This window comes from Ranitomeya variabilis, chromosome 7 (assembly GCF_051348905.1).
Source record: "Ranitomeya variabilis isolate aRanVar5 chromosome 7, aRanVar5.hap1, whole genome shotgun sequence".
In the NCBI taxonomy this organism is placed as follows: domain Eukaryota; kingdom Metazoa; phylum Chordata; class Amphibia; order Anura; family Dendrobatidae; genus Ranitomeya; species Ranitomeya variabilis.
The window spans coordinates 31,171,162-31,315,340 of NC_135238.1; the positions used below are offsets into that span (position 1 = coordinate 31,171,162).

The 144,179-nt window shown below is 46.0% G+C and overlaps 2 protein-coding genes across 6 annotated transcripts in view; one reads left to right on the plus strand and one right to left on the minus strand.

The window, feature by feature from the left end:
- Positions 1-3,863: 3,863 nt before the first annotated feature.
- TTYH3 (tweety family member 3) lies at positions 3,864-88,493 on the plus strand. 5 transcript variants are annotated; one of them, XM_077274757.1, is made up of 15 exons: positions 3,864-4,127; positions 31,865-32,034; positions 39,469-39,580; positions 43,290-43,510; positions 46,784-46,879; positions 54,122-54,194; positions 54,951-55,026; positions 61,033-61,088; positions 63,322-63,414; positions 63,546-63,638; positions 63,722-63,858; positions 64,787-64,963; positions 69,130-69,205; positions 79,172-79,273; positions 87,630-87,764. In XM_077274757.1, the coding sequence occupies exons 1-14, from the start codon at positions 4,002-4,004 to the stop codon at positions 79,250-79,252; spliced, it is 1,587 nt and encodes a 528-aa protein (XP_077130872.1). In that variant the 5' UTR covers positions 3,864-4,001; the 3' UTR covers positions 79,253-79,273; positions 87,630-87,764. The 5 variants fall into 5 exon arrangements, with proteins under 5 accessions (XP_077130872.1, XP_077130873.1, XP_077130874.1 ...); XM_077274760.1 differs by lacking the exon at positions 3,864-4,127 and adding an exon at positions 7,606-7,688; XM_077274758.1 differs by lacking the exon at positions 79,172-79,273 and having other exon boundaries at positions 87,630-88,493.
- A 45,319-nt stretch (positions 88,494-133,812) lies between these two features.
- The window catches only part of LFNG (LFNG O-fucosylpeptide 3-beta-N-acetylglucosaminyltransferase), a 13,514-nt gene continuing 3,147 nt past the window's right edge, over positions 133,813-144,179 (minus strand). Inside the window, exons 2-8 of the mRNA XM_077274763.1 lie at positions 139,887-139,935; positions 138,943-139,042; positions 138,673-138,826; positions 137,439-137,524; positions 137,162-137,327; positions 136,973-137,058; positions 133,813-135,838 (exon numbers count right to left, since the gene is read on the minus strand). Of these exons, the coding sequence (XP_077130878.1) occupies positions 135,772-135,838; positions 136,973-137,058; positions 137,162-137,327; positions 137,439-137,524; positions 138,673-138,826; positions 138,943-139,042; positions 139,887-139,935 (708 nt within the window). The 3' untranslated portion in view covers positions 133,813-135,771. The remainder of the gene's footprint in view (positions 135,839-136,972; positions 137,059-137,161; positions 137,328-137,438; positions 137,525-138,672; positions 138,827-138,942; positions 139,043-139,886; positions 139,936-144,179) is intronic.

Genomic DNA, 144,179 nt, shown 5'->3' on the forward strand with positions numbered 1-144,179 from the left:
AGCAACCCCAGACCATCACATGACCTCCACCATGCTTGACAGATGGTGTCAGACATTCTTCCAGCATCTTTTCAGTTCTGCGTCTCACAAAAGTTCTTCTGTGTGATCCAAACACCTCAAACTTGGACTCGTCTGTCCATAACGCTTTTTTCCAATCTTCCTCTGTCCAATGTCTGTGTTCTTTTGCCCACATTAATCTTTTCCTTTTATTAGCCAGTCTCAGATATGGCTTTTTCTTTGCCACTCTGCCCTGAAGGCCAGCATCCCGGAGTCGCCTCTTCACTGTAGACGATGACACTGGTGTTTTGCGTATACTATGTAATGAAGCTGCCAGTTGAGGACCTGTGAGGTGTTGATTTCTCAAACTACAGACTCTAATGTACTTGTCTTGTTGCTCAGTTGTGCAGCGGGGCGTCCCACTTCTCTTTCTACTCTGGTTAGAGCCTGTTTGTGCTCTCCTCTGAAGGGAGTAGTACACACCGTTGTAGGAAATCTTCAGTTTCTTGGCAATTTCTCGCATGAAAGCCTTCAGTTCTTAGAAGAATAGACTGTCGAGTTTCACATGAAAGTTCTTTTTTTCTGGCCATTTTGAGAGTTTAAAGGAACCAACAAATGTAATGCTCCAGATTCTCAACTAGCTCAAAGTAAGGTCAGGTTTATAGGTTCTCTAATCAGCCAAACTGTTTTCAGCTGTTCTAACATACTTGCACAAGGGTATTCTAACCATCCATTAGCCTTCTTACACAGTTAGCAAACACAAAATGCCATAAGAACACTGGAGTGATGGTTGTTGGAAATGGGCCTCTATACATCTATGAAGATATTGCATTACAAACCAGACATTTGCAGCTAGAGTAGTCATTTACCACATCAACAATGCATAGAGTGTATTTCTGAATCATGTGACCCTCAACTTTTACACAGTAGTGTATGTATATATATATTTATATTTCCTGGAGGAATAACAGAGAGAACAGCTTGATGTTGACTTCTAAAAAAAAAAAAAAAAGATGCATAAGAACTTTTGCAAATATTCAACATGTAAAATATCAGGAAACCTAACCGATTCTCTAAAAGGGTTATCCAACCTATAGAAATATCCAGTCAATGTGCTCTTTTAAATGGCTTGCCGCTATTGAAGGAACAGCGCCACTCCGGGAGGTAAGTATCCAGCATTTTGATAAGTGGTCATGGACTTGTTATATTATGGATCTGCGGCTCCGGATGGGGCTGTGCTAAGAACAGCATGTGGGTGATGCTCCGTGGGAAGAGATAAGGGACAGTTGTCACACCGGTCAGTGACCATGACTGTCACAGCTGCTGGGGGGGCACATAGCAGACCCCCGCTATGCAGCTTGGACACGTCATCGCTCATGAATCTGCGGTCAGCAGATGATCCGGTCAGACCCCAAGGGAGGTTAGCATTTACACTATGTATATTGGAAGATTTTTCCCCAAAATCAACGCTCTTACCCTGTTGGCTTCTGCACAGCAGAGACGAGGCTGTGGGAGAACAAGGCCATTTCTATTTTAGGATGGAATTTAACAACCAGACGGATAAGAATATCCTGTGTGATGTAATGTCACTACCCCCATCATCCTCCCCCAATAATGTATAGCAATGTAGTCAGTGATGTGTGAACCCCTATATGCTGTGTTTGCACTGTAGTCACCCCCCCCATAGTCCCCTATAGGCTGTGTCCGCACTGTAGTCACCCCCCCATAGTCTGTGTCCGCACTGTAGTCACCCCCTATAGGCTGTGTCTGCACTGTAGTCACCCCCCATAGTCCCTTATAGGCTGTGTCCGCACTGTAGTCACCCCCCATAGTCCCCTATAGGCTGTGTCCGCACTGTAGTCACCCCCCCATAGTCCCCTATAGGCTGTGTCCGCACTGTAGTCACCCCCCCATAGTTCCCTATAGGCTGTGTCTGCACTGTAGTCACTCACCCCCCATAGTCCTGTAAGACCAGCAGCAGACTGGTTCAGAGGGGAGCAGCCGGTGTAGCAGCTGGTACAGCGGGGAGGTGCCGGTGTAGCAGCTGGATAGAAGTATGAGCCTGGCTGCCGCCTTCAGAAGAGTTTAGTCAGGGGGAGACCGATTAGTAGAGTTGTGATTGTCATACTTTTCACTTCATATGAACAAGTATGGCTGATGTGGGGTTTCAGTTGCCCCTTGGCTCAAACTCCATTGGCCGCCGTCATCTCCTGGATCACTTGCCAGTGGGGAGAGGGCTGAAAGATTGCTCTCCAATAGAGTTTGGCTCCTGTAGGGCAGTGGTGCATTGGCTCAGCCATTGCTGCATGCATATGTGGCATTTTCAGCGCCCTGTCCTTGGGATTAGTTGGCGGACCAGCGGCCGGACTCCCAGCGATCAGTATGTTATATCCTATTTCTTGTATGGGTGATAACTTGGCCTATTGGGAATAGCGGGTGTTTTATATGATCCTACAACACAGCGGCAAGTATTGGGGTGGCATGAGACAAGCACTCGGCCCTGCTGTGTAGGAGCTGCCATATCGCCCCAGATGCTACACCGCCGCCTCCCCACTGAACCAGCCACTACACCATCACCTCCGCACTGTACAGCCGCTACACCATCACCTCTGCACTGTACAGCCACTACACCATCACATCCTCACTGTACAGCCGCTACACCGCCGCCTCCCCACTGTACCAGCCGCTACACCGCCGCCTCCCCGCTGTACCAGCTGCTACACTGCTGCCTCCCAGCTGTACCAGCCGCTACACCGTCACCTCTACACTGTGGAGCCGCTACAATGCCGCCTCCTCACTGTACCAGCCGCTACACCGCTGCCTCCCCGTTATACCAGCCGCTACACTTCTGCCTCCCCGCTGTACCAGCCCCTACACCGTCACCTCCACACTGTAGAGCAGCTACACTGCTGCCTCCCCACTGTACCAGCCGCTACACCATCGCCTCCCCGCTGTACCAGCTGCTACAAAGTGATCTCCCCGCTGTAACGCCACTACACCTTAGCTTCCCCGCTGTACCAGCAGCTGTAACAGCCACTAGACCGCTGCCTCCCTGCTGTACCAGCCGTTGCAACGCCACCAACCCGCTGTAACAGCCGCTACACTGTCACCTCCCCACTGTGACAGCCGCTACACCGCCACCTTCCAGCTGTACCAGCTGCTACACCACCACCTCCCCAATGTAACAGCCTTTGCACTTGTTACCTAACCGCTACAAAATACATCACAAATGTATCTAATTCGCACACCACCTGCCCCACGCTGCATCGCCTCGTCTGTCGCCACCATAACCGTGCCCACCATAACTAATGTCGGTCGCGCACACCAGTGATAAATGGGGCACCGCCCAACTGGTTGGCTGCAGGAATGCCCATTACTTTGTTCTCTAGGAGATAAAACACCAAAAAACTCTCACCCCAAAAAAATGAAATGGTCGAATTGCTGATTTTTGGTCATTTCAACGCTTACAAAAATGGAATAAAAAGAAGAGAAAGGGGTAAGGACAAAGAATGGAAGAAAGAAAACTGCAGATCAGACTGCAAGAAACAAGCGCTGATAAGGTCAGTAGCCCGAGCGCCGGCAGGACCCAGCTCACATAGTGCGGCCACATATCGCAGTGAAGTCGCACAGCAGCGGTGCGGTGGTCGCAGTCAGTCACCGGAGCGGATGGGCGGGGTGTGGGCCGGACTGACGGGGAGGGGCGGGGATACACCGGGGAGGAGGGAGGAGCCTGGAGCACAACGAGACTCCGGGAACAAAGAGCCGGATCTGGGGCGCAGAGCTCGGGACTGGATACCGGGGGGACCGGAGCCGCTGACAGCCGCCCTGTGGTGACGATGGTCGGGGGAGAGCTGCGGGGCAGCGGCCTCCGGGGACACTGCGGGATATAGGCGGGGAGGATGGCCGGGAGGCGGCAGCCCGAGCTGTGAGCGGAGCCCGTACACTCTGGCCGGTACAGCCCGCCGGCACCGGAGGAGCGGCAGGCCGCGGCTCTGAGCTCAGACATGGCGGCCGCGATCAGCTACAGCCCGCCGTGGTGGGTGACCCTCCTGCACCGCCTGCCGCACCTCAGCCTCAAGTGGGAGTTCATCAGCGGAGACTTCAAACCGGAGGACGGAGAGTATCAGCAGGTGAGACCGGGGCCGCCATCTTCTGCGCCGGGGGAGGAGGGCGCCGGCGGCAAGAACCATCATCATCCCGGTAACCACCACCATCACCCTAACCGTAGCTGCCGTCATCGTCCCTCGTAGCCGCCGCCGCCGCCGCCGTCGTCATCGTCCCACGTAGCCGCCGCCGTCGTCATCGTCCCTCGTAGCCGCCGCCGTCGTCATCGTCCCTCGTAGCCGCCGCCGTCGTCATCGTCCCTCGTAGCCGCCGCCGTCGTCATCGTCCCGCGTAGCCGCCGCCGTCGTCGTCATCGTCCCTCGTAGCCGCCGATATCGACCCTCGTAGCCGCCGCCGTCATCGTCCCTCGTAGCCGCCACTGTCGTCGTCATCGTCCCTCGTAGCCGCCACTGTCGTCGTCATCGTCATCGACCCTCGTAGCCGCCGCTGTCATCGTCCCTCGTAGCCGCCGTCTCTGTAACCGCCGCCACCACCCTATTCCTTACTATAACCACCATTATCTTCACATCCGCCTCGCCGTAACCACCACCGTTTTCCGCCTCCTCGCCGTAACCACCACCGTTTTCCGCCTCCTCGCCATAACCACCATCGTTTTCCGCCTCCTCACCATAACCACCATCCTCCACCCCTCCCCTGCACTGTACAGTGTCATACATTGACATTATTTGCACACTAGAACTCTCTCTCCAAGTGTCCGGATTGGAGCATGTCGCTATCATACATGTGCTGTACATCATACATTCAGTGTATATCTATCATACACAGATCACACTTGTGCGCACATCACTGATTCCGGCGGTGCTGTACTGTATACAGACAATATGTAACATCTGTGATTCTCTCACATGAGGAGATGACGTCCGCTTGGATATTACTGAACTTTCCCATAGATTGGGTCTGTAAGCACCCGTTGCCTCCCCAGCGGGGGGCGCTCTGCCTTTCGGGGGTCCCTAGGCCACGATCCTCAGTTACTTTGCTCCTTCTGTCTGTGTGGCGTTCTGAGCTAGTGTCTGGCATGGCGGCTCCTGGTAATATCATATGTGCCAGACCGCCACAAGACGTGACCTCCTGACCAGGGCACAGCCGGGCCCCCACCAGTAGTCCCTCCCTTGTACAGTTTGCAATGGATCCCATTTATTTTCTGAAGACAGAGCACATTTCTACTGTATTGCTCCTCTAGGAAGTGATGACTAAGGGGTTAATCTCCGTCCTGTGAGAACATCTGTTTTCCTGGTTAGTTTTCATAGAAATCGGGGAAAGAATTTGGTGACTGTAGGAAGGGGACAGGTGGACGAGGCTGGGGGCAGGGGGACGAGACTGGGAAACCAGTGGGTGGAAAAGGCTAGGGAACCAGTAGGTGGATGAGGCTGGAGGCAGGGGTACAAGGCTGGGGAACCGATAGGTGGATAAGGTTGGGGGAATTGGGGTGAGGCTGAGCAACCAGTGGGTGGATGAGGCTAAAGGTAGGGGGACAATGCTGGCCAATCAGTAGGTGGATGAGGCAGGGGTGCAAGGCTGGGGAACCGATAGGTGGATAAGGTTGAGGGAATTGGGATGAGGCTGAGCACCCGGTGGGTGGATGAGGCTAAGGGTAGGGGGACAAGGCTGGGCAACCAGTAGGTGGATGAGGCTGGGGGCAAGGGGACGAACCTGGGGGCATTGGGATTAGGCTAAGGGTAGGGGGATAAGGCTGGGGAATCGGTGGGTGGATGAGGCTTGTGGGCAGGGGTACAAGGCTGGGGAATCGGTGGATGGATGATGTGGGGGCAGGAGCATGACACTTGTGGGCAGGTGGATGAAACTAGGGGCAGGGGGGGACAAGGATGGGGAACCGGATGGTGCAGGGTGGGCGAGGCTGGGCAATCAGTGGATGGATGAGACTGGGGGCAGGCGGGGCGAGGCTTGGAAACCAGTGGATGGATGAGGCAGGGGACAAGGCTGGGCAACCGGTAGGTGGATAGGGCAGGGGGACAAGGCTGTGGAACGGTGGGTGGATGAGGCTGGGGGCAAGGGGATGAAGCTGGGCAACCGGTGGGTTGATAGGGCAGGGAGACGAGGCTGGGGAACCGCTGGGTGGGCGAGGCGAAGGGCAGGGCGATTAGGTTGGAGAACCAGTGGATGAGACTGGGGAATCAGTGGGGGGTTGATTCTGGGGGAAGGAAGATGAGACTGGAGAACCAACCGGTGGGTGGATGAGGCTGGGGTTATGAAACGGTGGCTGTATCATGGAGCTATGGACTAGGTGGATGAGGTTGGTGATATGAGTGTATGTGACAAGGCTGGAGGCTTAGGAGACTGGGTGTGAGGTGCTGGGTGACCAGTGGGTGGATGAGGCTCTGGTCCATTGCTTGAGGATGTGGGGTGTGAGGCTGTGGTCCATTGCTTGAGGATGTGGGTTATGAGGCTGTGGCCCATTGCTTAAGGCTTGAGGATGCAGGGTATGAGGCTGTGGCCCATTGCTTGAGGTTTGAGGATGCGGGGTATGAGGCTGTGGTCCATTGCTTGAAGCTTGAGGATGCGAGATATGAGGCTGTGGTCCATTGCTTGAGGGTGCGGGGTATGAGGCTGTGGTCCATTGCTTGAGGGTGCGGGGTATGAGGCTGTGGTCCATTGCTTGAAGCTTGAGGATGCGGGGTATGAGGCTGCGGTCCATTGCTTGAGGCTGTGGCTGGAAGCTCATAGGGCGCAGGTTATGAGGCTGGTGATTGGCACTGGAGTATGAAGCTGGGGGCCGTGGCACAAGGCTTGGGCTGGGTGGAGGTTAATAGACCTGCGGGAGTGGCAGACAAGCTGTTGTAATCTTCAGAGTTTTCCAAGAAACCATGTGGCACCGCTTATCTTGGCTTTTGCGTGTCTTCTGTTATTGGTCCAATTACGGTTCAGGGCAGTGGTCACAGGAGGCTGTAGCTCTCACCCTTGTCAGGTCCAGGCGAAGCTCATAATGAAAAGAACTGTTCATTTTATGCTATCCGCTAACTGGCACCATTTATTTATGGACCATTATGGAGTCCTTTTTCAGCCATGGCTTGTGTGGTTGCTGGCAATGGCCAAGTTAGGCTCACAGTATATTGTATTTCTTGATCAGATGTTGACGGCTGCTTCTCCCAGGGGCTGCGCCCTGCTTCTTTGGAAGACTCTATGCAAATTAGCTCTCGACGAGGAGGAAGGACACTGTCTCTTTAGTGCCACCTGTAGGTAGCCACCCTATAAGTCAATAGATGCCCTATTGGTAGGTGTTTTGGGTGTTCTTGCCACTCGTCTGAGCAGAGTTGGATGATCGTGAAGGACTGGGTCTGATATAATTTGTCTGGCTGATCCCTACGGGTCCTCAGATAATGAAGGAGAAGACTTTATAGTGTCGTCTGTCCAAAAGATACCAGTCTGTTTCTAGAAGAATGATGTAACGCCTCATTTACCCTGTGGTGGCGCTGTAGGGAAAGTGAACAATATTAATAGGGGAGACCGGGTGTGATAGTCTGATCAGCCGTGGTCCTTCGCAGATCGATGCTGCTGGTGCCGATTTGCTCCCGCGCCTCCTGTGCTTCAGGCGCTGCCAGGGTTAAGCTGTGAGTGGGCATTTACGGTTTTGTTTGCAAACCAGAAAATGATCATGTTGACATAATGTGGTGGCTGCAGAAAGCCGGCGACGAGCCGGAGCTTCAGTTTACAAGCTGCATAACAGGGTGAGCGCCACCCGCTGACGTGTTTGGGTGTATTGTAAACCGGGGGATGACATCTGTACGGCGCTGCGGAATGTGTTACCGCCACTTATGCAATAGGAATAATTAGAGCAGATTGGTTGCTTGGGACACACTGGCAATCATTGCAGGTCGCGTACCCCTGGCAGTGACTGCGTTCTGACAGCACAGGTGGGCACGCAGCCTGGCATCAGCCTATGCCAGTCAGGACTTCGGTACGTGCAGCGGTGGAGGTGTCGGGGGTCAGATCACTGCTAATACCATGTGCATGATCATTATGTATTCTGCCCTAGGATAGGCAATGCATGTCTGATCGCTGGGAACCCCTCCCAACATTAGGATGGGGTCCCCAGACACTGTGAGAATGGAGCAACAGTTGAGCGGAATCCCTGCAATGCCATGTGCCCAGATTATCGCCTGTGCACAGGATGGACCATAAATGTATTTAGGGAAAACGCTTTTCAGAACTCTGTTGTTAGTCCTGCTCAAGTCTTTCCAAGATTGTATCCAAGGAAATGTGCAGGGAGGCTGGACCTTGATGGTAATGCCTTTTTTCTTGCGGGCCTCGGCGGTGGCGCATTTGGGACGGGTGGAAGCCAGGCCTTGGCGGTGGCGCCTTTTAGGGCTAGGGCTGGGCCTTGGCAGTGGTGCCTTTGGGTCGGGTGGGGGCCGGGCCTTGGCGGTGGTGCCTTTTTGGGGCTCGGCGGTGGTGCCTTTTTGGGGCCGGGGCTCGATGGTGGTGCCTTTGGGGTGGGTGGAAGCCAGGCCTTGGCAGTGGCGCCTTTTTGGGCTGGGGCTCGGTGGTGGTGCCTTTTGGGGTGGTGGAAGCCGGGCTCTGGCAGTGGCGCCTTTTGGGGCTGGGGCCAGGGCTTGGTGGTGGTGCCTTTGGGGTGGGTGGAAGCCGGGCCTTGACAGTGGCACCTTTTGGGACTGGGACTCGGCTGTAGCGCCTTTGGGGCAGGTAGAAGCCGGGCCTCGGCGGTGGCGCCTTTGGGGCAAGGGGGGGGCAGGCCTTGGCGTTGGGGCATTTTGGGCCTTTTGGAGCAGGCCTTGGTGTTGGGACATGGGGGGATGGGACTCTGCTTTGGGGCAAGTGGGCCTCGGTGGTGGTGCCTTTGGGGCAAGGGGGGTGGGCCGCGGTGGTGCCTTTGGGACGGGCCTCGGTGTTGGGGCATAGGAGGAGGTGGGGCTCGGCGGTGGCATCTTTGGGGCAAGGGGGGGCGGGCCTCAGCGGTGGCGCCTTTGGGGCATGGGGGGAGGGAGGTCTCGGAGATATAGCCTTTGGGTAGGGGGCGGGCCTCGGCGGTGGTGCTTTTGGTCTGGGGAGCGGGCCTCGGCAGTGGCGCCTTTGGGCCATGGGGGGATGGAGGTCTCTGTGATATAGCCTTTGGGACGGGGGCAGGCCTCGGCGGCGCCTCTGGCCACAGCTTATGTAGGCAGTGCCTATATCCTAAGGATGTTTCTCTGAAGGCTTTGATTTCGTCAGGTATTGATGCCAGTGCACTGAGTGGCAGTGTTGTGCCGTTTTGTGGGCCACCAGACCGTGCACCTCGCACTCAATGTGTCGCCCGGTTGTGCTTTTCTTCGTTGCCTTGGGAACTGCTTCTATATCTCTTCGGGGAGCCGCTTTCTGCATTCAGTGCCTTTTTCTTTCTCCCTTTGTGATGTGGAGATTTGCTCTTTTCCAGCGCTGACGTCACCCGTCTTCCATCCTCTCTCGTGCTCCCGCCAGTCTGTGCACATAGGATCAGCAGCTCCCTGTATAGCGTTAGAGAGCATTGCATCCCCCAGCGATTACATCAGACAGGCCCTTCACACAAATGTCAAGATTAATCGCTCATGAACGTGCAGCGATCACACAATCAGGGGAGATTTGCACATTTTACCACAGAAAGCTTAGAAAAATCATTGGCAAATTTGCCCCTCAGGAGAGAAATTGTGCCGGAGCTCTGATGGCGGCCATCCTGATAGCAGGGAGCTCTGGCCTCGTTATATACCATGTGAGCACAGTGTTTAGCACCCCGGGGCCGTGGAGTCGGTGACTCATGGCTGTGGCCTTGCTGGCATTCCTCGCTGTGCTGCGGTATGCGATTTACACACACACACACACACACACACACACACACACACACACACACACACACACACACACACACACACACACACACACACACACACACACACACACACACACACACACACACACACACACATTGTGTCAGGTCATTACTATGGGGGATTTTCTGTGGGAAAGTGAATCATTGAATAGAGCCGGGGGCACTTCATCTTGTTTTATCCACATGTCGGGAGTAGTCCTGGATTTCTTCTCATCGCGAAAAGTGCACTGGATAATCCGGACAAAAGAAGGAGGGCTATACTGGGCCGCCCATCGGCCTTCAAGGGGTAGGGGGCAATACTGGGCTGCCCATTGGTCATCCAGGAGAGGTGGCCATAATATTCTGTCCATCACCAGTCAAGTGTACGGCGGGGCAATATGGGCTGTCCATCTGGAGGGGAAGCCATACTCTGCTGCTTATCGTCCATTGGGTGGGGAAGCATACTGGCCTAAACAGTCCATTGTGTAAAGGGGTGGCATACCTGGCCGAACATAGTCCATTGGGAGGGCACGCCGGGCCGAACATAGTCCATTGGGAGGGCACGCCGGGCCGAACATAGTCCATTGGGAGGGCACGCCGGGCCGAACATAGTCCATTGGGAGGGCACGCCGGGCCGAACATAGTCCATTGGGTAAGGGTGGGGGGGCGGCACACTGGGCTGCCCATTGGCCATTGTTGTTGATCTAATATTTACACGGGGCTCCATACCACGGTGACCTGGAAGTCGTGAACCGCGTCCCACTACCCCCAGTCGTGTGCGGCTCTTGGCCGTTTTGTAATCTGACGCACATTATGGTATTTTGGCTCATTTGTCCACAGTGGAATCCAGCAGAGAAAATCTGTTTTTTATTTAACATGGCAGAAAAATTGAGAATTCACAGGAGAATCTGGAAGCAATATGTTGCGGGGCCGGCTGGTCGTCTTCTGCTGCAACGCTCCAACTACACAGTCTGTGCCGGATCCTTCTAGCACATGGAGAGCGCCTCATTCACCATGCAATGCCTCAGTCCTCCTGTAGTGGCGCTGCTGGGGAAGTGAGCACTTGCCTGGTCCCCATGTGGACTGTAATTGATAGCTTGGGGGTCCCAGATTCAGGACGGCATTTGCTCAGCTATTTACCTAAGGACCCTTCTTCTACTTTAAAAAAAAAAAAAGGCATAATAGAAAGCCCAGTGTGACGGAGGTGAAAAATAACCCGGACAAGCCCTTTAAGATCAGTGTCTGTATTTACGGCCAGGCTCTATAATACCCCTCCCCCCATTCTTGGGAAAATGGAATATTTTTCACAGAAATCAATAAAGCCTGAACAGGTATTAAAAGTCCGAGTGATTTAAGGCCGGGTCAGTGGAGGATCATGGAGGCAGCGTGACCCCATCTCTCAAGTTTAATGATGTCATGCCCATCGCTCCATCCGGGAAGGCGCCCAAGTGTGACGCCTTTCAGAAATAGAAGTGATAATTTTTTATTTTGTATCAATTAATATACAAAGTTATCAAAAGAGAAATCTAAATTCCATCAGTATTTGGTGACCGCCCAACACCTTCCTCAATTCTTCTAGGTACTTGTCACTTGCACAGAGTTTAAGGATCTAGGCAGGTAGGTTGTCCCAAACATCTAGGAGAAATAACCACAGGTCGTCTGTGTATGAGGCTTGTGCAAACCCTTCTCTGTAAATGCAATCCCAGACAGATTGGATGATGTGAGGTCAGGGCTTTGTAGGGTCCAGATCGTCACACCCTGGACTCCTTGGTGGGATGTTTGGGGACGCTGTTCTGCTGCAGAATGAGTTTGGAGCCAGACGCCTCCCCGATGGTATTATAGGATGGCTAAGTATCGGTCTATATTTTCAGGGATCAAGGACACCAGTAATCTTGACCAAATCCCCATCTCCATTTGTTGAAATGTAGCTACAAACTTGCAAGGACCCTCCACTGTGCTTCACTGCTCCCTGCAGACCCTCGTTATTGTACCGCTTTCTGTTATGACCCCAATGGCGAGGGTCTCAGAGGTACGTGGAAGTCTGCAGAATACAAAAATCCAGCTCATAGGGCAGTGGTAACTGGGTTGACCATATATCTACTCCTAACGCCAACACTAGAAGTAGCCGGGGATCATTCCTACGTAGATTCTAGATGACACGCTCCAGCCGGAGAATCTAGCTACCCCTAGTAGAGGAAAACAAAAGACCTTTCTTGCCTCCAGAGAAGGGGACCCCAAAGCTGGATAGAAGCCCCCCACAAATAATAACGGTGAGGTAAGAGGAAATGACAAACACAGAAATGAACCAGGTTTAGCACAGAGAGGCCCGCTTACTGATAGCAGAATAAAGAAAGGTAACTTATATGGTCAACAAAAACCCTATAAAAATCCACACTGGAAATTCAAGAACCCCCGAACCGTCTAACGGTCCGGGGGGAGAACACCAGCCCCCTAGAGCTTCCAGCAAAGGTCAGGATATAGATTTGGAACAAGCTGGACAAAAATACAAAACCAAAACAAATAGCAAAAAGCAAAAGGCAGACTTAGCTGATATAACTGGAACCAGGATCAGTAGACAAGAGCACAGCAGACTAGCTCTGATAACTACGTTGCCAGGCATTGAACTGAAGGTCTAGGGAGCTTATATAGCAACACCCCTAACTAACGACCCAGGTGCGGATAAAAGGAATGACAGAAAAACCAGAGTCAAAAAACTAGTAACCACTAGAGGGAGCAAAAAGCAAATTCACAACAGTACCCCCCCCTTAGTGAGGGGTCACCGAACCCTCACCACGACCACCAGGGCGATCAGGATGAGCGGCATGAAAGGCACGAACTAAATCGGCCGCATGAACATCAGAGGCGACCACCCAGGAATTATCCTCCTGACCATAGCCTTTCCACTTGACCAGGTACTGAAGCCTCCGCCTGGAGAGGCGAGAATCCAAGATCTTCTCCACCACATACTCCAACTCGCCCTCAACCAACACCGGAGCAGGAGGCTCAGCAGAAGGAACTACAGGCACAATGTACCGCCGCAACAAGGACCTATGAAATACATTGTGAATAGCAAACGACACAGGAAGATCCAGACGAAAAGATACAGGATTAAGGATTTCCAATATCTTGTAAGGCCCAATAAAACGAGGTTTAAATTTGGGAGAGGAGACCTTCATAGGAACAAAGCGGGAAGAAAGCCATACCAAATCCCCAACGCGTAGTCGGGGACCCACACCGCGGCGGCGGTTGGCAAAGCGCTGAGCCCTCTCCTGTGACAACTTCAAGTTGTCCACCACATGATTCCAGATCCGCTGCAACCTATCTACCACAGAATCCACCCCAGGACAGTCAGAAGGCTCCACATGACCCGAAGAAAAGCGAGGATGGAAACCAGAGTTGCAGAAAAAAGGCGAAACCAAGGTGGCGGAACTAGCCCGATTATTAAGGGCAAACTCAGCCAACGGCAAGAATGTCACCCAATCGTCCTGATCAGCAGAAGGGGAAAAAATGAACCCCAAAAAGGGAACCTTCTGTACACCAAAGAGACACTTTGAGCCCTTGACAAACAAAGAATTTTCACGCAAAATTTTAAAGACCAACCTGACCTGCTCCACATGCGAATCCCAATCATCAGAAAAAACCAAAATATCATCCAGATAAACAATCAAAAATTTATCCAGATACTTCCGGAAAATGTCATGCATAAAGGACTGAAAAACTGAAGGCGCATTGGAGAGCCCAAAAGGCATCACCAAGTACTCAAAATGACCTTCGGGCGTATTGAATGCGGTTTTCCATTCATCACCTTGCTTAATGCGCACAAGGTTGTACGCACCACGAAGGTCTATCTTGGTGAACCACTTGGCACCTTTAATCCGGGCAAACAAGTCAGACAACAGCGGTAAAGGATACTGAAATTTGACAGTGATCTTATTTAAAAGCCGATAATCAATACAAGGTCTCAAAGATCCGTCCTTTTTTGCCACAAAAAAGAATCCCGCACCAAGGGGGGAAGAAGACGGACGAATATGTCCTTTCTCCAGAGACTCCTTGATATATGAACGCATAGCGGTATGTTCAGGTACCGACAGATTAAACAGTCTTCCCTTAGGAAACTTACTGCCTGGGATCAAATCTATAGCACAGTCACAGTCCCTATGAGGAGGCAGTGCACTGGACTCAGACTCACTGAAGACATCCTGATAATCAGACAAATACTCCGGAACTTCCGAAGGCGTAGAAGAAGCAATAGACACAGGCAGGGAATCCCCATGAATACCACGACAGCCCCAACTTGAGACTGACATAGCCTTCCAGTCCAGGACTGGATTATGGGTCTGTAACCATGGCAGCCCTAAAACAACCAAATCATGCATTTTATGTAAAACCAGGAAACGTATCACCTCGCGGTGTTCAGGAGTCATGCACATGATAACCTGTGTCCAATACTGCGGTTTATTTGCTGCCAATGGTGTAGCATCAATACCCCTAAGAGGAATAGGATTTTCTAATGGTTCAAGAGTAAAACCACAGTGCTTAGCAAATGACAGATCCATAAGACTCAGGGCAGCACCTGAATCTACAAACGCCATGACAGGATAAGACGACAGTGAGCAAATCAAAGTTACAGACAGAATAAATTTAGGTTGCAAATTACCAACGGTGACAGGACTAACAACCTTAGCTATACGTTTAGAGCATGCTGAGATAACATGTGTAGAATCACCACAGTAGTAGCACAAGCCATTCCGGCGTCTATGAATTTTCCGCTCATTTCTAGTCAGGATTCTATCACATTGCATTAAATCAGGTGTCTGTTCAGACAACACCATGAGGGAATTTGCGGTTTTTCTATCACATTGCACCGAATTAGGTGTCTGTTCAGACAACACCATGAGGGAATTTGCGGTTTTTCTATCACATTGCACCGAATTAGGTGTCTGTTCAGACAACACCATGAGGGAATTTGCGGTTTTTCTATCACATTGCACCGAATTAGGTGTCTGTTCAGACAACACCATGAGGGAATTTGCGGTTTTGCGCTCCCGCAACCGCCGGTCAATTTGAATAGCCAGTGCCATAGTATCATTCAGACCTGTGGGAATGGGAAAACCCACCATAACATTCTTAATGGCTTCAGATAGGCCATTTCTAAAATTAGCGGCCAGTGCACACTCGTTCCAATGTGTCAGCACGGACCATTTCCGAAATTTTTGGCAATACACTTCAGCCTCGTCCTGCCCCTGAGACATAGCCAGCAAGGCCTTTTCTGCCTGAATCTCAAGATTGGGTTCCTCATAAAGTAAACCGAGCGCCAGAAAAAACGCATCAATATCAGCCAATGCCGGATCTCCTGGCGCCAGCGAAAAAGCCCAATCCTGAGGGTCGCCCCGTAAGAACGAAATAACTATTTTTACTTGCTGAGCAGAGTCTCCAGATGAACAGGGTCTCAGGGACAAAAACAATTTACAATTATTCACAAAATTCCTAAACTTAAACCTGTCTCCGGAAAACAGTTCAGGAATCGGTATTTTAGGTTCTGACCTAGGATTTCTGATAACATAGTCTTGTATGCCCTGCACACGAGTAGCCAGCTGGTCCACACTTGTAATCAAGGTCTGGACATTCATGTCTGCAGCAAGCATAGCCACTCTGAGGTAAAGGGGAAGAAGAAAGAAAAAAAAAAAAAACTCAGAATCTTCTTTCTTATAATCCCTCTTCTGCAACGCATTAAACATTTAATACTGGCCTGGCAAACTGTTATGACCCCAATGGCGAGGGTCTCAGAGGTACGTGGAAGTCTGCAGAATACAAAAATCCAGCTCATAGGGCAGTGGTAACTGGGTTGACCATATATCTACTCCTAACGCCAACACTAGAAGTAGCCGGGGATCATTCCTACGTAGATTCTAGATGACACGCTCCAGCCGGAGAATCTAGCTACCCCTAGTAGAGGAAAACAAAAGACCTTTCTTGCCTCCAGAGAAGGGGACCCCAAAGCTGGATAGAAGCCCCCCACAAATAATAACGGTGAGGTAAGAGGAAATGACAAACACAGAAATGAACCAGGTTTAGCACAGAGAGGCCCGCTTACTGATAGCAGAATAAAGAAAGGTAACTTATATGGTCAACAAAAACCCTATCAAAATCCACACTGGAAATTCAAGAACCCCCGAACCGTCTAACGGTCCGGGGGGAGAACACCAGCCCCCTAGAGCTTCCAGCAAAGGTCAGGATATAGATTTGGAACAAGCTGGACAAAAATACAAAACCAAAACAAATAGCAAAAAGCAAAAGGCAGACTTAGCTGATATAACTGGAACCAGGATCAGTAGACAAGAGCACAGCAGACTAGCTCTGATAACTACGTTGCCAGGCATTGAACTGAAGGTCTAGGGAGCTTATATAGCAACACCCCTAACTAACGACCCAGGTGCGGATAAAAGGAATGACAGAAAAACCAGAGTCAAAAAACTAGTAACCACTAGAGGGAGCAAAAAGCAAATTCACAACAGTACCCCCCCCTTAGTGAGGGGTCACCGAACCCTCACCACGACCACCAGGGCGATCAGGATGAGCGGCATGAAAGGCACGAACTAAATCGGCCGCATGAACATCAGAGGCGACCACCCAGGAATTATCCTCCTGACCATAGCCTTTCCACTTGACCAGGTACTGAAGCCTCCGCCTGGAGAGGCGAGAATCCAAGATCTTCTCCACCACATACTCCAACTCGCCCTCAACCAACACCGGAGCAGGAGGCTCAGCAGAAGGAACTACAGGCACAATGTACCGCCGCAACAAGGACCTATGAAATACATTGTGAATAGCAAACGACACAGGAAGATCCAGACGAAAAGATACAGGATTAAGGATTTCCAATATCTTGTAAGGCCCAATAAAACGAGGTTTAAATTTGGGAGAGGAGACCTTCATAGGAACAAAGCGGGAAGAAAGCCATACCAAATCCCCAACGCGTAGTCGGGGACCCACACCGCGGCGGCGGTTGGCAAAGCGCTGAGCCCTCTCCTGTGACAACTTCAAGTTGTCCACCACATGATTCCAGATCCGCTGCAACCTATCTACCACAGAATCCACCCCAGGACAGTCAGAAGGCTCCACATGACCCGAAGAAAAGCGAGGATGGAAACCAGAGTTGCAGAAAAAAGGCGAAACCAAGGTGGCGGAACTAGCCCGATTATTAAGGGCAAACTCAGCCAACGGCAAGAATGTCACCCAATCGTCCTGATCAGCAGAAGGGGAAAAAATGAACCCCAAAAAGGGAACCTTCTGTACACCAAAGAGACACTTTGAGCCCTTGACAAACAAAGAATTTTCACGCAAAATTTTAAAGACCAACCTGACCTGCTCCACATGCGAATCCCAATCATCAGAAAAAACCAAAATATCATCCAGATAAACAATCAAAAATTTATCCAGATACTTCCGGAAAATGTCATGCATAAAGGACTGAAAAACTGAAGGCGCATTGGAGAGCCCAAAAGGCATCACCAAGTACTCAAAATGACCTTCGGGCGTATTGAATGCGGTTTTCCATTCATCACCTTGCTTAATGCGCACAAGGTTGTACGCACCACGAAGGTCTATCTTGGTGAACCACTTGGCACCTTTAATCCGGGCAAACAAGTCAGACAACAGCGGTAAAGGATACTGAAATTTGACAGTGATCTTATTTAAAAGCCGATAATCAATACAAGGTCTCAAAGATCCGTCCTTTTTTGCCACAAAAAAGAATCCCGCACCAAGGGGGGAAGAAGACGGACGAATATGTCCTTTCTCCAGAGACTCCTTGATATATGAACGCATAGCGGTATGTTCAGGTACCGACAGATTAAACAGTCTTCCCTTAGGAAACTTACTGCCTGGGATCAAATCTATAGCACAGTCACAGTCCCTATGAGGAGGCAGTGCACTGGACTCAGACTCACTGAAGACATCCTGATAATCAGACAAATACTCCGGAACTTCCGAAGGCGTAGAAGAAGCAATAGACACAGGCAGGGAATCCCCATGAATACCACGACAGCCCCAACTTGAGACTGACATAGCCTTCCAGTCCAGGACTGGATTATGGGTCTGTAACCATGGCAGCCCTAAAACAACCAAATCATGCATTTTATGTAAAACCAGGAAACGTATCACCTCGCGGTGTTCAGGAGTCATGCACATGATAACCTGTGTCCAATACTGCGGTTTATTTGCTGCCAATGGTGTAGCATCAATACCCCTAAGAGGAATAGGATTTTCTAATGGTTCAAGAGTAAAACCACAGTGCTTAGCAAATGACAGATCCATAAGACTCAGGGCAGCACCTGAATCTACAAACGCCATGACAGGATAAGACGACAGTGAGCAAATCAAAGTTACAGACAGAATAAATTTAGGTTGCAAATTACCAACGGTGACAGGACTAACAACCTTAGCTATACGTTTAGAGCATGCTGAGATAACATGTGTAGAATCACCACAGTAGTAGCACAAGCCATTCCGGCGTCTATGAATTTTCCGCTCATTTCTAGTCAGGATTCTATCACATTGCATTAAATCAGGTGTCTGTTCAGACAACACCATGAGGGAATTTGCGGTTTTTCTATCACATTGCACCGAATTAGGTGTCTGTTCAGACAACACCATGAGGGAATTTGCGGTTTTGCGCTCCCGCAACCGCCGGTCAATTTGAATAGCCAGTGCCATAGTATCATTCAGACCTGTGGGAATGGGAAAACCCACCATAACATTCTTAATGGCTTCAGATAGGCCATTTCTAAAATTAGCGGCCAGTGCACACTCGTTCCAATGTGTCAGCACGGACCATTTCCGAAATTTTTGGCAATACACTTCAGCCTCGTCCTGCCCCTGAGACATAGCCAGCAAGGCCTTTTCTGCCTGAATCTCAAGATTGGGTTCCTCATAAAGTAAACCGAGCGCCAGAAAAAACGCATCAATATCAGCCAATGCCGGATCTCCTGGCGCCAGCGAAAAAGCCCAATCCTGAGGGTCGCCCCGTAAGAACGAAATAACTATTTTTACTTGCTGAGCAGAGTCTCCAGATGAACAGGGTCTCAGGGACAAAAACAATTTACAATTATTCACAAAATTCCTAAACTTAAACCTGTCTCCGGAAAACAGTTCAGGAATCGGTATTTTAGGTTCTGACCTAGGATTTCTGATAACATAGTCTTGTATGCCCTGCACACGAGTAGCCAGCTGGTCCACACTTGTAATCAAGGTCTGGACATTCATGTCTGCAGCAAGCATAGCCACTCTGAGGTAAAGGGGAAGAAGAAAGAAAAAAAAAAAAAACTCAGAATCTTCTTTCTTATAATCCCTCTTCTGCAACGCATTAAACATTTAATACTGGCCTGGCAAACTGTTATGACCCCAATGGCGAGGGTCTCAGAGGTACGTGGAAGTCTGCAGAATACAAAAATCCAGCTCATAGGGCAGTGGTAACTGGGTTGACCATATATCTACTCCTAACGCCAACACTAGAAGTAGCCGGGGATCATTCCTACGTAGATTCTAGATGACACGCTCCAGCCGGAGAATCTAGCTACCCCTAGTAGAGGAAAACAAAAGACCTTTCTTGCCTCCAGAGAAGGGGACCCCAAAGCTGGATAGAAGCCCCCCACAAATAATAACGGTGAGGTAAGAGGAAATGACAAACACAGAAATGAACCAGGTTTAGCACAGAGAGGCCCGCTTACTGATAGCAGAATAAAGAAAGGTAACTTATATGGTCAACAAAAACCCTATAAAAATCCACACTGGAAATTCAAGAACCCCCGAACCGTCTAACGGTCCGGGGGGAGAACACCAGCCCCCTAGAGCTTCCAGCAAAGGTCAGGATATAGATTTGGAACAAGCTGGACAAAAATACAAAACCAAAACAAATAGCAAAAAGCAAAAGGCAGACTTAGCTGATATAACTGGAACCAGGATCAGTAGACAAGAGCACAGCAGACTAGCTCTGATAACTACGTTGCCAGGCATTGAACTGAAGGTCTAGGGAGCTTATATAGCAACACCCCTAACTAACGACCCAGGTGCGGATAAAAGGAATGACAGAAAAACCAGAGTCAAAAAACTAGTAACCACTAGAGGGAGCAAAAAGCAAATTCACAACAGCTTTCCAGAACAAACTGCCTTCTCTTACACCAAAATATTTCTAGGACGGTATGGCTTTTTGACAATAATTTTACCATGAAGATCACTTCTGGCCAGACGTCTCAGAACAGTAGATGGCTGTAGCTATGTCCCACCAGCTACTGCCAGTTCTGAGCTGATGGCACCTACCAATATCTTCTGATTTAGAAGCGAAGTAAGCAAGATGTGTCTTTCATCTGCCGCATGAACTTTCCTTGGCCGACCACTGTGTCTATAGTCTTTCTAAGCCCATTTTAGCTCTTCAAAAGAACCTGAACAGCTCATCTCAATACCCTAGTCTGCATTGAAATCTTTGCCTGGGAGAGACCTTGTTGATGCAGTATAACTACCTCGTGTCTTGTCTTGTTGCTGAGCTCAGTCTTGTGCTGGTGTATGACCTGTGACATATCTTCCACAAACTCGCCTTTTGTGGCAGAGTTTCTGTTCCTCACCCAGTTTCCAGCTTCCGCCACAACTGTTTGTTTCAATTGATGATTGAGTTTCATCCTACTTATGAAAATGATGATCATCTCACCGGTTTTGGTATAATTGGTTTCTCGTTCACCTGACTTTGTTCAAGTGGACCTTGAAGAATTGATGATATTATGAAGGCAAAGGGTGGTCACAAAGTATTGATGGGATTTAGATTTTTATAGCTGGTTCTTCCATGTACCTTTGACGATATACTTGTCTATATCTATCTATGTGGAAGATTCACGGATAAACCACCATGACTATCTGTCCATACACATTAGTATGCCAGGAAACAATATCGGGATCTGTCGACCGTTACCTAAAAGTGCCGATATGCGGTATACTATCATCCTCTGAACCTACTAATTTCACTGGGACCGACTATTCACGTGTGTGTGTGTATATATATATATATATATATATATATATATATATATATATATATATATATATATATATATATATATATATATATATATATATATATATATATATATATATATATATATATATATATATATATATATATATATCTCCAATAATCTTCCTTCTACTGCATAAGGATTGGGCGTGTTGTATCTCATCATGTCCACTCCTTTTGTTCTCACGGGGGAAAAGCCGGTGCCAGAAATGTCTGGCATAGACTTTTATTTTCCCATTCTCTTCTCAAATTGAGCATCCAAATTAGTTTGGGATGAAGCTGTCGGCCAAACGAGCATTTGGCCCGCGGCTTTGTAGGGTGTATGGCCAACTATCAAGTAACCAGTCAGACAGCTTTTATTGCCAGAGTATCATTGGCAGGTGGTTGACTGTACGTCATACCACGCTCACTTTACATCGTTCATAGGATGTCTAATCCCATAAATCTCCGCTGCCCAAGCTAAGAAGTCCACGCGAGTGGATGAGATCTCGTAGCCGGTCCTCACCTTGGCCTCCTAACCATACAGCCATCCCTCATCCATGATCATGTTCTCCCGCAGATCCGAAAGTCTTTAGGAGAGTTAATTATTTAATGAAGATGATAAATCTTTAGGAAACTCGTCCCGCTATCTGAAGATCATGTGCTAGACAAGCCCGGAGAGGGTATCGATCCCATCATTGACTTGTGTTTATGGGTTCTCATTCAGCAGATAAACATTTACCGGCTGAGTAATGAATATGATTGATTAGCATTCACCTCTTTACAGGATTTTCTATTGAATACCGAGCTAATAGTACGGCTGGAGACGGCGATAAATAAGAAGCAGAACGGTCTGAAAATCCACGGTTCACTAGAGTATAGAGAAGTATTAAAGGGTTGTCCCACAAAACACATTCATCATCTGGGGAACAGGTGATAAATGTATGATTGCCGGGGGTGTGAGATTATCGCATACTCGACCCCCTTTTTGGGGGGCTGTGTGAGGGCGGTGTGTAACCAAAGGTGAAGTTTGTCATTTTCTCCTACTGCATATTGGCCATGGGGAGAGGCTCCTGCTGCAGTTAGTTGTGTTACAGATTCATCACAGTATCGGTGGCGGAGATGGACATGGTTGATGACTTGGGACAAACATTCTTCATGTAATTCTCACTTTCAAAGGGTTTTTTCCAACATAGTAAGTTATTCTGTATCCTATGGGTTGGAAAAAACGGTGGGGGGACATAGCGATAGGACTACGACCAACTGTAAAAATGGGGCTCTGAAGAGCCATGTCTGACTAGAAGGGCGGTTGAGTTTGCGCACCTACATTCATTTACAGGGAAAAGGCACGCAGATCTCGGTAGAAATCCTGGTGTGATGAAACTTCAGGAAAAAAAAGAGAAATATCCGTTTTGCAATTTCCAAGATTAGCGCGGATTACGCAGTAAGCTGCTTTGTGCGCCATTCATGTTCCTTTTTGGATCTTTAGGGTTTTTGTGGTGTTTTGAGTTGTTTGTGTGACATGTCGGCTCACCTTCTAAGGACCTGCCAAAGCTAATTGAGGAAATGTTTATAGGGTTATTCCTGATATCGGAGGGGGTCTGATGGCTGTTGTGACCCTAACAGGATGGCCAGAACAGAGGGGATCTTATGGCTGGGGACCTTAACAGGATGGCCAGAACAGAGGGGGTCTTATGGCTGAGGACCCCTACACGATGGCCAGAATGGAGCAGTGGCTTGGGGACCCCAACAGGAAGGCCATAAGGGAGCTCTGGCTTGGGGACCCCCACAGGATGGCCATAAGGGAGCTCTGGCTGGGGGACCCCCACAGGATGGCCAGAAGTGAGCTCTGCCTGGGGGACCCCCACAGGATTGCCGTGAGGGGGAGCTCTGCCTGGGGGACCACCACAGGATGGCCGGGAGGAAGCTCTGGCTGGGGGACCCCTATAGGATGGCCGGGAGGGAGCTCTGGCTGGAGAACCACCCCACAGGATGGCCAGAAGGAAGCTCTGGCTAGGGGGCCCCCACAGGATGGCCAGAAGGGAGCTCTAGCTAGGAGGGCACCCACAGGATGGCCAGAAGGGAGCTCTGGCTAGGAGGGCCCCCACAGGATGGCCAGAAGGAAGCTCTGGCTAGGGGGCCCCCACAGGATGGCCAGAATGGAGCTCTGGCTAGGAGGGCCCCCACAGGATGGCCAGAATGGAGCTCTGGCTAGGAGGGCCCCCACAGGATGGCCAGAAGGGAGCTCTGGCTATCTCCTGCAATCCCATACAGAATGAATGGAGCAGAAACCTTTCAATTCCAACAGGGCTTTTCAGAGCCATGTTTTCAAGATCAGTGCTGGTCCGAACAGTCAGACCCCCACTAGTACAGAAATTACTTTTGCATAAAAAGAATAAAATAAATTGAATCATCGGCATGTTGGTCATCTTGCAAAATCAGTGCCCCAACGTCATAATAAGAGATCTCCCTTGGGCCCTGTGGGATAACATCGCTCTGAGCATCGCACGTGTGAGCTCTTAAGATGCCACCTCTGATTCCAGATCCGTGCTCGATTCTTGCCTCCTTGCCCCACGGCGTCACACGTCTTCTTGCCGGGCGGTAATGATGACATCCACCATTCATTAGGCGGCTGCGCTCGGGTTTTCGTGCGTGTCATTTGCTTCGTCATTTCTACTTCCAGTGAAATAAATTTCATATAAATTGTCATTTTTTACGACTTGGTAAATGAAGCTTGCCACATGTATTCTTCACGTTCCCTCCCGGAGTAATTGAAAGCATGTTTGACATTTTACTCCTATTCGGGCTCTTCCTTATGGATGTGACCTTTTCTTTCCAAATTACAGTTCATCATAATTTGTGGATGTTTTTTTTTTTTTTTAACGTTTTTATGGTCGCACGTGCAAACGGTGCTTCCTGTTTACACCATGTTACCAGTGTACTTTTAGAAATTTCCCGTCCTTAAGTGCAGCTTGTGTTTTATAAAAACAAACATTGTGCTTTACTCACCCTTCCCGGGTCCGGTGCGGAGTCTCCTCCGTTGCTTCTGATGTCACTTCAAGATAATAACTGAAACGTGGAGCAGCGACAGAGACTCTGCACTGGACCTGGGGAGGGTGAGTGAGAACAACTTTTCTTATGCTGTGTGGTTCTTGGCTATGTGGTAAGAATAGAGGCTACACCTATGAGGGTTTCTGAACCTAATCTTAGGGCGACAAGCATGGCTCCGACAACTCAATTTCCATGACTCCGACTCCACCAAAATGGGCTCTGACTCCACAGCCCTGGCTACAAGACCACTCTGATTGTTCATTCTCCGCATACTGGTTGCATCGGGCAGCGTTAAAGGGCTTTTAAATTAGTGGACTTCTTAGAAAGTCGATCAGCACTTGTTATGGGCAGAAATCTGGTGTAAAAAAAAAAAAAAAAAAAAAAAAAAAAAACCTTCTGCTACTAATCCGCTCCGCTGCTTCTGCGTATCTCTAGTGTCACTGATCTCTTGATAAAATGTGTTTGCTGACCGGTGTGGGAAGCGCGCCACAAGGACACAGAGAGATAGCGACTCGCTTAGCAAACACTCACGAATTTCCCTGACCTTCCACCAGATTGGCGAATACCATATAACCTGTAATTTTACTTGCAGATGAACATTGAATTTCCTGCATTGTTGCAAGCAGGAGCCAGTGATCATGTGCTGCAACCTTGCTAGCTCCTTATTTTATGACTTTTCTACAATGGAGGCCAAGGTGGCAGCATTATAAAAATAAAAACTAGTGCTGAGGCTCTGTCGCCCAATGAAAAATTTGATCTGCCGGTCCATTTCTGAATGGCGAGTATCTGCTGTAAAGATGGATCCATCCATCTCCAGTATCCACAGCGATTAGAAGTTTTCCCGGAGAGGCGACATGAGGCAGCGGTCGGTGGTCGGTCTTGGCTGCGCTTTTTTAGTTTCCTAATCCGTCTGTTTCCTGTTCACAGCTCAGTGGGAAAGTCAGGGCTTCTTGATTCACAGGCTCTGGTTTCTCGCATTGTCTGGAAACGTTCCTTCTTAGAATCACTTCCTCAGAATTCAAGTCATTTACGCCATTAACTGGGCTGCTTTGTGTCCCTTCTAGATGGAGAAAAATGGAAAATAAAAAAGGATCCAGCCTCGTCCGTAGGCTGGTGAGGTAAACGGGTAATTAGAGGATCAGTAATGACATCGTCTGAGACCGCGACATAGAGAATCGCTTGTTCTAAGGCGAGGGATTGTAGATGCCGTGTGGCCACTTATACAGGCGGACGGACTACTAACGACGAGCTGTTGATAATTAGCCGGCAACCAGACTGGTCTTGACCTCTTAAAGAGGCCCCTCCACCCAAAATGTGACCAAATCCCTGGAGGAGAAGCCACCTATGGGCATTACTGATTTGAATGGGAATGGTGTAATTCTTCCTTTGCCCTGTGGAGGCGCTGCCAAAGGATTCCTCAACAGATCACTGGGTGTCCAGCTATGAGAAGCTGTGTGCCGCTCCGGCGGTGAGGCATTACCGACATGCTGGCCATCGGCTGATTTCCAGGTAACTGCATATATTGCATGTGCTTCCTATTCTAATTAAAGGGCTTGTCCACTACTATAAAAGTTGACCTCAGTGTGCCCAGGGCAATCATAGAAAGATGAGACAAAGAAACTTCTCCATACTTGGTCCCCACCGGTGCCTTGGTGGCCTCCACATCCATCAAGGAATAAGGACCACTGCAGCCTTCATATTCCACCTGAACCAACTTCTTCCGGTAGGGGCCACAGTGTGGCACAAAGACCTGGCAAGTGGCTGACAGATGCCATGTTGGTAGGTGCTATGATCCAATGCAGAAGTGAGAGGCGCTCTAGTGCCCACCTCAGAGATTTATGGTGTTGGTTGTCCCTCTTGGTGCATCTCCCTTCCCCCTAATGATTGGGGTCACCGCTAAAGGGGTCTTCCCATCTTGTGTATGATCAATGAACAGTCAACCTCCAGGACCCCCATCGATCCTGAGAAGGGTTCCCAGTGTTTGGTGTAGGGCATGACGGTAAAGTCTCAAGGAGCGGCCAACTTTCCTCCAATTGATGATGTCGGGGAAGAGAAGGATTGGGAGATTTTTAATGGCCGCCCCATCATGAACCTGCCTTGCTGGCCCCTCTTCTGCTTTGCGAGTGCCTTTTGTGGCTAAATTTAAGAACGTTCTTGGAAGTTCTCGTCAGCAGCGGGGTAAGGACAATGTGGGGTTTATTTTGTCATTTCCCCTCTCTTGCATTGGAAGCGCCGCGTACAGAAATAGGCGCACCCTCCGATCCGCGGCAGGATTGTGAATAGTGTCTAATTTACTGGAGCCGACGGCGCACGCGGCCTTACACGATACTAATGACGATCTGCTCGTAATTCTCACCATTGTCTGCACTTGGCAGATTTAAATTTTTTTAACTTTCCAGAAATTTGGCCGTTATATGGCGGGATGTGAATTTTGTAATATATGTGTATTGGAAAATCATGTTTCGGGTCCTATCTGAACCATAGGACCCCTATGATCCATTGATTGGGGGGTCATAAGGTCTCGACACATTGCACAACCACAGCAGGAGGGCGTTTGCAAGTAGCGTCGTCGAACATGATCGACCATCACTTAGACTTCTCCTTATTGCGGTTGCGTACTTAAGGGGAGGGCACCCTTAGGACCCTTATTTGCCTGATAGGTGACCCCCCCCCAGAGATCAGACATCTATGACCCAGTCTGTGGATAAATATTTAAAAAATCAGTAGCCGGAATCCAAAAATGGGTAACAGGTGCCCAGTGCAAAAAAAAATGGGACAGCTAATGAGGCAGAGAGGCTTTGTTCTCCCAGAGGCGCCAGAGCCAGTGTATAACTGCTTCCTACACCTTTGGGTATCACTTATAGAGTTACTGCCCAAAGTATGTAGATACCTGTCTGCACTGACGAGTGGCCATAAGTATCCAAATGCTTCTGTTCTTCCTCCTTTATTCTGTCTGCCATTGTCTGCAGCCTTAGTGCCAGCCTGCCCTCGAACACAGAACAAGAAGCCTCTCGCAGAGCTTTCCTAAGACCCTTTGATTAGATGCCAACTTCTCTTAATGGGGGGGTTATCCAATATGGAGGCGTCTTGAAAAGCAGTGGTTTCCAAAAAGTTTTGAGGAAGGATCTGGAAGTTGTCCAGCTTCCGTCTTTGAGTAGGACACCAAAGAGACTTGAATTTGGATTCTCACGCCGCATTTCTCCCCCATTAGTCCTCTGGATGATGTCAGGAGCATTACGAACAGCCAGGACCCTCACGTTGGTCGCCCCCCACAATCCTCCCTGACTTTTTTTCCAGAGAGCCTGGCAGTACCTTTTTGAGAATTTTTATGGAAGACACAGCTTGGCGCGGTTTGCCTTTTATTTAATGGAAAGGAGAAATGTCCAGCGCTCCGCAGGATGGTCAATGTTATCGGGTGACGGCAAGGGAAGATCGAATTAGGGAAAGAGCTGTGGTCTCCAGGGCGTCTGTGGGGGAAAGCTTTACTACCGTGACCTGACACGACTTTCCGTACGGCGACTTCATACTGATCAGTGTGAACACGCTCTATTGCGATAGTTGCTGACCGGAGGCCCTCGTGTAGTTACAATTCTCATGCAACCCTTTTAAAAGGGGATGTCTCATCTATGGTGATCAGATTATCACCTTTTTGTACCGCTCAAAGTTTAAAACTTAAAGAAAACTTGACACTTGCTGTAAAAATAACTTTTTTTCCCGCATAGTGTAATTGCCGCTGTTCTCCTGAATCTGGCGTTGTTTTCCTTTTGTTCCTACGCCTCTCCGTTCCGGAGATACAACCCTTTTCTTCCCTGTATATAAATCTAGTCTTCTTATCCAAGTGGGCGTTGCCCTCGTGGAGACTCCCAGAGGATAGTAGGTGGCCATGCCCAGTTGGCCAACAAGGCTGGAATTCCATACAGAGAAAGGGAGGCCATATCTCGAGAACAGAGAGGTGTAGGAATAAAATAAAAACTGCACCGGACTCAGGGGAACAGCGACATTTACACTGTGTACAAATTACGGATTTATGGCAACTGACAGGTCCTCTTCTTTAAAGGGGCCCTTCATTTGGAGCAGTTACATACCCACTGTATATCTGTATTATTTGAGCACACTATGGCGGCATTTTCTTGGAAACCTACTGCTTTCTTGCGCTTTGTACGGCCCGTTCATTTTGCACTATGTGCTGATGGCTGCATTGTTAGTCAGTTGTATGTCATTATTTGTGCTCCGTATGGCTGTATTATCTGTGTGATAGTTGGGCACTGGTTTTGTAGTATATGGCAGCGACCGCGCTGGAAAACACATTTCTTTAGCCAGCTGTTATAATTTCTGCAGCGTATGGCGGTAATCACATTGCACAACACTTCTCCTTATTGTACTGTCCACTAGTTTGCAGTGTAATGTACTTATTTAGGCAGCTATGTGTGTTTATATGGGCACTGTATGGCGGTCATCACATTGCATGATTATATTTTCAGTATATGGTGGTAGCAGTGCTATAACTCAGTTGGACACCACACAGTATGGCGCTTCAGCACTGTTTGGTATGTATATTTTGCACACTGCATGGCAGAATACCAAATTCTAGAAGGGGCGAGACAACGGGTACCTCACCTATGGCGGCATTCATGCAGCCGTGTGACGTGGCCTGTGAAGCGCGGTCTGTCCACTGGACCCCTGACCCAAACTCGGCAGCGTCATAGACGTATATAAATTCGGTACAGGAGACCCCCGGCCGGTTCGTGCGTCGCTGTTCATACTCGCACCACAACACACCTGTGATCTGGCGACACATTGCATTTCTTTCTGTGGAGTGACGAGCCATTTGCACCAACTTTTTCTTTTCCATCCAGCTGGGAATGATTTTGCCGTTCTCTCTGGTTCTGTTCTCTTCTCCATTACTCGCCCTCCTCCGTATAAATAAATGTAACACAATCCAATTCCTTACAGCTTTATTACCGGCTCTGGTTTATATGAGGCCTCGCAGCAACTAAATATTTGCGTAATTCATTTTCCTCTTCATCCATTAACCAGATGTGCTGTACGGGAAGAACCCTGTGTCCTTGTCCTACTCGTGTTCTGGTTCAGAAAAGGTTTTACATCTATAGAGCGGTATATCATCTGTAGAGGGGTATATGGCGGTGCATCATCTGTAGAGGGGTATATGGCGGTGCATCATCTGAAGAGGGGTATATGGCGGTGCATCATCTGTAGAGGGGTATATGGCGGTGCATCATCTGTAGAGGGGTATATGGCGGTGCATCATCTGTAGAGGGGTATGTGACGGGACATCATCTGTAGAAGGGTATATGGTGGTGCATCATCTGTAGAGGGGTATATGGCGGTGCATCATCTGTAGAGGGGTATGTGACGGTGCATCATCTGTAGAGGGGTATGTGACGGTACATCATCTATAGAGGGGTATATGGCGGTGCATCATCTGTAGAGGGGTATATGGCGGTGCATCATCTGTAGAGGGGTATGTGATGGTACATCATCTATAGAGGGGTATATGGCGGTGCATCATCTGTAGAGGGGTATGTGACGGTACATTATCTGTAGAGGGGTATATGGCGGTGCATCATCTGTAGAGGGGTATATGGCGGTGCATCATCTGTAGAGGGGTATGTGACGGTGCATCATCTGTAGAGGGGTATGTGACGGTACATCATCTATAGAGGGGTATATGGCGGTGCATCATCTGTAGAGGGGTATGTGATGGTACATCATCTATAGAGGGGTATATGGCGGTGCATCATCTGTAGAGGGGTATGTGACGGTACATTATCTGTAGAGGGGTATATGGCGGTGCATCATCTGTAGAGGGGTATATGGTGGTGCATCATCTGTAGAGGGGTATATGGCGGTGCATCATCTGTAGAGGGGTATGTGACGGTGCATCATCTGTAGAGGGGTATGTGACGGTACATCATCTATAGAGGGGTATATGGCGGTGCATCATCTGTAGAGGGGTATGTGACGGTACATCATCTATATAGGGGTATATGGCGGTGCATCATCTGTAGAGGGGTATGTGACGGTACATTATCTGTAGAGGGGTATATGGCGGTGCATCATCTGTAGAGGGGTATATGGCGGTGCATCATCTGTAGAGGGGTATATGGCGGTGCATCATCTGTAGAGGGGTATATGGCGGTGCATCATCTGTAGAGGGGTATGTGATGGTACATCATCTATATAGGGGTATATGGTGGTGCATCATCTGTAGAGGGGTATGTGGCGGTACATCATCTATAGAGTGGTATATTATGGTACATGTGTCTGCTTTTTCCCTGGGGACCCAGAGCTGTGTGACAGCAGCCCCATGTCAGACATGTATGTGGGGCCACATAGCGGCACATATGGAGCCCATAGGGGTTAATAATCCTGCTATATGGGTTCCTTGCACATGGCCCTCCTGTGGTTCTGTATGTCTACAGTTGGCAGCTCCATGTGGGAGCGGTGCCCATTAATAGCTCTCCGGTGTGAGTGACAGGAGGCTCGGTAATGGGCCGGTGACTCAGTGCTTTTGGCAAGTCCTAATCGCTTCGTGTTACAGTAGATCAGTACGTGGGAGTCCCCGCGGCCCACGCGCCCGTATAGGTGTGCTCACGCTCGCTTCCCTGTAAATGGATGAATAGAGCTGGATAATAAATTCCACCCACCCCTCTGTGCCCACAGTGTGCCGCCTCCGCACAGCGCTCATGGCACAGGAGGGGCCGCATCAGGTGTCACCCAGCTCTCCGTGCTGCCTACTGTCCTGCATGGTAACATGACTAGGATCGACCATTGTGGGGGCTCGTCCTCTGAGATTATAGGGGCTGCATTCCCTGTTAAGTGCTGCGCCCCCTTATTTCTTTTGCTGCCCAGATCCTCCCCACCTGCTGCCTCTGATGGAAACGGGTGCCCCTAATCACATTGACGGAGCTGTGCTGCCCTTACCCTGCACAGTGGGACCTCGGGGGGGCTGCGTCACAGGTTAGGGGACCCTTGGAATGAGGAACACTTGGGTAACCTACCATCTGTACCGGCGGCCCTGTTGGTTGTCACCCTGGAAGAGAAGCTCTAGTGAAGGGAGGGTCTGTGATGCTCCTGTGAGTGGGGGGTGGTCAGTGGCGCTCCTGTGAGTGGGGGGTGGTCAGTGGCGCTCCTGTGAGTGGGGGGTGGTCAGTGGCGCTCCTGTGAGTGGGGGGTGTCTGTGGCACTCCTGTGAGTGGGGGGGTGTCTGTGGCGCTCCTGTGAGTGAGGGGGTGGTCTGTGGCGCTCCTGTGAGTGGGGGGGTGGTCTGTGGCGCTCCTGTGAGTGGGGGGTGGTCTGTGGCGCTCCTGTGAGTGGGGGGGTGGTCTGTGGCGCTCCTGTGAGTGGGGGGGGTGGTCTGTGGCGCTCCTGTGAGTGGGGGGGGGTTGTCTGTGGGGCTCCTGTGAGTGGGGGGGTGTCTGTGGCGCTCCTGTCAGGGGAGGTGGTCTGCGACGCTTGTGTTGGGGGTCTGTGATCCTCTGTTTGTGAACCATGTGTTTGGTGGTTCGTGGATCTCTAGAGTGGGGGGTCTGTGATTCTCAGTGAGGGGGGGTTCTGTAACGCTTGTGTGTGGGGGGGATCTGTGACGCTTTATTGTGGGGTCTGTGAGGCTCTATTGTGGGGTCTGTGATGCTCTATTGTGGGGGGTCTGTGACGCTCTATTGTGGGGGGTCTGTGACGCTCTATTGTGGGGGTGTCTGTGACGCTCTATTGTGGGGGTGTCTGTGACGCTCTATTGTGGGGGGAGGTCTGTGACACTATTGTGGGGGTCTGATTCTCCTGTAACCCGCCCTGTGTAACCTGCCCTGTGTAACCTGTTGTCTCTTCTCCTGCAGTCTCTGATGCTCCTGAGCTGTGTGGCTCTCGCCTGTCTCGCTCTCGACCTCCTGTTCCTGCTCTTCTATTCCTTCTGGTTCTGTTGCCGTCACCGTAAGACCGAGGAGAACACGAATGCGGACTGCTGCTGCACCGCGTGGTGCGTGATCATCGCCACCCTCGTGTGCAGGTGAGAGATGACGACGTCTTTGCATTTTAGGTTTTCATTCTGTTTCTATCTGGAAGTTGGACCCCCGTAAGATTGAACGGACCATAGGGACCCTAAAGAGTAACTAAACTTATCCAATGTGTTACTGTGGTAAGCCCCTGTTTAGTTGATCGGGGGGGTAGTCTAAGCAGTGCAATATACAGATTGTAGAAGTCTCTGGGGGGCTGCCTCTTGGGTTACGTTCTCCCCCATAATGAAGCGAGTGCGGTCTGATCACCAGCCATGCGGCCACTAATATCTGCTCACATCTGTCTATATTTTGGATGTGCGGGGGGACGAGCGGTGCTACGACTTTCCATGGGGCGTTTGGGATGGGGGGGTGCAGCTCACAATAGGCGGCCCTCTCCACCCAGAATAGAAGATTTTCCTCAGAAACTGAAGTGTGCACCTAATAATTAGAGACTAAGTAATTAACACTCATTAGATCTTTCCAAGAACAGAGAGCCTGAGAGAGATCGTTCCTACATTATAGCAATGGCCGACGCAGTCCGTGGCCGACGCAGTCCGTGGCCGACGCAGTCCGTGGCCGACACAGTCCGTGGCCGACGCAGTTTGTGGCCGACGCTGTCCGTGGCTCTGCTTCTGCTGTAGTGGTCAAAGGAGACATATGTGATTTGAAGACCACCTCTGTCCCCCATACTAATGCATTCTCATTCAGCCAGTACAGCCTCTCCTGCCCACCACCATTCCTCCTAACCCACCCCCAATACACACACTATTTATGGCCGACAGCTACTCCTCTCTACACTATATCCCCCTATACACACACATGCTCGTATTTGCTGACAGCTGTCCCTCCTGATACCCCCATATATAATGCATGCTCAGTTCTGCTGAGTGTGCATATGTTCTCATTAGTCGGTGACTAATGCTGGCCATTGCCAGACATCTGGTGGCAGATGACCTACAGGCTCGGACATGATCAACCCTTCTTTTCCCGTCGGGGGAGAATCCGGGCCCCCCATAAGTGCCGTATATTACGCCAGCTGCTCTGAAATCATTGAATCCAGCGGTTGATCTAATGTCTATGGCCCCCTATGGAGGAGGAGCCCTGGGGTGATGGGGAATAAGACTGGTTTTATCAAAATGACCATAAGTGACCCTGCTGGAATCGGGGTCTCTGTCCCTGCATCAGGATGCTCTCAGATTCAGGGTGTTATGAATTCTATGGAGGACACTGGACCCGAGTCCTCTGATCTCACCATCGCGTTCAGAAGATCATGTAATCTGAGAGGTCGTCTAGGACCGGAGGTTCCCACCGCTGCACAACATCCAGGTTATTGGCCATGTTACAAATTGAATGCTCACTTGCAGCCAATCGATTCTTTTAGGATTCTCACATAGATGGGAATATAATCTAGTCCTGAAGTCAAAATAATCTGATTACTGCATCCGGAACCCAAATAGGAGGCAGCAGGGGGGTGCGCGGCGGGACGCTCTGCTCCGCATGATCACTTTTATAGATGGCTGCCTAGTGGGGGCGATCTCTGAGACCACCTGTTTACCCGGATTGGCAGGCATTATTCATTTACCCAATAAATGGCCATAGAAATCCACTTTTAAATGTACATACTTAAAGGGGTTTTCTACACTTACTACAGGGGCCAAATTGCAAAAGGTTTGTTAAAATCAGCAACTTTGCAATTCACTTCTTATTAGAAATCCTCTCCGTTCTCAACTGTGAGCTAAAATGTCATTGCAGAGTCCTTAGCGGTCTAGTTGGACAAGCCCACATAGGACTCTGCGGTGACATTTTCATTTAGCTGTCCAAAAATGGGGGTTTCAGGGTTGATTTGCTGGCACATTCTTGAGAGGCGATCAGATGAGCCCTGCACCCGCTTTATTATTTACCAAGCATAGCGCCATACATTTTGAAGTGGCGGTGTGCGGTATTGCAGCAATGACTTTGGAGACAATTGAGCTGCAGTACCGGGAGCAGCCACTACAAAGCGTACTGTGCCTGGTAGACAATGACGAAAACGTGATGCCCCCGGGGCACAGCTTGTCCCTCAGTCAGCTGATCGGTGGGGATGATGGAAGTCAGTCCTATTAATCTCATATTGATGGCATTTTCTAGTCTTAGTATCTCAGTCCAGGAAAACCCTCTTTAAAGTTTTGGGATTACAGGGGTGCTGACCTGCGCTGTAACCTGGAGTGGCAGTGATGGGTGCGACTCTATAGAGATCTATGGGAGGTGCAGAAGCTTTGGGTGAGATTTGGTCCCCAGGGGTTCACATACTTTTGGCCAAGTGTTTATTTTCTTTCTTGGTGTAGTCTGAAAGCAACAATGTCTACCTGACCCCTTCCCCATGTTCTGTCCATGTATCCTTGGGGTGATCATTTCTGATGAAACCTACTATTTGGGGCCCCCACATCAGCCCGCAGCCGCCCGCGTGAGCAGGAATGTTGTTTTGTAGTCATGTGCAATTTTTACGCTTTAGTTCCTCATCATTTTCTTTCATTTCCTCCTCAAGCATTGCTTTTCTTCTTGCTTACACGTGATCAGGACAATATTTCTCAGAGCTGAGTTTTTGTTACAATTGTATCCAGTCTGGACAGTTCTCTATAAGCCCTGACGCTTTCTGTAAGATGTCCTGATTTCTCTGTGGATTTTTTCCCCATTATATGGAGATGCTCACACTCGTGTGTTGTCCTGTAATCCGCGGCAAGATCTGCAGCGTCTGGAAATGACAGCAAGCAGAGATCTCGCGCAACAGTAGAGTACCAAGATTAAAGGCTTAATTCCAACTTTGTAAGCATCTAAAGGATAGATGACTTGGTGATCACTGGGACCTCGGCTGATTCCGAGAGCAAGACCCTGAAATAGAGCGGTGGCTGCGTATGCCCTGTTATTGGCAGTCCTATAGACCATTAGGGAATCAGTGGCTGAGCATGCTCTGTATCTGACAGTCCTATAGATAATGAAGGAATCGGGGTCCGAGCATGCTCTGTATCTGACAGTCCTATAGATAATGTAGGAATCGGGGTCCGAGCATGCTCTGTATCTGACAGTCCTATAGATAATGTAGGAATCGGGGTCCGAGCATGCTCTGTATCTGACAGTCCTATAGATAATGAAGGAATCGGGGTCCGAGCATGCTCTGTATCTGACAGTCCTATAGACAATGAAAGAATCGGTGACCGAGCATGCTCTGTATCTGACAGTCCTATAGATAATGTAGGAATCGGGGTCCGAGCATGCTCTGTATCTGACAGTCCTATAGATAATGAAGGAATCGGTGGCCGGGCATGCTTTGTATCTGACAGTCCTATAATAAAGGAGTTGGTGGCCAAGCATGCTCTGTATCTGACAGTCCCATAGACAATGAAGGAATCAGTGGCTGAGCATGCTCTGCATCTGACAGTCCTATAGATAATGAAGGAATCTGTGACCGAGCATGCTCTGCATCTGACAGTCGTATAGATAATGAAGGAATCGGGGTCCGAGCATGCTCTGTACCTGACAGTCCTATAGACAATTAGGGAATCAGTGGCTGAGCATGCTCTGTATCTGACAGTCCTATAGACAATTAGGGAATCAGTGGCTGAGCATGCTCTGTATCTGACAGTCCTACAGATAATGAAGGAATCGGTGGCCAAGCATGCTCTGTTTCTGACATTCCTATAGATAATGAAGGAATTTGTGGCTGAGCATGCTCTGTATCTGACAGTCCTATAGAGAATGAAGGAATCGGGGTCCGAGCATGCTCTGTATCTGACAGGCCTATAGAGAATGAAGGAATTGGGGTCCGAGCATGCTCTGTTTCTGACAGTCCCATAGACAATGAAGGAATCAGTGGCTGAGCATGCTCTGCATCTGACAGTCCTATAGACAATGAAGGAATCGGTGGCCGAGTATGTGCTGTATCTGACAGTACTATAGATAATGAAGGAATCGGTGGCCGAGTATGCTCTGTATCTGACAGGCCCATAGATAATGAATAAAGCTGTGGCACGTGCTCTGCTCCTTTCTAATCGGGTGTTTCAGTGCCTCGGTCTCAGGGTCAGTCGGACACTTTGCAGTCAGCACGTTTTCACTTATATTGGCCATTTTAGACTATTAATTACATACTAGTAATTGTCTGTAACGAGGATTAGATGACCTTAGATGACCCCTTTTAGGGATAGCCGCTTCTTCTAGCTTTGCACAATGCTGTCCCTGCCTCACCTGCAGCCGCATACCCCCGCGTGTGGCACTGTGGGGGCCCTTGGCTTTTGCACATAAGTACCTGTGACTTATTAATATGGTGGTGGCATTGTGCCCTTGGTGACATAATCTCCCGTTTCCCCACTTTTTTCCCCGTATTCAGTGATGCATGCGGTTTCCCCACTTTCTCCCCCGTATTCAGTGATGCTTGCGGTTTCCCCACTTTCTCCCCCGTATTCAGTGATGCATGCGGTTTCCCCACTTTCTCCCCCATATTCAGTGATGCTTGCGGTTTCCCCACTTTCTCCCCTGTCTTCAGTGATGCATGCGGTTTCCCCACTTTCTCCCCGTATTCAGGGATGCATGCGGTTTCCCCACTTTCTCCCCGTATTCAGGGATGCATGCGGTTTCCCCACTTTCTTTCCCCTGTATTCAGTGATGCATGCGGTTTCCCCACTTTCTCCCCTGTCTTCGGTGATGCATGCGGTTTCCCCACTTTCTCCCCTGTCTTCAGTGATGCATGTGGTTTCCCCACTTTCTCCCCCGTTTTCAGTGATACATGTGGTTTCCCCACTTCCTCCCCCGTCTTCAGTGATGCTTGCGGTTTCCACACTTTCTCCCCTGTATTCAGTGATGCATGTGGTTTCCCCACTTTCTCCCCCTGTATTCAGTGATGCATGCGGTTTCCCCACTTTCTCCCCCGTATTCAGTGACGCATGTGGTTTCCCCACGTTCTCCCCCGTATTCAGTGACGCATGTGGTTTCCCCACGTTCTCCCCCGTATTCAGTGATGCATGTGGTTTCCCCACTTTCCCCCCCCCCGTATTCAGTGATGCATGTGGTTTCCCCATTTTCTCCCCCGTATTCAGTGATGCATGTGGTTTCCCCACTTTCTCCCCCGTATTCAGTGATGCATGCGGTTTCCCCACTTTCTCCCCGTATTCAGTGATGCATGTGGTTTCCCCACTTTCTCCCCCGTCTTCAGTGATACATGTGGTTTCCCCACTTCCTCCCCCGTCTTCAGTGATACATGTGGTTTCCCCATTTTCTCCCCCGTATTCAGTGACGCATGCGGTTTTCCCACTTTCTCCCCTGTATTCAGTGATGCATGCGGTTTCCCCACTTTCTTTCCCCTGTATTCAGTGATGCATGTGGTTTCCCCACTTTCTCCCGTCTTCAGTGATGCTTGCGGTTTCCCCACTTTCTCCCCTGTATTCAGTGATGCATGCGGTTTCCCCACTTTCTTTCCCCTGTATTCAGTGATGCATGTGGTTTCCCCACTTTCTTTCCCCCGTATTCAGTGATGCATGCGGTTTCCCCACTTTCTCCCCCGCATTCAGTGATGCATGCGGTTTTCCCACTTTCTTTCCCCTGTATTCAGTGATGCATGTGGTTTCCCCACTTTCTTTCCCCCGTATTCAGTGATGCATGTGGTTTCCCCACTTTTTCCCCCGCATTCAGTGATGCATGCGGTTTTCCCACTTCCTCCCCCGTCTTCAGTGATGCATGCGGTTTTCCCACTTTCTCCCCTGTATTCAGTGATGCATGCAGTTTTCCCACTTTCTCCCCTGTATTCAGTGATGCATGCGGTTTCCCCACTTTCTTTCCCCCGTATTCAGTGATGCATGTGGTTTCCCCACTTTCTTTCCCCCGTATTCAGTGATGCATGCGGTTTCCCCACTTTCTCCCCCGCATTCAGTGATGCATGCGGTTTCCCCACTTCCTCCCCCGTCTTCAGTGATGCATGTGGTTTTCCCACTTTCTCCCCGTATTCAGTGATGCATGCGGTTTCCCCACTTTCTTTCCCCTGTATTGTGATGCATGTGGTTTCCCCACTTTCTTTCCCCCGTATTCAGTGATGCATGCGGTTTTCCCACTTCCTCCCCCGTCTTCAGTGATGCATGCGGTTTTCCCACTTTCTCCCCGTATTCAGTGATGCATGCGGTTTTCCCACTTTCTCCCCGTATTCAGTGATGCATGTGGTTTCCCCACTTTCTCCCCCGTCTTCAGTGATGCATGTGGTTTCCCCACTTTCTCCCCCGTCTTCAGTGATGCATGTGGTTTCCCCACTTTCTCCCCCGTATTCAGTGATGCATGCGGTATTCCTCCGGATTCTTCGTCTGATGCTCGCCTATGGGCTGCGGCTGCAGTCAGGACATTGAGTGCGTCCCTTGCACGTTTATCATGGCCGTCCTGGCTGCCAGGGAGGCTTTCTGTCCTCTGGCTTTTCTCTGCACATATATCATGGCCATCCTGGCTGCTCCTCATCTAGGTCAGCGTCGGTCTGAGTATTATCGCATCCAGGGCGGCCTCGCATGTATAACGGACGGATGTCACCAGGGTTACAGCTGCTGGGGGAATGAATGGGGTGTTTTAGGATTCCTAAATCTTCAGCTGGGATATCCTCTGTTAAAGGGGGATCGCTGGGATATGCAATCACTTTCCGATCAGTGACGTCCAACTTCTGGGACCCCACCAATCCTCATAATGAAGGGTCTGAACGCCGGTGTAACACTGCATCCCCTTGTGTGTACCCTGTAGCCTGATGCCTGGACCTCCCGCTGTGCAGGGAGCTGTGGAGGGGCCCTATTCACATGAAGGGGTGGTCAGGGTGCTGATGTGCGGGGGAGAGTAGTGCCCCACCACCGTTGTCCCCTTCCCAGGATTAGTTGAGGATCCACAGATCAGACCTCATTGACCATAAAGTGATAACCCGTCCTAGTGATACCCCTCTGATTGTCGCCCAGAACGTTACATGAGCCGAATAAAATGAGATGACATTGCTCTAGTGCATCCCGAAGAAACAAAGAAGCTTTACCAATGGGGTGTTTGAAGAAAAAAAAAATTACTGTTTTGTGTTTACAGCTGCTATGCCGACCTATGTGTCTCCACGGTTACAGACTACAAACAAACCCTCCGTAGTCTGATCCCAGTTAGTCATGTGTTCTACTTCTCCAGATTAGCAAGAAAAAAGGTCCGCTAGATGAAAGCAACATACGACTGCGGGATGTATGTATGTATTACTGGATTGGACATGGTCAGGCCGGATCTCGCAGCTGTTACCCATCATATCCTGCATTGTGCGGAGACATTTTGGTGCCTTTCCCAGTGTTTTAGAATGTGTTTTTTTTTTTTTTTCTTTCCCCAGCCATTTCCTTGGTGAGATATGTTTCTGTCGGTCGCCCGAGCTTCTCCTCCTCTAGGTGTTTTACATAATAAGTCATTTCTGCTCCGTTTCTCCCTTGCAGCGCTGGCATCGCTGTTGGTTTCTATGGTAACGGGGAGACCAGCGATGGCATCCACCGAGTGACATATTCGCTGAGACATGTCAACCGCACCGTGGCAGGAATCCAGGATCGGGTTAGTAGCAATAAGTCACTTTTTTTTGCTTCTGCTCAGCTTTGTGTGTAATGCGCCCTATATGTCTGTGTGCACCACAAACCGACAGCGTCCGCCATGTTACGTGCGCGGCACTCCTGTGGACTATAAGATGGGGTCAGGGTTGTAGAGCTGCTGCAGGTTTCACCACTGCACATTGAAAATGATGAAATCTGCAATTCGATTGATGCTGCGGATCAACAATCTGCAGCCGATTTTACTGCCCGCAAATTGGTGGTGGAAGGTCGGCGGCCCCACCTGTGGCGTGCGGAGGTCGGCGGCCCCACCTGTGGCGTGCGGAGGTCGGCGGCCCCACCTGTGGCGTGTGGAGGTCGGCGGCCCCACCTGTGGCGTGCGGAGGTCGGCGGCCCCACCTGTGGCGTGCGGAGGTCGGCGGCCCCACCTGTGGCGTGCGGAGGTCGGCGGCCCCACCTGTGGCGTGCGGAGGTCGGCGGCCCCACCTGTGGCGTGCGGAGGTCGGCGGTCCCACCTGTGGCGTGCGGAGGTCGGCGGCCCCACCTGTGGCGTGCGATAATTCCCAAAATACAGCCTCTTGCCCAAGACGATAGTTTTAATAAAAAGGGAACAGAATATTCCCCCTTCAGCAGACTCGTGAGTCCAATAGTAAGCAACTTCCCCAATTCTGACATTTGTGTTTCTGGAATAAGCGCAGATTGCCGAGTTGTCTGGTTGTACAGTGCACGTGATCATGTCCGATGGATATGTAATACCGTATATATACCAGCTGCCCCCGACAGCCGGACTGCAGCACCTCACAATGGACGGGATGCATTGCTTTCCTGTTATTCAGGGTCGTTCATGGTATCGGGAAGAGCATGAAATTCTTGTATGCCCGTGTGACACCTCCCGTACCCAATATACAGAAACCCTTCTCCATACTTTGTACTTGTTCTATGGTGTCTTCTATGGACAGTGACGAGCGTCTCTCGCTTAGGACCTGTCACACACACAGTCCATTAATTGAAATGGTTGCAGTGTAATACTTCATCTCTCCTGCGGGCGTGCTGTAGGGAAACACAGCAGCCAGAATTCCCAGCAGTTTGCAGCAGTTAGACACTTTGTGTGTTTGGCATATTTCATTATCCACAGCGGAGAACAGCTTTTAATAGGGTTGTCTCATTGTAGCCCTTTATTGGGGTAGGCAGAGACCCTCTGGTCTGGCTCCTAATATAATAGTACTTGCCCGCCATGTAATACATGAGTGACAGACGCTGCTTATTAGTTTCTGTCCGCACCATTTTATAAAGGAGGGCCCCGCTATAAAAATCCTTTAAAATTAAATTAGGATTTGGTATCCATTTAATTTAAGAATTGTTTTTTTTGTTTGTTTGTTTGGTTTTTTTGGGGGGGGTTTACTTAATGTATAATTGGGTGTCATTAATAATTTCAGTAAATCCTTTGTTTGGCTTCAGAATGAGTTAACTAAGAATCTGTCAGTGAGCTCAGAGTTTGTAAGACTTTTTTAAGCGGCTCTCATTGGAGTTATGACCACAGACCACATATAAGTTGAACTGAACTTTGCTGTGGTCATAAATGGGTGCAAAAAAAAAAGCTCTAAAAAATGCAAGAAAAGATCTCACGAACGCTAAAAGCTTATTGACGGATTCTCAGTAGAACTCATTCTGCAGCCGGAAACAAAGAACCTGTAAAAGGCAAACTGAAGCATTTTCAAAGAAAGCCAATTGCATGTTTTTTGTAGTTTTTTTTTTTTTTGCCCAAAATGCATGTTTTTTTAAGTTTTTTTGTTTTGTTTTTAAAAAGCACAACCCTAAGTTCTGAGTTTATATTCTACACTAGACTGTGGCCCGATTCTAACGCATCGGGTATTCTAGAATATGCATGTCCCCGTAGTATATGGACAATGATGATTCCAGAATTCGCGGCAGACTGTGCCCGTCGCTGATTGGTCGAGGCAACCTTTATGACATCATTGTCGCCATGGCAACCATTATGACATCTACGTCGATACTGTGCCCGTCGCTGATTGGTCGAGGCAACCTTTATGACATCATCGTCGCCATGCTGTGCCCGTCTCTGATTGGTCGAGGCCTGGCGGCCTCGACCAATCAGAGACGCGGGATTTCCAGGACAGACAGACAGACAGACAGACAGACAGAAAAACCCTTAGACAATTATATATATAGATTATGGTAAAAGTGATTCGGACAACTAGACCCTCAGACCCCTAAAGGTAAACGCTTTGGATTTCCTGGTCACGTCTGAAATTGATGAAACCTGAAAAAAAACACCTGGGGGTCTGCACCTGCACAGAAAGATTGGGGGGGATATTGCCTGCATAGTGCCACCTATTATTGGGGTATCTATTTAGGAGCACTGCTGTCTAGTTGACCCTGCAGGGCGCCTCCTCGTTCCGGAGGACCTCTCCTATCCTGCATTTCACGCACTGTTCATTATGTGTAATACTGTGTAATGCTTGATTTTTCCTGCGGAGGCGCTGCAGGCAAACTAAAAACGTACTTCCACAGCTGATCACTGCATTGTCAGCAGGATGACAATTTATTGATAAGCTTATTGTCAATCAACCCGTGTAATAAATAGGGCTGTAAAGAGCGTAGTGCCCCTTTAATAATATCCGCATTATAATACAAAGTCCAGTGCAGTGCTAGGTCCAGCAGCACACGGTTATTATGGAGGAGCTCAGTGGGTCATGTATGCAGCCAGCTCCCTCTAGTGGCAGCTATAGAGTCACAGTGTTAACCTCTTAGTTTTTTTTCTTTTTTTCCTGTCTACATGGCCTTATGAGGCTTTGATTTTTGCGGAACGACTGGTAGTTGTGACTGACGCCATTCACTTCTCTTATGAACTTAAAAATGGGAAAACCTTTTTTATACATGTGGGTGAAATGGTTAAAAAATAAATAAATAAATTAAATAAAAATGAATCCTCCTCAAAAATGGCTGAACTGCGTTTTATGTTCCTTGTGCGATAAAAATGACATGTCCACATTAGTTCTCCGAGTGAGTACAATTACAGTGATGTCAAACTTGTTTGTTTTTATTATTTTATATTCTTTATTTTTTTAGTGACTTTAATATAAAATTCTTAACTTGGGCGACAAACTTGTATTTTATTTATTTATTTTACGTTTTCCAAGACCCATCATATATATATTATTTTACCTTTCCAGTAATAGAGCTGTATGGAGGGTTGTTCATTTTGTGTGAAGCTGTAGTTTTTATTGGCGTCATTTTGGGGTACACACTAAATTTTGATTTTGCTTTGTATTTTTTTTTTTTTTTTTTTTTTTGGGGGGGGGGGGGGGGTAGAGGTTTGGAAACTGAAAACCTGCAGTTTTGTTCCAAACTGACACCCAACCAGGATCAGGGCACTGAAATGCCTCGGTTTTTGATGGCTAGCTAGCCCTGGTTGCTGCTGTTAGTGGCAGCTGCTGGCTGTAGAGCACAGCCGGCACCTGCTGCTCCATTTACTTGCACCATGTAATAGTGTAAAATGGAGCTGGAAGGGGTTAATTCTGTATGTGTGCAGGTGGTTTTGTGTTCTGTATCAAGAAAATTAAACTCTGATCCCTATGCAGAAGCTTTAGGACCTTAATTAAAACGATATTTAGGACCCATCAACATTAAAAGCCCAAAATGGCGACTAAAGACGTACGTTCCCTCCAACATACTTCTGTCGTCATTTCTTCTAGGTCTCGGAAACCACCATAGCTCTTAACCAAACCGTGGAACCAAATCTCCAAGAACTGGAAGCCATGTTTACAAAGCAGACGGATTACCTTCACATCGTGCAGAAACTTCAGGGTCTCCTGTACACCCTGGTGCAACAAACCTCCGATATCCCGTTCTGGAAGAATACGGATGTCTCAATGGACGACTTAGCCGCACAAGTGGATCTGTTTGACTGGTACAGGTAAGGCAGTGCCAGCCCCATTACACCTCCGCACAAGGATGTGATGAAACGTTCCTTAAAGACGGTATTCTTAGGTTATTTAATTGCTTTAATTAGTTAGACACCATGAAATTAAGCAAGTCTGTGATGTACTTGCTTATTCTATCTGCTGTCATTCTCCTGCAACGGGAGCCTTTATCTTTCACTGTGTAGAGCTGGTTTCCATTGCGCTTAACCACCTGCCTGAGTGTACACAGCAGTTACGTTCCATAAGACGAGTTAATCCGCACATCCCAGCCTCCTCTCTGCAGCACATTGATTTCTAATACATCAGTTATCTGTTTACCTCCTACCACTCAGCTCCTGACAAGCTGCTGTTATAAAGCTGGCAAAATCACCATTCCCTCAGCTGTCAGAGTAGGTTTCCTAAACTCAGCTCTTACTCTCCAGAGCTGTATGCTTATTTCCTTCCCTGTTACCGCTGTGTAAATACAGTGATGGCAGTGTACAATCCAGAACAAACCACTGATGGCTGAGCTTAAGGCTATATGCACACGTTGCAGATTTGCCTGTGGAATTTTCTGTGCAGATTCTGCATTTCTTGGCAGAAACTGCAGGTCAGAATCTGCACCTTTTTTTTGGTATGTGCACACGTTGCAGATTTTTGTGCGGATTTCTTCCTTTTTTTTTTACCCCTGCAGATTTCTATTATGGAATGGGTGCAGAAACGAGCAGATCTGCACAAAGAATTGACATGGTCCTTTTTTGAATCCGCTGCGTTTTCTGTGCAGATTTTTCTGCACCATTAGCACAGCATTTTTTTTTTTTTTTTTGCCATTGATTGACATTGTACTGTAAATCACTTGCAGATCTGCAGCATCTGTGTGGTAAAAAAAAGCTGCAGATCTGCAGGAAATCTGCAACGTGTGCACATACCCTTAGGGCTTGTTTACATGTTGCATTTTTGCTGCAGGCTTTTTTCCACTTGTTTTTTGCGGCAAAGAAAAACCAAAGCATTTCACAGTACCAGCAAAAGTCAGTGAGAATTCTACAATCAAATACACATTCTGCTTATTTTCTGCATGTTTGAACCGTCAACGCGTTTTTTTCGGATCTGCAGCATTTTTGCAATGCTTTTTATTCATTCAAAGGGGTAAAACGCAAAAGAAAACTGCACACGGAAAACTTATATTTTATGCTGTGTTTTTCCTGAATGCTTTGCTGGTTTGGTCGCTCGCTCTTTTTTGATCGCTCGCTCTCTTTTGGTCGCTCTCGCTCTCTTTTGGTCGCTCTCGCTCTCTTTTGGTTGCTCGCTCTCGCTCTCTTTTGGTTGCTCGCTCTCGCTCTCTTTTGGTTGCTCGCTCTCTTTTGGTTGCTCGCTCTCTTTTGGTTGCTCGCTCTCTTTTGGTTGCTCGCTCTCTTTTGGTTGCTCGCTCTCTTTTGGTTGCTCGCTCTCTTTTGGTTGCTCGCTCTCTTTTGGTTGCTCGCTCTCTTTTGGTTGCTCGCTCTCTTTTGGTTGCTCGCTCTCTTTTGGTTGCTCGCTCTCTTTTGGTTGCTCGCTCTCTTTTGGTTGCTCGCTCTCTTTTGGTCGCTCGCTCTCGCTCTCTTTTGGTCGCTCGCTCTCGTATTCTTATCTTCCCACCTTCCAGCCCTGGCTGTACCTTCATCACCACTTTAAGGAGCACTCATCCGCTAGTAATACCAGGATCCTTTTTTTTGGTTAGGTTTGGATGAAATCCAGAATACATTCGATGTAACTTTGCACTGTTGTCCATTCATGGCATAGTGAGCCGTTTCGCTCCTGACTAAGCTTTTGTCTATCAGTCACATTTGGACTAGTTCTTAATCCATCGAATCTCCATCGAGCACTGAGCAGGTTTGGTCGCTCTAGGTAAATCCTCTGCAGTGTGATGACACGCGGCCCCCTGGAAGCGCTTCAAGGGAACCTATCACACACCCCCCCCCCCAGGCGTTTTTAACTAGGTGACAAGTCACACAGTACCATTTTAATCGCTACGACGTCGCAGCGATCGTATGATTATCGCTCCAGCGTCGTAGACTGCGGTCACACGTTGCAATCACGGCGCTGGAGCGATGCCGAAGTCCCCGGGTAACCAGGGTAAACATCGGGTAACTAAGTGCAGGGCCGCGCTTAGTAACCCGATGTTTACCCTGGTTACCAGCGTAAACGTAAAAAAAACAAACAGTACATACTTACATTCCGGTGTCTGTCCCCGGCGTTCTGCTTCTCTCCACTATGTAAGCGCCATAGCCGGAAAGCAGAGCGATGACGTCACCGCGTCACCGCTGTGCTCGCTTTCCGGCCGGCAGGCGCTCACACAGTGGAGAGAAGCAGAACGCCGGAGGACAGACACCGGAATGTAAGTATGTACTGTTTGTTTTTTTTACGTTTACGCTTGTAACCAGGGTAAACATCGGGTTACTAAGCGCGGCCCTGCGCTTAGTTACCCGATGTTTACCCTGGTTACAAGCGAACACATCGCTGGATCGCTGTCACACACAACGATCCAGCGATGTCAGCGGGTGATCAAGCGACGAAAGAAAGTTCCAAACGATCTGCTACGACGTACGATTCTCAGCAGGATCCCTGATCGCTGCTGCGTGTCAGACACAGCGATATCGTAACGATATCGCTAGAACGTCACGAATCGTACCGTCGTAGCGATCAAAATGGTACTGTGTGACGGTACCCTAAAAGAGCCACCTTTTGCAGCAGTAATGCTGCATTCTGACAAGGTGGCTCTTTTAGTTATTGGTGCTGTAACTGCAGAAATAATCAGTTTTGTAATTTGTCCTAAATACCGTACCTTTTCTTCAGTCAAGGAGGCAGGCGTTTACAAAACTGATTATTTCGGCAGTTACAGCAACCAGAACTAAAAGAGCCACCTTGTCAGAATGCAGCATTACTGCTGCACAAGGTGGCTCTTTTAGTTCACCTGGGGAGGGGGGGTGACAGGTTCCCTTTCAGTCACAGCTGAACACTTTATCTGCACTCTTTGGTTTTTAACGAGCCCCGTCACTGCTTATTATGGCCACTTTATAAAACACGAGATTTATACTTTTACTTTTTATTTTCCCTAAAGGTTTTTGGGAGTATTTTATATTGTCCATTGTCCCAACCCTGACTATACAAACTAGCTGGGGCTGGCCTTTATAACTGGTGGGCCACCATCTGGTGACAGGTTGGTAGCCCTCGTTTTCAACCCCAGCTGTCATTCGTCTTCTTATATGTTATACATGGGCATTGGCTGAATGTGTGTCTTCTTTTTCCAGGTGGTTAGGGTACCTGGGCCTGCTCCTTTTTCATGTCTTCATATGCCTCTTGGTGCTGTTCGGCCTGATACGAAACTCGAAGGCGATTCTGGCAGGGTGAGTAGTCCTGGTCCAAATGTATGACTCTGGGTATTTTATCAGCGTAGCGGTATTACTCCTTCCAACCCTGGTGCGTATATGTGTATATATAGCATTTTCATCTGAAGGTTAACATAAAGTGGATTTGACAGTTTAGCCTGTGGCACCGGCGTTGGCTGTGTGCAGTAACCCAAATCTGAAGCGCCACCTCCAGTGCCTGGGAATGGAGAGGACGTTGTGATCAATAGTGGCCTATACAATCAAGTGGTAAGAGCGTTAGATCTGTCTCTCCCATGACTCTCTTACTGGATATTGATAAGTTGTCATTGCACCCAGGGGGCCTGACACAGGCTCTGGTGTCAGCCTTGTGTATTTCATTAAGGGTATGTGCACACATTGCAGATTCGTGTGCGGATTTTTCCCCTCAGATTCTGAAAAATCTGCAGGTAAAACACCCTGCATTTTACCTGCTGATTTACCGCGGTTTTTGTGCAGTTTTCACATGCGGTTTGACACCTGCTTATTCCAGTTATGGAGCAGGTGTAAAACGCTGCGGAAGAATTGACATGCTGCGGAAAATAAACCGCAGCGTTTCCGCACGGTATTTTCCGCAGCATGTGCACCTGCAGATTTTGTTTTCCATACGTTTACATGGTACTGTACATCGCATGGAAAACTGCTGTGAATCCGCAGCGTCAAATCTGCTGCAGATCCGCAGCCAAATCCGCAACGTGTGCACATACCCTAATAGCCTTAGATTGTCAAACAGTGACGGACAGCAATACACAGCAATGCAAGACTGTTGTTGCGTATTATGTGAGCAATCGAAAGAGAATATTTTTTTTTCCAAAATAAATGTATAATATCTCATTTAAAATATATGGTTTATCCATTAAGAATCCCCAAATAGTGCTAAAATGTAATTTAAAAAAATACGTACACATGGTTAAATTTGTCAAAAATGGGGAAAAGAATTGTTCACACTGTTCATACCTCACCCTTGAATGCTCCTAGTGTATTCAATTTATCAGTGCACAGGGGCCAGGCAGGGTCCATCCCGTAAGGAGATAGAGCGCACAAAAAGTTGTTCCCGCACTCGCATTTCTATACTAAATTGATAATCACTTTAAAATATTCTGTAAATGTTTTTGTATTTTGTGATTCTTCTTCTTCAAAAAAAAAGACAGAATTGCTGTTTTGCACAATTTTACATCCTTTTCACTACAAAAAAAAATGTATAATGGCCGACCAATGAGTTATGTATGAGCACCCCTAAAATGGTACACTGGGCACTAATAATTGTAAATTGGTGTAAACCTGTGCATCTGTTCATGGCTGACATGTAATATCTGACTTTCCCGGCCCCTGAAATGGAGAGGATTACTAAATCAGCCCCGCGCTTGTCATCTGCGGTTCTGTAACTCCCATAGACGTGAATTGGATATCTAGAAATGCCGTATGTTTTGGCCATGAGTGTCTGAGGTTGGAATACCCCTTTAAACTCGGCCTTGTGGGAAGATCTTTGAAATTGTGTGTGGTTTAAGAATCGGACTATTGGGCCCCCTTCAATCATCAGGCGCTTGTCTTCCCCCATTGTTTCCATGACTACAGCCCGAAGGCCGGTTGGGCATGTTCTCTGAGTGAAGTAGCAGAATGCATGTGCGACCTGCCCCTCTATTCAACTACTCCTGGCTGCGGATAGAGGACACAAGTCCCTTGTTGTGACAATATGTGGGGGTCCCAGCACAGGACCCACATCTATCATAAGTGTATAGGTGATTAACTTGTATAGTCTGAAATATCCCTTTAAGAAGCCAGTATTTGTTTCTCGTTTATCACATACCCACAACAGCCAATCAGAGCTCAGCTTTAATCTCTCGCATTGCTCTGGTAAAATGAAAGCTGTTCTGTGATTGGTTGCTATGGACAACGAGGCCTGTATTACCTCCAGACAGATTTGAGGCCTGTTGTGTAGTTTTATATTAAAATTAAACTGTACGAAACTGCCTCTGCTCTACAGGCGCTAGGATTTTGATGTGATTTCCATGGTTACGCACAGCGGCTGGTGTTTGGCACTGTGTCAGATATTTGTCTAATCTTTTATCTGAAAAGGAGAAATAAATTAATAAATGGTGCATTTGTCCCCGGGAGGGAAGGCGAACTTCGCCAATGAATGTGCTCTTATTAAATGCTATGATTCATATATTTTACCTACTTTAAAGTCTAAAACCCCTGATTACAATGATGCCGTCAAGTGCATGCAGCACCGGCAGCTTTATATAGACGACTACAACAAGTCTGACATTTCTCCTATATTTTTTCAGCTTTAGCGTGGAATAACTATCTTCATGGAGCTGTGAATGGAGTGAAAGCAATGCTTCCTGGGATACAATTATGCAAATTAGCTCTCTGCCATAAGTGTGAGGGAAGGGGGTGGTTTCCTAATGACACTGATATTCTTAGTTATGTTGAAAGACTTGTTAAAAGGTCAGACCAATTTAGCCAGTGCAGACTTAGAGTAGACGTCTGAAAATGCGACAGATTTATCACAGCGGCTCACGCCGGGCGATGAATCTGGCATGTTTCCGTTGGCAAAACTTTTTTTTGCACCCAAGTGTTGATGCATCTTAAGTCGCGCCCCTCAACCTTGATGCATAAAGTTGCACCAAAATCCGGTGTATTTTCACTGTCTACGCTCTGCCACAATATTAAATCCGCCCCACTGACTTATCGGGTAGCTTCCCACATTCTGGGCGAGATCGGATTCACTGCTTTTTCTCCATAGAGCATTGTGAATAAGGGTCTGTGCACACTTTAAGTATTTACTGCAGAAATATCTGCACCATCGCTTGGCAAGAAAAACGCAGTGTAAAATACTTTTGGGGGTTTTTTTTTGCCACATTTGCACGTAAAAAAAATAAGCAACATGTGTATGAGACTGTAAGAATCTCTTTCACTTTGCTTGTACTAGAAAATCCTTCAGGTTATGTGACAAAGTTGCCTAGTAAAAAAACTTTCCAAAAACGCAACGTGTGCCAGACCCTAAGACTCCAGACACAGTAGGACTCCTTGAGGTCATAGTCACGTCTTCAGTAGCACACTGCTCCTTTGCTTTCCACCTTGCTGCTTGTTGAGGTGGAGATGGACATTTTGGACCAATGACAGGCATGGCTGAATCGGTGGTTCGGTTTGTGAGCTCTCTCTAAGGGCGCAGTCAGATGGCCATACAAATAAGACCGCAATGCTCGGACTCTCCCGAACCAAATGTGACCACAAAAAAAATATATATATACAGCTGTCACTCTCTGGTCGGTAGGGCCGCCGGCCAGTCCGTGCATTATGATCCGATTTATATGGCGATCTGACTACTCCGTTAGAGACAGTTTTGTCTCTGTAAAATCGGCTAAGCGCAGGGACAAGAAGCTGGTTGAGTCCAGCAATCTGGCAAGCTTCATGGCAGCGTTTGCACGCTGTATAGCAAAGAGTTTGTAAGTGCTGCACTGCTAGCCTAGGAAACCGGCCACCTGTGTGACTGCGATGAACAGCAACGTCCTTAAGAACGGCGAGTATTTTTTAATTAAAAGTGAATTCCACAGTTTCATACTTTTTCAATCACTTTTACCCATTTAGGATGAGACTGCGCCTTGTAAGGAAACACAGTACAGCCATCAATTCGGCTTCCAAACCCTGCTGTGCACTAATGAGGGGCACCTACCCCAAAACAGGCATCTTTTTTTTTTAGATTTTTTTTTTGGCTTTTGCTAGCATGTTATCCATGTGGCAAGGCTCATTGTGTAGTTTTCTCACTCTACCGTTGTCCCTTTAAGGGTATGTGTCCACTTTCAGGATGGCCGGCGGTTTGGACAGAGCGGCAAACTTGCTCCGCGCAAAGCTCCGCCCCCTTCTGGAGACGCAATGATGCCGGATGTGTTCATTGCACACATCTGGCATCATCGCACCCCACACATAGGGCCCTGTGATTTACCTTGCGGCGTTGCAGCGTCGCCGCAAGGTACACGGACATGCTGCAATCTAAAAAGACGCGCCGCATGTCCGTTATTGCAGGGCCGCCGGGTGCATAGTGGAGACGGGATTTCATAAAATCCCCTCCACTATGCTGTAACATCTGGATGCTGCGGATTGAACGCTGTGGCTCCATGCAGCGTTCAATCCGCTGCTATTCCGGATGTAAAACGGCACTTGGACACATACCCTAAGGGTATGTGCACATGTCAGGATTTCTAGCAGAAATTTTCCTGACAAAAAACGGACATTTCTGCCAGAAAACTGCATGCGTTTTCTTCATGCGTTTTTGTGCTTTTTTTTTTCCAAATGCATAGAATTGCGGGAAAAACTTAATGCAAAATTAATGAACATGCTGCTTTTTTTTACCGCGATGCGTTTTTTTTTGCGGGAAAAAACGCACCATGTACACAAAACATGCAGAATGCATTCTAAATGATAGGATACATAATGTATGCGTTTTTAATGAGTTTTCATAGCGTTTTTATCGCAAAAAAAGCGAAAAAACCTGAACATGTGCACATACCCTAAATGTAGAGTTCACAGCATGACTCCATAGCACAGGATTTCCCTGTAGCCCCGCGATACCTTTGCCTTGCAGCTTTTGGGAAGTTTTTTTTTTTTTTGCTTGGCTTTGAGCTCAAAGTAATCCTCATTACTAATTCATTGACTATGTATCTGTACTTTGAAGTGTTTTCGCTCTTATGTAGCATCTTTTTCGCCTGCATACAAGTCTCCGCTGCGCTCAGGTTACAGGCAAAGAGGTGTCAGATGGCGAGAAACTTTCTCTTTGTTTTCTAACTACGTTAAGAGAAAATGATTACCTGGAATTTGACTCTTGTCTCCTTCAGCTAAGACTTTTGTTGAATCAATAGTTTTACTGTCCAAAACAATGAATGAAAAGTACTTTTAGGATTTGTTTAATATAAATCCTAAAAATCCTCTTCATTTAATCAATGTTTCGGACTGAAAAATTGTCAATTAAACAAACTTTTCAATAATAAATAAATAAATAAAAACACATTAAACCTTGTATTATCAGAGAAATATCTCTTGAGCCACTCCATTGCCCTCTGCCTATCCAGAATGGATTAGTCACTCTGAAAAACTGCTAAAAGCCATACCTATCCAAACCAGGCAAATCGCCAGCTCACTGAGGGATCAGATTACAGCTGATTATTGAAGTCTATGGAAAAGGCAACAGCACAGTGATAAAAGGTGACCGATCAGTTGCCTGTTCTTTCTAGTAAGTGTTTCTCACTCCAGTGCTGGATTCACAGCTATACAGCTCAGTGCTGCTAATGTCCTTTATGCTGCAGTTGCTTTTAAACAAGTACTACACAGACACAGGTGAGCAGGAATCCCTCATGTCTGTGTGTGCGTTGTATGGGGGACATTAGAGCAGCTAGTCTCCACCCACCAGCTCAGAGACAACTGAAATTTAGAGAGAGCCTGCAGACTGAGTCACGGGGTGTCCTGAAATGGTGTTCTACCTAGTGTGCATATACACAGAACAGCTTATTACGAATAGTTGCCTTAAAGGACAGGTACATGGCTTGCTTTCCAAATGTCATTGTCTTCAGACATCCAAAATATAGCTGCCATAGATTAAAGCCACTTTTACCTTAAACACCTTTCATTAGACCTTTTTATATACTGAAAAATTGTATTCCATGTCTTTTACTGATCCGGAGCTGCATTCATATATCCTACTAACTTCAGAGGTGCAATCGTCTATCCCCGTACTAAGTCATGATGTATTTCACTTCTGTGTTCTGAAGTCTTTAAATTGCAGATTCTCCACGCATCTAGTGTAAGAAAATTGTACCTTCTCCAGAGCTGCATTCACAATTCTGCTGTTTCTGAGCTGAGTTTTCCCTGCTGGCTCTGGGGAAGTGTACAGGCACATAATTTTCTGCACACCAGACACTGTACATTAAGCTGATATTGGAAAACGGTACTACTCCATGAAAGGAGCTGTTAGGGATGTGTCAGATGACAATTTGTGCAGTGTTCCCAATGATCAGCAGGTTTGTGAATGCAGCCCTGGAGTATAACACAGGGTGTAACTCATGGTTATTTTAACATGAGCAATATAATGCTTTTGCAAGATTAAAAGCTGGTTAATGTAGATTTTTGTAATGTGGACACCTTTTTAAAACTCCTTGCAGGTTATTGTACCCTGTAAGCCATTATGTTTTCTTGAGCTCAAAGCCCTTGAAAGTGTAGTGGATACACCCCTTAAAGGGACATGTCACTGGAAACAAGTAAATAAACTCATTAAAGGAAATCTGTCGCTTGACTCATGCAGCCATAACCCCGGGCAATATGAATCGCAGCCTGGTTATTCTAATGACCGAGGGTAAAGGAACCTTGCTGTTTAACCTTTTAGATGCTGCACCTTAGTGGATTTACATATGCAGTGGGCTTCTGTGTAAAAGTATTGGGGGGGGTCTAGTGATACGATCACAGTTTTGCAGCAGGCTGCCAAGGCAGCCAGGGGCCTATTGCAGGCCGGCTAAGTCCACCATTAGGCCTTGCCTGGAGGTGTAATACACTGCCATACAGACTGATATCATGTCTGGCAAGTGCTGCTTAGAGGCAGGAGTCACTCGTGTATGTGTGCTAACATCATACTAGTCTCCACTCACTAGCTCAGAGACAACCGAAACTTAGAGAGAGACCCTGCATAAATAAAAATGCTGTTGTGAGAGGACCGCTCTTCCTGAAAGCTGCTAGAAAGTGCAAAAAAAACTGTCCTGACACCTCGCTCCCCTAGTACTTTTGTGGGTGAAGTTTGGATCCATTAGTGGAAATATCCAGCTGTTATGGAAACTTTAAGACCTGAAAACTACAGCAGTCAGCAAAAGCAGCTGTTCTCTCCTGGCTGCAGAACAGCTGAATGGGATCAGTGAGGTTGTAGCCTGCAGTTGTGAGCAAGACCCTCTCCCTCCTCCGACCCTCGCTCTCCTCCAGCCCCCGGTGATGTGATGCCTTTACGTTTCGGCCACCATATGGCCTGAGTTGTAGTTTCTGTCTCCAAAGTTGCTAAAGATGTTGTCAGATGTGATCAGTCCTTTTACTTACTGAGCCCCAACAATCAGCTGCGAGGTGCAACACTACACACAACCTATGGTGGGGAGGGGGCGCTGTTTCTGAAAGAAAGCGGCCATGTTTTTCTAAACCCCTTTAAGTCTCATCTGTCCTTTAGTGATGTAGTCTTTTTTTTATTTCCAGGGTCTGCTTCCTTGGCGTCCTGGCGCTGATCATTAGTTGGGCATCGATGGGTCTGGAGCTTGCTGTGGCCGTGGTACGCACCTCAAAATGAAAGGGTCTGTCACAATTGGGCAGTCTGCAGTTACATAGTGATTAGACTTTATTCTTTTCAGGACCGGGCACTGACATGTCTGTTTTAGTAAATTATTTTTTTCCCGTAGTATACAATTCTGGGTCATGTCTCTTTTATTGCTCCATGTAGCACTGTTTCCCTGTTGTTCCTCTTAGAAATGAGTGAACAATTTCCAATGGTGCGGGGTTATGAAGCCAAAAAATAATATACTCCAAAGGGAAAAGGACTGCATTTACAGACCCCTGTTTTGGGTTTCCTGCTCCTTTTGGTGCAAAATTTGAGGCTGGCTAAAAAAGTGGATGAATGGCGTTCAAAAAGGGGGTCTCGTGGATAAATCCAGCCAATCGGTCTCTTACTTTGCACTGATGAGAGGCAAGAATCTCAAAACAGCTGTCCGAAGTTTTTTTTTTCCCCTTCGGAGTAGATTTTGGTTTGTCTTTTATATCCCAAGCCACGTGACAAGGCTTTTTAAAGGGCCAATGTTGACTTGTAGGATTGTAACCTCCAATAGGAGGCAGTAGAGTTTCCTGCATATGTAGCGGCTATTTGTACACATGGCCTGTAAATGTATCTATGGCAGTTTAACTTGAGCTTAGCTCAACTTTTACCCCTTTAGACCCTTTACTAACTCTGACATGTCACGAGTGGTGACCGGCCCCCTTCAATGATCTATGGTATAAAATGCTTGGTTTAACCCGTGTCTCCTTTATCATCAAGGGCTCCAGTGACTTTTGCGTGGACCCTGACAAATTTGTCGCCCAAGTCGTAGAAGAAAAATCTATCCTGAATGCAGGTAAGTGGATCGATGAAGCCTTGGCAATTTACAGGTTAACGGCTGATCACTCAATGTCAAGCAGCTGTTGCACAAGCAAATATAATCTAAGGAGTGAAAGTCTACAATGTATGTGCTGGATATCGAATAATAAGGGCAGGTGCAGACGACCGCTGCTTCCACATCTGAAAAAATCCGTCCGATTATGGTGGTCGGAGTGTGGTCGGTTTCTCCACCTTCTCTACAATATCAGCCCGTGAACATTGGACCGCACTCTGATATCATCCTGATGCTGTTTGATTTTGTTTTTCCATTGACCCGTAGAGTTGAATGGCCGGGTGCCATCCAATTCTCGGAGGCTAATCATGCATGCAGCATTTTTTTTTTTTTTCTTTGGGCCGAGTCATTCCTAGATCAAAAAAATCGGAAATGTGCGCAGCCCCATAGAATAACACGGGCACAAGTGCTATCCATCAAGACCACGCATAGTACTCATCCGAGTGATGTGGAGGTCTGCACTCTGCACATGCCCTTTATGACGGGGGTGGTCCCTCTGCACGAAGGATAAAGATGACGTTTAAAGATTAAAGGGATATATGCCTAAAAGGCAAAAGTGAAATAAAGGATTGGCGTATTTTCCAATGACCTGGGTCGAGATATCACATTTTACTGCTGGTTATTTGTTTCCTCTCCTCTCACCTTTTAAGCCTCACCCTGGCACACTACATCTGCTCCCCAGCCTCCATTAACAAAGATTAGACCCCCACTCGCCCCCCTAATGCTCAGCGTCTTCCATTAGTGCACTAAGCTGATCATACTCTCTTCTGTGTGTCATGATCTTTCGGCTTTTTAACCCTTTATAGCAGGTGATCGGCATAATGGCTTATTAGCGAGAGTTTTTCATTAGGATTATGCCGCCAGGCTGCGCTAACGCAAATTTCAGACATACGGCCCCCATTTGATCAATTGTATACATTATTTTACTATGAAATGTCACATTGTGACGTTATGGCTTATTGCTCCCATGGTCCGCAGGGACCAGCTGCTGGGATCCCACTGATTCTTGGGGTCTCGCCTGCACAGTGCAAACCATGTAGTGGCAAGCTGCGCAGGAGTGCTCAATGCCAGCAGGGTGCTTTGAAAGCAAGGGGTAAAGCAACACTGGTCTGTTTAGTAGCAAAAGCAGACAAGATGTGAGAGAACAATAGCACCGCCACATTCGACAGTAAGTCCAACAAGCTGGGCAGAGGCAGACAAAATCTAAAAATGGGTTAATTGAATTGGACATGGACAAGATGGCTTTGAGCCAGAGTAAAAGGCGCCATCAAATAGCTGTATGCGTGTCTGTCTGCCTCTTATAACATCCATATCCTTCTAGACATCTCCAGCTACTCCGCACTATTGCCGATAAATGTAATGTTCTCGTATTTACATGGTGTCCGGACTCGGTACAGCTCCAGTACGGGACCGGACAAGAAATCTACATTCTGGTGCATCCCGGTAACAAGATTTTGCACTTTGGAGATGAAGCTTTCATCCGCCGCTCTCGCTCATGTCTAATTTAGCAGCCTGTCACTCTGCGTTTGTATGAAACCTTATTTAAAACATCAGTGGAGGAGGCGACGGAGGGCAGGCGGCCGCCGCTCACCGAGACATTGGAGCTAAGCGCGCTCTAATGCGAGATTGATCCGTTCCATCAAGTGCAGTAATTACTGTGGAGGATAATGCATCAGACCTCGCCCCTGCTTTCCTTCTCCAGAACACATAGGTATTCTATGTATAGCTGAAGCATTTATCTCCCCAAATCACAAATATGTGTGTGCTGCTTGGCATTCTACCTCCTCCTTTCCTTATTGCTCTGGTAAAGCCCCTTTCATGCTTGATTCCCCTCCCCCCTCCTCCACATACTCCCCACTTTCTGATGCTTCATCTCACTTTTGGTCCCCCTTTCTCTCCTCGTAAGGCCGGAGTCACACACAAGGTATAAAAATACGGTCTGTTTTTGATGGCCGAGATACGCAGAAAATTTCCTGAACAGTGATCCATATTCAATGCGAGTATGCAATTTTTTTTCTCCAAAAATTATCCGTGTGTCATCCATATGGCATCCGTACGGCGAGATTTTCTCGCCGGCTTGCAAAATGGACATAAATGGATCCATGGCCTCAAATATTCGTAAAAACATATATACAGTATGTGTGTGTGTGTGTGTGTATATATACATATATATAATATATGTGTGTGTGTGTGTGTGTGTGTGTGTGTGTGTGTGTGTGTATATATATGTGTGTGTGTGTATATATATATATACACACACACACACACACACACACACACACACACACACACACACACACACACACACACACACACACACACACACACACACCCCTACCTATACTATGTGTAGACATTAATTTTATTTGTTTAATTGTAACCTGTCAGTGTGATTTTTCTGTACACTGCACTGAATTGCCGGCTTTTCTATAGAACACCGGTGCGTATTTCTCGCAAGTCACACTGATGGTCCGTGTGTAATCCTTTTTTTTCTCGCACCCATGGACTTGCATTGGCGATTCTCAGCCGAGATACGCTGACAATCGCAACATGCTGCGATTTCATTCGGATCCTGAATACGGCCGAGAAAACAATGGATAATAGGAGCTGCCCCATAGATTAACATTGGGCCGAGTGCTATGCAATTTTTTTTTCGCCTTGCACTCGTCCGTATTACGGTCTAGTGTGACTCCAGCCTTAGTCGAAGATCCCCCCCCCCCCCCCCTTCCCTTCTTGCTGGCTCCCTCGTTGTTCGCCCTTGATTTCGCACCTGCCTTGTTATTCGTCCTCGATTCCACACCTCCTTCGTCGCTCGCCCTCGATTCCGCGCCTCGATTCCGCGCCTCCCTCGTCGCTCGCCCTCGATTCCGCGCCTCCCTCGTCGCTCGCCCTCGATTCCGCGCCTCCCTCGTCGCTCGCCCTTGATTCCGCACGTCGCTCGCCCTTGATTCCGCACCTCCCTCGTTGTTCGCCCTTGATTCCGCACATCCCTCGTCGTTCGCCCTTGATTCCGCACCTCCCTCATTGCTCGCCCTTGATTCCGCACCTCCCTCGTCGTTCGCCCTTGATTCCGCACCTCCCTCGTCTCTCACCCTCGATTCTGCGCCTCCTTCATCGCTCGCTCTCGGTTCCGCGCCTCGATTCCGCGCCTCCCTCGTCGCTCGCCCTCGATTCCGCGCCTCCCTCGTCGCTCGCCCTTGATTCCGCACCTCCCTCGTCTCTCGCCCTCGATTCTGCGCCTCCTTCATCTCTCGCCCTCGGTTCCGCTCCTCCCTCGTCGCTCGCTTTCCCCCCACATTCCCCAACTCCCTCCTCTATACAATGGTATATACACAGCCCTTGGTCTTTGGTCACATACATGCTACCATCACTCCTGAGGTCCGTGATCGGCTGCATAGACCGCCAGCATACTGCAGTTTCAATCACAACCTTTACAGACCAGAGAGAGCGCCACCACTGCCCTAAGGTACCAGCATCTGGTATTGCAGTTGTTCAGTGGAATAATACCAATACCAGGACCCACCTTTTAAGAATGGTGGTGCATTTTCTGGAAGGCAGCAGCCATATGATTCTAATTTCACGAAGCGCATTAGCGCTGTATACATCCTACAACACGAGCCACTTTCCTATCTGATGCTGTTCCTAACATCGTTATACTATGCGTTATTGCCAATAAAATGTTCTTGACCGTTTGCTAGCCATGATCTAATGCAGGTTAGGAAGCCGGAATTGTGCTGCCCTCGGCTAATTACAGTGTAATGACCGAGCCGGGCGAGACGCACAGCAAAGAGAAGAACAGCTGGTGGAAGGAGCCATGAATTATCCAGCACATCTGTCCACCGGCCGCATGCACCGCGTCTCCCGGGAGGAGGCATGAAATATTCAGCATGCTCCTCATCCACACACCAGGCACGAGAGGACGGACATTTCTCTGGATGTGTGTCGGGCGGGCGGCGTCTGATAGAACATTTACTACCTGGGGGTGGACCTGATGTATTGTCTCCAATGTCATGATTGCGCCCAAACTGTCGACGTGACGTTATGGCTGATTGTGATCAGATGTCGGCTCCGCATGAGAGGCCGGCACAGGATGGATGCCATAATTGCATGGAGATTTGCATCAGTATTGGTTTATACTTATTCTGAACCTCTGCAGTGATTACATTCATTATTCCCTATTTATTTCCCCATCTCTGTATTTCTTAACCTCTTTCCCTCTATCTCCCCCTCTGTTTCCCCCCATCAACCCCTCTCTGCCTAGAGATGTGATCAGTATCAGATTAGTGGGGTGCGTTACAACCCATCCCCCGCACCGATCAGCTCTCGTCAGCTTGGGTTAATGGTGCTGGAGCAGCACAGCTCTGTACACCGTGTAGTGGTTGTTTCTGGTACTGCAACTCTGCTCTCATTCACTTCAGTAGGCGCTGAGCTGCAGTATCGGGAGCGGCCACTACGCAGTGTACGGAGCTGTGCGGTTTCGGCTCTGCCAGAGCTGAGGCTAGTTGGGGGGGGGGCTGGTGTTGGACCCCCACCGATCTAATATTGATGGCCTAGAACAAGAATAGCTCATCACTTTCATAAGCCAGGACAAGCCCTTTCCTCGCTTTCCCACTACCTTCTTCTCTCTATTTTTATACCTCGCTTCCCATGGTTGCCTTTTTTCAGGGTCAGACTTTTTTTTTTTTTTTCTTTTTCCCCTTTTTTGCTTTGAAATTTTTTTACATCTATCAGATCCAAGGTGTGAAATGAGGCAGCGGTGTCTGACGAGTGCGGCTTCTTATTAGCATTGAGAAGGCATTAATGAGACGGCGGTGGGGTGGGGGGGCGGCCATGCTTCCAGGATCCGCTGTATCCCAGGACGTCTCCTGCCTTCCCCTCCGTGCCGTCTGCCGACTCTGCAGACTTCCATTTCTAGCTGTCCTGTTCACTCAGATGCTAAACAAACCTGTGGAGTCGTGCGGAGCGAGGCCTTTAAGGAATTTTAGTGTAGGCTCCAAAGAAATCTTATTTAGTTACCAATGCTTCTGGGAGCGCCATACTCCAAAATGCTGCAAAATGACCATCTCAGAGTAAATAGGGGTGACACACAAGGAATCTATATGTCACAGCCATGTATTTGTATGCATTCGGGTGCAGGGGGTATGTTGAACTCTGAATGAAATGTTGACTTTCTTAGCATTATAGGGGTGTTCACATCTCCGAAATCCTATCTCAATATGTAGCGGATGTAATAAAAATATTAGCAAATATCTCCAATTAGAAATGTAGTATAGTTCTTCTGATTAACCCATGTGCATGGCATTGCAGTAGCTCAGGTATTCATGGTTACGATCGGTCATATAGTGACACTTAGTTGTTTTTGTGATCGCAACGATGGATATCTAAGCTACTGCAATGCCCTGCACATGGGCTAATCAGAAGAACTGTAATACATTTCTAATTGGATGTATTTGCCAATATCTGACTGGGAGCAGCCTGATATGTCACAAGAGGCCAGTCTGGCACGGTGTGCCATCACCGGCGCCATACAACCACTGCTGTTGCTCAGATCTACGTCCAGGCAGACACGTTTTCTTGGCTGATCACTCGTTTTGCCACATTGTAAATCTGGCCACTTTCCACCGGCTCTCCGGCCATCATTGAATTAGAAGGCTAATTATTATTGCATAAATGTGAACCGTTCCTGTAAATGAAGCTGATGGAACGGGCGGCCATTTACGGCTCCCGCCGAGTCTAATCGCCCTTGTAGAAGTGAGAGATGGAAGCGTGCCGCGTATATCTAATGGAAAAGGTTCCATCCCCAGCGATTCCCCGCAGACCTTCAGCTCTATGCTAAATGCTCTGCCGCCTGCGTTCTGCTGATAAGACCCAAATCCTGTGGCGGTGTCACGGCTCCGGCTGCGGAGAGATTTTATACATTTATTTATATCACTTTTTTTTTTTTTTTTTTTTTTTTTTTTTTTCTTTTAGAAATTTTAAACTACTATCTGTTCTGCAACCCCGGATCTGCTAATCCTTTCCAGCAGGTAGGTCTGACCTCATGCCGCTTATGTTACCTCGTACGTCTGCAGCTGAAGCCGCATGATTCCCGCCCCCGCCACACGATTCCGCCCCCCCATCCCGCATGATTCCCCCCTATCCCGCATGATTCCCCCCTATCCCGCATGATTCCCCCCCATCCCGCATGATTCTCCCCATCCCGCATGATTCCCCCCCATTCCGCATGATTCCCCCCCATTCCGCATGATTCCCCCCATCCCGCATGATTCCCCCCCATCCCGCATGATTCCCCCCCATCCCGCATGATTCCCCCCCATCCCGCATGATTCCCCCCCATCCCGCATGATTCCCCCCCATCCCGCATGATTCCCCCCCATCCCGCATGATTCCCCCCCATCCCGCATGATTCCCCCCATCCCGCATGATTCCCCCCCATCCTGCATGATTCCCCCCCATCCCGCATGATTCCCCCCCATCCCGCATGATTCCCCCCCATCCCGCATGATTCCCCCCCATCCCGCATGATTCCCCCCATCCCGCATGATTCCCCCCCATCCCGCATGATTCCCCCCATCCCGCATGATTCCCCCCCATCCTGCATGATTCTCCCCATCCTGCATGATTCCCCCCATCCCGCATGATTCCCCCCCCATCCCGCATGATTCCCCCCATCCCGCATGATTCCCCCCCATCCCGCATGATTCCCCCCCATCCCGCATGATTCTCCCCATCCCGCATGATTCTCCCCATCCCGCATGATTCTCCCCATCCCGCATGATTCTCCCCATCCCGCATGATTCTCCCCATCCCGCATGATTCTCCCCATCCCGCATGATTCTCCCCATCCCGCATGATTCTCCCCATCCCGCATGATTCTCACCATCCCGCATGATTCTCCCCATCCCGCATGATTCTCCCCATCCCGCATGATTCTCCCCATCCCGCATGATTCTCCCCATCCCGCATGATTCCCCCCATCCCGCATGATTATGACCCACTGCATTTTGGAAGAGGTGGTGTATTATCAGGGATTTCCTCTTTTACTAAATTTCTGCCATACGCAGATGTTTAGTTCTAAACTCCCAAACTGAGCATTGCTGACCCTCTCTGGGTCCAGCGCGGAGTCTCCACCGCTGCCCTGGTCTCTGTGGCTTTAGCTGCAGCCATGACGCCGCATTAATGTCTTCTAGATTCAGGCCCAAGAGGTGTGACCAGGGCCGACTCAAAGCTTCCATGAGTCCTTGGGAGAAAGAGTCCCTGTTGCTCTTCTTTACTTATTGAGTGTTTTTTTTTTTTTCTTCACCTTCCAAGATCTATAACTTATTTGTTTTATCATTACTGTTTTGTGGTCCAAAAAACGTTTGTCTGTTTGTTTGTTTTTCTGGATGGCACAGAAATGATAAAAAAGAAAACATTTGTTTTTGTTTGTTTTTTTGTTTTTATATTATTTTATTAGTTTTAACACTCGACATTACCAAATTTTAATACTTTTTTAAAAAATTTTTCCTTAGATGTAATTTGCTTTCCAACACAATGGGGTTGATATACGGTAACCTCTGAAGTATATGAACTAAATATTTTTATTATATATTATTTTTTACCTAATTTTTTTTTACCTAGTTTTTTTTTACCTAGTTTTTTTTACCTAGTTTTTTTTTACCTAGTTTTTTTTTTACCTAGTTTGTTCACCTATTTTATTGGTCCCCATAGGGGACCTGAACCGAGCGATCACTTGCATGAAGCACAGCGGTGTCTAAGAGGTCAAACTGCTGTATTCCGAGCTACCTCTGATTGCAGCGGTCGGACTCGGGCGCCTGATGAATGACCCCTCTCCTGAGCGTGCCCCATACCTGCAGCGCACCAGATGTGACCATGTAGAGCGGCCTGGGTTCGCTGAGTGACCGCACACTCATGTTTGTTTTGTTTCTTCCATTCACTTTTATGTGATTCACACAGCAGACATCTCCACTTTGATAAGTGAGGCTAGCACTGTATACTGTCCTCCCCCAGATGTGGTGAGACCGGGGTGCGTCCATTTTCGCCATGAGTTTTCAGATATTTCTGGCAAATCCTGTGGAATACCCCTTTAATATGTCATTATCCTGTGTAAGCATCTGGAAGCTTGGAGAGCCCTTTAGCAACCCCGTGGTTGTAGTTCCTGCACGATTTGGAGAACGGGGGTCTGAATAAGATCAATTTTGGGAAAGCTCTGACCTTGATGTAGAAATGTCCCGTAACGTGCTTGTGGGTCTCTTCTAGATGTTGTCGAGCGGCCACAAAGCCCTGGTGGAGATGCAGGATGATGTCCTGGATCTGTTGAGGTCCGCCGTTAAAGATTACCCCAAGTCCATGGTAAGCCGTCTATCCCCACGCTACACCTTCAGCCTTCCACCAGTCCTTGGCGGAGGGTCCGTGGGTGGTCTCACCTGTTGGGTCTGACGTGTCAATGGCGCCGTAACAGGTTAACCTTTCATTGCACATAGGATAAACTGGTGAACATACAGGGAGTCCTCAACTCTACGGAGATTAACCTGCAGCATCTCACGGCTCTGGTGGACTGCCGCGGGTTACATCTGGTAAGGCCCATGCTCACCGTGCCTGCCACTTTTATGCCGGTGATCTCAAAGGTTAAAACGTCTCATTTGTTTCCCCCCTTAAGGATTACGTCCAGTCTCTCACTGGTTTCTGCTACGATGGCGTGGAGGGGCTCATCTACCTGGTACTGTTCTCCTTCGTCACTGCCCTGATGTTCAGCTCCATAGTTTGCAGTGTGCCCCATACCTGGCAGCAGAGGAGGTGAGTCAGCGACGGGATTGGTTATCATAAGAGGTTTTACCCAAAATTCCTTTACCAAAGGGCAATATTGGACAATAATTGAACAGTATGGCGCCACCTGGTGTGTGAAGTGTATAGCAGTGTGGATGTCCACCGAAGACGCGGAGTACTGCACTTGATCAGTCACTCTCTCTGGCCAGATCTCTGCTCAGTGATCCCATTTTTGCTACAGATCAGCCAATAGAAATGGCTTTCTAACCTTGGTGTCAGGACAGGAGTACACTTTCTACAGTGTCAAGGCCGTATAGCTTAGAAAACTCCTGTCAGCTGCCAGAAGGGGAAGGAGACTGATTTTATCTCTAATATAGGGGATTAGCAGCAGTAAGAGGCACACATGAAAGTAAAAATGACAGAAAATTTATTTTTTTAAGGCAGATAGGGCTGTAGATTACATTTCAGGGCCTTGGTAAATAAAACCTTTATTTGGGGACTACGCGTTTTGGGTCATTCTGGGGAACGACTTGTCTAAGTTCCTAATGTGTGGTCTACCAATACTATCTTATAACATGAGCTCTAAAAAGAGACATTTTGGGATTTTCCACAATTGTGCAGTTTTCTTGCCACTCTTTTTGGCCTCTTGGTCCTATAAGTAACCTTTTTTCTTAATCTATACATTACGGTATATCTATTGATTCCTATGTCTCTTCTGCCCCCTAGTGGCTGTACAGCAGATAGCATTTTTGTCTCTAATACACTTTCTGTCCGTGTATTTGGAATTTGATCCTTTATTTTCCTTTATGGGAAATAATAGAAGTTGAGTTTCCACTTTTCCGTTTCTACATACGCTATTTCACCTATTACAGCTTTAATATTGGAGGTTGGCAGCATTTTTTTTTTATAAATTCACACTGGTAATCGGTTGCCTGGTTTTCGTTTTTGTTTCTGATAGGGGTACTTATGAAGATGGAGACGAGGAGGCCACCACCCCAGGGACTCGACAGACTCATGACAACCTCTACAGGGTGCACATGCCCAGTTTGTACAGCTGTGGGAGCAGCTACGGCAGCGAGACAAGTATCCCAGCGGCTGCCCATACCGTGAGCAACGCACCTGTCACAGAGTACATGTAAGTCCGACTCCCCAAATAGGAAGGTAGAATATATAGCACAGAGCAAGAAGATTGTGGCCCTTTGGGTGACTGTGCACATTCCTCTTCAGAATTTCTCGTCACATTTTGTGGACTTCACAGTCATTTCTCTCATTTTAATTTTTTTGAATCTTACATCAACATTTGCATCCAATAAGCCATCAAAATGAATGGAACCTTTTATGAGTGAATAATTATTTTTATTTTCAGCTCTTTGCAAAATTATCAATTTTTGTAATATACCCCATTACTTTTTTTTGGGGGGGGGTACCGGAATAATTGTATTCCAATCCTGTTTCTGTCATATTTTACACTACTTTTTGGGGGCGTAAATTATGAATTTGGCCATGCCCCTTCTTTTCTTCCCCCTCTTCACCAACAAAGCTTTGCCTGCTTTTCAAAAAGTTGTCAAAGTTGGCAGGGAGTGGTGGAAAAATGGCTAAGTTTGTGTGCAACTACAAGTTGCACAAAACAATTGCGTCATTCTAAGCCGTTGCATGCCAGAAACCTGGCGGAAACTGCTTGATGAATTGGGGCCATAGTATATAGGCAGCCGGGGGTGCTTTTTAGGTCCCCCCCACTTTTCAGTTCTGAAGGGGACCACTCCTTTGATCCTGTCCCATTGGCTCTTACCTGCAGCAGTTAAAGGGTTACCTGGCCTTTAAATGACAAGTCTCAGCCATTGGGCTGAGCTGCTTCAGGATTGCAAGCGAATCCAACACAGGGATCATTCTGCATTACTCCTGAATCCAAATTTATTTGGGTGGGGGGGGTGGCTTCCTTAAGAAAAAATGATGGCGGACTGGCCCCCTTTTATAGATGGTCGGGAAAGGAGTGGGGAAAAAAATGCCGCCACTTATTTATCTTGCTCCCATCCTCCATGCAGCTCCTTTCATCTTGTTCTTTCGGCACGGAGTACACTCTGCGACGGGCCTCTGACATCAGGACGCACACCGTGGAGTCACTACTTGTCACCCCTTGTGACATCAGAGGCCTAAAAGAGCCAAAGAGAACGCTGTGCACACTGTGCTGTAGAAGAGAGGAGGGCGCTGCGGCGGCGGGAGAGGTGATCAGCGTGGCCAGTATTTTTTTTTTATTACCCGAGACCCCAGAACATAATAAGGAACGTTCCATTCTATCCAATGACTTAGATGCAGAACAGATTTCCCTGGACAGACTTGAATGAGCTGCTACATTAGCATTTCATCATAGTCATTAACCCATACCTGTATCATCGTGTCTGCTGTGTCTGAGATCTAACGATATGACTGCGAAGCTCCAGCGTAAAATGAAAACTTCCCAGCGCCCTCAGCAGGTCCATACAGCACCTCCGCGGGGGTCTTCCTCCTCACAGGCCAGCAGTTCATGCTTCAGAGCCCTCCTCCCAATAGCAGAAATAATAACAGACTTCAGTCCGGTCTCTGCTCACTCGCAGAGGCTGCTGTAAGAACAGGACTTCATTAAAGGGGCTGCCCAGTTACATTGCTACAAAAGACATTTTATGTCGCCTGTCTGCTGGACAGATGATAAATGAATAATCACAGGGACACACATTGATCAGGAGAGTTTGGGTCCCGCAGTCCCCTCTGTGAATAAAGTGGTAGTGAGCATGTGCGACCACTTCTACCCTCTGCTGATAGGAATGGTGGTCGCACTTGTGCACTACTGCTTCATTTATCATCACTGTTCACATAACATCAGTTTTATCATCAGGAGAGTATCACTACCTGTAGTCTTTCATATTCATGAGCTCTTTATAACCCCACCCCCAAAGCTGATTGGCTGCTTTTTGGGTACCCTGTGCATATGCAGAAATCTGCCAATCAGTGGTGTGGGCGGGGTTATACAAAACTGTGCAGCCCAATAAATGACACATCACTGGAATCAGGGACTGTGCCCCTACATCATGCTGCTTTCAAATTGGGTAGCAAAAACCTGGCAGATTCCCTTTAAAGGGGTTGTCTGGGATGGGGAAAAATTGGATAAGTGCAGGGAATAAATGTTATAACAAAAATAAAAAATGAAATCACTATAGTTGTTATACTCCTTTAACCCCCTCATTGCATTTGGTGGTCCCTGACAACATCTGTATACTGGTTCGATAGAGAGAATGTGCCGTACACGCATGTAACCGCTGCAGCCAATCACTAGCGCCATTGCTGACACTCGCATGTATGGCACAAGACCACTGAAACAAGTGACTGACTGCAGCTGTCACATGGATTGATGACGTCATCACTGTAGGATCAGTATGGGGTGAAGACCACCAAAGCAGAGGGGGATTGAACAAGCCGTGATACAGCATTTTATGGTATTCACTTCCCTGCACCCCAATGTTTTTACTAGAATTTTTTTTACATTTTTTTTTTTTTTAAATGAGCACAATCGGGGGGCGATTTTATGATTATTTTTATTCCAAAATACAAGTAAACAAAAATAATTTTTGCTACTGGGTTTCATTACAAATGTTGCCGCTTTTATAACCTGCTGGCTGCGGAATGAGATAACGGAGGATCCACCAGTGAGCTCGTTCTATCCTGGAGAGCTGAACTTTGATGCGGTTGTAAATCCGCTGAGAGGAGTTCAGAAAAGGATAGATAAAGGAGACAAACTTCCCTGTCCAGAACGAGCTCCCTGACAGGTTCTCAGTTAACTCTGTTGCACTTTTTATTGTTGGCTGCAGACTTAGTGACTATAGAAGGCAAACGGTGCAACATTTTTGATGAAATCCAATTGCAAAAATTATTTTTAAGAAAAAAAAAAAAAAAACTGCGCCTGATGTCACCAATACCAGAAGTAGTCCTGATGTGTGATTGCGTATCACATGGCGATGGTATTTGCCTGTGTACGTCTGTGGTCGCAGGGTTCGATGTGTCAGCTGCTTGTTCAGCTTCTGGTAATATTAGATGGAGTATTACTACAACTTGTGCACTTTTTGGATTTCTTTAAATAGCAGCCCCGGACTGCTGCTCCATAAATACATCACACATAGGTTATCCTCTCCATTATCCATGCAGATAGTTATTTATCTGACCGATATATGGAGAAGATATCAGGGTCCCCCGACAGGAGGTCAGTCCTTAAAGGGGCTGTAAACGGATCTATTAGCAAACTTGGCTGATAACATAATGTGTACGGAGGCCTCCCAGCTCGCACGACAAATCTCGTCAGGGAGAGAGGGATCCGGCGTGTCTGATTTCCAACGGTTCTTCTCCACAAGATAAGCCGCCTCAAAATGAACACAGGAGAGCTGCACCCGAGCGTTCCTGTAGAGGGAGGGCTTCAGCCAAACCAGAAACTCCCATTTACAGAAACGTGTTTCATGGTTTTTGCTCCTCATTAGTGCAAAGCTGGAGAACTGGTTTGGGTGGGTGAGAGGCCTTCAACATGAGGACTAAGGGGTAAAGTTTCTGCTTGTAGAGAGCGCTATAAGGCTCTTTAAAGGGTCGATACTGACTTTTAGGATTGTTTCTTGAAATAGGTGGTACTAGCATTCTTCTTCCTCTCTGAAGCAGCTATTTGCATATTTAATTTCCTAGAAAAACTTTGCTTAGCTCATAAACCTGTTTAAACCCACTTGTCATTCTCCACAAGGTGAAACCCTACCCCATTTGGACACCCTGACAAATGCCTTCCACCCAGCAAAAACTGTTCTCCTGCTTTGCACTGATGAGAGACAAAAACCCTGAAACATGTCAGTAAAAGGAGGTTTTGGTATGGCATCTTCTTCAAAGTCATAAGGCAAGGGGTTGATCTTGACTTCTACATTTGTTAACTCCAGAAAATGGCACTAGAATCCCTGCCCTTTTCCTATCTGAAAAGGCCATCTTCCAACAGTTGATCGGTGGGGGGTTACAACAGGGAGAGTCGGACCCTCACCAATATTGATAAGCTAGGTCACAGAAAATTCCCGTATGATCAACGGTGTCACTATACAGCCCCCCGATCATCTGAACGGTGAGCCCTGGTGGTCCTCCACACTGGCCAGGGTTAGCAGGGTCTGGTTGGCATCGCTTATTAACCCATTGTTACCATAGGTGGCTGTAGACTGATAAGTTCTTTGAGCAGCATCTGTTTAGTCTCTTATCTCGGCACCTGGATTCTGAAGTCGCGTTTTTTTGATCACGGTATTTCCATTTTTGCAGGAGTCAGAATGCAAACTTCCAAAATCCCCGCTGTGAAAACACTCCTCTGATTGGCCGTGAGTCACCTCCTCCTTCAGTAAGTTTTGTAACCACTTCACCCCCATTCATCATCAAGGCAGAGCTGACTACATCGGGGCTCACTTCCGACACCTAGCCCTAGAAGAACTGCGCGCTAGCGGCGTAAGGTGGTATTCCCATCTCTGTAGGGCATGGCACCTGGCTAGGATGTGCCATCACTTAATGATCGCTGGGGGTCCCACCTCTGAGACCCCCACAGATCATGTCACGTCTCTTCCCTCTGCAAAGGGCCATTCCCAGCCACCTGCTGCAGCGCCGCTCCCTAGATGTGAACGCGAAGCGCCACCGTTCCCAGCACAGCCAGATGGCCAAGAGCGCGGCTGTGAAGGGAGCTCTGCGCTCTGCACCTCCTTCTCAGTCCCTGGGGGTCCAACCTCGGTGACCCTCCCCCACCATTGAACATTCAGCCTGGTGACATGATGGGAATACCCCTTTAAATAGTAGGTATTAAATTAGAGGCAGTTTAGGCTGTAGTTCTCCCCGCTGCTGCTGTGCATGCTTGGCGCAGTCTGTGCATTAGACTTTTCCACAAATGCTGAGATATTGCATATTTATACTTAGAGGGTCTGTCCAGGATAAGAAAAGAAGGGCTGCTATTTTTTTTTTCCCTTTTTTTTTTTTTTCTTCTTTAGAAAAAGCACCACCCCTGACCATGGGTTCCATGTCTTATTCAAAGGGACTGAGTTGCAATACTTGATAGAACCTATGGTCTGGGGTGGCGCTGTTTCTGAAGGAAAGCAGCCATGTTTTTCTAATTCTGGACAACCCTTCTAATACCACTCCAGTGCTGTGCACGGACTGTGTCTGGTATTACAGCTCCTTCCTGATAAGCTGCATTACCAGACATACCCCTTAGGATGGCGCTGTTTCTATTCCTTGTTTTGTGCCTTTTAGGACAGTGTTTGATTTTTGTTTTGTTTTTTACTGTCGCCTTCTAACAGCCGTTCCTTTTTTTATATATATATTTTTCTGTTGCCGTAGCAGTGTGAGGGGTTTTTTTGTTTGTTTTTTTTCTGTTTTTTTTGTTTTCTTACGGGAAAACTCGTATTTTTAAAAGATTTCAATACTTATAAAGCAATTTAAGTTCATGATTTTAAGGGCTATAAAAGTAAATCCGCCATGCTTTTTCACTTTTGTTTCGCTTACATATCCTGCTTAAGTTCATTATTCTGCTACTCACAATTGGGGCAGTTTTGGTTTTCTAACAGTTTTGAAGATTTTTTTTTTTTCTTTTTTTTTTTTATGTATTCAATTATTCTTTTTTTTATCCTCACTTTGGGACATCACATGCAATCATGGGTATGTTAGGCTCCTGGCTGCTTTAGCAGCCATCCGCCCCATGTTTCTGGACAGCTACCTCTTCCTTATTTAAGTAGAATCTGTCACCTTTATTGTGCTATATCATCTGACAACATCACGATGTAGGGTCAGAGACCCTGATTCCAGCGATGTGTCACTTACTGTGGGCTGCTTGCTGTCATTTTGATAAAATCCCTGTTTTATCTGCTGCTGATCTAGCTGTTCTCTAAATGCTAAGCTCTAAATAACTCCACCCACACCTCTGATTGGCATCTTTCTGCCTATGCACAGTGTACACAGCCAATCGGTGGTGGGGGCGGGGTTACACAGAGCAGGAGGACCAGGAGGCACAAGACATCTAGTCCTCTAGTGATAATCGTCTGCTGATAAAACACTGATTTTTATTGAAACATCATCACACAACAGAGTAAGTGACACATCACTGGAATCAGGCTCTCGGACTCTACATACTTTTGCCTTTAAAATTGCAAAAAAAAAAAAAAAAACGCTGACCGTTTCTCCTTAAATATTTTGGTCACTATCTTGTGTGCCAAAGATCTGCGTTCTCTCCAATCCCGGCTGTTGCTGCAGGATTTTGGCTGTGTATTACAGCCGTCGCTCACTGGTCACAACGTGTCCTCGCCGTCCCTCGGACTTTGTGGTGCTTGAAGTTAGTGCACAAATGGGTTCCTTTTTTTAGTGAAATGCGCTTGGATGAGTGTCGTTTCCTCATCTACGTATTCACGTCCAAATGTGCTGACGTTATGAGCAGACCCCTCCAAGCTCCAGCGTGCTCCCCTGCCAAGGGAAAGGCAGGAGATGGAGGAGAGGACGTCACCAGCTCTTTATGGGTAGCAGTATGAGATATCTCCACACTGCATGGCTGGAAGTGTGTGGCCACCGAAACTCCCCATCCATCCCATCTCATCCCACTGCCATAACCATTTCCATGGAGTCGATTTTGCTCTTGTTGGTATAGCGCCCCCTGTTTCTTCTCAGATGCACTTTCTTCTTGATTTTAGAAGTTGACTGTAGAGACTCTAGAACTAGAAGGCCGTTCCTGAGGCTCGGGGGGCAGTATGGTCAGGCCGACTTCATACACTGACTATGTGGGACAGTCATGTTCTTACACACCAGGCCGTTCCTGAGGCTCGGGGGGCAGTATGGTCAGGCCGGCTTCGTACACTTACTATGTATGTGGGACAGTCATGTTCTTACACACCAGGCCATTCCTGAGGCTCGGGGGGCAGTATGGTCGGGCCGGCTTCGTACACTGACTATGTATGTGGGACAGTCATGTTCTTACACACCAGGCCGTTCCTGAGGCTCGGGGGGCAGTATGTTCTGGCCGGCTTCATACACTGACTATGTGGGACAGTCATGTTCTTACACACCAGGCCGTTCCTGAGGCTCGGGGGGCAGTATGTTCGGGCCGGCTTCATACACTGACTATGTGGGACAGTCATGTTCTTACACACCAGGCCATTCCTGAGGCTCTGGGGGGCAGTATGTTCTGGCCGGCTTCGTACACTGACTATGTATGGGGGACAGTCATGTTCTTACACACCAGGCCGTTCCTGAGGCTCGTTGGGCAGTATGGTCGGGCCGGCTTCATACACTGACTATGTATGGGGAACAGTCATGTTCTTACATACCAGGCCGTTCCTGAGGCTCGGGGGGCAGTATGGTCAGGCCGACTTCATACACTGACTATTTGGGACAGTCATGTTCTTACACACCAGGCCATTCCTGAGGCTCAGGTGGCAGTATGGTCAGGCCGACTTCGTACACTGACTATGTGGGACAGTCATGTTCTTACACACCAGGCCGTTCCTGAGGCTCGTTGGGCAGTGTGGTCGGGCCGGCTTCATACACTGACTATGTGGGACAGTCATGTTCTTACACACCAGGCCGTTCCTGAGGCTCGTTGGGCAGTATGGTCGGGCCGGCTTCATACACTGACTATGTGGGACAGTCATGTTCTTACACACCAGGCCGTTCCTGAGGCTCGGGGGGCAGTATGGTCGGGCCGGCTTCATACACTGACTATGTGGGACAGTCATGTTCTTACACACCAGGCCGTTCCTGAGGCTCGGGGGGGCAGTATGTTCGAGCCGGCTTCATACACTGACTATGTGGGACAGTCATGTTCTTACACACCAGGCCGTTCCTGAGGCTCGGGGGGCAGTATGGTCGGGCCGACTTCATACACTGACTATGTGGGACAGTCATGTTCTTACACACCAGGCCGTTCCTGAGGCTCGGGGGGCAGTATGGTCGGGCCGACTTCATACACTGACTATGTGGGACAGTCATGTTCTTACACACCAGGCCGTTCCTGAGGCTCGGGGGGCAGTATGTTCGAGCCGGCTTCATACACTGACTATGTGGGACAGTCATGTTCTTACACACCAGGCCGTTCCTGAGGCTCGGGGGGCAGTATGGTCGGGCCGACTTCATACACTGACTATGTGGGACAGTCATGTTCTTACACACCAGGCCGTTCCTGAGGCTCGGGGGGCAGTATGTTCGAGCCGGCTTCATACACTGACTATGTGGGACAGTCATGTTCTTACACACCAGGCCATTCCTGAGGCTCGGGGAGCAGTATGGTCGGGCCGACTTCATACACTGACTATGTGGGACAGTCATGTTCTTACACACCAGTCCATTCCTGAGGCTCGGGGGGCATTATGGTCGGGCCGGCTTCATACACTGACTATGTGGGACAGTCATGTTCTTACACACCAGGCCATTCCTGAGGCTCGGGGGGCAGTATGTTCGGGCCGGCTTCGTACACTGACTATGTATGGGGGACAGTCATGTTCTTACACACCAGGCCATTTCTGAGGCTCGGGGGGCAGTATGTTCGGGCCGGCTTCATACACTGACTATGTGGGACAGTCATGTTCTTACACACCAGGCCGTTGCTGAGGCTCAGGGGGCAGTATGGCCGGGCCGACTTCATACACTGACTATGTGGGACAGTCATGTTCTTACACACCAGGCCGTTCCTGAGGCTCGGGGGGCAGTATGGTCGGGCCGACTTCATACACTGACTATGTGGGACAGTCATGTTCTTACACACCAGGCCGTTCCTGAGGCTCGGGGGGCAGTATGTTCGAGCCGGCTTCATACACTGACTATGTGGGACAGTCATGTTCTTACACACCAGGCCGTTCCTGAGGCTCGGGGGGCAGTATGGTCGGGCCGACTTCATACACTGACTATGTGGGACAGTCATGTTCTTACACACCAGGCCGTTCCTGAGGCTCGGGGGGCAGTATGTTCGAGCCGGCTTCATACACTGACTATGTGGGACAGTCATGTTCTTACACACCAGGCCATTCCTGAGGCTCGGGGGGCAGTATGGTCGGGCCGACTTCATACACTGACTATGTGGGACAGTCATGTTCTTACACACCAGGCCATTCCTGAGGCTCGGGGGGCATTATGGTCGGGCCGGCTTCATACACTGACTATGTGGGACAGTCATGTTCTTACACACCAGGCCATTCCTGAGGCTCGGGGGGCAGTATGTTCGGGCCGGCTTCGTACACTGACTATGTATGGGGGACAGTCATGTTCTTACACACCAGGCCATTTCTGAGGCTCGGGGGGCAGTATGTTCGGGCCGGCTTCATACACTGACTATGTGGGACAGTCATGTTCTTACACACCAGGCCGTTGCTGAGGCTCGGGGGGCAGTATGGCCGGGCCGACTTCATACACTGACTATGTGGGACAGTCATGTTCTTACACACCAGGCCGTTCCTGAGGCTCGGGGGGCAGTATGGTCGGGCCGACTTCATACACTGACTATGTGGGACAGTCATGTTCTTACACACCAGGCCGTTCCTGAGGCTCGGGGGCATTATGGTCGGGCCGGCTTCATACACTGACTATGTGGGACAGTCATGTTCTTACACACCAGGCCGTTCCTGAGGCTCGGGGGGCAGTATGTTCGGGCCGGCTTCATACACTGACTATGTGGGACAGTCATGTTCTTACACACCAGGCCATTCCTGAGGCTCGGGGGGCATTATGGTCGGGCCGGCTTCATACACTGACTGTGGGACAGTCATGTTCTTACACACCAGGCCATTCCTGAGGCTCGGGGGGCAGTATGTTCGGGCCGGCTTCGTACACTGACTATGTATGTGGGACAGTCATGTTCTTACACACCAGGCCGTTCCTGAGGCTCGGGGGGCAGTATGTTCGGGCCGGCTTCATACACTGACTATGTGGGACAGTCATGTTCTTACACACCAGGCCGTTCCTGAGGCTCGGGGGCCAGTATGGTCGGGCCGGCTTCATACACTGACTATGTGGGACAGTCATTTTCTTACACACCAGGCCGTTCCTGAGGCTCGGGGGCCAGTATGGTCGGGCTGGCTTCATACACTGACTATGTGGGACAGTCATGTTCTTACACACCAGGCCGTTCCTGAGGCTCGGGGAGCAGTATGGTCGGGCCGGCTTCATACACTGACTATGTGGGACAGTCATGTTCTTACACACCAGGCCGTTCCTGAGGCTCGGGGGGCAGTATGGTCGGGCCGGCTTCATACACTGACTATGTGGGACAGTCATGTTCTTGCACACCAGGCCGTTCCTGAGGCTCGGGGGGCAGTATGGTCGGGCCGGCTTCATACACTGACTCTATGTGGGACAGTCATGTTCTTACACACCAGGCCGTTCCTGAGGCTCGGGGGGCAGTATGGTCGGGCCGGCTTCATACACTGACTATGTGGGACAGTCATGTTCTTACACACCAGGCCGTTCCTGAGGCTCGGGGGGCAGTATGGTCGGGCCGGCTTCATACACTGACTATGTGGGACAGTCATGTTCTTACACACCAGGCCGTTCCTGAGGCTCGGGGGGCAGTATGGTCGGGCTGGCTTCATACACTGACTATGTGGGACAGTCATGTTCTTACACACCAGGCCGTTCCTGAGGCTCGGGGGGCAGTATGTTCGGGCCGGCTTCATACACTGACTATGTGGGACAGTCATGTTCTTACACACCAGGCCGTTCCTGAGGCTCGTTGGGCAGTATGGTCGGGCCGGCTTCGTACACTGACTCTATGTGGGACAGTCATGTTCTTACACACCAGGCCATTCCTGAGGCTCGTTGGGCAGTATGGTCGGGCCGGCTTCGTACACTGACTCTATGTGGGACAGTCATGTTCTTACACACCAGGCCATTCCTGAGGCTCGTTGGGCAGTATGGTCGGGCCGGCTCCATACACTGACTCTATGTGGGACAGTCATGTTCTTACACACCAGGCCGTTCCTGAGGCTCGGGGGGCAGTATGGTCCTGCCGACTTCGTACACTGACGATACGTGGGACAGTCATGTTCTTACACACCAGGCCGTTCCTGAGGCTCGTTGGGCAGTATGGTCGGGCCGGCTTCGTACACTGACTCTATGTGGGACAGTCATGTTCTTACACACCAGGCCGTTCCTGAGGCTCGTTGGGCAGTATGGTCGGGCCGGCTTCATACACTGACTCTATGTGGGACAGTCATGTTCTTACACACCAGGCCGTTCCTGAGGCTCGGGGGGCAGTATGGTCCTGCCGACTTCGTACACTGACGATATGTGGGACAGTCATGTTCTTACACACCAGGCCGTTCCTGAGGCTCGTTGGGCAGTATGGTCGGGCCGGCTTCGTACACTGACTCTATGTGGGACAGTCATGTTCTTACACACCAGGCCGTTCCTGAGGCTCGTTGGGCAGTATGGTCGGGCCGGCTTCATACACTGACTCTATGTGGGACAGTCATGTTCTTACACACCAGGCCGTTCCTGAGGCTCGGGGGGGCAGTATGGTCGGGCCGGCTTCATACACTGACTCTATGTGGGACAGTCATGTTCTTACACACCAGGCCGTTCCTGAGGCTCGGGGGGCAGTATGGTCCTGCCGACTTCGTACACTGACGATATGTGGGACAGTCATGTTCTTACACACCAGGCCGTTCCTGAGGCTCGGGGGGCAGTATGGTCAGGCCAACTTCGTACACTGACGATATGTGGGACAGTCATGTTCTTACACACCAGGCCGTTCCTGAGGCTCGGGGGGGCAGTATAGTCGGGCCGGCTTCATACACTGACTATGTGGGACAGTCATGTTCTTACACACCAGGCCGTTCCTGAGGCTCAGGGGCCAGTATGGTCGGGCCGGCTTCATACACTGACTATGTGGGACAGTCATGTTCTTACACACCAGGCCGTTCCTGAGGCTCGGGGGGCAGTATGTTCGAGCCGGCTTCATACACTGACTATGTGGGACAGTCATGTTCTTACACACCAGGCCATTCCTGAGGCTCGTTGGGCAGTATGGTCGGGCCGGCTTCATACACTGACTATGTGGGACAGTCATGTTCTTACACACCAGGCCGTTCCTGAGGCTCGGGGGGCAGTATGGTCGGGCCAACTTCATACACTGACTATGTGGGACAGTCATGTTCTTACACACCAGGCCGTTCCTGAGGCTCGGGGGGCAGTATGGTCGGGCCGACTTCATACACTGACTGTGGGACAGTCATGTTCTTACACACCAGGCCGTTCCTGAGGCTCGGGGGCCAGTATGGTCGGGCCGGCTTCATACACTGACTATTTGGGACAGTCATGTTCTTACACACCAGGCCGTTCCTGAGGCTCAGGGGGCAGTATGGTTGTGCTGTCCCTTCCACCATATGGGCCGACTGCGGCTCCCTGCGCAGCTCGCTTCCCGGGGCCTCTTTGCAGGGAAAATTTGAAGGATCAGTGACGTCCCAGAGGTTAAGTCCCCTCCACAGGGCATGCAGGATTTCGTAGCCCCTTGGCACCCGAGCTGACCCCCCAGATCTAGCAATGCCTCTCTGTGTAGCCATCACTGCTGGGCAGACATATACATTACACTGACACTTATGCTTTATTGCTTTGTTTGGTTTTCCCTGTGGTCTTAATGGCCGATTATCACAGTGATCTCAAGGTCCGTGGTGTAATTTCTGTACCAGTAAAAAATTATTTCCACTGCCATCATACATACAAGGTGTAATATTCTGTGCCTCTTCATTATAAGTTCTGGCTGACGCGGTTCCTTTTTTTCTTATTCTACTGCTGCATTACTTGGGTATAATTCTGTCTGCCTGCAGCCACCACTAGGGGGAGCATACTCCTTTATTATTGGGTTAAAGGTCTGCAGTAAGCTCTTAAGCTCCCTCTAGTGGTGGCTGCTGGTATTCAGGGATTGGTGCTCTCTTTATAAGGAAAACACAGTTTTCTATGGATTAAATGATTGAAAATAGTAAAATTTACAAAGTATCAAAGGCTGTACAGTGCGTAGGACCTTCTTGAGTGGTTTGCTGACAGATGATCCTCCATAGCGGCCTCTGTAATCAGCGCCGTCTGCCTTCTCCCCGGGGCTGCTCATTAAAGGGAAAATTAACAGAGAAATTGAATGGTCATGCATGGCTTGACTAATTAAAACCCATTACTGTGACATCCCCGACTGTGTCCGTTCATTGCAGCACTACGGTAATGGGGAAGCCGACGGCAAAGATTTAATTATTGTGTTCAGATCTCTCTCTCTTCCTCCATACTAGATCTATGCAGTCAGGAGATCTGTCCACACCGTGGGTGACGTAGCTTGGGATATTTACCTGCATTACATTCAGGATCTTGGCGGATACAAGACCAAATAAAACTGTCCATACACCGTAGATAGTTGTTGACCAAATGCCATGCATGCTCAATTCCTCCGAGCGGGCTCGTGTTCTGAATAAGACACGTGTGGCGGCGAGAACAAAAGGATCGTAGGTGTTGAAATCCAACATGTCCATCCCATGATTGACCTCATCGAGAGAGAGTTAGGAGTCCCCCATACACATTAAGTGGACGACCCAGCAACATTTATCTGATGTGTAATAAAAGGGGTCATACCACCAATATGGGGTATGAATGGTGGGGGTCCCGCGACCCAGAGAACAGGGGTCTGATGTGCTCTTGTGACCTCCATGGAAGTGAATGGAGTAAGGGTCATAAGACTGCTTTCTCCAGGCCTGTGGATAGCGGATATGTTGTTGATATGCCCCCTTTACGATGAGGGTCTCCCATTTATTCCCCTTCTGGCAGATGTCAAGTCAAACAAGGGTCGGACAAGTTTGTTTTCAACAGGCCTCATCTTTTTTGTTCTCGAGGGAGACAAGTTGCCGACTCATACATTTATTTTTGCGGGCAAAATGCAGATCTCTGCAAGGTGACGGACGATGTGGGAAGGGGTTGGTGGGATAAGCATATTATAGAGGGTCTGGGGGTCTCCATCCTCGCAAATGGCTGGTAATTAGCTCAGGGGGCGCCCGTCACAAGTGTTGGGACCTCCTGCACAATTTGGGGGTCCTTCTCTCTCCCACTATGGACACATACGGTCACTGCCAGGGTCCCCTCTCCATAGACGTCTCGCCCACTCCAGTGTTTGTTGGTATCTCTTCTCCCGCTCTTCCCTTCCCCCGTGTGCTCCCATTTTTTTGATCCAGGGCCATTCCTGTAGAGTGGTAGCGCCCCCTCCTGCGCACACATGGATGGACGAGTGGCCATGGTGTGTCGGCTGCACTATGTCATGTTTCATGCACGTTCAGGCTCCACTTTCTTTTTCTCTTTCTTTCCTGCAACCTCACAGTTGTATTTGGCTGCCATGGACAGTAGCAGCCATTTGAGCTGGCAGTTTAAACCCTCGGACAGTGCACGGACGTACTGGTAACAGCGCTCTCTATCGGAACAGGTACTGAACCCAGGTCCTCCTCCCCACTCACCCCTCTCCTCCCCTTTACCCTGCACTCTTCTCCTCCTTCTCTTCCTCCTTCCCCAGACCAATGCCTTTTGCTTTACACGTCTCCACCAACTCCCACAACACTACAGCCAAAGCCTGAAGCGCCTCGGTCACCTTCGTGATCATCTGCGTAACAAGATTGTAGGAAACTTCAAGATCTTATCATCCTGCTTTTAAAGGGGTATTCCCATCTCCAAAATACTATCCCAATATGTAGTAAGTGTAATAGTACTGTCAAATCCGTCCAATTAGAAATGAATGTAGTATAGTTCTTCTGATTAGCTATATCACTTACCTTCTGTGCAGGGCATTCCAGTAGGTTAGGTATCCATAGTTAAAATCAGTCATACAGTGACAGTTGGTGGTTAGTGCTCGTAACCATGGATATCTATGGGGTAAGCGACATAGTGAATCAGGAGAACTATACTACAGTTCTAATTTATTATTACATCCACTACATATTGGGATTGAATCTTGGGAGATGGGAATAGCCATTTAAGTGAAAAAAAAAAAAAAAAAAAACAACTTATGAGATCCGTGCTGACTACAAGTCCCAGCATGCCGTGTGTCACATGTGCAGGCAGTGATCAGTCAGTGATTGCTCGTCCTGACCCCGTATTATATATAATATACTGTATGTGTGAATATATATATACTGTATGTATATAAATATGGCTCACGTGTATCTTTCCCCATGTTAAGGGGGGTATTCCCATCCTATGGAGTGATGGCATGGTGCGAAGATGTTCGATCGCTTTCTGGTTGACAAGTCAGCCAATCCCACCTATTCTGGCAGGGCAGCGGGAAGGATCAGTCATCAGATCAATATTCTGCAGGATGGCAGGATTGGCTGGTTGTATTTCAACTTTTGATCCTTCTCCTACTGGATAAGTTGCTAAATTGAAAAAGCTGGCTCAACCGAAGCGGGTGTGCATCCCAATGTGTAGTAGTAAGTGTAATAATAGCAAATACCTCCAATTAGAAATATAGTATAGTTCTTCTGATTAGCTATATTGCATTCCCCATGTGCAGGGCATTGCGGTAGCTTAGGTATCCATGGTTATGACCACTAACAACTAACTCACTATATGAATTGTTGTAACCATGGGTACTTAAGCTAATGCAGTGCCCCACACATAGGGTAAGCGGCATAGCGAATCAGAAGAACTATACATTTCTAATTGGAGGAATTTGCTGCTAATATTATTACACATACAGATCTTGGAGGTGGAAATACCCACAGAGTTTGCTATAATTTTTGTTTCTTTTGTTTTCCACTTAAGTGCATGTAATTATGGCTAAAGATGATTTTAGAAATGTGGTTTAATTAAAAATGTTGCACCTCGTGTCTTTTACAGGTGTTTTGTTTTCCATTTGTCATAAAACAGCTGAGAGGAGCTTAAAAAAAAAAGGCAGTTAGGAGTTCAAACTTGGGCTGTCGGAAAGAGCTCGCTGACGGATTCTCAGCGGACTCATTCTGCAGCCAGCAACTCGAAGGCTATAAGAGGCAATCGGTGCAAAATTTCCAAGAAACCCAATTACAAAAATTATTTTGAGCCAAAAATACATGCACTTCAGTAAAAAGGTAGAGAAAGCACAAACGTTACCGCCATCGAGACAGCCCTAAAAAGTAGATGATCAGGACGGAGAGGAAGTATACCGTAAATGGCGTCGTGCGTTTAGAAATTACAGGGGGTTTTTTTGTGTCCTCGTATACAATACGTGGCTCAAAGTTGTTTCCACCGAAAAATGTAAAAAAATAAATGCATAAAATAAAAAAAAAAACCTACTAAGTACATAAAACACATATAAGAAAGCTATAAAGTATCATCCCGCGGCCCCGTAATCACCCGCGTCGCCCACTGTTCTTCCTCCGGAGCAGCGGCCGTGCCACGCATGATCGCCTGCCCAAACTTCTGTTCATCCGGAGCCGCGCTCCACCATTAGGCTTCATCATAAGGTCGCACGTTTTATATCCACCCGATGGCGATTCCTTGTGAGATTCCAAAAACTGCCTGTTCCCAATCCCCTATACAAAGAATAAGGAGGAAAAAGCGAGCGAGCGGCTCCTCTTTATGGGCTGCGCCGCTCTCTCCCCAGAGCCTGTTACCTGCACAAAGTGAAGGCGCTGTAAGAGGAGTAGGCTGAGGTGCAATACCATCTGCAGCCTGTGGGAAGAGAGGCGCTGTTTATCGGAGAATAGGCAGAGCCCCTGTTGTCGTCCCATCACTCGTCAGTGTGTAATAGTCTACTCTTTGCCGGATAGGACACCGTCCCGGGCGATGCGCCCGCTTCTACCTCTAGTATGTGATGTAGGAAATGACAATGCCTTAGAGCTCTGCATAGTGCTGTGCCTCTGTTACTACTCCTGAAAATACAGCGAATGACCCGGCCGCTTGGCATTCCCTTTCCCCTTGTCATTAGGGTGTGTCTGAAACGGCCAGACCGTGCAGGGTCATTAACAAGAGAACGATTCAAGAGGTACTCGCATCTCCAAGATCCTATCCCAATATGCAGTAGGTGTAATAATATTCGCAAATACCTCCAATTAGATATGTAGTTTAGTTCTTCTGATTAGCTATGTCACTTACCCCATGTGTCAGGCATTGCAGTAGCTTGGGTATCCATGGTTATAACCATTAATATAGTGACAGCTAGATAGTTGTTATTAGTCATAGCAATGCCCGGCACATGGGGTAAGCAACATGGCAAATCAGAAGAACTATACTACATTTCCAATTGGAGGTCTTGGCTACACCTACTACATAGTGGGTTACGATCTTGATGGGAATACCCCTTTAATGCCCAGTTGTCAGTTTGTTCATATATTTCAGAGTGGTAAGGAGACGAATATGGAGAACAAGTTGCCCCTGAGTGCTAAGGAAAGGAGCTCCAGCTTTATTTTATGGATTACAGGTCCTTTAAGGGTACAGACACACGGCCACCATGTGATGTGGAGAAGCTTTTTTTAATCTTATTAGGAAATAGTTGATAAATGTGAGGTCCTGTGTAAATGGAGAAGTGGTGTTTATGCATGACCACACATCCTCATTATCACTCCCATAGAAGTAAATGGAGGTGTAGTTGTACATCCTCATTACCATTCCCATAGAAGTAAATGGAGGCGTAGTTGTACATGCTCATTACCATCCCCATAGAAGTAAATGGAGGCGTAGTTGTACATGCTCATTACCATCCCCATAGAAGTAAATGGAGGAGTAGTTGTACATGTTCATTACCATCCCCATAGAAGTAAATGGAGGAGTAGTTGTACATCCTCATTACCATTCCCATAGAAGTAAATGGAGGCGTAGTTGTACATGCTCATTACCATCCCCATAGAAGTAAATGGAGGAGTAGTTGTACATGCTCATTACCATCCCCATAGAAGTAAATGGAGGAGTAGTTGTACATGCTCATTACCATTCCCATAGAAGTAAATGGAGGCATAGTTGTACATGCTCATTACCATTCCCATAGAAGTAAATGGAGGAGTAGTTGTACATTCCCATTACCATTCCCATAGGAGTAAATGGAGGAGTAGTTGTACATTCCCATTACCATCCCCATAGAAGTAAATGGAGGAGTAGTTGTACATTCTCATTACCATTACCATAGGAGTAAATGGAGGAGTAGTTGTACATTCCCATTACCATTCCCATAGGAGTAAATGGAGGAGTAGTTGTACATTCCCATTACCATCCCCATAGAAGTAAATGGAGGAGTAGTTGTACATGCTCATTACCATTCCCATAGAAGTAAATGGAGGAGTAGTTGTACATTCCCATTACCATTGCCATAGAAGTAAATGGGGCAGTAGTTGCACATGTTCATTACTACTCCCATAGAAGTAAATGGACTAGTCGCACATGTTCATTACCGTTACCCTAGAAGTAACTGGAGTAGTGGTTGCACATGCTCATTACCATTTCCCATAGAAGTAACTGGAGCAGTAGTTGCACATGCTCATTACCATTTCCCATAGAAGTAACTGGAGCAGTAGTTGCACATGCTCATTACCATTTCCCATAGAAGTAACTGGAGCAGTAGTTGCACATGCTCATTACCATTTCCCATAGAAGTAACTGGAGCAGTAGTTGCACATGCTCATTACCATTTCCCATAGAAGTAACTGGAGCAGTAGTTGCACATGCTCATTACCATTTCCCATAGAAGTAACTGGAGGCGTAGTTGTACATGCTCATTACCATTCCCATAGAAGTAAATGGAGGAGTAGTTGTACATTCTCATTACTATTCCCATAGAAGTAACTGGAGCAGTAGTTGTACATTCTCATTACCATTCCCATAGAAGTAACTGGAGCAGTAGTTGCACATGCTGATTACCATTCCCACAGTAATGCATGGAGCAGTAGTCACACCTGCTCCTCACCATTTTCATAGAAGTGAATTTAGCAAACGTTGCACATGCTCATTACCATTTCCATAGCAGTGAATAAAGTGGTGGCCACACATACTTTACCATGCCCATAGAGGTGAATGAAGCAGTATTCACTCTTGCCCCTTACCAATTCAATAGAAGTGAATAGATTGATGGTCACACATGCACCTTACCATGCCCTTAGAAGTGACTGGAGCTGTGGTCACACCCGTGCACTAAGGGGTACGTACACCCCCTATAGATACATCACCTGTCTTTTGTGGCGTATGGACCGGGTGTTTTCCTTCCTGGGCACACAGCTGGGCCTGGCCATTACTGATCTATAGAAGGCCTTGTAGTCACATTGGTGGGCTTGGTGTCGGCTGTTCTGCACATGCTACGTCTGGCCGTACCCCAAGTGTAGACCTGGTGTAATATCGGAGTGTAGTAAGGGTCCGCGACGCTCACAGGCGCCATCTTGTCAGTCTGACCACTGAGCCAGGCTTTTGTAGCTGTCCGTCCATGATCACATTTCAGCCGCCCTGACACTTCTGAACCACACTCCTCTGAACACGTCCTTTTCATCCTTGCCTGATCCCCCCCCAGTGGCCTGACGCTGCGTGTGCTTACACTGTGTCTGATCGCCTGCAGTGCCGCCTTGGCGGAGGGAGCGCTGTGGCACTGCATACTTGCTCGCTGCATGCACGCGGGTTAGCTGAGCTTGCAATCCTCTTCCCCTCCTGTCACCGCTCTCCCGTGTTTGTCGTTGCAGTAACGTTGGGGCTGTAAATTGTTGGTGTTTTGTTCTCTCTCGTTTCCTTCCCCTTCACAGGTGTTAACACATTGACCTCCATTCCTGCAGAAAACAATGCCCATTCCGTGGATTTCCTGCCATCTCCCTCCATTGTTTTCATGGCTATTACTGTGTTATACTTGCGTTCAGGTGAAATGGAAATGTAGTCACTCAGGAAGCAGTTAATGCACTGGAAACTTGCATCTTGTGTTGTAACTTAAAAGGGTATTCCATCTTCAAGGTCCTATCACAATATGTAGTAGGTGTGATAAGAATATTAGCAAATACCTGCAATTAGAAATGTAGTCTAGTTCTTCTGATTCGCTATGTCGCTTACCCCATGTGCAGAACATTGCAGTAGCTTGGGTATCCGTGGTTGCGACCACTAGCAAATAACTGTTACTATATGAGCGGTTGTAACCATGGATACCTAAGCTACTGCAATGCCCTGCACATGGGCTTATCAGAAGAACTAGTCTACATTTCTAATTGGAGGTATTTGCTAATATTATTATTATTATTATTATTATTATTATTATTATTACACCTACTACATATTGGGATAGGATCTTGGAGATGGGAATACTCCTTTAATGTCACAGGTAGAATTCGGACAACTATATATATTTGCTTGCCTTATTTATTTTATTAAATGCTGGCATTTGGGGCTAAAATTTTAATTTTGGAACAGTGTTTCCTTTTTTCTTTTTTCTTTTTTTTTTTTTTTTATACAGATTTTGGATTGTTTACCTTCTACAACCTGTGTGTATCATAGTACATGGAAAACCGCAGAATGAGCTACCAGTGAACCAGTCGTTAGCAGGGTCGTTATGGTCCTTTTAGACATCTGGACAAGCACAGATCAACTATCTGAAAGATGATCGCCACTCATTTACTGGCCCCTTCATATAGGCCAACAAAAAAAAAAAGGAAGGAGGGATGAACAATTGTAAATAAGATCCCCCCTCTTATCAGAAGCACATCCCATGTTTACATGGCATAATGTGCTGCCGACAACTGATTTGTATGCCGGCATAAAGGATCTGACCAGACGATGAACGCAGTAGCATGTTTACATCGGACAATGACCAGGAATAATGTCTGATTATCATCCCATGTAAGGGCAAATTAAACCTTATCTCTCTTCTCCTCAACAATTCCAAGCTCATTTGTGACAACAAAGTGCAACATTCAGTCAGTCATCATTCAGAAGAGAGATAATGGTTACAAGTTTCCTGATTGGTAACTTATTCTGCATTTTGCTCGTTCAGGAGAAGAGAGATAATAGTTACAAGCTTTCTGATTGGCAACTTACTCTGCCATGTACAGTGATACATAGAAAGTGCAGAATATTGAGATCCATAAGGGAGCTTGTAACCATTATTTCTGGTCTCCTGAACGATTTGCTAATGTAATCTATGACCGACTGAATGTTGGGCTTTGCTGTAGTCATAAATCATTTTGGAATCGTTCAGGAGAAAAGAGATAACTGTTACCAGCTCCTGGATGACTCACTGTATTCTACAGCATCTGTGTGTCACTGTACACAGCAGAATATTTTACCAAACGGTGCAAAACCTTACTAAATCTCCATTACAAAAAAATGCCTTTTAGCCAAATATACTGTAAATTAACTTAAGGGAAAAAAAATACATACCCCGAAGATGTTTATATCAAATCTCTTATGTATTCCTGTGAGATCCAGTTATATCCTTGCCCCATTCACTCAAATAGGCTGCGGTTTAATGGGTGGTCTGAACGGTCCCATACACGGGGGGGGAGAACAACGCCACTTTTATACACCTTAGATATTGGCCCAATTTGACAGGTTCACCCAATAAAAGGGATATTATTTACTAGGGAGTCAAAAATGTTGCTAATCCCATCCAGACAGGGAGTGCGGCACCTCTTGTTACATCCCGCACTCCTGTACCCCCATAGTGATGTGGTGGCGCTCTCGGGGCACGGTGTGATTCTCCCTGCGTGTGTCAATGATCACGGACATGGACGTCTGTGTGCGTGATCATTATCTCTTCCGACCATACCGGGTGTAATGCCGATCAGCCGCATCCTAGCAGGGGGCAGAATAAGTTTTGAGGGGGCAGTGATTTGTCCTGATGATCCCCCTTTTGTGGCATGATTGGCATAGATTGTGTCTAGAGATGGTAGTGTGGGGAGGTTCGCTGACATTTTTTTTTTTTTTTTTTTTTTTGGGGGGGGGGGGGAGGGTGCAAACATTCTAATATAAATCTTGCACCAATGTAAAACTTTACTTTTTTTCTTCTATTTTTTATTTTATTTTATTTTTGTCTTACGCTTTTTATAGCATAGAAAAATTGGAAAATTGCAGAAAGATGCAGCTGCCAGAACTAGTAATGGCCTTTTTTTTTTTTTTTTTTTCCTCCCCTCATTACTGTTTGTGACATCTTAACCCGTTGCGTAGATTTCCTTTGCCTTCTGAATATATCTGGAAGGGATTTCTGGCCTTTTAGTGGCTTTTCTGGCACGGCGTTTACAGCCTGCTCCGGATTGATCAGCTGGGGTCTTGCCGTATCTGACGAGGAGAGGCTCCAGCGCTACGACTCCCCTGGCTAGAGCGGAGAGTCTGCAGGGGGGACCCTCTCTTACTAAAGTTAGAGCTTGACTTTAAAGAATTTTCTGGGACTGAAACATTGATGGCCCGTGCAGGTTAGATCATTGACCCCGCTACCTCTGAGATCAGTACCCATCTCACACCCCCGTGACGGAGAGGTTGGCTTGCATGCACAGCTCTCTCGATTGACTTCTTTCCAAAATTCTTTCAAAATTGAGGTGCGAGTGAGGGTCTCCTCCATGGGCCTTGGTGGTCGGTGATGGAGCACGTCTTGTATCTGTAAAGTACGACCTCCATTTGAGTCTTCTGTTGTACATAACGCTACTTCTATGTATCCGCCATTCATCCCAGTGGTCGTGTTTTTAGCCTAACCGGTCAGAGTTTCATCTCACCACCCAATAACCGTTGTGTAGAATCGCTCATCCGACATTGCTGACGATCCTGATGAGAATCCAGTGAGTTCTTGTAAATTTATATTCCAATTCTGGGACAACGTGCTAATTTTTGTTTTTTGTTTGTTTTTTTTTCCTTTCCCCCTTTAGTACACGTCAAGCATGAGAGCAAAGTATCTGGCTACTAACCGGCCAGAGTCAGAAGCTCGCTAACACGCGGGTGGTCCTAGACGTCATCAGGCAGATGTCCGCCCGTGATAGCCTCCTCTTCCTCCTCCTGCCATGTGGTTCAATGTGTCTACAAAATGTTGGCGTTCCTATGCTCCTTCCTAACCTGTGCTCCTCGCCTCCTGTCCGCGGGAAATGATGGCGTTCCTAGACACCTCCTTAACCTGTGCTCCTCGCCTCCTGTCTGCGGGAAATGTTGGCGTTCCTAGACACCTCCCTAACCTGTGCTCCTCGCTTCCTGTCTGCGGGAAATGTTGGCATTCCTAGACACCTCCTTAACCTGTGCTCCTCGCCTCCTGTCTGCGGGAAATGTTGGCGTTCCTAGACACCTCCCTAACCTGTGCTCCTCGCCTCCTGTCTGCGGGAAGAACAAAGGAAACCATTGCATGGAAACGTGAAGTCACAAGATGTTCCTCGGTCCTCGCTGGCCGCCATGACGAGCTCATCTCCTTCTCTTCAGCCCTGGAATCTATTACCGGTCCCTCTGGGGTCCTCATCATGTCTCTTTTCATTGTTGCATTTTTGCGCAAGGAATTTTAATTAATTTTTTTTTTGTTTTTTTAATTTTTTGAGCTTCCGTGCAATTCATTATTTAAATTGTATGTAACTTTATTTTGTATGCTTTTTACAACATTAATATTTACTATGTTTTTAATGTTACTTTTTTTTTTTTTCCTCCATGCATACAAAGCCAATGTTCTCTTTTCAGTATTATTTGTAACTTTGGAAACCACTTAATTTGTTTTAAATATTGAAATTAAATTTTTTTTTTGGTAAAAATGCACTAAAACTATTTAGCAGGGTCGGCAGCGGTTTTCTGAGCAATGACCAGACTTCCTGTGCACATTCCCAATTGTAAATTGCATGTCATGTTGGTCTCATCACACGTCGCTCTGTACGATGCCTGTGGATCCATGGCTGTGTGATAATGTATTCTGCTTTTGGTTTTAAAGGGGTTGTTCAAGACTACTAATATTGATAATTTAACCCAAGAATAGGTCATCGATATGGATCAGTGGGGGTCCGACACTCTGCACCCCCCACCACAGCTGCCAGAAGTACACAGTACTAAGACGGGACAGAATAGCGCCATGCACTATGTAGTGGCTATTTTGGAGTACTGCACATCCTCTCACATTCACAAGAGCTGAGCTGCAGTAAAACAACCACTCTACAGTGTACGGCGCTATTGTGTATTAAGGCCTCGCCATATACTGGACTCCCAGCGTCTGCAAAAGCTGCTCTCAAACCCCCCCCCCCCCCTTTTATCTGACCTATGGGTGGGTCATCGATTTTATGGTCTTGTACAAACTGCTACTAGCTTAAACCCCATCTCGACTGCAGTCACTGCCTACACACATTAACATTAAGTTCCATATGCCATACAAGAGACTCCCTCTCCATGCCGCACAGACTTATTGCATGACTTTCAATGACGGATGACACATTTTAGACAGGTTCAGAAGGATAAGACTTGCACAAAATTTGGGAACAAATATGACATTTTTGTTATATACCGAGGTCTGGAAATTTCTTGTAGAATAAGTAATGATGATATTTAATACCTTTCAGGTCATTGGTGTCATTTACGTCAATTAGATATATAATCACACCACTACAATATTGCCAGTCTTTCCTTTTGACTCTTTTGCCAACCGAAAACCACTATGTTTCCGAAGGGAAACAGCCCCTCGTGCAATGCTAACAGGTGATTTTGCTACTAATGGATAGAGGTGAGATTCATGACCATCTATGATTTTGTGTTGGACAGTGATTTAGCAGTGGGATCTGATGGAAAATGGGGGGCAACTACACACGCATACATATGACAATGAATTTTACCCCTTTCTCTATAGTTTCATTGTATAAAATGCTGCTGTTTTTTTTCTGTCGCCTCTCTCCCCCACTTACTACGTTTTCTCTCTCCCCCACTTGCTACGTTTTCTCTCTCGCCCCTCTCCCCAGTTGCTGTGTTTCCTCTCTCCCCCACTTGCTACGTTTTCTGTCGCCCCCTCTCCCCTACTTGCTATGTTTTCTCTCTCCCCCAATTGCTACGTTTTCTCTCGCCCCCTCTCCCCCACTTGCTACGTTTTCTCTCGCCCCATCTCACTCACTTGCTACTTTTTATCTCTCGTCCCCTCTCCCCCACTTGCTACGTTTTCTCTCTCGCCCCCTCTCCCTCACTTGCTACTTTTTTTCTCTCGCCCCCTCTCCCTCACTTGCTACTTTTTCTCTCTCCCCCACTTGCTACGTTTGCTCTCTCGCCGCCTCCTTCCCCACTTGCTATGTTTTCTCTCGCCTCCTCTTCCCCACTTGCTATGTTTTCTCTCTCGCCTCCTCTTCCCCACTTGCTATGTTTTCTCTCTCGCCTCCTCTTCCCCACTTGCTATGTTTTCTCTCTCGCCTCCTCTTCCCCACTTGCTACGTTTTCTCTTGCCCCCTCTCCCCCACTTGCTACGTTTTCTCTCCCCCCTCTCCCATTTGCTACATTTTCTGTCGCCCCCTCTCCCCCACTTGCTGTTTTCTCTCGCCCCCTCTCCCCCACTTGCTACGTTTTCTCTCGCCCCTCTCCCCCACTTGCTACGTTTTCTCTCGCCCCCTCTCCCCCACTTGCTACGTTTTCTCTTGCCCCCTCTCCTCCACTTGCTACGTTTTCTCTCGCCACTCTCCCCCACTTGCTACATTTTCTCTCGCCCCTCTCCCCCACTTGCTACGTTTTCTCGCCCCCTGTCCCCCACTTGCTACGTTTTCTCGCCCCCTGTCCCCCACTTGCTACGTTTTCTCGCCCCCTGTCCCCCACTTGCTACGTTTTCTCTCGCCCCCTCTCCCCCACTTGCTACGTTTTCTCTCGCCCCCTCTCCCCCACTTGCTACGTTTTCTCTCGCCCCCTCTCCCCCACTTGCTACGTTTTCTCTCTCTCCCCCTCTCCCTCACTTGCTACGTTTTCTCTCGACCCCTCTCCCCCACTTGCTACGTTTTTTCTTGCCCCCTCTCCCCCATTTGCTACGTTTTCTCTTCCCCCTGTCCCCCACTTGCTACGTTTTCTCTCTCGCCTCCTCTCCCCCACTTGCTACTTTTTCTCTCTCGCCTCCACTCCCCCACTTGCTACGTTTTCTCTCTCGCCTCCTCTCCCCCACTTGCTAGAGTCTGATGCCCTTCTAAATGCCATGTGAGTTTTGGACTGACTGCTTATAATTTTTTTGTTTTTGTTTGTTTGATTTTTGGTCCTCCTTTTACAAATACAATTGTATTATTTATTTGCTTTCTTTATCTTGTGGCCGGGATGAACATGAGATTTAATTCAGGAGAACATCTTGTAATGGCTGGATCTCTACGAAAAAAACCCTTATGCCTACATTCAAGATGTCTAACAACTGGAGAATTCCAACTTCAATCACTGGTGCTAAAGCTGTCGAGCTTGATCATCCACTGTCTGTCAGCTGCCAGAAAGCTTTGTGGAATATTAATGGGATTTTTTTTTTTTCTGGGAGGGGGTATAAATATCTCCTAGCCCTTGTAACGGGATGTCGTCTATGTAGCGCACCTCACCTTTTACCATGAACTTGTGCCATTTTGGAGAAAACACAGTGGACTCCTTTTCAGGATATAAATACAATATTAACAAGTCTTAAGAAACGATTTTTGGATCATCTCTCGAGCCATAGGATATAAAACTGAGCCAAGCTGGTCCAAAAAAGACCATGACGAGATTGACTTTGTAATCTCTCCCACTTTTGTCAACGTCATTTACGAAGCACAATGCTGTTGTTGGCGCCTGGGTTTTCGAATCATCGTTTCTTTTTTTTTTTTAATTCCTATTCTTGACTATTGCAGCCGCGATGATACCGATCAGGCTGTTCTAGAATGAACATCTTGAAAATGTGAAATGTAAATAGCATGTTTGACTCTGTGTCCCCCCCCCGTAAAAGATTTGCCTTGTTATTGTAAAGGAAGCAAACTCAAGACGACGCCGAATCTTGAGATTATTACTGTGGTGTTTGTGTCCTCTTTGTGATATTCATAGGTTCTTGCTTGCCAGTCTTCAGAAATCTGGGCTTTAAGTCTAGTCTTTCTTAGACTATTTTGATTCATGTAAGATACTCGAGAAGGAAAACTTATACAGTAAATGGTCAACCCAAAATTCATAATCGGCCTGCAAAAAAAAAAAGTCGGCTACTGCGAAATAAATCTATTTCAGCCTGTTCTTTTGTCGGAAAGTGAAAACTTGTACATATGTCTAAATGAGAGATGAGCGGATTGGAATTTGCCAAATTGCACAGATTTTAGTCGAAAATTTCTATTTGCATTGATGTTATTCTCCGTGAATTGACTGTCCCTTATTATGACCTGGGGTCTCTAGAGACCCCTGGGAATAATAAAAATAAAAAACTGAATATTCCCCTCACTGCTCAGATTCGATGCTTAATGCCCCCCATAAAGTCTTCAGCACATTTTCTTGCTGCTGTCGTGTGCTGAAACTTCTATCTTCATGCTGGGCCAAGACTTTCGGCTGTGACTTGACCCCAGGATGTCAGTCTGTGTCGTGGCAATGTCACAACCGTGTCCTTCAAATGTATGGAGACATTATGGCCTAGAGTCCGCGTTTTAAGGTGCAGGATTTCTGGCTTTACCTAGACCTGGGACGTCATGGTGGTAGAAATTCCCAGCCTAGCGTGAAGATGCCTGGGAATTCAGCGTGCTACAGTGGTAAGAAGAAGCGCCGAGCACTGTATGGGGAGAGCGAGCAAAAGAGGTGAGGTGTGGGGTGAATTACACAAACCACATTCTTCATGTATGCGCACACATTCATGCCTTGATTGATTTCTCCTGCAGTTCATGAAGGATCACATGCTTTCCTCCCTAGCCACAGCCTGAGTGAGCGGCCGTCCTTGGATGCTTTCACCCCTCTCCACCCTCTGATGTGATGTATACAAAGTCCATTTTTTTGCTGCTATCTGTAACAGAGGGAAAGGGACAGCAGAGCTGCAGCAGCAAAACGGTAGTACATTTTTAATGTTGCATACTTTTGTATTTAGGAAACATTAATATTAATAAAAAAAAATGTGCAAAAGTGTCCACCTTTAAATTTGAATCGCGTGACATTATTTTATTTTTTTTAAATCCAACACTTACAATAAAAAAAAATGATGAATGAAGTATCCTCATGCCAGCAATACCACACTCGATTTACTCCACATAATATGGGATTGGTCCTAAGTGGTCACTTGTCAATGTCACCACTATGGCCAGTGATTGGCGGCAACAGTGGTGTCACATCGACACATCAATGGGGTCAGGTGAAAAAGAGGCTCGACGGGGACTGAGGAAGCGGCAGGAGATTGGGAGGTTGAGTGGTGTTACTTTTATTATTTTTTTTACTGTTGTAAGATGTTTAAAACAATTCTTGGAATCGCCCACCTCATACATAAGTTTCTATTAGCCAAAAAATTTCAATAAAACTTTGATTGTATGTTAACTGGAAGTAAGGACTAGAGCCGGTTTAATTGGAGTAAAACAATTTTATATTTATATTATTTGTTTTTATTATTCTATTGTCCAAATAGATATCACATGATTAACTTCCAGTTTCTGTATGAATTTTATTGTAATGTTTAATAAAATGAATCCTTTTTAAATGACTGGGAGGTGAAATCTTGGAAATAACTTCATTTATGTGATTTAGTGGTGCATTATGCCACTTGGGTCTTTTTCTGGGATTTTCATTGGTCTGTTTTCTGGTCCAACCCCTCAGGAGCCACATGTTGGAGAATTTGTTTGTTTCAAGCATTTTACATGAATGTTCAAAAGTTAAAAACTTTCAATCTTATTTCTGAACTTTTTTTATCTTATTTTACCTTATTACACTTCCTTTATATCAGTTATTCGTTGTGTAAGATTGTAAAGACATGGAAGGGCCATGGCTTACTCAAAGTGACCTTTTAAATTATGTAAAGGGACTGTCCAGTTTTATATTTTGACACCGCATTTTTTATTTATTCTTATACTGAAAGTTATTATTCTTAAAGGGGTTGTCTGTGACTTTAACATTGAAGGCCTATCCTTAGGATAGGTCATCAATCTCTGATCGGTGGGGGTGTGACACCCATCACCTCCACTTATCAACTATTAATGCAGTGGTTTTCCTTATTCTTATTGGAGTGTGCACATTGTAGATTCAGACTGAAGGCCGCAACATGGCAAGGAACGCTCAACTAAGTACAGAAAAATGACAATCCATCATTACTTTCAAGACATGAAGGTCCATCCTGAATATTACCAGAATCATAAGGGTATCCTCAAGTGAAGTCATGAAAACCAGCAATCAATATAATGAAACTGGCTCTTATGCTCCAGTAAAAGGAAGACCAAGAATTACTGCTGCTGCAGAGGATAAGTTCATCACAGTTACTAGCCTAAAATCATAGCCCTCATAAAAGATCCACATTCATTAAAGGGAATCTGTCACCAGAAAAAAACTTTATTACCTGCAGATATGGGGTTAATCTGCAGGTTAATAGCGTTATAATGCTGGCCAGCGCCTGCACTTAGAACACTTATGGGAATAAAATGAACCTTATCTTCCTTGGCAGCATTCCCATTTCAGTCACCGCTATGAGTATATAGAGCGGCGTCTATAACCGTACCCCCGGCACGGACTGCCGGCCATTATCCCCATATCTGCAGGTTAATAGCGTTTTTTTTTTCTGGTGACAAAGTCCCTTTAAGTAGCAATCACATCTCAGTATCCTTTGTCCAGAGGAGACTGCGAGAAGTCGGCCATTATGGACAAGTTGCTGCAAAGAAACCACCTCTGAGAACCATAAGCAAGAAGAGACATAGGTCCAACCAACACAAGGATTGGACATTAAATCAGTGGCAATCTATATTGTGGTCTCATGAGCCAACATTTTTGCACCAACCGTCATGTCTTTGACAAAGGCAGAATAAGAACGGTTTGTACATGTGTGCTGCCCACCATGAGGCACGGAGGGGGAGCTGTGAAGGCATGTGTGTTTGGGGGGCTTTTTTATAATGTTGATTTTGCCTCATCACTAACCTAATGTCCAATCCTTGTGTTACTTGTCCCAATCAAGTCTCATCTTGTGTGCTGTCTTTTTTGCAGCAATTGAACCATGAAGGATGGTATCTCGCAGCCTCCTCTGGACAGTTGATGTTGAGATGTGTCTGCAACTTGATGTCTGTGTATCATTTTATGAGGGATGTTTTCTGAAGAGCTCTCAGTGGGAGGTTTCTAAGGCTCGTAACTGTGATGAACTTATCCTCTGCAGCAGAGGTACAATACTGGTCAAAAGTTTGTACACACCAGTTAATGCAGTGGTTTTGCTTGTTCTTATTGTAATGTGTAGATTGAAGGTTCAGACTGAAGGAAGCAATATCGTGAAGGAACAGAGGGAAGCAAGACAAAAGGATTTGTGTGTATGTACAGTATGTGTGTGTATATACACTGCTCAAAAAAATAAAGAGAACACTAAAATCCCACATCCTAGATATCACTGAATGAAATATTCCAGTTGTAAATCTTTATTCATTACATAGTGGAATGTGTTGAGAACAATAAAACCTAAAAATGATCAACGTAAATCACAACTAATATCCCATGGAGGTCTGAAGTTGGAATGATGCTCAAAATCAAAGTGGAAAATGAAGTTACAGGCTGATCCAACCTCAGTGGAAATGCCTCAAGACAAGGAAATGATGCTCAGTAGTGTGTGTGGCCTCCACGTGCCTGTATCACCTCCCTACAATGCCTGGACATGCTCCTGATGAGGCAGAGGATGGTCTCCTGATGGATCCCCTCCCAGACCTGGACTAAAGCATTCGCTGATTCCTGGACAGTCTGTGGTGCAACGTGACGTTGGTGGATGGTGTGAGACATGATGTCCCAGATGTGTTCAATCGGATTCAGGTCTGGGGAACGGGCGGGCCAGTCCATAGCTTCAATGCCTTCATCTTGCAGGAACTGCTGACACACTCCAGCCACATGAGGTCTGGCATTGTCCTGCATTAGGAGGAACCCAGGGCCAACCGCACCAGCATATGGTCTCACAAGGGGTCTGAGGATCTCATCTCGGTACCTAATGGCAGTCAGGCTACCTCTGGTGAGCACATGGAGGGCTGTGCGGCCCTCCAAAGAAATGCCACCCCACACCATTACTGACCCAATGCTAAACCGATCATGCTGAAGGATGTTGCAGGCAGCAGATCGCTCTCCACGGTGTCTCCAGACTCTGTCATGTCTGTCACATGTGCTCAGTGTGAACCTGCTTTCATCTGTGAAGAGCACAGGGCGCCAGTGACGAACTTGCCAATCCTGGTGTTCTGTTTCAAATGCCAAACGTCCTGCACGGTGTTGGGCTTTGAGCACAACCCCCATCTGTGGACATCGGGCCCTCAGACCATCCTCATGGAGTCGGTTTCTAACCGTTTGTGCAGACACATGCACATTTGTGGCCTGCTGGAGGTCATTTTACAGGGCTTTGGCAGTGCTCCTCCTGTTCCTCCTTGCACAAAGGCGGAGGCAGCGGTCCTGCTGCTGGGTTGTTGCCCTTCTACGTCCCCCTCCACATCTCCTGGTGTACTGGCCTGTCTCCTGGTAGCGCCTCCAGCCTCTGAACACTACGCTGACAGACACAGCAAACCTTCTTGCCACAGCTCACATTGATGTGCCATCCTGGATGAGCTGCACTACCTGAGCAACTTGTGTGGGTTGTAGAGTCCGTCTCATGCTACCACGAGTGTGAAAGCACAACCAACATTCAAAAGTGACCAAAACATCAGCCAGAAAGCATTGGTACTGAGATGTGGTCTATGGTCCCCACCTGCAGAACCACTCCTTTATTGGGCGTGTCTTGATAATTGCCAATAATTTCCATCTGTTGTCTATTTCATTTGCACAACAGCATGTGAGATATATATATATGTATATATATACATACATACACACACACACACACACACGGACTTGCATGTTTCTCTACTGTTTTTTTTTTCTCCATGTGTTCCTTCACAGTCTTGCTGCCTTCAGCCTGTTGATGAGAAAAACAAACGTAATGATGACGTTGTATTGTGACTTCGGCAAAAAAATAATGCAATGTGGCGCACGCCTCTTACTGAATTTAGCGCATCTTACTCTAGGGATCCCTTCATTATGACTGGCATACAAAACATCTATTCTAAAGCGACCTGCATGGTATTCTTCATGTGGCCTGCAGATGGCGATATATGAACACAAAACTTGTCGCCATTATCTTTAATGACAGATTGGGAATCACAATTGCATCCAAATATTCAGAAATAATTTTAATATTTTCAATTTGCAACAAAATTTATAATACAATACACAGTTGTAATAAAATAGTGGAGATTTGTGATTGTCCCCGTCACAGGTCCTCATGATCAGGGTGTGGAGCACAACCAGATAGCCCTAAAATCAAACCCTTCTATGACAGCAAATATACACAGTCAGTTGAGTAATGCTGACATCCTATAAGGACCTCAAAACTCCAAGAAAACAGTAACTCAAAAGGAAAAGTCCAAAGAAAGTGCATGCTGTTCTGTTACCTAGCCACCAGATGGCAGCACAGTAATAGGTTCAATACCCTAAGTCAGTGATGACAATTGGGCAGAAAATCACTTTAGCAAAGAATGTTTCTGATACAAGTTTTTTTATTCTTTGTTTGGCCAAGCCAAATTGTCGTAGATTTTTTCATTAAAGCAAAGCATTTCATATGTAAAGATTTTAAAAAATTAGGTTTCGCTTTTTGTAGTGTTATTATGGCAATAACAACAAAAAAAAGTTAAATCCCTTAGCTGATAGGAGCACTGGATGGTGAAGAACCAACCTGTCAGGTATTTAGATAAGAAAAGCCTTTGGAACAATAGCCCTTACAGGCCCAAATATGAGTGGTCTTGCATTGGGGTCCATTAAAGTCTCCGTAGTGGGTGTTTAGCAGTGGGTATAAAAGGCTCGAAAAGTAACTAAAATAAATTTTTTGCAAAAAATAAAATGCATTATTATTATTTATTTATATAGCACCATTGATTCCATGGTGCTGTACATGAGAAGGGGTTACATCAAAATACAAATATCACTTACAGTAAACAAAACTAACAATGACAGACTAAGGCTACTTTCACACTAGCGTCGTGCACTGCACGTCACAATGCGTCGTTGTGGAGAAAAAACGCATCCTGCAAAGTTGTCTGCAGGATGCATTTTTTCCCCATAGACTAACATTACCGACGCATTGCAACGCAGTGCCACACGTCGCAACCGTCGCGCGATGGTTGCGTCGTGTTTTGGCGCACCGTCGCCAGAAAAAAAATGTTGCATGTAACTTTTTTTCTGCATCGGGACCGCCATTTTCGACCATGCATGCACGGCCGAAGCGTCCTAAGACTGCTTCCGCTGCCCACATCGGGCATTTTCTTCACAGTATACATCGGTACGTCGTGCCGATGCAGCGCGATGGCCCCGTACCGACGCTAGTGTGAAAGCAGCCTAATACAGAGGGGAGAGGACCCTGCCCTTGTGGGCTTACATTCTACAGGATTATGGGTAAGGAGACAGTAGGTCGAGGGTTGCAGTAGCTCCAATGGTGTTGAGGTGGCCGTGTGGTCATTACAGGCTGTAAGCTTCCTTGAAGAGGAAATAAGCATGGAGGAGAGGAGGAGGTCTTGGGAGGACCTGAGATTACGTGAGGGAAGATATTGAGAGATTAGTGTGGAAATATACGGAGGAGAAAGATTATGGATGGCTTTGTAGGTCAGTGTTAGTAGTTTAAGCTGGATACGCTGGGAAATTGGGAACCAGTGAAGGGATTTGCAAAGAGGGGAAGCAGGAGTGTAGCAAGGAGAGAGATTAATTAGTCGGGCAGCAGAGTTAAGGACGGACTGGAAGGGTGCGAGAGTGTTAGAAGGTAGGCCACAGAGGAGGAGGATGTTGCAGTAGTCGAGGCGGGAGATGATTAGGGCATGCACAAGCACTTTGGTAGAGTGAGGGTTGAGGAAAGGACGGATTCTGGAAATATTTTTGAGCTGGAGGCAACAGGAGGTGGCGAGAGCTTGGATGTGCGGTTTGAAGGACAGGGCAGAGTCAAGGGTTACTCCGAGTCAGCGGATTTTGGGGACAGGGGAAAGTGTGATTTCATTTATTTTGATAGATAGATCAGGTAGGGAAGATATGCGTGATGGAGGAAAGATGATGAGTTCAGATTTGTCCACATTGAGCTTGAGGAAGCCAGAGGATAAGAAGGAGGATATGGCTGATAGACTCTCTGGGATTCTGGAGAGCAGAGAGGTGACATCTGGGCCAGAGAGGTAGATCTGAGTGTCATCAGCATATAGATGGTACTGGAAGCCATAGGACCTTATGAGTTGTCCCAGGCCGAGTGTATAGATTGAGAAGAGTAAGGGTCCTAGGACAGAGCCTTGGGGACTCCAACAGAGAGGGGGCGAGATGAAGAGGTAGTATGGGAGAAGGAAACGCTAAATGTGTGGTTGGCAAGGTATGAGGAGATCCAAGATAGGGCAAGGTCTTTGACCCCAAAGGAAGAGAGGATCTGTAGTAGGAGGCAGTGGTCAACTGTGTCGAAGGCAGAGGACAGGTCTAGGAGGAGGAGTATAGAGAATTGTCCCTTAGCTTTGGCTGTAAGTCGTTAGTAATTTTGGTCAGGGCAGTCTCAGTGGAGTGGTGGGGATGGAAGCCAGATTGTAGGTTGTCAAAGAGAGAGTTAGATGCAAAGTGAGAGGAAAGTTCAGCATGGACGTGCTGCTCAAGGAGTTTGGAAGCAAATGGGAGCAAAGATATGGGGAAGTAGCTGGACATACCGCTTGGGTCAAGGGATGGCTTTTTGAGGATAGGTGTGATTGTGTCATGTTTGAAGGCAGAGGGGAAGGTACCAGAAGTTAGTGATAGGTTGAAGAGATGGGTTAGGGATGGGATTACTGTGGTGGTGAGGTTGGGGAGGAGGTGGGAAGGGATGGGGTCAAGTGCACAAGTGGTGAGGTGTGATTTGGAGAGATGAGCAAGCTCCCCTTCAGAGATTTTGGAGAGTGAAGTTATGGGGTTTGGGCATTGGTCTCTCATACAAAGGGGTTGTGGTGGTTGGACAACAAAGACTTGCCTTGTTTGGTCTATCTTTTTTTTGAAGTGCGTGGCAAAGTCCTCGGCAGAGATGAGGGAAGTCAGAGGAGGCAGTGGTGGGCGGAGGAGGGAGTGTTGAACAACTGTTTGGGGTTGTGGGATAAGGAAGATACGAGGGTTGTGAAGTAGGCCTGTTTAGCAGAGGTGAGAGCTGATTTGAATGCCAGTGTAGCTTGTTTGAGTGCAGTGAAATCATCTTGTGAATGTGTTTTCTTCCAACGTCGTTCTGCAAATCTCGATACTTGCCGAAGCTTTTTAGTGATGTTATTGTGCCAGGGTTGTCTATTGGTTCGTCGCACTCTGCTATGCATGACAGGGGCGACCGTGTCAATAGCTGATGCAAGAGTGGCATTGTAGAAAGCAGTGGCAGTGTCTGTGTCGTGGAGTGAGGATACAGAGGACAGTGGTAGGATGGAGTCAGAGAGTGTGTTGGTGTCTAGGTGTGCGAGGTTCCTGCGTGGGTGCGCATGGTGCTGGACATGGATGACCGGTGAGGAGGACAGGGATGAGAAAGTGAGTAGATGGTGGTCAGATAGAGGGAGAGGGGAGGTTGTGAAGTTAGATAGGGAGCATAAACGGATGAAAACCATGTCTAATGTGTGTCCGTCTGTGTGGGTGGCTGAGGAGGACCACTGAGTAAGTCCAAAGGATGAAGTAAGGGACAGGAGTTTGGAGGCTGCTGACTGGTGGGTGTCAATGGGGATGTTGAAGTCACCCATGATGATGGTGGGAATGTCAGCAGACAGAAACTGAAGGAGCCAGGTGGAGAATTGGTCAATAAAGGCAGTGGTTGGTATATGATGGCCATTTGGAGGTTGTAGGGGGAGTAGATGCGGACAGAGTGGACTTCAAAAGAGGGGAGGATAAGGGAGGGTAGAGGTGGGATTGGGTTAAAGGTACAGTTGGAAGAAAGGAGAAGGCCCACTCCTCCACCATGTTTGTTGCCAGGACGAGGAGTGTGGGTGAAGTGGAGGCCACCGTAACATAGTGCAGCAGGGGAGGCTGTGTCAGAGGGTGTCAGCCATATTTCGGTGATGCCCAGTAAGAAAAGATTACGAGAGGTGCATTATAAAATGCATTATAAGCAGCAGGGGCGGACACAGGATCCAGGGTAAGAAACACTTTAGTCTGTTCCTTTCATTTATACTCTGAAAAATATCATCTCATCCAAAAATATAAATTAATTCTTCAAGATTGAAGCAATTTACTAGTTTTAATAGGGTTAACCAGGATTCGAAAAACATGGCCGATCTCTTCCAAAAACAGCTGCCTTGGGTCACGTGAGGTTCAATATGGCACCTGAGCTCCATTAACCTCTTTCTAACAAGCAACATACATTTTGGCTGCTGGTGTACAGAGCGGCTGAGGAGCAGTGCCCCCTAGAGGCAGGTACAGGTAACAGCAGTGACCGGAGCCAGCCCTGATTGCTGCCGTTTACCCACTCAACCCCTAAAGCGCTGAGCAACTTTTTTATTTTTTGTCCAAGACCCATAACTTTTTCTTTTTTTTTGCAGGACCAGTTGTAGTTTTGAACGACATCATTCACTTTACCGCATAATGTGCTGAATACGGGGGAAAAAATTCCAAACCTTCATATGGCTATAAAATAAAAAATAAAAAAGTTGTGGCCCATGGGTCGAATGAGAGGAAAGAAGGAAAGGGCAAAAGCATAAAAGGGTGACAGTAAATCAGGCTGTAATTCCGCAATCCAGCGCCTGAACGCGTGGTGCTCTCTTCAGAAAAAAAAAAATCAGTCTGCATAAAAATCATTAAATTTTGGCGCCATGTTGCCGTCTATTAAGGATGTATAGACATAGACTTTCCATCCGTTACTGCTAATTTTAGAGGGTGTGAGTCGTGGGTCCGCGCTCCCATTGTATGGTAATGTAAGACAAGTATGAACAGAGCGTAATTATCAGTCTGTCCCGGCACGCCGGCTCTCCTTGTATTAAAATCAGGAATGGAGGGAAAAAAGCGGAATACCAAAAATGTATTTCCATTATTAGAGATTAAGCCGCCTGCAAGTCAGAGCTGTGCCAGCCGCAGGGCGGTGGTGGGGCCCGGATTCCCCGCTCCTCGTGGCAGTCGGTGGGATTCTTCATCTCCTGACAGTGGCCTATGACCCCATAGACATAACACTGCAGGAAATTCAGGGACAGACGTATCGTAAAGGTAAATGTAGTGTTATTAAAGGGGGCTTCTATGGAGAAAGACTTTCTCTTCTTAAAGGGGTTGTCCAGGCTTGGGGTTCTGTGACTGCAGACTTGTGAATCCTTACAGTGCCTGCGCTGTCAGGATTTTTCCAGTGCCGGGAGCATATTTGTCAACTAGTCAAGCACAGCCTCACTCAATGCAAGTGACATGTCTAGTCGGAATGTGGCTGGAGTCATATGCCGACTAGAAGTGCACAGCCTCACTTAATACAAGTGACACGTCTAGTCAGAATGTGGCTGGAAGCATATGCCAACTAGATGTGCACAGCCTCACTCAATACAAGTGACATGTCTAGTCGGAATGTAGCTGGAGGCATATGCCGACTAGAAGTGCACAGCCTCACTTAATACAAGGGACACGTCTAGTTGGAATGTGGCTGGAGGCATATGCCGACTAGAAGTGCACAGTCTCACTTAATACAAGTGAGAAGTCTAGTCGGAATGTGGCTGGAAGCATACAAATCTCATACTTGTGGTCATTCACCTTCTCTCAGCACTGGAGAATCGTAACAGTGCTGTGAGGATTCACAAGTCTGCAGTCACATAGAGTGACTGCAGACTTGAGCGCCAAGCCTGGAGAACCCCTTTAAGCTGACCAGATTAGTATAAAGTCTTATTAGCAATGGTTCATGGGTAAACCATGCAAATTAGCTCTCACCCAGAATGAAAGAAAACCGTGTCTCCAACTCGTGGAATTATTGTTACAGTATAAGTCAATGTCCAACCTTTTATCTAGTCTTGCTACATGAGTTGTCTACCTCTTTTTTAATTGAGCTTCTTTTAAATTGTTACAGTTTTTTTGTTTCCTGCAAATCAACTTTGATGTGGTCCGTGGTCATAAATTAGCTGAGAGGAGGTCAGAAAATGACAGATAACAGTTTGACTGCGTTCACACATTGCATCAGCGTTGCTTTTTTTGTGCTTGCTTAAGAAGAACCACAATATTTTTTCTTCACGATTTTGGAAAATTCTGTAGCCATCAGTATGTAAGGAGACATTTAGGACTATAGACTGTATCAAAGTTCTACGTGTGAGGAAACAAAGGGGCCGTAAAAGCCGAATGGTGAAAGTTTTTTAATGAAACCCAATTGCAAAAACATTTTTTAGCCCCATATACATGCGAAAGTCTCAAAAAAAGTCTCTTAAAAAGCCGGACATCCAAACGGGATGATGAGATACAATAACAAAAAAAAAATCACTTCTCTTAAGCCCGCCACTCAAAGCTCCTTGGAACTTATAGAACTACGAGGACATTTTTTTTAGTTATATATCCCTTTAAGGCTTAAAGATACAGTACCCCTTTAATATATAATGTCTGTAAAGGTCAGAATGGCTTTATGTGTGTGGTAGCAATAAATAGTACATGAGAACACATCCAAAGTAAGCCACCGCTTCACAGATGTCTCAGGAAGTGTATTTATTTATTTTTATTTTTTACCGTTCTGCAGGGGAAATTTGCTGACATGTTAGTCTGTGACATGAGATGATCTTTCCTCTACGTTGTTACGACGTGTTCTACAGGCACATGGCTGACCTGATAATCCAGGGAGGAAGGGGTTAAGTAAAGCGGAATGTTCACGTTTCTGCTTGTTGAGAATTAGGTTACATTTTTCACTGGCTGACAATGGGGGGGTTAAGGTTTAAAGGGGTTTCCCACCCGAGAGTCCCCTCTCTCCTCACCTCTCCATAAAGCCCATGTGGACCGAGAAACAATATATATTTACCCTTATTGCCCCTGAATAAATTTGATTGGTTGACTGTAGATCCCACCCCAGGCTGAGACACCGCCCCAAATCCATGTCCCCATTAGGATTATATCACACACTGTAGATAAATATGTCCTTTTTCCTACCAGGTATAAATGCCGCTGTTCTCCTGAATCCGGCAATGTTTTTCTTTTGTCTCTGCGCCTCTCCGTTCCTGAGATACGGCCCCTTCTTCCCTGTTTTTAAATCTGGCTTTGTTAGCCAAGTGGGCGTGGACCCAAACAATTCTTATTGGTGACCACACCTAATTGCCAAAAAAAGACTAGATTTATATACAGTGAAGACGGGGCCATATCTCAGGAATTGGAGAGGCGCAGAGACCAAAGAAAAACATCACCGGATTCAGGAGAACAGCGCCATTTACGCCAGGTAAGAAAAATAAAATTACATATTGATGGAAAGTGACAGGTGCTTAAGAGTCCTCACCATTTCGTTGCTGATTGGCGACAACACTATCGACATGAGAGTTTTTGTATTTTTTTTTTTAATTGCTGTGCCAATTAATATTGTCCTCTAGGGGGTGCTAGTTTACAACTGTCAATAGGAAACAGCTCTTCTGATCAGTTGTATCTAATATGTTGAATACTGCCACCTACTGGTGCCTTAAGTAATGGCATGGCCCAAGGAAATCCATATTGACTCTGATGTGCGGTTTTTCTAAGTTATTAAGTTAGAGATTTTTAGAAAAAGGGATGTTTAATAAACTATATAGGTGTGAAATAATTTAGCCATGTTGCTTTAAATCTACCCAGTGGAATAATAATAAAAGGTGCGGACAAAGCATTGACACTACATACAGTAGATGAACAGAGCTTGTTATACAGGCCTCATGCAGGAGCCATGACTGCCCAATGATGCCATCAGGCTATATGGAGCTCTCACTATACAAAAAGAAACAAAGAATGGACCTAAAGATGATGACATGGCATCCATACAACAAGAATGGCTCCTAGTCCAGAGGAACGCAACTGCCAAAGTTTCACCATCCACAAAACTTAAAGATAAAGCTTCACTCTTATTATATTTTTTTTTATTATTAATAAACCCACTATAGCAAAAAACAAATTCATGACCATTAATATTAAGTCATTAAGGCTGCTAATCAGCTCATTTACTTTTTCCCATATTATATGGTAGTAGGTATGCTTAGGTGATGGGCCCGCAGTGCACACCAGCACTAGCTATTCAAGAACAGCAAAACAATTTAAAAAAATTAAGATTTAAAGCCCTTGTCAAGTTTCGCCGAATACAGGCATTTTCAAAGGGCCATTATCCCCTGAATATGGCAGTATACAGCGAAACATGTTAGGGTGTTTTTTTTAACAGTCGCTCAACATTTCCTGATTTTCTAGTGGCATTGTGAGCATACCATCTAGACATACGTACTGCTTTTTAATATGAGAATAATCTGCTATTCAGCTACAGCAGAACCACTTTTTAAAATTAATATCTAACGCCCTTGACAAGTTTTCCCGCATAAAGGTATTTTAAAGGGCCATTTCCCCTGAATAAGGACGTATACAGTGAAACAAGTTAGGGTGCTTTTTAACAGTGGCTCAACTTTTCCTGATTTTCTAATGCCATTGCGAGCATACAATCTAGACATAACTACTGCTTTATAATATGAGAATAATCTGCTATTCACCAACAGCAGAACCACTTTTTAAAATTAAGATCTAAAGCCCCTGACAAGTTTCACCATATACAGGCATTTTGAGAGAGCCATTGTCCCAAGAGTATGGCAGTATATTGCGAAACACGGTCGGGTGCTTTTTAATAGTGGCTCCACTTTTCCTTACTATCTAGTACCGTTGCAAGCGCACCATATAGACATTGTCACTGTGATGGTGGTTTGCGCATGGAGCTGCATCTTTCAGGCTAGGGATCCACTAAGACGTTCACCGTGACGTGGTAGTGGACTTCATACAGTCTGATCAGAATGATAAACTAAGAGCCTCCTTTTCAGTTTGTAATTTTTTGCCTAGCGATATTAGATCAAAGTATGAATATTGAAATGTGTAGTCTGTGACTTTTTCTACAGTTTCGCCATATACAGGCATTTTCAAGGGACCATTATCCCCTGAATATGCCAGTATACAGCAAAACATGGTAGGGTGCTATTTAATCGTGGCTCGACTTTTCCTTACTTGCTAATGCCGTTTCCTGTACGCCATCTAGATATACTTACTGCTTTATAATACGGGAATAAGCTGAATGGCAGAGGTAGTGACTTAATGTCAATGGTTCTGAATTTGTTTTTTGTTTTTTACTTAGAACTATTTTGGAACCAAACTTTTAACCTTGTTATAATGGGTGAATTTCTAATTTGAATAATATGCAATGAAAGTGAAATCTCACTATACAGCTGACGACTATTTTATTATATAGCGGTTTATTAATGCACGCACGGCTTCCTATAGTGAAGGTGACATTTGTAAGGGTGCTGTGTAATCAGGGCTGGTCTGATGGTGAATGGCACCCTATGGAGTAACTAATTTTGGATCCCTTCTCACACTGCACTAAAATATTGTGCAGTGCATAAGCGGCAGTGCCACATAATACCGCCATACAGTGCTCACATAATACCAGCGCCATACATACTGTACTTATATTGAGATCCCTAGGGCACCAGTCCGCAATGCAAATGTGATGGCAGCGACATTGGGATTGGTGGTCTTGAATCTGATCCAGGCTCCAGTAACTGTGGGGGCGATAGGGACTATTTAACAGGACTGGCATCTTTGTGCTCTGTAGCTCCTTCTGTGATGGGTTGTCCAAATCTGAGAACATTTTTTTCCCTTAATTGTATGTATTTTTGGTTAAAAATGATACTTGCCATTTGGTTTCATTAAGATGAGAGGTAAGATTAAAGAGTTAGTTACTCTCGCACTGGATCTTCAGAATGAGCTCACTGACAGGTTCTCAGCAAACCCATTCTCCAGCCAGCAATAGACAGCGAAACGCAGAGGCTATAGAAGAAAAATGGTGGAAAATGTTTAATGAAACTTAATTACAAAAATGATTTTTAGTCCCCCAAAACCACCAAGCATCAAAATTGTCAACAAAGGTGGACAACGCCTGAAGTCTAAAGTGGTCTCCTCATGGTGTGAATGTGGGAAATTAGCACCTGGGGCCTGGTTTCTGCTCTGGGGCTGGGGTGGCACACTTCATGTGAGGACCCCCTGCAGGAGACCCTCACACCAGGGCATCAAGGTGAGACTTATTCAGTGGAGGGACATTGACACCAGGGTGTGAGTAGGAGGGGAGACATAAGGAGCCTGACACACTTGTTTAGTCAAGTGTCTTCTTCATTACCAGCAGCTGCCACATGCCAGAAATCCCGCACCCCATCCTACACACCCCTCCACCGACACCCTGCACCAAAGTGACACCTCATTACAGGATTTGCAGTTCACATCCTTTGGAATAGTTTAGCACACTTCCATTACACACTGGCGGGTAGGTGACTTTACCATGTGTCTAAACTGGGCCTATGGGGTTCCCATGATACTAAAAGTCAATTCTACGAAAGGTCTACCACCTCATCCAGGATCCTCACCAGGCCGGAGAATAACAAGTGTTTTTCTCCCATGCAGAATATGGACAATGAATTAATTTTAATAACCACTTTGTGATACCCAGTTTGTCCTCTGGGAGCGCTGTAGGGGAATTGAACACTCTGCTAAGTGGTCTTCCTAGATTACAGATATGCTCCTGGCGGCAGGACACTCTGCATTGAGGATTTTACTAATGATCACTTCTAACAAAAAAAAAAAAGAGCTGTTCAATGCGAAAACCCCACTTCCCATAGAACAAATAAGATTGATGAAAAATTAACAATTCCGACCCCTTTCTTGGTACAAATCAGGGCACCCTGGGCTTCTCTTGTTGTTTGGCTTCCTTTTTTACACTGACTTCTTGAGAACTGCGAGCTGTAAAAAATGATCATTATAGCAACTTAAAGAGGTACTGCCATTGCTAGGATATGCCAACATTTCATTGTTCCGAGGGTCCAACCTATAAGACCCTCACAACCGGGAATAGGTGCTCACTGTACTTGGGTTTCGCTAACAGTCCTGTAGACAATGAATGGAGCAGAGGTTTCGCCACTTAAGACAAGCCCTGTAGAGCCCCATTCTTGGGATTGCCGGGGTTCCCAGTGGTCGGCCCCCCTATGATTAGTAAGTTACCCCCCATACTATACATTATACATGTAACTCATCTAGGGGGAATGTCCCAACATCAACAAACAGCAGTAATGGCAGGTCTGCGGTCGTCTGTAAACTTTCGAATCTCATCATAATCCTTCCCATTAACTCCACGTGAGATGAAATCATCAGAATCCCGTATGGGCAGAGAGCCAGAAATGCAGCGAGCGCCGGAGTGTGACCGATGGCCTGAGACAATGTCACGCAGGATGTCCCACTAGATCAATGTTTTACTAAGTTTACTGCATCACTAAAGACTGACACCCAACTGGGGAGACACCCTGACCTCCTGAGAGAGGAGGACGAGCCGCAGCCTGATATTTCTCAGGAAAGAATCCTCATAAGTATGTGCTGAAAATGGACAGATGGACGGATGGATGGATGGATGGATGGATGGATGGATGGATAGATAGATAGATAGATAGATAGATAGATAGATAGATAGATAGATAGATAGATAGATAGATAGATAGATAGATACAGTCCATGCAATGTTTTGTCTTTCCTGCTGCCACCTCACTGGCACCGGAGCTGAAAATGTTTCCCGTTCTCCTATCTAACAGTCCGTGAAAATCAGACCACACTCAGATGGCATCCGAGCGCAGTCCGATTTTTTCACAGTCCAATAGATTAAAATCGGCAATGCAAGTCTAACACACAAATTAAAATCAGACATGTCTCCACAATTTTGTGCAGCTCACACGGTCCACGAAAATTCATAGGCATGTGAATGACTCCATTCACTATTATAGGCACGAGTGATACCCGTGAAAAACATAGGCTGCACTCGTACGAGGACATTGGCTGTCTGAATAAGGCCCTAGTTTGTTCATTGTAGTTTATATAGGTAATTTTTCACATGTAACAAACCATATCATATTTTCGTGGATTTGTATACAAGAGGCTTTGGTGATAACCTTGAGGTCATTGCACCCATTTTTGTATGGGGAAAGAATTAAGGAAGGGAGGGAGAAAGGAATGAAGGAAGGGAGGGAGAGAGAAAGTAAAGGAGGAAGGAAGTGAGGGAGGAAGGAACGAAGGGAGGAATGGAGGAAGGAAGGAAGGAAGGAAGGAAGGAAGGAAGGAAGGAAGGAAGGGAGGGAAGAAGGGAGGGAAGAAGGGAGCAAGGGAGGAAGGAAGGAAGGAAGGAAGGAAGGAAGGAAGGAAGGAGGGAAGGAAGGAAGGAAGGAAGGAAGGAAGGAAGGAAGGAAGGAAGGAAGGAAGGAAGGAAGGAAGGAAGGAAGGAAAGGAGGGTGGAAGGAAGGGAGGGAAGAAGGGAGCAAGGAAGGAGGGAAAGAAGGAAGGAAGGAAGAAAGGAAGGATGGGGTGAGGAAAGGATGAAAGAAGGAAGGAAGGACAGAAGGAAGGAAGAAGAGAGATAAGATAGATACTGTAGAAGGATAGATATGAGGCGGTAGATTTGGAGCTTTAGAAACATTTAGCTCTGACCTTTGACCCTTATAGTATATAAATGTCGTCATGGGCGGTCCTACATCCATCCTGAGAATCATACATATGATATAAGGTCCAGTAGACATTGGTCGCAGCCTATTTTGACACTTCGTTGGCCATCAACCAAGCCTTGTTAACATTTCCTCCTTCCCATTCAATTTCTCTTTATAGTAGTAAGGTTTTCCATGGGCCATAAATCTCTGGAATGTCACTTTATTTTCTTAGGATAGCACTCATTCAAAAAACAATAACATGAAGTCAAGCAAAACAGCAAGCACCATTATATGCTTAGGTTTATTGCCCAAGCCGCAGAAGACAATGGGGTCACTTACTGTATACAAGAATGAGCCGAGAAGAACAAGGACAAGTAGAACATGAACAACAGGATGCAATAAAGCTGCGGATTCACTTTATACTAAAGGAAACCGTAAAAGAAGCCATTTTGGTTTAGTAGCACAGACCAGTCCTAGTTACACTAAGGTGCTACGTGCACCTTGAGCTTTGTGATATCCTCATAGGAGCCAGTCAGTTAGGAAATACATATACGATATCTAAAAGTAATTTGTGTGCCCCTATGATCAGCTGTGATCGGTGGTGGAACCTGGCAGCCAGTGTTCAAATTCTCTACAGTGCCACCACAGGAAAATTGAAGAACTACAACATTTTGTTGTCATTAATAGGCTGTTAATCTAGTGCATGACATGACAGGTCCTTGTGACGCCCCAGGGTCCTGGTCGTCACAGTGGCCTTGCTTTCCTCACGGGGAGAGTGATGTCACGCTTGGAAGCGATGAAGGATATCTTTCACCAGGTAATCACATACACACAACAAGTTCGCACTCCAGGCCAGAAGGGGAAGCTCTAAACCTGGTTGAGGGTGAACTCCCCTATAAATACATTCTGGTCTGGAGAGAAGAGGCAGTGAGTGCCAGACAGCAGTCTGAAGCAGACAGTGGAGGAGGAAGGATTCTGTCAAAGGACAGAGACGAAGGCAGACGGACATAGAGTGTCAGAAGGTCTGAAGGGGATGTGTAGTCAGAGGTATTACAGCTCCTGGAGAGAGGAAACTTAGAAGGAAAGAACAACTTGTGGAAAGTGTGCAGGAGAGAAAAGGCACAGGAGATTGACACCAGGGGAGCAGAGCAGTGATTTGGCTACCTCCCTGGCTAGCGCAGATTCCGGTAGCCAGAAGACCGAGGCTGTGTCGGACTCTAAGGGACATAGCTGAAACCGGCAGGACAGCTGAACTTTAAGTTACCTGTCTGCTTTTACACCCAGGAGGCACAGTGACATATAGTGCCCGGGCCATGATAGAGACCCTATAAAAAGGCTTGAGTCACCTGTCATACAGGTTTGTGTCCTATCCTATATGGGAGACAGAGAGGAACTGTGAGGACCTTATCAGAAGCTATAGGCAGTAAGGGACTACAGCACCACCGTGCTTTGAGGAAGGCTTTCATCTCCACCTGGAGAAGGGGACTCTGGATTCGCTTCCAAGCCAGCCGGGCCCTTCCTGTACCCGTGATCTGGTACCCTGGACTGCGGTTGCTTGAAGCTTCAGTAAACCAGGTAAATGACTGCAAACTTGTATCCTCGTTCTTCACTGCACCATTCACCATCTCCATCTACACACACGGGAGCCCTGGGGACCTACTTCACCTGTGGGAAGTTATACCATCTAGCTGCCATACCATCACCCCAGAGGACCCCTTTAACCCCTTAATCCCATCTGACGTACTATCCCGTCGAGGTGGGGTGGGCCTTAATTCCCACTGACGGGATAGTACGTCATAGCGATCGGCCGCGCTCACGGGGGGAGCGCGGCCGATCGCGGCCGGGTGTCAGCTGCCTATCGCAGCTGACATCCGGCACTATGTGCCAGGAGCGGTCACGGACTGCCCCCGGCACATTAACCCCCGGCACACCGCGATCAAACATGATCGCGGTGTGCCGGCGGTACAGGGAAGCGTCGCGCAGGGAGGGGGCTCCCTGCGGGCTTCCCTGAGACGATCGGTACAAGGTGATGTACTCACCTTGTACCGAGCGTCTTCTCCCTGCAGGGCCCGGATCCAAAATGGCCGCGGGGCTGCATCCGGGTCCTGCAGGGAGGACTTCCGGGTCAGGAGCAGGCTGCAGATGAAAGCTGCAGCCGGCTCCGATGAAAGTATGATCGCCGATTTGACAGAGTGCTGTGCACACTGTCAAATCTGCGATCTGTGATGTCCCCCCCTGGGACAAAGTAAAAAAGTAAAAAAAAAAATTTCCCCATGTGTAAAAAAAAAAAAATAAAAAAAAAATTCCTAAATAAAGGAAAAAAAAAAAATATTATTCCCATAAATACATTTCTTCATCTAAAAAAAACAAACAAAAACAATAAAAGTACACATATTTAGTATCGCCGCGTCCGTAGCGACCCCACCTATAAAACTGCCCCACTAGTTAACCCTTTCAGTGAACACCGTAAGAAAAAAAAAAAAAACGAGCCAAAAAACAACGCTTTATTATCATACCGCCAAACAAAAAGTGGAATAACACACGATCAAAAAGACGGATATAAATAACCATGGTACCGCTGAAAATGTCATCTTGTCCCGCAAAATACGAGCCACCACAAAGCATCATAAGCAAAAAAATAAAAAAGTTATAGTCCTGAGACTAAAGCGATACCAAAATAATTATTTTTTCTATAAAATAGTTTTTATCGTATAAAAGCGCCAAAACATAAAAAAAATGATATAAATGAGATATCGCTGTAATCGTACTGACCCAAAGAATAAAACTGCTTTATCAATTTTACCAAACGCGGAACGGTATAAACGCCTCCCCCAAAAGAAATTCATGAATAGCTGGTTTTTGATCACTCTGCCTCACAAAAATCGGAATAAAAAGCGATCAAAAAATGTCACGTGTCCGAAAATGTTACCAATAAAAACGTCAACTCGTCCCGCAAAAAACAAGATCTCACATGACTCTGTGGACTCAAATATGGAAAAATTACAGCTCTCAAAATGTGGTAACGCAAAAAATATTTTTTGCAATGAAAAGCGTCTTTCAGTGTGTGACGGCTGCCAATCATAAAAATCCGCTAAAAAACCCGCTATAAAAGTAAATCAAATCCCCCTTCATCACCCCCTTAGTTAGGGAAAAATAAAAAAATTAAAAAATGTATTTATTTCCATTTTCCCATTAGGGTTAGGGTTAGGGCTAGAGTTAGAGCTAGAGTTAGGACTAGAGTTAGGGCTAGGGTTAGGGCTAGGGTTAGGGCTAGGGTTAGGGTTAGGGCTAGGGTTGGGGCTAGGGTTGGGGCTAGGGTTAGGGCTAGGGTTGGGGCTAGGGCTAGGGTTAGGGCTAGGGTTAGGGCTAGGGTTAAGGCTAGTGTTACAGCTAGTGTTAGGGCTAGTGATAGGGCTAGTGTTATTGCTAGGGTTGGGGCTAGGGTTGGGGCTAGGGTTGGGGCTACAGTTAGGGTTGGGGCTAAAGATAGGGTTAGGGTTTGGATTACATTTACGGTTGGGAATAGGGTTGGGTGTGTCTGGGTTGGAGGAGTGGTTAGGTTTACTGTTGGGATTAGGGTAAGGGGTGTGTTTGGATTAGGGTTTCAGTTATAATTGGGGGGTTTCCACTGTTTAGGCACATCAGGGGCTCTCCAAACGGGACAAGGCATCCGATCTGAATTCCAGCCAATTCTGCGTTGAAAAAGGAAAACAGTGCTCCTTCCCTTCAGAGCTCTCCCGTGTGCCCAAACAGAGGTTTACCCCAACATATGGGGTATCAGCGTACTCAGGACAAATTGGACATCATCTTTTGGGGTCCAATTTCTCCTGCTACCCTTCGGAAAATACAAAACTGGGGGCCAAAAAATAAGTTTTGTGGGGAAAAAAAGATTTTTTATTTTCACGGCTCTGCGTTGTAAACTGTAGTGAAACACTTGGGGGTTCAAAGTTCTCACAACACATCTAGATAAGTTCCTTTGGGGGTCTAGTTTCCAATATGGGGTCACTTGTGGGGGGTTTGTACTGTTTGGGTACATCAGGGGCTCTGCAAATGCAACGTGACGCCTGCAGACCAATCCATTTAAGTCTGCATTCCAAATGGCGCTCCTTCCCTTCCGAGCTCTGTCATGCGCCCAAACAGTGGTTCCCCCCCACATATGGGGTATCAGCGTACTCAGGACAAATTGGACAACAACTTTTGGGGTTCCAATTTATCCTGATACCTTTGTGAAAATACAAAACTGGGGGCTAAAAATCATTTTTGTGAAAAAAAAAGAATTTTTATTTTCACGGCTCTGCGTTATAAACTGTAGTGAAACACTTGGGGGTTCAAAGTTCTCACAACACATCTAGATAAGTTTCTTGGGGGGTCTAGTTTCCAATATGGGGTCACTTGTGGGGGGTTTGTACTGTTTGGGTACAACAGGGGTTCTGCAAATGCAACGTGACGCCTGCAGACCAATCCATTTAAGTCTGCATTCCAAATGGCACTTCTTCCCTTCCTAGCTCTGTCAAGCGCCCAAACAGTGGTTCCCCCCCACATATGGGGTATCAGCGTACTCAGGACAAATTGGAAAACAACGTTTGGGGTCCAATTTATCCTGATACCCTTGTGAAAATACAAAACTGGGGGCTAAAAAATCATTTTTGTGAAAAAAAAAGAATTTTTATTTTCACGGCTCTGCGTTATAAACTGTAGTGAAACACTTGGGGGTTCAAAGCTCTCAAAACACATCTAGATAAGTTCCTTAGGGGGTCTACTTTCCAAAATGGTGTCAATTGTGGAGGTTTTTAATGTTTAGGCACATCAGGGGCTCTCCAAACGCAACATGGCGTCCCATCTTAATTCCAGTCAATTTTGCATTGAAAAGTAAAATAGCGCTCCTTCCCTTCCGAGCTCTGCTATGCGCCCAAACAGTGGTTTACCCCCACATATGGGGTATCGTCGTACTCAGGACAAATTGCACAACAACTTTTGTGGTCTAATTTCTTCTCTTACCCTTGGGGAAATAAAAAAATGGGGGCGAAAAGATCATTTTTGTGAAAAAATATGATTTTTTATTTTTACGGCTCTGCATTTTTAAACTTCTGTGAAGCACTTGTTGGGTCAAAGTGCTCACCACACATCTAGATAAGATCCTTAGGGGGTCTACTTTCCAAAATGGTGTCACTTGTGGGGGGTTTCAATGTTTAGGCACATCAGGGGCTCTCCAAATGCAACATGGCGTCCCATCTCAATTCCAGTCAATTTTGCATTGAAAAGTCAAATGGCGCTCCTTTCCTTCCGAGCTCTGCCATGCGCCCAAACAGTGGTTTACCCCCACATATGGGGTATCAGCGTACTCAGGACATATTGGACAACAAATTTTGGGGTCTATTTTCTCCTGTTACCCTTGGTAAAATAAAACAAATTGGAGCTGAAATAAATGTTGTGTGAAAAAAAGTTAAATATTTATTTTTATTTAAACATTCCAAAAATTCCTGTGAAACACCTGAAGGGTTAATAAACTTCTTGAAAGTGGTTTTGAATACCTTGAGGGGTGCAGTTTTTAGAATGGTGTCACACTTGGGTATTTTCTATCATATAGACCCCTCAAAATGACTTCAAATGAGATGTGGTCCCTTAAAAAAATGGTGTTGTAAAAATGAGAAATTGCTGGTCAACCTTTAACCCTTATAACTCCGTCACAAAAAAAAATTTTGGTTCCAAAATTGTGCTGATGTAAAGTAGACATGTGGGAAATATTACTTATTAAGTACTTTGCGTGACATATGTCTGTGATTTAAGGGCATAAAAGTTCAAAGTTGGAAAATTGCGAAATTTTCAAAATTTTCGCCAAATATTCGTTTTTTTCACAAATAAACGCAAGTTATATTGAAGAAATGTTACCACTATCATGAAGTACAATTTGTCACGAGAAAACAGTGTCAGAATCGCCAAGATCCTTTGAAGCGTTCCAGAGTTATAACCTCATAAAGGGACAGTGGTCAGAATTGTAAAAATTGGCCCGGTCATTAACGTGCAAACCACCCTCGGGGCTTAAGGGGTTAAGCAGCGTTGGTCTCTACTGACTGAGAACCACAGGTGGCGTCATGAACAAACTTTATTAAACCCTTAAAAGACCTTTCCCTTTATTTGGGCTCCAAGGGCCACGGACTGGGTCGCCGCGATGACACGTCCCCTTAACTGGACCCGGTACCGAGTACCCCACAGCCCTGGCGGGCGACTCATCCTCCTGTGTGAAAGGCACTCTTTAAAATTGCATAGTTAAGAATGGGTTTTAGGACCTGCACCCTGCAAACAAAGCCATCAAGTAGAAAGGGCTACATCAAAACCAGCCAGACATAGATGATGAAGACTTTCGAGTTACTTAGTATGTACAGAAATGTAAGATTGACCAGTAAATGAATATTTACGTGGCTGTCTTTAATTACTTAGGTTATTTAAGGGGTTGACCTTTACTGATACCTTGAAACTTCCATTCTGGAGTACCCTTTCTAGTCATTTCTTGACCCTGAAATGGTATGCAGGAAATGGAGGAACATGACCATTCGACACACTTGAGGACCAAGTTGGAAACCTCTGTGGATCGATTTTTTTTTTTATCCAGTCTAAGCCCCTGCAGAAAAAATATTTTTAGATAACCCCTTCAAATACTGTCCTACTACTTTCTAATCTACCCTCATAATGCAGGACATGCTCCCAAAACCTGTACAACTGACCTTAGTCTTGACAAGGGTTCCCAATAATAAATAGTTTGGGGCATACAGTCTGATAAAATTGTTTAGCTCATTGTATTTTCCTATTTATATTACTGATTTGGGTTACAAGCCTATTTTATGTAAAACGACAGTGTGTCTTGTGATTTGGTGGCCATGTGGAAATCATTATTGAATGCATGAGATAAGTAAGTTAGAAGAGTTCCCGGGAATGTAAATCAGCAATGGCGACCTATTCAGTGCTAATTTATCAGTAGGGGGGCAAATGGAGTTAGTTTTAATGCATGTGCCTGCCATACCAAAAACATTGTGGGAAAAAAATCAAGTCGAAAGGTGAAGCACACTTCTCCACCCTTTGCACACTCCTGATAATTTAGAGTAATGGAAGGAAGTGTCACTCCAATTCTAAGTGTAAAGTGTGTCCACTCTTTGAAATTCCCAAATGTGAGGTCCACTAAAAGAGAATTTTTAAGTAAAGGAAATGTTAATATTCACACGTTGAGGTCACACTTCCAGTTAAGCACCACATGTGTAGGCTCATTCAGACTGTAAGAGCAAAAGGTGGGCCAAAGTTCCCAGCATTGTACTGGTTAGCACTTAGCAGGTTGAAAGGATACGTTTTTTTATTAATATAGGTCTCAATATTAGAACTGACCCCCTAAAGGGATTGTCTTATATACATAACCTCTGTTAGGGAAAATGAATGTTGTGATGTTGGTGTGTTGGTCAAGCAAATGAGATACATCAGAAAGGTGCCTTCAAAGCTCTCTTGATCATCCATGGTCACCATATTATTCTACATCTCTATCTTTCTTCAACCAACGGTTTTCCAGCACGGCAAAGAGCTGATCTCATTGGTGGCTTGAATCTTGAAGGGGTTATTTTGATGAAATATACCCTTTCATGACATATTGTTCACACTGATTGTTAGGTCACCCAAGGTATCAGTAGCCACCTTGTCTAGCATTGCATTCAGAAAAATCTGGGGCCCTTGTTCTCCTTTTTTCTCTAGACTCACTGGCTTCACACTCAGATGTTATGAAAAGTCATAAAAAGAACAAAGGGACAAGTCAGATCAGGGCAGCAAGCAAAGTGAGCCTGTTCTCCGCACTATCTGGAATACATGAAAGGTCAACATCCTCAAACTGAGACCTGCAAGATGGCAAAGCACATGCTGGCAAATGTCTTCATGTATTCTCCATCACTTTGGCATCAGGATTGCTGACTCATCCATTGAAATCTTCTAAAGCAGATCTTGGTCCTTCGCCACCTCTCACCTCCTCCAGGCTGCCTTTATTCTGATCCTACTGTTTTCCTGTCCAAAACCATTGTTTTGTCCAGAAATGAGGATCATCAATAGTGGGTGTTTATCCCTGCAGGCCAGAGCATTATATACAGTTGCATTTCCAAGGCAATGTGTAAGAATACTATAAAACATCTATGATTCTCCAAATCTACCACTTCTATCATGAGACATAACCCTAAAAATGAAGATGGCAATAGAAGCAACGTACAGCTGGGAGATACCGCAGGACAGAAGTCTTATCTGTGAAGAGCTTTCCTTCAATCACCATTACCAATAAAAAAGTTAATAAAAAAAAAAATACTGGTGAAGGACCTGGATCTGCTTTAGAAAATGTCAATGGATGAGACAGTAGATGGCCAGTAATAAAGTCTGTTTCTCAGTGCTGATGCCAATGTGATGGAGAATACATGAAGACAGTTGCCAGCTTGGGTTTTGTCACATCACAGGTCTCACTTTGAGGATGCTGACCTTCATGGGTTCCAGATAATGCTGAGAACAGGCACGCTTTACTTGCTGATCTGACATATCCTTTTGGTCTTTTTATGACTTCATATGGCTTTTTTGACATCTGGGTATGAAGCAAGTGTGTCTAAAGAAACAAAAAAAGTAGTATTTCTAAACACAACATAATGCTAGTCAAAGTGGCATAAGATACCTTGGGTGACCTAACGAATAATCAGTGTGATCATCGATATGTCACAAATAAGTCACCTGTGGAATCATCTCCTTGCCCTGCCGGAAAGGGAAATGAATAATCAATGTGATCATTGATAAGTCACAAATAAGCCACCGATAAGATCAACCCCTTGCCCTGCTGGCAAACCACTGGTTGTAGCCAGACAGAAATATAGAATAACTTGATGGTGACCATGGATGATCAAGTCAACCCTGAAAGCTTTGAGGGATTTTTTCTGTGCTGGCTCATTTGCTAGACCTCCTCTACAACATTAGGGGGCTTAGTATATAAGACAATTATTTTATTAGAACATTTCTGACATTGAATTCTATATTATATATATTAATAAAAAAGTGTAACCATTCAATCTGCTCACCACTACAGTGCTGGGAACTTTGTCTAACTTTTTGCTCTTACAGTCTGAATGACCCTAATACACATGTGGTGCTTCACTTGAAGTGTGGCCCCAAAGTGTAAATATTAACACGTTTTATACTTTAAAAGTTCCTTTTACGGGAGATCACATTTGGGAATTTCAAATAGTGGACACACTTTACACTCAGTGCTGGAGTGACACTTCCTTCCATTACACTAAATTGTCAGGAGTGTGCTAAGGGTGGAGAAGTGTGCTTCACCTTTCAACATGAGGTTTTTCCCACAATGTTTTTGGTATGGTAGGCGCACGTATTAAAACTACCTCCATTTGCCCCCTACTGATAAATTAGCACTGAATAGGTTGCCATTGCTGATTTACATTCCCGGGAACTTTTCAAACTTACTTATCTCATCCATAGTGATCTCTACAAGACCACCAATTCAAATGTCACTATTATTTTTAATTATTATTTTTTTGTATATTTTACTAATATAAAAAAATATATATCACATTGAAAGAACTTCTATTTGTTTGGTTTGATTGATTATTGTGCCTATTGATGGAGCTGCATTGCCTTGCAAGTTGTCTTGTTGTGTTCCAAAATGGTGGGAGTGACAGGTCAAAGTTTTGGAAGTGTGCAGGAGGAACAATACAAATCGGGTCACTGTTTTGTGACATTAGTAAAATGAGATGCTGGATAATGTACCTGACAGGCTTGCTGTGGACATCGGGCATTGTGTCCCAGGACCTAGACAGAAGAAAAGGAGTAGATTGACCCAGAAGCCTCAGTCCAAAAAGCTAGGAAGGTCAAAGAGTGTGCAGCTGTTCTGTGATTGTCACCCACACAAAGCCCTGTGGCTCAATGGGTTTTTCCATTTTTTTTGTCTTGGGCCACAGTTGCAACCGGAATATTTACAAACGGGCAATGAAGCCCATTGACCATTGAGTTGACTCTACATAGACAACGCTAATGAGATTGGATAAAGCCTTATTGTTAGAGAGGTCCCTTGATGATACAAAGCAGATTACATAATTTACCTCAATAATCTATAATGCTATAATCTGTTGAGAGATCTGGCAGTAAGTGATCAATTTCTTTACAGCACCAACACAGGGGAAATGAAGCATTAAACAGTGCCTACTCAAGTGAATGAGCTCAGTAATGCAGGACAGGATAGGTCCTCCGGAGAGGTAGACGCTCTTTCTTAACTGGTCAGAGTTGAAGACCATGAACAGAAGACCACAGCCTCTACTAATTCACAATTACGGTATATAAAAGTGGGTAGAATCTCATTACTGTGTTGATGGACAGATACACATTTGTAACATTGGAAACCAAATCCAGGCTTTCGCCCCAAGAGATCATTATTCATGCTCATGTAGACAGATTTCTGAGTTTGAAAAATTAGACAAAAATATATCTTACTCTTGCAAATTTGTGCCACCTGCCTCAAGAAATTGAATCCTATCTGACTCCCTCAATCTGCAATGTGTCACACAACCCATCTGGCCTCTATGTTGGACTAGACTGTATTCTTAGGAACAGTACAAGCAGCTATTATGTGGGATGGACCAAAACTCTGGAGAATTTAGGCTTTCGGATCACTGCGTATCATTAGGTTTGGCACCTGGCCAGTTAGTATGTTATTATTAGGGCGGTAACAGAAGATCCGTTTGTTTCTCCAGAGAGTTAATGAACCCAAGCTATACAGTATACTCACAATACACTTTTTCTAATGTGTAGAGAACAAATTTGGTACTTTAGGGTAAAGTCTGGCATTCAAAGGACTGCCACCATTATAGCCTCCATAAGGATTGCTACCCTTGGCTATCTTGCCTTGTAACCAGAAAAACAAGGATAAAAAAATGTATTCCATAACAAAACTTCTCTCCCTCCATGCAAGAAGGACCGACTGTTGGAATTCCAAAGTGCTGAAGCTTCTCTCCTCATCTGTTGGGGGGGAGAGCAAGGGGCCCCCATCCATATTAGATGGTTGCCAATCTGTAAGGCCATTTACTAATGTTGGAGCTGCCATCAGTTACTGCATCTGATATGTGGACAGGAGCAACACATGGCAGTTATAAAGAGAAGCTAGTGTGCAGGAAGAATGGGTGGTCTGTGCTTATGTAAGATGGGGGACATTAAGGCTGGCCAAACTATTTAGATGGGTCTCGGCCTAAAGAGCGTTCAATTGACAGCCAACTCAGCCGACTCTCACATACATAGGAGCACTCATTTTGCCAAGCAGTCCTGTGTACGCTGTGAGAAAACCACCGACTAACTCTTCAGTCAGTGGCATATCTCAGAGAGAACAATGTGATCGGCAGTCCGAAATTGAACATGCCTGATTGACATGACTCCAAGCCATCATTTGACTTATGCCCCCATACACATTAGACCTTTTGTATGAAACCACTGATATCTGAGGGTTCAGAAGACATAAGTCTAATCTACAATCGGGAAAATAAGTATTTGATACACTGCCAATTTTGCAAGTTTTCTCACCTAAAAAGAATGGAGAGGTCTGTAATTTTAATCATAGGTATGTATCGCCCCCACTGTCGCAGGGCCGAGGGGTACCCGGTACCGGGCCTCTGAGTCTCTGTCCTGGGGTTGTCACGGTGGCTAGACCCGGTCCGTGACCCTGCTGAGGGGCGTACAATAAGGGTGGAGGGAATGGTGATGATGTTATGGTGGTGCGGTGCAGGTCGCAGTAAATAACGAGGACACCAGGTTGCAGTCTCTTTACCTCTTTACTGAAGACTTCAGGATCCTCAATCCGGAATACAGTTAACCGGGCTGCGCAAGCCTGGCCGGTCCGATGGCACCTCCAGAGTTCCCTTCACAGGTGGAAATCTGTGCCTACCTTCTAGCGCTTGTGTGTTGTGGTCCTCCCCTGCTGTGCTCACGGGATAGTCCCCACAACTGTTGTGTCTGTTTCTCGTGTTCCCTCACAACTCGATTCTGATGTTCTTCCACGTCCCCCAGATCTTATGGTTAGGACGCACCCGTATGACGGGGAGGCTCGGAGCTCTTCCGGGACTCTAGCGTCGCCCCACTCCTGTTGTTACCCCCCTGTGTCTTCCTGGGTCAATTGGATGAGACAGCCCGCCTATAACTGACTGTCCTGCCGTAGGTTTGAAGTTTGGCCTGGAGCTCTATACTTCCTCGGCGTTCCGGCCACCGGTTATGCGCCTCAATAGGATGTTGCCTCGTCTTACAGCACGACTCCTACTGGTATTCTCCTTGTTGCGTTGATCTCGTTTCTCACTCAGCACAATGAACCTCGCTTCTTATCCTTTCTTGGGGTACCGCCGCTATATCGTGCAGGCGCGGTCCCATAACGTTCTCTGTTTGCTAGGCCTCTGCCAGGATCCCACCCCTGACATGGACCCCTCTGAATCTTCCCCCTACAACACCCTCTGCCACAAGGTGTTGCCTGGTTCCAACCCAGTCAGCTTCTCTCTAACTTTCTGCCTAACCCCCAGTTTTACCAGATTGTGAGGAGTGGCCTAATACATAGAACCCTTAGCTCCCCCTGGAGGCCAGACTGTGAAGTGTATTGGTGACTGTGATACCTGGTCAGAAGAACTCCTTCAGTGCCCTCAGACGTACCATAGCCCCCCTTAGCGGCGGAGCTCCAGTACTGCAACGACCAGGACTCTGGGGCGCTGCAGGTACACTTCACCTGTGAGAGACAGAATCTAAAAATAAAAACCAGAAAATCACATTAATAAGTATTTGATATAATAGAAAAACAGAAATTAATATTTGATACAGAATCCTTTGCTTGCGATTACAGAGATCAGACATTTCCTGTAGTTCTTGACCAAGTTTGCACACATTGCAGCAGGGATTTTAGTCCCCTCCTCCATACAGATCTTCTTCACATCTTTCAGGTTTCGGCAACATTAAGTTTCAGCTCCGTCCAAAGATTTTCTATTGGGTGCAGGTCTGGAGAATGGGTAGGCCACTCCAGGACCTTGAAATGATTCTTACGGAGCCGCTCCTTAGTTGCCCAGGCTGTGTGTTTTGGGTCATTGTCATGCTGGAAGATCCAGCCACGATGCATCTTCAATGATTTTACTGAGGGAAGGAGGTTGTTTGCCAAAATCTCGTGATACATGACCCCATTCATCCTCCCTTCAATACCATGCAGTCTTCCTGTCATCTTTGCAGAAAAACACCCCCCAAAGTATGATGTTTCCCCCACCATGTTTCACAGTTGGGACCGTGTTCTCGGAGTTGTACTCATCCTTCTTTTTACTCGAAACACAGCGAGTGGAGTTGATATAAAAAAAAGTTCTATTTTGTTCTCATCTGACCATGTGATCTTCTCCCATGCCTCCTCTGGATCCTCCAGATGGTCATTGGTGAGCTTCAAATGGGCCTGGACATGTGCTGTCATGAGCAGGGAGACTTTGCATGAAGTATCCTTTCCCCACAAGGTGAGATCTAGTATGGAGCCCCAGACTGAGGAAGATTGACAGTCATCTTGTGTTTCTTCGATTTTCTAATAATTGTGCCAACAGTTGTTGCTTTCTCAACAAGCTGCTTGCCTATTGTCCGGTAGCCCATCCCAACCTTGTGCAGATCTACAATTTTGTCCATGGTGTCCTTAGGCAGCTCTTTGGTCTTGACTATGTTGGAGATATTGGAGTGTGATTGATTGTGTGGACAGGTGCCTTTTATACAGGTAACAATTTCAAACAGGTACATCATCAGACGTAGTCCTGATGTCCAAACATACATTCAGGGGAGGGAACTGGGCCATGTAGGGATAAGTGGAAGGAGGCATGTCCAGAAAAGTGAGATCGCCACACATCCTGGAGAAACATCACAAAATTGGCAAGTATTAGTGATGAGCAAATGTGCTCGGATAAAGTTACCGAGCGTGCTTGTGTGCTAACCGAGTTTATTTAGCGTTCTGTTCTCGAAAAATATATAAACCTAATTAAGAAAAATATTAACAACCCATTTAAGGAACCAGTCTAATAAAAAGAGATTGTGTAAAGTGGACAAACTTTTTAACTGAGTTCCTGTGTTTAGAGAACTGCTATTGAGGAAGGCAGGTAGTCAATGCCTGTAAAAATACAAAAATAGCTAATTAAATGTCCATTATAATTGTGTGTTGTCTACATGTATAAGGACAGATATGAAAAGGGATTTCCTGCATATGGTTGACTAGATCTCAGTTTTTTTTAAAGCTCTATGACATGAGACATGGAGATATGGAGCTGTTCTCCATTCTTATTTTTTGCCTTTTGGGTTGAGGTGTGTCCTATGTAATGTACGCTGTCTGCTCCACAGAAGAGATGAATAAGTGACGTGTCCTGTCACGCGTGTAATGTTTCCTCAACCCTCCCTGCCAAAAATCAAAACAGTTTATTTACACCCCAATAATCACTTTACTTCAGCACGGCATTATGTAAAAGCAGCGGAAAACAAAGTACATAGGGTCTCCGAGCACAAAAAGACTCTTTTATATAGGGAGAATAGGAAGGTTGCTATGACAACGGGGCCTACAATGTGCACTCCAGTCAGCGGGCAGAAAGGAAGGCCAAAATGGGAGAATGTTTGGTTAAAATTGTGAAGCGGAGTCATCATTGACATGCCACAGGGAAAGAACGACTAAAATACCTCACATCATTCAGTTTTATAACAGGAAGGAGAGAGGAAGCGAGAGCTGCGTACCCACAAAATACACTGATTTACAATGGAGGATGGTGGTCACTGAAAACCTTGAAGTGAATGCCCATCTTTTCCCGCCATGTCACTATTACTGCTGTGGGCGACAGTCTCACTGATGTATAACGCATCTTACGGTGTACTGCTATATTATGGTATGTGCACAGCATGTATTTTTCAGGCAGATTCCTCCCAAAAAGGTGCTAAAAACCACCAAAAATAATTAACATGCCAAAAGGAAGAAGATCTGGAGCCCTAGATAATAAAACTGGTTGCCATGTAATATCGACAGGCTAGTCCGACAGTCCAGTCGTCAAGGGAGAGTTGGGAGACCCCCATACACATAAGATGGTGGGCTGGTGAAATCAGTCAAGTTGGCCAACTGTCATTAATGTTTATGAGGCCCTTTAGAATGAAGAATATAGAAATGTCCTTATCTCCAAGCTATGTTAATAGCCCCATGCCCTCAAATAGCTCTTGAAAGCACAGGGAAATTTGGATTTAGGGAAAATAAAAATTGGGTTATGACTAGGGTATAAATTAGAGTAGGCTATGAAATTCTGTCAAAATTTGATAAATTAGTCGTGTGGAAATAATATCATTACTGGAACAGAAAATTACTGGAAAATTATTACAAGAAAGACTTTCACCATTGATATCATTTTCTTAAAATCTCTTAGAAATAAGAACCACTCTGTGGGAAGTTTCCATTTGTTTTGATCGGTGACCTCACTAAAGGCCATGTGTGGTTCATAGTAATGACTGTTCTGAAAGACCAAGATGTATTTATAAAAAAAAATGTCAGATGTGTATTACTGTGGCAGAAATGTTTGAATTGCCATAGATCCCAACAAGGATCATTTATAAGTGGCTTGGAGTGGCCCACAGGAGAACAGGGGAATCCTCCGGTGGGCCTCATTGGAAACTGTCTAAAAGGACTTACTAGGTAAGGGTCACATGACACTATAAAAAAAAAACCGTTCAGTTTCACCCAGAAAAGTGGGACGATTTTTTTTTTTTCCACTTGTCATTCGTGTACAATTAATCATTTAAATCTTAGAATAATGAACGAGAATTTAAAACTATATGGTGAACATGAATTCCCTTTAAAAAAAGATTTTATTTACTAATATCTAAAAAACACCTTCCCAGTGATTTTAGGCAAAAAAAATGTTGCCATTTTTTTTTTTTTTTTTTTTATGACCAAGGTCTAGCGTATACCCTGTAATAGACTTTATCTGTCTCCTGCCTTGCTGTGGAAGTTGGCACCCTAAATATACGATTTTGGCACCGCACTCACCGTAGGCTATCCCTCATTTCCCTATCTCACCCTACAATCAAAGGTGAGAAAACAATATTCAAAGAACAGAGATGAAAAAAACAAAAAAATGGTAAAAAAAAATAAAAAACAAAACAAAATATAAGTAAACAATCAAAAACAAAAACAATAAACAGCCTCAATAGAGCAGTAGCCTTTGGGTTTAACCCTATAATAGTTGACAAGGCCCATATTATCTAATATATAAAGCTGAATGTGTGTGTGTGTGTATGTATGTATGTATGTATGTATGTCCGGGATTGGCATCTGAACCGTAGCAGCTACAGCCACAAAATTTTGCACAGTCACACGTCTGGACCCCGAGAGCGTCATAGGCTATGTTGTGAGGTGAAATTTTAACCCCGCGCTTTCCAATTCACCAAACAATTTTGCCCCTATCTACATAATGGGGAAAAAGTGAAAGGAAAAGTGTTGGAGGCGTCGCAGCTACAGGCACAAAATTTTGCACAGTCACACGTCTGGACCCTGAGAGCGTCAAAGCTATATTGTGAGGTGAAATTTTAACCCCGCGCTTTCCAAGTCACCAAACAATTTTGCCCCTATCTACATAATGGGGAAAAAATGAAAGGAAAAGTGTTGGAGGCAAATTAACAGCTGCCAGATGTGAACAAGGGGGACTTAAAGAATGACAGCGATGGCACCAAAGAGTATATACTGTACAGTTGCTAAGGTGGGGCCCCAACATGGGATAATCACACCACCACGGGGATATGAACACACACACAAAATGCGCCACACACTACCACGTGCTCGAACACATATACCACCCTCAGTGCACATTTCACCACACATACACCAACCTCGCCACATAAAAGTAGAAACACAAAAGTCGCCGCTCAAAACTCGCCACGCGCAAAACTCTCCACATGCAAAACTCGCCACACGTGCAAAACTCGCCACACGCAAAACTTGCACACGCAGAAAAATTGCCACACGCAGAAAAATTGCCACATGCACAAAAGTTGCAACACATGCAAAAGTTGCCTCACACAAAACTTGCACATACTCAAAAGGCACCACACATAAAACTCGCCACGCGCAAAACTCGCCATGCGCAAAACTTGCTGCACACAACTTGCTACACTAACCTGTCACATGCAACTCGACACACAAAAAGTTGCTACACGCATGTCGCCACACAAAACTCATCTCACAAAAGTCCCTACATGCATGTCGCCACACGCAACTCAACACACACAACTTGACACACGAAACTCGCCCTAAAACACACACAAGTCTGGTATCCTTCAAAAATAAAAATCTGATTAATAAGCAGACAAACTACAAGAGCAACAAATGTACCATATAGGAATCCGGCAGCTGTCAGTCACATGACCAGTCTATTATGTGTATGTGTGAGCTAATATATACTGCCAGGGGGTGGGCTTACTGTTGGCTGGGGATTTATCAGGCTGCCATTTTAGCTTACAAATACTGAGGTAAAAATACTGACCAAATAACGTGTGAACGAGGGCTAATACAGGAGGAGATGGCATACAGCTATATACTATATACAGGAGATGACACACAGGTATATACTATTTACAGGGGAGATGACACACAGGTATATACTATATACAGGAGGAGATGACACACAGATATATACTATATACAGGAGAGATGACACACAGGTATATACTATATAGAGGAGGAGATGACATACAGGTACATACTACATACAGGAGGAGATGACATACAGGTATATACTATATACAGGAGGAGATGACACACAGGTATATACTATATACAGGAGCAGATTACCTACAGGTATATAGTATATACAGGAGGAGATGACACAGGTATATGCTATGTATAGGAGGAGATGACATACAGGTATATACTATATACAGGAGATGACACACAGATATATACTATATATAGGTGAGATGACACACAGGTATATACTATATACAGGAGATTACATACAGGTATATCTAATATATAAAGCTGAATGTGTGTATGTATGTATGTGTGTATGTCCGGGATTGGCATCTGTACCGTCGCAGCTACAGCCACAAAATTTTGCACAGTCACACGTCTGGACCCCGAGAGCGTCATAGGCTATGTTGTGAGGTGAAATTTTAACCCCGCGCGTTCCAATTCACCAAACAATTTTGCTCCTATCTACATAATGGGGAAAAAGTGAAGGGAAAAGTGTTGGAGGAAAATTGACAGCTGCCAGATGTGAACAATGAGGACTTAAAGAATGAGAGCGATGGCGACAAAGAGTATATACCGTACAGTTGCTAAGGTGGGGCCCCGACATGGGATACTCACCACACACGGGGATATGAACACAAACACAAAATGCGCCACACACTACCACGTGCTTGAACACATATACCACCCTCAGCACACATTTCACCACACACACACACCAACCTCGCCACATAAAAGTCGAAACACAAAAGTCACCACTCAAAACTCGCTACATGCAAAACTCGCCATATGCAAAACTAGGCTCACGCAAAACTCGCCACACGTGCAAAACTCACCTCATGGAAAACTCACCTCATGCAAAACTTGCACACACAGAAAAATTGCCACATGTACAAAAGTTGCACCACATGCAAAAGTTGCCTCACACAAAACTTGCACATACTCAAAATGCACCACACATAAAACTCGCCACGCGCAAAACTCGCCATGCACAAATCTTGCTGCACACAACTTGCTACACTAACCTGTCACATGCAACTCAACACACAAAATGTTGCTACACGCATGTCGCCACACAAAACTCATCTCACAAAAGTCGCTACATGCATGTCGCCACACGCAACTCAACACACACAACTTGACACATAAAACTCGCCCTAAAACACACACAAGTCTGGTATTGTCCTTCAAAAATAAAAATCTGATTAATAAGCAAACTACAAGAGCAACAAATGTACCATATAGGAAATACGGCAGCTGTCAGTCACATGACCTGTCTATTATGTGTATGTGTGAGCTAATATATACTGCCAGGGGGGAGGGCTTCCTGTTGGCTGGGGATTTATCAGGCTGCCAATAGCAACCAATCACAGCTCAGCTTCTATTTTGCTACAGTTAATTAACCTGAGCTCTGATTGGTTAATATAGGCAACAAAGACATTCTCAGTATAACAAAGCTAATATATGTTGTGAAATGCTTCTATTTGCTTAGTTTTTGCCTTTTAATAATTACATTTCTATCTATTTGTTTTGTGGTTTTTGTGTGCAGAATAAATTTTTGTTAACACATTCTATTTTGCTAACAGCAGTCATTAACCCGGGCGAAGCCGGGTAGTACAGCTAGTATTTCCATAATCTTTGACCTTAAATAGTCTAATTTGCTTATTCAGTAAGTTAAATAGGTATACTTATAGACTGCTAGATACATATTCAAAATAGCATCAATACGTAGATAAATCCTACATCTCATCCAAACAATAGGGATATAGATGAAGAATCACTTATCTGATGTAGGATTCGCCCCAAAGGCTACTGCTCTATTGAGGCGGTTTATTGTTTTTGATTGTTTACTTATATTTTGTTTTTTTGATTTTTTTTTAACCATTTTTTTGCTTTTTTCATCTCTGTTCTTTGAATATTGTTTTCTCACCTTTGATTGTAGGGCGAGATAGGGAAATGAGGGATAGCCTACGGTGAATGGGGCGCCAAAATCGTATATTTAGGGTGCCAACCTCCACAGCAAGGCAGAAGACCAATTAATCATTTACAAGTCAATTTGTTTCATGTAACAGAATTGCAATGCATTCATAATAATCGCACGGTAAACTATAGCTCTGTACGGCATCCGATTTTTTTCTTGCACCCATGGGTGAGGCTAATCTGATTTAAGGAGGAAAATCGTGCATGTTGTGATTTTTTTCACAGACTGATTTGGTCAGTGAATAAAAACGTTCACCGGCACTGCCCTATTGAATAACATTGGTTCGAGTGTGATCCATTTTTTTAATGGTTGTCTGTACCTAGCTTTAGATTTCAACCTGAAAAACTGTTCCGAATCCCCTGGCGCACAAATATATGAACAAACTGCTGTAACTGAGTGACATCACGATTTAATATATGGCGACGGTCCTCAGCAATGGAAACATATCTGAACAACAATTACAGTAGTTGCATCCAATTCCAAGCATTTTTGAGATTCCCTTTTCATTTTCCCACTCCTGGAGCGGAAACGCATAGTGTTTTTCTTGTCTAGTGCGAGTTTTGTAGTAGATGTATAATGTTTGTACAGCGAGACAACGCACTGAGCAACCTCCTAGCCTTCTATATATAACTGCAGGTCATGTCATGAGATCAGATGGAAACATCGCAAGATATATAATTACCATGTCCTAAAGACTAGACTATTTGTTTGTTTTTATTAATGTCTTTACTTCGAGAGGGACCAAGAGCTGATCACCGACATGGATGACCACAAGGGGGTCACAAGTTTTGTCCCAATTTTGACCTCTCAAATTTCAAAAAAGTTGAATTAAAACCTCATCCATCATCAACCAGTGCTGGGGTCATATTTTCCTGCAATCTTATTGAAGCATTCTACATTTTGGCTGGGTCTTGAAGATTGAGGTTGCAGGGTGCCACGTGGCCAAGAATTATATGGCGCAACAGCACATGGTTTTGTGTAAATTTGCAGCAAGTCGAAGATCTTATTTGAACCGGTAGCAAGTGCCGATGATGTTCATGATTTTTATCTGCCTCATCTTGACTTGCTATGACACTGCGGCCGAGTCATGGGTGGTTTTGTTCTGAGTCACACAATGCAACATGAAGATTGAAACTTACCGGGGATACTCAGTTTGGCCCTGCCACAGTCAAATCAGAACAAACAACATCATAGTGATCTAGCATGATGTTACCGCTAGTCATCGGACTCATGGTTGAGTTCTGTATAAGGAAGTCCTGATTAACAAAGTAGGGCGAGAAGCCTGAAAGTCCAAAAGTCTAGGGTTAGAGAGCCAAACTGAGAACCCAGGGAGTCTTTCTTAGCACAAAATGACTGTTCAAACCAAGAACAGGCATTCAGTGCATCTTTGGTGTGGTTGTGATGGCTTTGAATGCATCTCTGCACACTCTTCCTCAATTAAGAGCTCTGCCTTTAGAGGAGCAAGAGAAAGGCAGAGATGGAAAACAAGTATTTAGGAAGTTGCACTGAAGTGCTTGACCACTCCAAGAATGCACTGAGCACCTGTGCTTGGTTTCAGCCATCATTTTGTGCTCAGAGACCCCTCAATTAACCTAATCTCACAATAATATATACACATAAATATGAATCATGGAGATCTAGAAGACAACACGATTTGAAGGCAAGGACAACCACTTCTCTTAAGGGATCTTTGAGGAGTTTGCATCTTCTCACCGTTGCGTGGGTTTCTTCCAGGTTTTCCAGTTTAATAGAATGTTAGAGTCGGAAGGGACCTCCAAGGTCATCATGTCCCTAAACCATCTCAGATGTCTGTCCAGCCTCTGTTTGAAGACTTCCATTGAAGGAGAACTCACCACCTCTCGTGGCAGCCTGTTCCACTCATTGATCACCCTGACTGTCAAAAAGTTTTTTGTAATATCTAATCTATATCTTCTCCCACACTCCAAAGACCTACTGATAGGGAATTTAGATTGTGAGAACCCAATGGGGACAGTGATGACAATGTCTTTAAAGTGCTTTGGAATATTATAGCAATATATAAGCAAAGCATAATAAAAAGATTCAGAAATATCCTATCAGATCTTATTGATGAGGTGTCCAGTGCGTATGATGACAGCAGTACAGAATGCTATTAAAAGTGGATGTGAACATTCTGCATAAATGAAGGCTGGACCCAGGAATTATTTTGTCTGGTGGGTCCAGGAAAAAACAGTCTGACACTGCAACCAAGACACTTTGCTTAAAAAAAATAAAATAAAAAAGATGCGATGGAAGATTAAGGGCTTGTTCACACTATCCTTTTTTTGCTGCGGATTTTTCAGGTCCTGAGTTGAGAAAACCCGCAGTGCAAAACCGCAGTGGATTTTCCTGCGGTTTTTTGTGCGGTTTCTCCTGCGGATTCCACTGCGGTTTTCCAACTGCACTTTCCTATTGGTGCAGGTGGAAAACAGTTGCGGAATCCGCAGAAAGAAGTGACATGCTACTTCTTTTTTTCCGCAGAAAATCAGCGCGGATTTTCAAGCGAAAAAAAGGAATGTGGACACAGTGGATTTGGTTTTCCATAGGGTAACATTGTACTGTACCCTGCATGGAAAACGTCTGCGGATCCGCAGCTGCAAATCCGCTGCGGATCCGCAGCAAAAACCGCAGCGTGAGAACATAGACTAACAAGCACCAAGCTGTCCTTTTGGGGATGGTATGGGGACAACTACCATAGTATTAGGTGGTGGTCTCATTGTGCTTCTGAAGCCTGATTAGGACAAGGATGATCATGGCAGATTGCTAATCAAGTGATAAAAAAAATATAGAGGGGCTAATCTGACTCATTTCCCAGTGCTACGCGTTGGGTTATCCATCGGTCACATTAACCTTCTACCAACAGTTTTTACAAATTGTGATAAACATTTCAGATCTGCTTCCGCCCAAGTCTTGTGGGTAGAAGTTTGCAGCCGGCTAGTGGCACAGCTCATTTCTGGGTATCGTGCTGCTTCTACGCAGCTGAAGAGGAAAGCAGGCGATGTGGTTTGAAGCTGTGGTTTATCTTCAACATTTCCTGTATGTGCACACTCATCAGCAAACCCAGAACTTCCAAAAAGGTGTTTTCTAAAACTACATTGTCAAGGGTAACACTGGAGGCTGGAGGGAGGTGTCACGCAGATCCCCCCATAGCCAGCAGTTTGTCACAGAAGATGGTGGAAGGGTCCTGCAGATCCCACTACTGTCACCAGTTTGTCATGGGAACTCAACTCTGCTGCCTCCAATCAGGGCAATTACACAATTGACTGACGAATGAAGGACGAGGCCACTTCCACTGCTAGGCCAGTTATTGGGGAACTTGCTGAGCGTATGGTATATACACCTCCGATTCCAGCTCATGGAATAAATACATATATACAGTAGTATACTATCTTGGTTAAACATTGGCAGATACTTAAAACTGAGCCTTCCCTGGAATCTTTCCTTGCTGAATTACCCCTTATGACACCTAGGGTCTGTGAGTTTCTCCAAATATGGAACCAGTCTGTAGTCTCTGTAGACTCCAGATAAACAGTTTGTTTAGCTTCCCTCGATGAAGCTAGATGCGAAACGCAAGTCAGGTGCAGTTCATTCACTGACTGGTGAGACCTTCTGCCACTGTGCACTTTACATGCCCTACTGATGGGATTTATACCCTTTTACATCATGATACTTTATTTCTTATCTTCCGAGTTGTGGTATGAACAGACCTTTGTCTCCGCACGTTTACATTCCCCATTTATGAGACTTACGCTTCTCTTATATCATGATACTGTACCTTTGGAGCGGTTACATGGATTTATGCTTTAAAATCTTTTATGCATTGTATCTGCCTGCAATATTAGCACCGTACCTTGTATTTCCCATTATTCTATTTACTATGGTCCTTGCCCAATTGTTTTGTTCATTGACTTACTCTTATATTTTTATCATGTTTGTTTCCTATTTTTGCTCATCAACTATGATTATCTTGTGTTATACCTTTTATCAATTTTAATTTCTTTAATAAACCTCATCTTTTTGGATATACCTTTGTGCATTGCACTTTGTACGTTTTGTTTTTATCTTATGTGCAGTCTGGTATATTTATATACATAGCAATAGTAAAATCTGGGCGGCACCAAAGGATCAGATCACTTTGGCCACTGATGACTAGACATTTGGATCTGGAAAAACCCAAAGATACAGAACCATTGGAGAATACTTTGTCCTCGTACACTGTCCCAATTCTCATGTTCTGTAACTTGCCATACACCGTTTCAGTGGGCCATTCCTTTTTAACAACATTCTGCCAGCACTGTAGGAGCTGGAACATTTTTAACATCCTATCCATAATTTAACATCTATTGTTCCCACCTATTGTCCAAAGACTTGCCTACCCTAAACTGAATCTGTAAATTTATTAAATGAGATCTAGTTGCCTGAAAGTACAGTGACCATTTAAACCTCACATCATTGACTTTTTTCGCATGTGACTTTACACAAGCAGAGCAATCATCATGTCTGATATGCACAGACGCACAATAAATAATGAAACAATACAACCATTTCAAGCAAGAAACTGCTTTATTTAAAGCAGAAGACAACATATCAGAATCACCCCGACACCGGGTAGAATTCCCCTGAGAACAAATTGTTAATTCTCTTTAGATTTATAAAACAATAAACTCCTATAACAATGAACCCCCAGATACTGGGATAATTTAATAATGCAGGCACGTTTAAGACAGAAAAAAAAAATTCATTCTGATAAACTTTTTCTGATCCACAGAAAAACAGAAATATATATAAATTCATTAGACACACAAAAAAAATAGATTTGTGAGATCCACAGTAAAAAATACTGCATCTTTACATTATATACAATCAATGCCCACTATGGGCAATAACATTACACTCCCCAAAAGCTCACCTTGAAGCTGCCATAAAACTCTGCCATTAAATGGACTAAAGAAGAATAACCCACCGGGTGTTGGAAACTGTAAATTTGCAGTTGGACCATAAACTGTTGCCCAAGGCCAACGATGTGGACCATGAAGGGGCCTGTGTACTCTGGGAAAGAGTCAAGTTTGGAGCATGTTTTGCATAGAGGTCTAATGGGCACCACACTGCAAGGGGTTGAAGATAACATGGGGCAGAAAGAGGGGATTGATCTTCCCTACTATGGACTAGGTGGGTGTCACCAGACTGCTCCCCATTGTACCGATGGTAATGGACCAGGGGTCCCTTTGGATCATATCTTCTTCTATGGGTATATTTAAGGTGCCATGATGCAGACATGAACTACATAAGGGGGTCTATTGGGCAATATATTTTGCAATCTGGCTCCTATAGAATTTCCTGGCAGAGTTTTGGCACTGAAACATTTTGAACTCAAAAATAAACTAAAAATGGTCCAGAGGCCTTACTAGTCTCTTGTGCATCCTCAGACCATCAATAATGGTCTACAAAAAAAAAAAAAAAAAAAAAAGGATGGGATCAGAGTAGCAGCTCTAAACGTTACAAATGTTAGAGCCAATTTCAGTACGGCAGCTTCAAAGGTGCTTTTAGAGTCCAGCTCTTCTATTTGTACATGGTCGATCAAAGTGCCTTAAAAAGTGGTGAAGACTAGTGATGAGCGAACGTGCTCAGATAACATGTTCATCACTAGGTAAGACCCGAATCACTGCCACAACTGCAGAAAATACAATGCAGAACACCGGCAAGAACCTGGTCAAGCTCCAGTCCTATCTGATGTAGATGTTCCCAGTGGAGACCATCTTGAGGCTCTACACTAAGGAACACTATTACATGAGAAGACCAGAGCCAAATTCTAAAATATAAATCTGTTTAACATGGGAAGTGGTCTTCATTTGGACGTAAATCCGGAGCCTAAGAAAGGGAGCAACATTCTTTAGAAAATCTGGAAACTTTCCCAAAAACGCACGCAAGACCTAGGATGATACAAAAAAGTTAGTAGCACCAAGGTTATCCTCCTGGAATTATTACTAATTGGAATAAAAAGTACCAAAATTAGTCACTATGGAGCAGAAGGACAGGGTTTTTGGGGCATAAAAAACTGGTGCGCTAAAATTGGTCCGCGACAGGGAAAGCCGTTTTTGTATGTAAAAACTATAGGTAGCTCACAGGAAGCAAACATTTAGCAAGCAGGTCTTCAGCAAACATTCTATAAGAATAGCAGACACTGCTGCAAAGCAACTGTATAAAAGTCTATAGGCTTGGAGCCACATGACATGCAAGCACCGTCCATCTTCAGGCTCGGTTCCAGAAGTTGGCACACTTCTCAGCCACACGAGGAGGTGCTCTGTAGAGATAAGCTGTCATTGACTGCTCAGACAAGGACAGTAACCGGCCGCACAGCAGCCTATGAAACCAAACACTGTGCAATCCGTGCACAGCACCCGAAATCAGCGACATTCACAGCAAAGGGAAACACGTACAGGTCCCACATAGCCCTTCGGATACCAGGGAAACTTGGGACGAGGTTGAAGAAGATTTGTAGTCTTCTAATAGGCAGTATTCTTGGGGCACCATGGAGTGTCTGAATACAATAGACAATGGATGGATCGGAATCTGGAACGGAAACATCAGGTTTACACTTTTGATTACAGAAAATGTCATCTACAGGTTGAAAATGTGGAGGTTTGGAATTAGAATAACTAAACCGTTTTAGGCCATAATATATTAAATGATATTTAGACTTTCAATTAGATCAGATTTTATATATGTTACAATAATGGTCACTCATTTGGGATGACTAGTTTGTATAAAAAGAATTCAGAAGGCAAACGTAAGAGGATCTCCTCAATCTATAGGCAAAAGAAGAAGTAGGAGATGGACCTTCTGGTGGACCAAGCTGCTGTGAAAAAGGAGTAGTTGCACATGTGGTAATTTGTGATGAGGGAGAGTGCATTGAGCATGGTGGATGAGCACCCGTGATACTCTAGTCACCCTCGCTGCATGTTACGCAGCTGTTAGACAGCCAAAAAAACATGCAGAGTTTGCCCTCCATACATGGTCAATCCACACAAGTTTGGCTGTCCAACAGCCTCAAGACCTACGAGTGGGTACTCTAGCATGGTGCTTGAGCACCAGTGATGCTCTGTGTACCCGAGCGCACTCACGCACCACTAGTGGTAATACAGTAGCTTTAACACTTTTCAGGTTTGTACCGGACCCCTTTCGCAAAGCAGAACTACATATGAAGAGCAATACAAAAGGGGCATCAAGCCCCACCTTACTCAAGCCAAAATGGGCGTTGGTTTGAATATTGACAGCCTTTTTGTGTATTTAAACCCCCTCTTGTTGTATTGCCCTTCATATGTTGTTCAGTTTTGAGAAAGGGTTCAGTATGAGCCTGAAACGCGTTAATACCTAAACTACTTTTTCACAGCAGCTCGGTCTACCAAAATATGTATGTCCTATTTCTCAATCTACATTCTACTCTTATTTTTAGACGTGACTGCAGTAACTGAATAGTCTGCAGGCATTTATTGAAATTGTGACATACACAACTCAATTATGTGAGTAACCCCCTCAACCACCAATTAAACTATTAAAATACATCATTACTCTTTTTGCATTGTTTCCCTTTTTCTTTTCTTTCCAGAAGATAAATATGGCATTTGAATGGCTAAATAGAGCTTTGGGTCATGAAAAAAAATAAAAAATAAAACTATAAAATGTTAACATTTAAATGCCTCTTACCTTGAAGGATCCTCATCAACTGAGAAAGCCCCTTTCATCAGGATTGCGTTCCTCTTATTTTCAAACATTCCATAACTTAATGTCACCTAGGAAGCCAGAAAACGCTGGTTACATCTCTTATTTCTAATTAAGCGGAACTATGAAGAGTGTTGGAAACTTCGGTAATTTCCATTTTGCAACGTTTCTTACCTGATTGTGGATTTCGCTTTGAGGAACTTGGTGCAGGTTCTCCAAATGAGAGTGAAAGAGGTTGCTTCGGATTAATTTCACCCCCAGCACAGACTCAATAATGTAACCGATGGTGCAGTCATCAGGAAGTCTGATCTTCTCTGCGGTGTTCATGAAGTGTCCACCACTAAAAAACAAGAAAAAGAAAATCAAAGTTCTTAAAGATCCACACCAACCTTCTGTCCGTCTACAATCGTGTAGCACCACAAGTAAGCTATTGTACTTTATCGATCCTTACCTTGCCCATGGACTCATTTTCAATGCCAGGCCACGACTGATGCAGAATCCAGCACCTCCGGTGGCAAACCAGAAGTTGACAGGACGCTGAGAAGAACAAATTAGAATTACTACACCAATGGAGGAATGTTCTTAAGAATGCCATTCAAAGTGATATCATGAGTCTCAAGAAGGTTCTCCTCTGATACGTATTCTAGAGACAGGCAAGTTGAAGACCTTGTCTAAGGGCTTTTAAACCATCTTATAAAATTTGGTGGTCTGTATGAAGTGTTGAGAATGAAAGAATATTCTAAATATACTCCTATTGGAAACAGCATCTGTTTGGGGGAGGGAAATGCAAAGTTTGGAAGGTTTTGGCAACTGGAAAAGGAAGAGGTTGAAGCACTTGCATCAATTATACGTGGAAGGACATTGGTACATTTGAAAATTTAGGGAGACCCCATGGCTACAATTAAACCTCAATGGGAGAGAGATGCGAAACGAATTACTCAAGAGGAGTGGGAAGATATCCTGGAGTCACCAAAAAGTATTCATAAATACGACAAAGAAAATCTCAATTTTATCCATAGAGTATACAGAACCCCTAAATTATATAGAAAGGGCCCTCGGACAGATTGTTGTCCAGGTTGCGGGGAAGGTTTAGTCCATACGTTTTGGTCCTGCACCCATTTTCTGGTGTGTGGGAAGAAATTGGCAGACTGGTCTCGGAGGTCTTTAATGTTCATATTTCTCTAGATCCCAAGGGGGTGTGTGCTAGGCTATGCAGGGGAGATTAGAGGTTCGTCCCCCAAACAATTGGCAATTGCCAAAATTTTATATTAAAAAGAGATAGACATTGGCTTATGAACACTGCTCCCTTAAACAGAAGAGGTGGTGAGCTGTTTGAATAACACTGTTCTAATGAAAAAAAGGGGTTTAAATAAAAAAAGGGGGCTACTGCTACATTTGGGAAGCAATGGGGGGGGGGCTTGATATGTGGTCCATCATAGTGGCAAGATATTTTTATGGAAATTCAGAAGGGCCGGGGAAAAAAAATCCTGGAATCCCATCATTGTTATTGTTGGACTTATTACTTTGCTGTAATTTCTGTACCAACTAATCTGTAAGAAATGAATCCTGCGCTGCATTGAGCAATGGGTTGGACACGATGACCCTTGAGGTCCCTTCCAAATCTAACATTCTAGGATTTCTGTTCAATAAAAACGCTTTGCTTTAAAAAGGAGGAAGTTCCTCACCATTTTGCTTTCACTGATCCTCTCAGTTGCTTGGATTGGCCGATCTAAGCTCGGCTTCCCGATATAGATGTCGCTGGTATGAGAATATCGGGACAACAGTTTCAGCAGAGTCTTCACATTGACGTAGTTATCGTCATCTACATGGCAGAACCACCTGAGACAAGGTGCGAATAGAAAAGGTAAGATGCAGGAACAAGACAGCACCACGTGGTCACCGGCAAATTTTAGGTAAAAATGTTCATCTTTGGTTTGGTTGGCGAGGATACTTACTTTTTGTTGGACTCAATGAACTTGTCGTACTCTACGGCCATTTTGCAGGACAAGGCTTGACGGCTGTGAGCTGCCGAGCAGTTTGTGCTGATGACATTTCCTACAAAATTTACAGAAAATTATGGTCATTGTGGATACAAGATACAAACAATTATGGGTTATGATCATTCATTGCAATGAGGGTTTATTACAGCTGCTGGGGGCAAGGGTATAGGGTTACAGTAGAGAACGACCTCACACTGGGGGATGGAGGCAGCAGATGGAATGCCAGTCACTTTGCAAAGAATGGGGGGCTGGGCAAGCGCAAGCAACATTTGAAAGGGTTAATTACAAGTCAGCCCTCCCCAAACTTTTTTTTTTTCAAGGAACGCTATCCTATTGAGCATGGACTTTCCCAGACCGGACCACCTGTTACTGGCTGTGCGCGCTCAATAGAAGCTGTATCAGTAGTCTGAATGGAAATCATTTACATAAGGAGAATAAAGGCCATGACCCATACTCAACGGGGAGAAGAAAAAATACACATGCCACATTAGTACCAAACCCACCCCTCGGCTGGTGTTCCAGCCCACACTATCCATATTGGTTAATACTCTGGATTACTCCTCTCCAGTTTAGTTAAAAAAGGTCTTAACCATAAAAAAGGGGGGAAAATGTCACCCAAAGAGCCCAGATAAGAACCATGACCATTTGTAAGGATTACACCCCAACAAAGGCAAAAGGCTCTTAACCACCTCGTCTTATCCCTATATTGACAGGCTGGAAACAACATTACATTATATTGGTTTAATCCCCAATTTTTACTTTGTAGTAAAAAAAATAAATAATAATATATTAAAGAATCAAGAAAAATAAAAAAAAGGAGTAAAACCAAAATGATAAAAGATCCAAAAAAGTAAAAAATTATTTTGATACAACCACAAAATGAGCAGATTCAACCTCACCTGTTCTGCGCTGCAGCTCTTCGTCTTCGCCGTCCGTGAAGATGTAAGTCTGAAAGATACACAATGCCGACAAAAGGAACGTTAGATTAGTTTTTTATCTGTGCACCTGGGATTCTTTATTTAAAAAAAGAATGCAGAAAAGCAGATGGTTAGGGGACAGGGCATGTAATTTGGGACTAAACCCCCGCGCAGATCCACAAGCCATTTCTATTGTGCGCGGAGGCTTTGAAAGGAGACAGCTGTGTTTGTTAAAAACTAAAAGGGATAAAAACAAAAACTCCTTATCCCGAGGCCGATAAATGACAACAGAGGGAGATTTAACTCAAGGGTTTTGTTACACTGAAAACGGACTCATTTCCAAAAATCATACTGTACCCCATAATAGCCTACGATTCTATGCAAAGTAAAATCTCATTTTCCTAGTTTTCGAGAACCTTGCAGCTGTTTCTTTGGCACAAGACTTGGCATCTTTTCACCCGACGGCTCTGCCAGTCTTAACACCTGCCTGCTGCCACTTTGCTTTCAAAATTTTTTTTATTTTCACGCCTCCGTCAGTTCCTATGTAACTCAATAGCTTTGTAAAGCGCTAGGGCTTATGGCGCTGCAGGACTGCCGGCTACCTTCCTTACCCCGCCCATGCTCTACCTTCTCCACCTGCCGGGCCGCACTCCCTTATTTACACAGGCTCAGGATAAGCAGACGCCGGCTGTCTCTGTGGTTAGCTTTTCATTGTGCGCCGATTGTTGTGGGATGGGAAGATATTCACAACATGAGAAAACATAAGTCCCATCAATCAGATCTCGGAGAAAGCAGAGGGAAGGTAACATTTGTGCCAGCTGCTTGGCTGAAATTAAAAAAAAAAAGTATGCAACCAAATAAAAGAAGAAACAAGTATAAAGAAAGTAGGAGGGGAAGGCGGCTGATGTTGTAGAGTCGCTGTCAAGAATCATTTATGTTGGCCGAGGGTATTCTTTATGTCCGGGGAGAAAAGTTAGGTGCCTGTTTTCCAACAAAAGGGGCGATCCTTCGTCACTGACGGATAGTTTAAGCCGAGACATGTCCGTCCTGATTAGCATACAGCTGGCCTGGTTAAGCTTGGGGTATTGAAGGGAGAAGAAAGGAAAATGATTGATGCGGGGAGCTATTCTTCCTCCCGTGGTACCCAAGGAGGGGGTGAATGAATGATGGGGGTGGCTCCGGGGTTCTTTATGGAGGCAACTTTAACCAATTTCTGCCTTTCTTGTGTAAAAGTCTCTTTTGTGCCTATTGTTCTTATACAGCACTTCTGCGGGCCAGATTTCCCCAACGGTCCAGCGTCAGTAGGAATCTATGGCATTTACTTTATGGTCGGTCTCCATTTCATCTCACTAGGCGCAGCCTTTATACTATTAATAGATAAAAAGATTGTTTATTGCCAGGTCCCTAAGAACAATCTGATCCCGTGTATATCGCGCCCTCCACCCCCCTGCTCTCGCCGTCAAGAGACAATGGGATGACTCCCGGCCGTAAGAAGAGTCGCCTTTCTTTATGGATGGACAGGAAAGGAACAGCATGCACCCCCCTTTATTGGAAGGAAACTCCGGAATCTTGTAGACTGCTTGCCTGCTCCTTGTGAGGAAGGGACGGGACCGTTTAAAGCCCCAAGTGTCACCTCTCGGGAGATATCTGTGATCGGCAGAATTGCTGCCTCACACCCCTTCCTGCCAAGCCCAAGACTTCAGGAGCCCGGCCAGGAAATCCAATCAAAGCCAAGCACTTCAGCTTAAAAATCTGTAAGAACTTGGACATTAAAAAAAAGTAACCTTTACCCCTAGAGTATATGTGACTTGTACAATTGTAGTCGTGGGGCAAGAATGTTTACCTTTAAAAGTAATGACCACTTTCTGGAGGAGGAGGCGAGGTTAACATCTTAAGGCAAAGTACAGGGTTCACTGTGGCTTATGAAAAGCCTCTGAAGTTTTACAGCTTCGCTAACATGTAGGTGACAGTGAATGTCAAGGTGGCAGGAGAGCAAAGGGACACGTGGGGGAGGAGGAGAACGTCAGACAGCAAGTCACTAATACTAAGGTTACAGCCAAAAAAAGTCAAAAAATTGCAAAAATATTCCATTATTTCTCAATAGTCCCATGACTTACTGTCTTCTAAAATATCTAATCTAACTTCTGCTTTTTTTTTTCTCGGCGCTTCTCAAAAATTTCAGTTTCAACCCTGGGTTAAAGAAGAGGAAACATCATTGTTCTAAAAATCAGCAGTCGAAATAATGACAGGATGCCAACTCCTCTTCTAACAATAGAGACCACCACTGCAGTAGGTGCGGACAATGTGGAAGACCCCCCTTCTCTGCCCCACTCCGAGGTCTGGTCCTGCCGCTAAGGTTAACAATGGGTAGCTCCTTGGTACAGTTTACTGGTGGGCGGAGGGGGGTGTAGTTCATTTTGTAACTATTGTGATGAGCGATGCACAATGTACCAGTTGTGGTGCAATCTTTTTTTTTTTTGGAGATTAAGGATTTCGAATTTGAATTTCCCGCTGCGGCACAGACAGGTTTGACAGGATGATACCTGCTCATGTCATGGGAGGAGGAAGGCGGCGAGTGTCTGCAATGCACCTGACCCAGCAGGTGTACCCAAAACATTGCCTCCCCACCTCCTAGTAATTTAAAAAAAAGATTAAAAAAAAAAGGAGAACTACTTCTCCACCCTGTTCCCTGATGATTACGGCATATTTGGCCGCAAAAGGGGGAAACAACAAGTTCTGCTGTTTCATGTACTCGTTACCCCCCCCGAAGATCTCGCTGCGGGAGGTCAGAACCAGTTCTTCCCAGTTAGATCAGATTACACTGGACCATAAACTTAGACATGTTTATAGCACAAACACAAATGTGAATTCTTCCTGACTGATCTGTGTTGATATATACACAGAGCAGCACGTCAGGAGTATGTCGGGAGCCCGGCACGCCTTTCCCGGGCCGTTACACCTGAGGACAGGGCAACCTCCGTCTTGTCACTGCCAAAGATCCAATCCTGGGGGGATTATAGTTGTTGACGTGCACAGACCAAATAACCCATTCACTGCCAGAGGCACATAGTTGTAGGTCAGGAGTTTCATCTCAGCGTGGGGCCCGATATCGGCAATCCGTTAACCCTTCAATTATTGCACACCTGTCACTCAGGTATACAAAATATTCAGTAACCATCTCCAATAGTCTTCCATTTCTGCTAAAAACCTACAAAAATTGTACATATTCATTTAAAGGGGGACCTGTCACCAGATTAAAAGTGGCTAGTTTTTGCTTTTATTTTATTCCTGCTCTAACCCTGAACATTACGTTTTTTTATTTTTTTTAAATCCGCCATACCGTTCCAGAGATACGGGTCTTTTTATTTAGTGCCAATTTTTTATGGTCTTGACTAATGGGGCGTGGCTTAATTTACTCTAGAGTAGTCTAAAGACACGCCCCCTGTGAGCCACGCCTCCTCGTTAAAGATCATAAAAATTAGCACTAAAATCCAAAAGTGTTTATAAATGTTGAACCGTATGGCGGATTTTAATCAAACAAAAACCGTAAGACTCAGGGACGCAGCAGGAATATAAGAGCAAGAACTGACACTTAACATGGTGACAAAAACAAGTATATAGCTATTAAAAAAAGAGCCAGAATGAGTATGTATGGAATAAATGGAATATAGATTCAACAAGACCCCCCTTTCACTAACTGAGGGTGGTCAATATTTTAATAAGTAACCCCAATAAGTCATTTAATACCAAAAGCAAGACAATAGAGGGAGGTAACAGTATATGAGAGCTAGAACAAGACACCGGATACCGGACCTATTGTGTCTTATCAAAGATGCCTTGTCCTCCTAAGCAACCAGATGACACTGCCAGGTCTTAACCCCTTGTGAGGATGGTAAGGGTTAAGTCTGGAAGAAGGGAGATCTTTGACAGGTAGTTTAAGCCTACAATAGAGAAGCGCTCCTTGTGTTAATGGACCAGTGCCAACAATTAAGGGTAAGCGCGTGCGGGAGTGGGCGAATACTCTGTTTTGGGTTAAACACTGGATGTTTACTACCCAGGGGCAGGTTGGACTGGAAATTCCACTTGTGCCCCAAGGATCTGGCAAAAAAAACAGCAATTTAGTCAGAGCTGTTGACAAAACATAAGATCATTGCTGACTAAATACAAAAGATAAATAAAAACAAAGTTCTATCCAAGGAACAGTTGAGAAGAATTTACATGAAATCGCCTGTGATGGAAGGGTTCTTAAAGGGACAGCGCATTGATTTTTTTTTT

Bases quoted from the DNA above. Each gene is read 5' to 3' on its own strand.
- TTYH3 (XM_077274757.1), top strand. From the start codon at position 4,002: ATGGCGGCCGCGATCAGCTACAGCCCGCCGTGGTGGGTGACCCTCCTG. The intron at 32,035-39,468 runs GTGAGAGATGAC...TCTCCCTTGCAG, and splicing joins ATCGCCACCCTCGTGTGCAG to CGCTGGCATCGCTGTTGGTT. The intron at 69,206-79,171 runs GTAAGTTTTGTA...GCAACCTCACAG, and splicing joins GTGAGTCACCTCCTCCTTCA to TTGTATTTGGCTGCCATGGA.